At 46.4% G+C, this 109,828-nt stretch overlaps 6 protein-coding genes and 3 non-coding genes across 10 annotated transcripts; 2 read left to right on the plus strand and 7 right to left on the minus strand.

Moving 5' to 3' along the window:
- The first annotated feature begins 4,108 nt into the window (after nt 1-4,108).
- Nucleotides 4,109-15,399, plus strand: LOC144097772 (neprilysin-11-like). The gene is made up of 4 exons (XM_077630406.1): nt 4,109-4,330; nt 5,899-6,021; nt 9,179-9,446; nt 11,757-15,399. The coding sequence occupies exons 1-4, from the start codon at nt 4,163-4,165 to the stop codon at nt 13,562-13,564; spliced, it is 2,367 nt and encodes a 788-aa protein (XP_077486532.1). The 5' UTR covers nt 4,109-4,162; the 3' UTR covers nt 13,565-15,399.
- Nucleotides 15,400-35,588: 20,189 nt separating this feature from the next.
- LOC144099288 (NADH-cytochrome b5 reductase 2-like) lies at nt 35,589-58,871 on the minus strand. The gene is made up of 4 exons (XM_077632472.1): nt 58,774-58,871; nt 43,267-43,482; nt 39,397-39,662; nt 35,589-36,258 (listed from the first exon to the last, which is right to left on the minus strand). The coding sequence occupies exons 2-4, from the start codon at nt 43,309-43,311 to the stop codon at nt 36,036-36,038; spliced, it is 534 nt and encodes a 177-aa protein (XP_077488598.1). The 5' UTR covers nt 43,312-43,482; nt 58,774-58,871; the 3' UTR covers nt 35,589-36,035.
- LOC144099287 (sulfotransferase 2A6-like) lies at nt 52,183-55,193 on the minus strand. Its single transcript, XM_077632471.1, has 2 exons — nt 54,962-55,193; nt 52,183-53,237 (listed from the first exon to the last, which is right to left on the minus strand). Exons 1-2 carry the CDS (start codon nt 54,975-54,977, stop codon nt 52,243-52,245), a joined length of 1,011 nt encoding a protein of 336 aa, XP_077488597.1. The 5' UTR covers nt 54,978-55,193; the 3' UTR covers nt 52,183-52,242.
- Nucleotides 55,284-107,768, plus strand: LOC144099290 (uncharacterized). 2 transcript variants are annotated; one of them, XM_077632474.1, is made up of 7 exons: nt 55,284-55,416; nt 93,888-93,994; nt 96,201-96,254; nt 97,615-97,647; nt 103,307-103,429; nt 103,942-103,983; nt 107,703-107,768. In XM_077632474.1, the coding sequence occupies exons 2-7, from the start codon at nt 93,917-93,919 to the stop codon at nt 107,742-107,744; spliced, it is 372 nt and encodes a 123-aa protein (XP_077488600.1). In that variant the 5' UTR covers nt 55,284-55,416; nt 93,888-93,916; the 3' UTR covers nt 107,745-107,768. The 2 variants fall into 2 exon arrangements, with proteins under 2 accessions (XP_077488600.1, XP_077488599.1); XM_077632473.1 differs by lacking the exon at nt 55,284-55,416 and adding an exon at nt 88,423-88,540.
- On the minus strand, nt 57,098-59,630 carry LOC144099286 (sulfotransferase 2A2-like). Its single transcript, XM_077632470.1, has 2 exons — nt 59,480-59,630; nt 57,098-58,241 (listed from the first exon to the last, which is right to left on the minus strand). Exons 1-2 carry the CDS (start codon nt 59,550-59,552, stop codon nt 57,259-57,261), a joined length of 1,056 nt encoding a protein of 351 aa, XP_077488596.1. The 5' UTR covers nt 59,553-59,630; the 3' UTR covers nt 57,098-57,258.
- On the minus strand, nt 62,304-67,050 carry LOC144099285 (sulfotransferase 1A3-like). The gene is made up of 2 exons (XM_077632469.1): nt 66,893-67,050; nt 62,304-65,002 (listed from the first exon to the last, which is right to left on the minus strand). The coding sequence occupies exons 1-2, from the start codon at nt 66,915-66,917 to the stop codon at nt 64,386-64,388; spliced, it is 642 nt and encodes a 213-aa protein (XP_077488595.1). The 5' UTR covers nt 66,918-67,050; the 3' UTR covers nt 62,304-64,385.
- Nucleotides 85,241-85,314, minus strand: TRNAI-AAU (transfer RNA isoleucine (anticodon AAU)). Its single transcript has one exon. It is a non-coding gene; the product is annotated as a tRNA-Ile (tRNA).
- TRNAI-AAU (transfer RNA isoleucine (anticodon AAU)) lies at nt 85,629-85,702 on the minus strand. Its single transcript has one exon. It is a non-coding gene; the product is annotated as a tRNA-Ile (tRNA).
- Nucleotides 86,017-86,090, minus strand: TRNAI-AAU (transfer RNA isoleucine (anticodon AAU)). Its single transcript has one exon. It is a non-coding gene; the product is annotated as a tRNA-Ile (tRNA).
- Nucleotides 107,769-109,828: the final 2,060 nt, after the last annotated feature.

A 109,828-nucleotide genomic window follows, 5' to 3' on the forward strand; every position in this document is an offset into this window, starting at 1 on the left:
TAAGCAGTAGCAGTACGCGCTATGCTAAATGTGTCTGGTATTTTGCGCAGGCTGTCGCACCGTCGCAGCGAGTTCGGATCCATGGGTAAGGAAACGTCACTGATCAGTGTTCCCTTCTGCGCCGTCGACGTGACGGTGAAGCATCGCTGGGTCAGCTGGGCGTTCACATGGTTGTTGTAACCATGCAAACGGCGCTGCCAGCCTTGGCATGAACGAGTTATAGAGAACAGGCAACCATGGAGTGCAAACTTCCGCCACGTGCTCAGATAGGCTGTTTTGATTGGTCGCTCTAAGTGTCGTCATCGGGAGAGTGAAATGGGAATGGAAAGCTGTGCGAAAATCGAGTTGAGGCAACACCCTCTAGAGAATTTGAGAAGGCCTGAGTACTCCTCCCGCGACGTCACGAAAACGTCACGTGACGTCACGACGTCACAGTCCCCGCCACTTACGGTGGAGTTTGTGGAATCGCGGCTCGGATCACCTAGCAGAAATAAGCTTTCATTGATCAATCCACACTTTTTCTTCTGATAAACGCTAGAATAAAGAGCAGCGGTGATGGGGGGGGGGGGGGGGGCAGGAGAGACGGATTTTTCTTGCATGCCCAAACCATGTGAAAGGTGTCGGCTACCTCCTTATAGATTGACCAGCGGACGTCAAAAGAAGAATCAAAGTCCGCCGGGCCCAGCAGGGTGTTTGTAAAGAGCCTAAGGAGAGTTCGTTCGCAAGCATTACCCAGTCCCTTCATAGGAAGCGGGTAGCGCCGGTGTTTGGCACGATAGTGCTCAGTAATATCTTTAAAAGAGCGAAGAGGGCTGTGATCTGCGTTAAGGTCCTCCCAAGGAACGCCTGGTGCCCGGTAAGTGAGTGCACGGGCTGCCTCATGTGCGGCTTCGTTAGCTGGGATGCCTTGGTGGCCGGGGACCCATATGATTGAGTGACGAGTTGGATCGCAGTCGTGAGTACTGTGGCGAAGAATTTGGTGAGCAAGTGGAGTGATCCAACCGAACTCAAAGTTACGACATGCTCCGCGAGAGTCTGTGAGGATGAATTTAGAGTTGGGATGGGAGGCTGCGAGGGCGATCGCTACCTCCTCCGCATGAGTTGAGCTGGGCGCTCTGAACGAGAGGCCGTCCACCTATTTTCTCTCGTGTATGACTGCAGCCGTGTACCATTCCCCCCTGGAGCGGTAGGGGCCTGCAATGTCGACGTAGAAGACGTGTTTCTTTAAGCCATAGTGAGTGCTCCTGGGGACGTACTTCGCGACTGGTGACTTCAGACAGGTGCACAGGCCTACTGACGATGAGGCACTTGAAAGGCTTTCCTCGAGAACTTATTTATCACAGTATGTACAACACTGCTTTACATCTGCTGAAACATCTTAGACTCTCTGCTTTAACGCAGAAGACCTCAACCTTGCACCACTCCGGAGCATCGCCAGCTACCATACAGCGAACCTGTCCGGCCGCTGCTCAAGGAAATCGTGTCTCCAGCTCCACGGCGACGGGTCCATCACCGGCCGCTCAGGACCGATTTGCTTCACAACCAACCTTCCGCGCTTTCCTTCGTGCGTGCTCATGCCGTTGCATTGCACACCAAAGCTCCATCTTCAGCCAATAGACTATTATCCCGAGAAATTTACTCTTTAGTCAATAGATAATTCTCCCGCAAAATATTAAACGCACGCCTCGCTCTAAGCCAACTTAGCTAACCAGAACATACTACAACGAAAAGAAACGAACACAATATCAAACAAACGCGGCGCTTTTAGCCGTTCTTTGTAGCTAGACGGGAAGAAATAATTTAAAAAAACGGACAGCGCCGGTCTACCTGAGCCGCCCTGTCGTCGTCTCGTTTGCCAGACCGACTTCGAAAAACAAACAGTTGCTGTCTCGCTTCGGCCAAGGAAAAAGAAGCTCGCGCGCGGCGCCATTTTGAGAGTCTTCCCCACCCTGGTCGGCGCATTCCTGCTTTCCTTCAGCGGAACTCCTCATGCTTTCCCACGGCGTACCTTAGCTGCAACAATGATTTGCAATCTTGTAATAGTGCTTCAAGTATTCATCATTGCTGTGAAATTGTGACGATGACATAGGATTACGCTTACGACCTGCTCACGCTACTCCATAAACACAGCTCTCTTCTCCCTTGTACTGTTTTAGGCGGGTAGCGGTGCAGCTTCAATTCATTGCGTGAAAATTGCAAATGGTATTTTGTGGAATCGAAAACTCGGACACAAAGATAAAAAAACGGGCGCGCATTTTCTATAGTCCTCAACATTGAAGGGGGAGGAGAAAATTCAAAAATAAATTTGCGGAAAGGGCCAACATCATCTCGCCTCCTCGATCTTCAGAGGCAGCATGATGCCTCTCTTATGCCGCTCGAATCTGCAAATCAGCTTCTTTGAAAGCGCTCTCGCTCAGTACGTATTTATTTTAATGTGGCGTTAAAAGCCCAAGCTCGCCTTGCTCCTGTCCAAGTTTAACATTCTTGGGCATCATCTTCAATTGTGAGTCAACTGCGGAATGCTGTAAGATACAGTTATTGAAATATTGAACTTAATGGTATATTATCCCGATACGGAGCAAAAGCCTTCTTTTAAAGTTTTTAATCATTCTCATAGAGTAGTTAGGACCGCCATAAAAAACCAATGGGGATTATTTTTGTCCAGAGCAAAAACATTAATAGCAAACAAAAAAGTGCAAGCCTTTCTAGGTAAGATCTGTGCGGATATATTGATGGCAACAGAGGAATCTTGAGATATATGAAAAAACTGCGTTCATAAAAATTCCCCGCTGCAAACGCGCTTGTGCAGAATTTGCTGGTATGAGTTAGCCGCACACAATGTTCAGGCCGTACAATACGGTAGTAGAACTGCACATATGCTCATTTTGACGCATGTGAATCATCTCCTGGAAGCCTTACGACTCACCTGCAGTTGTGCAGTTAACTCACCGTCGACTACACCGTTGCTTGCGAAGAAACAGTGGTGAAAGCGAGTAGGTTGCAGGCTTCGCTACACATTGCTTATACACAGCCATACTTCCATGCCATGCTCTCCACCACTTTTCGAAATTTAACGCGATACACAAACAAAATTTCGAACGAAAACAAATATGATTTTTTTCATAGCATAACGAGATGCCCTTTGGAAAGTTTCTGTTGCAGGCGTTGACCGGAGCACAAGTTAATATGATTTTGAACGTTTTCCGACCAGCCGGTCGGTATCTCCGCCCGCAGTGAGTGACGTCTAAATGGATTTGACTCAATTATTGTGATGCCACCGAACCGAGTGCTTGTTCACAAGAACAACCAGTGCTTGTCAGCGACGCCAACGTCAGCAGAAGTGCTCGACCCTGACGTCAAGGTGCATTTCAGGGCTGGCGGTGACCGAAACCTAAACTACCTGCATAAAATAATTTGTAATTAATTATTTACGCAGCGCACTGCTGTTTCGAGCTCATTTTCATGATTACTGCGCACGTAGGCCATTTTGGAGGCAAAAGAATGCGGACACCCCAAAAATATGTGTGTACCCCTTTAATGCCGCTAAACACACATATTCAGTTCATGAAAACTGCAGTGAGCCGCTAAACTTAGACAGCTGACGCTACCACGCGCCTTACCGGACACCAATGCAACACTGGGTGATTCTTCGTGGTTGGTTTAGAGTGAGCATTCTTCATGTGCAGTCGAAACCTGGCCTGATCCCAGTTACCTTTTAATTCACACTCCATTCCAAATTTCTACCTTTCCACCAGCGTTATCGCTTACTTCAATTTTTTTTGAGATTATTTTGTCGCTTTGCCATGTGTCCAACTGGCTCTTTCCTCCCGCGAGTCAGTAATGGCGTAAAACAACGCTATGGGCTCTATTTGCTAGCTCCGCTCTAGATTCTGCACATCGCGCCAAAATACACCCCTTCATCTGCCTCAGTGCCATCAACCTGTCCCCTCATCTGTTGGGCCTTTAAAGCCGTAAACGAAGAAGCATGCTCGTGCTCAGTGCCGCGAGCCGCAGCGTTCGGCTACCTGGGCTCAATCATTGCGACGGTACGCTGCCGCAGCCGCTTCTTTGATCCCTTGCCAGTCTCCCATCTGTCCTTTTTCTCGAGTGCGTCGCTCTTCCTCGGTGCGCCCTGCTGCCTATTCGACTGGCCTGGGCAGTCATGGCGACATCCGATGAAAGAAAGGCCGCTCCGTCGTCGTCCAGCTACCAACGGCAGTCGCAAGTGGAGGTGACCAACACGTACAGGAGGAGCCAGGGTAAGAAGACCAGGCACCAGAAAAAGCACAGCCAGCAGAAAGAGGAGGCAAGTCAGGACACCAGCACCAAGGTACGCATCTAGACAAAAATGGTGTTTCTTAGAGCGAGAGCCTTGCTCCTCGAGGTACAACTTCTGCTTTTGATGTGCATGAGACAATGACCTTCAACGCATCACAAGGTCAAACCGAACTTAACTGCGTGGTGGTATAGCCCAAGGTAACGTAGTATGACTACGTGATCATGTGAGGATGATGATTGAATACCTCACCTTGGCCCTTGACATTTGATTTGAAACAGTGGGCACCACATCGACTATGACCTTCAATGCCTCACAAGGTCAAACCGAACTTAACTGCGTGGTGGTATCGCCCAATATATGATAGTATGACTGCTTGATCATCTGACTGTGACAATTGGGTACCTGACCTTTGACCTTGACATGGGATTTGGGACTTTGGAGACTATGCTTAACAGAACATTCACTCGTATAACTAGGTTCAAGCCACGTTGAACCCCAGCAATTTTTTTGTAGATGATATTTTCAGCGATACTTAGGTGGAGCTCATTGCACCACGGCCTATACCAGTAGTTCTTTCTCTTCCTTCATTTCATTCTCTTCATCCCTTCCCTCGCACTGCAGTTCAGAGGTGCTCTCAGAGTGAGACATTTACCGCCTTTCCTTTCCCCATAACCTCACCCTATATATATGCGGCAGTCGCATGCACTCACAACTCATCGTCACTGGCCTGGGCGGGGACGGCTCACGCTTGCTCGTAGAATGTTTTCCCGGAGTGCAGAAGTGGCTAGCGCGGAGAACCTGCGGTTGAAGCCTCTCTCATATTAAATGTGTTAGCATACCACGAGACGCGTGGAAGCTACTGGCCGCGTAATCTTAAATCCAGATAATTTTCTGGATCATGCTGCTTGTACAGAGTTCCTCCAGTGACAACCTTTGGCTTTTCTACTGAGCCACGGCTTTAATCGCCTTTAGACGGTTATCTCCGACTCTGTGCGGCCTAACGCTACCGTTTACCGCACGAATTACGTCAGGTACCATATTATGCGACCATTATTATCATCAACCGATTACGCTCTCTGGAAGACGTCTGCAATGCCCCTCCCCAGTGATCTCCATTGAACCTTCTCTTACGGCGTGGTTATTCACTGGCTTATTTGAGTTTTGCTTATTATATCCAGCGTCCACAAAGTCAAATAGCCTAACAAAATCGTTGCTTTCTCTGAGCCCAATTGGAACAGTTTCGACATGAAAGAAAGAGGACTTTCGGATATGCCTCGTGTCGGCCCAAGTGTCCGAGTCGTGACAAGTGCCATATTCCTTCTGGCACAGTCTAGCGTTATCAGGCGATTGAGAGCATTTTTTTCAGCTCATTCCACTGTTACCTTGTCCGGCTAACAATGACAGGCTGGGTGGAGCCAGGTTGGGGCCGCTACTTATGCCTCCCTGTGCTAGGGACTCCACACGGAACGGTACGGAATTCCAGTTGAGATGACGATGTTTGTTATCATGATTAGCCTGCCCTTGTGGAGCCCACGTTCCTATGATCGTCGTCGCGACAACATTTTGTTGACCTGAGCCACTTACCTTCAATACCTCTCTCGGTCTCGCCTTCCTCGCAGGGCACGCCATGCAAGACAGACCAAAGTGAAACCAGCAGACGAACGCATGTCTCCGAACGCAGTTTCCGCAAGAAAGGAGGCACATCCCTCGACGCGGAGCACAGCAAGTACTCCAAAAAGAGCGTTAGTATTCGAACCGAGACATCTGCATCCCTCATCTCTTATGTTAAAACGGACAGGTCGAATATGAAAACGAGTTCTTTATTCTCAAGTTTTCAAAGATTTAAGCCCAAGTTTGAATAATAATTACGTCAAGGTATGCCAGCGGAACAGTCAGTGGTAATACGGTATAAAATATGTTATAAACTACGCCTAAGAAAATGGAAAAAAAAACAAGACACTCATACCTGAGCTAGGAGCACTGCCGGGGAAGACTGCACGCTGTAAACTGCTCTCAATGGCGAAAAAGAGGCAGAAGAAAAAAGGAAGCTTTACTGTCCAAGCTGGAAGGTGCGGCTTTCCGTGCGACCGCACCCCCTAAAAAGCATGGACCAGTCTTACCATTTCGAGCGATCGCCCACTGCGTAACGTTTATTGCACCACAGCTGAACTTAAATGTACCTCTTAAAATAGCTGCATTTCCTGAGCGCATCCGCCCTTCGTCCTGTGTTTAATTTGCCTCCTGCACCGGCCAACCTTCAGGTACCAGCTCCAAGCCAAATGACTGCAATGGGGCAGGTCTCCTTCCTTTCAAATATTTCGCTGATTAAATAACCCACCTAAGAACCGCCTTTGCCGAAAGTAAGCAGGCTGTACGGTGTGTCGCGTACCAAGTTCGGCACTTAGGCACACTTCAAGCTCTAAATCTCAGTAAAGAACGGAGAACCCTTTTCCTCACATCACAGGACCTTTTGATCCTTAGGGAAGTAGAAAGGGCTCGACAATATGAGTGAGATGCAAACCATACAGCCTTCTTACTTTTGGCAAATACAGTAAGTCACCGCACGCAACAGCATTTCCAACCGTATTAATCGGTCAAGCGAGCTGAGTCTGCTTCCCCTGGCTTTTGATTTACGAGGTGAAGAAATGTGTCGCGGTGACATGGAGTGTCAACTCAGTGTCATTTGCTAGACTTCTCACGAACCAGCTTTTCGTACGCAGCCTTTCTCATAAAATATGTCCGATCATAACATGCACCGCTCTCGAGGCGGTCTGTGCAGGTTGACTAGCGCTGTCCAGTAATTACAAGAAGAAGAAGCGACTCCACGAACTGAATTAAACGAAAGAGGGCTTTAAAAGAACCGTATTGGAATACTTTCTGAATGTGGACCAGAGACTTCTGGTTTTTTTGAGAATCCTTCTTATGGAATTTACATTCTCTGTGAGTCAGACAATCACTTGTACTTTGCAAACTGCGTAATATAGCTTCACTTCTATGTCGTTATTATTATTTCATCGCAGTAACAATTAGAAGCGACAGAAAGCTGATTGTTCGCGAGTCAGTCAAAGCCAGCTAACACGCCTACCTGATTCGCCGATAGATTCCTTTTTTTAAAGGCTTCAGCGTATCTACCCGGTAAGCTATGCCTTGTTTATCCAGCTGTAGCGTGAACGCCTTTAAAGAACTTCCGAGTGAAGAAATTGAAAGGAAATGTACTTCTCTTGCAATGACGTTCTGCAAAGTACTTCTTCTGCAAGTATCCTACTTCTCCTGGTAATTCGAACGCATTTTTTTTAGCGCGAAATCAGGCAGAACGTAGATAAGAGACACATGTGGGACAATCGATCAAGCGTTTGTCCTGTGTTTGTCTCTTTGCTACGTCGTAATTTGTCGCTGAAAAAAAAATGCTTTCGAATTACCAATACCAACTGGCCCGTATTTCTACTCTTAACAACTCTCTTGCAACGCGGTTATTTGGGATTCTAGTTGTGTCCACAACTTTCCACTGGAAACCTTTCGGAACGTGTAGCGCTTCGTAGTTCGTTTTTAACTCAGAATCTTTTATAAATAAGCCATTAACGCTCGAAATATCCGGCGTAGCCTCTACAGAATACGATGTGCGAGAGAGCGTGGAAGATGGGAAAAAACTTAGAAACACCGCAATTCTGATACCTTGAAGAACAAGGTGCGTATAGAAGGACAGCCTTGACAGAATTTCTAGTCTTCTTTAGGAGGAATTGTACACAACAAGCAGGAGTTGGTGAAAAATACAGACTGCATGGAATAACTTGGTTCCCGAAGGAAGCTGCCCTGTAAAATTGTGCCCTTGAAAATAAACTGAAATGAAATAAACGGTGAGAGGAAGCCCGCTTAACTACGCTATATTGGGACGAATGCAAATCACATATCAGTGAAATTAAGCTGTAGCTCAAAGGGCATCACGGGAATTTTTTTGTTTTGATGGGGGAGAGAGGGGGACCAATAAATATAAAACAGAATATTTATCCGGTAGCAAGCTAGCGCAACATAGCACGAACACAAGAAAGAGAGGCAGACAGGAAAATGCACTAACTAATCTAGCAACAAGTTTTACTCGGATATTTCTCGGTTGCAATTTTACTCTAATTTTCCTCGGTTCAGCTTCTATATGCCATATAGATGCCAAATGTTTCGAGCACACTTGAAGCGCGCAAGTGTAGCAAGAAGGTCTAGAAAGTCAGATGGGCGGATGACATTAGGAAGCTTGCGGGGATACATTGGCCGAAGCCGGCCTCAGACTAGGGCAGTTCGAAGTATACGGAAGGAGTATACGGAAGGAGCTTTTTTCTCGCATTGGACGTTGTCAGGCTGATGATGAAGGCGTCGCTGATGATGATGTTGATGAAATGAATAGACAACAACTTTTTGTCTTTCCGGGAGCTTCCTCGATGATTCCCATAGCGTTCCGTTCGCACCAAACCGTATTCTTGTCTCTTCCTGCAGTGGTTAGGGCGCTCGACTACTGATCCGGAGTTCCCGGGTTCGAATCCGACCGCGTCGGCTGCGTTTTTATGGAGGCAAAACGCTTAGGCGCCCGTGTGCTGTGCGATGTCAGTGCACGTTAAAGATCCCCAGGTGGACGAAATTATTCCGGAGCCCTCCACTACGGCACCTCTCTCTTGCTTTCTTCTTTCACTCCCTCCTTTATCCCTTCCCTTGCGGCGCGGTTCAGGTGTCCAACGATGTATGAGACAGATACTGCGCCATTTCCTTTCCCCCAAAACCAATTATTATTATTATTATTATTATTATTATTATTATTATTATTATTATTATTATTATTATTATTATTATTATTATTATTATTATTCCTGCAGGTTGAGCGGGAGGGGTGGTGCCCGTGCTGTCCGCGGGCTCGAGCGTGCGGGCACGAGCCAAAAGTCCCCGTGCGTGGGACTCATTCTGCTGCTTTTCTTCGCGCTGCTCTTCGTGGCTCTGATAGTGCTGGCGTTGCTGATCAAGAAGCAGCGGCCCCGGGACCCAGTCACCGTGTGCAGCTCGCAGGACTGCCGCCGCCACGCACAGGAGCTGCGCGCCGCGCTGAACCTGTCCGTCGACCCGTGCGACGACTTCCACGCCTTCGTATGCGGCTCCTGGGAACGGAGCAGCGCCAACGGCTCGGCCGCAGGTGAGATTGCCTCGGCGTATTTAATAGATGCTTTTTCGGATTGCGTGGGCCGCTACCGCTTCCACTTAACGCGCACCAATGTAATAAGCACCATAAAACCGAAAACAAAACTCATACCCAGCAATTCTGGACAAAAGCATTCTTGAGCGGGAAAACGTCTACGAACGCAATTTGTTTCCTATATTTCAAGATTTCACTACAACAATAAATATCCACAGATCACCCGACCGCAGTCTTGTATTTTTTTACTTTTGATGTTTTGCTGTCGTCAAAAGCGTTTCCCTTTGGTTTTCTGTGCTGGTCTTAACTGTTCTATGCGATAAATGGAAATACTTTAAAAGGATGATTTTTCTACACATCAGAAGAGTGGCCCATTACCTTCAATATTTCTGTAACATCCTCTTACAATTTCCCTATTTTCAAAATTTTTGCCCGAGAATGCTGGACGTGGTTTAATAAGTAATCTCGTATTACCTAATCGGTTTTTTTTTTGACGACGCTTTATCACGTACAAAACGTCTGCCTACTCTGTAATCCAGATGCAAAGACCGCACAGACGCATCTCTCATCGTTTAAAAAAAACTGCAAATATTTAAAACAACCATCCGATATTTCCTTCACCGATGTGTTTGTTCGAATACGTATTTGGTATTTTCTCTCTTCACGCGGGTGCAGTAGCCGCAGTTAATGTCCGCCTTAGTTATGCGAGCAGTGCACACATTGTCACTGCGTTCGGAGGGAAGGAAACCGTGGCTCCGTGTTGGCCGATGCGCCAACACAGACTGCTCTTACATCAATGTAGCTAAACCACCTGTCTGACATTCGTTCTTGAAGCCTGGTACGTAATTGACATGTACCATCGGCGGCAAAAGCAACAGACTCCCCCTCCAAGTTCCGGCCCGTGCCACTCTTCGTCGGGACGCCACCTGACAAAACACCTCTGGTGTCGAAACCGTTGAAGTGGGTCTGTTTCGACACCAGAAGTGTTTTGTCAGGTGACGCCCAAACGCAGAATGGCACGGGCCGGAGGGGGAGTTGGTTAGAGGGGGAGTCTGTTGCTTTTGCCACCGATTGTACACTATGTCATGTGTGACGAAGTCTAGACATTTTGCGAAACCTGCATATTTAATGCACTTGAAAACTACGCCGATTTCATCTCAAGATTTCAGACGCTGCGGTGGCTTAGGTTATGGTCCCCAGCTGCTCACCCGAAAGACGCGAGTTCGATTTCGGCGATGGCAGTCGCATTTTGCTGGAGGTGAAATGCTAGAGGTCCGTATACTGTGCAAAGTTGGAGCACGTTAAAGATCCCTAGGTGGCCGAAATTTCCGGAACCCTCCACTACGTCGTTCCTTATAGTCTAAATCGCATTGTGTCGTTAACCTCCATAAATCATGAACCATCCCTAGGTTTATGTACTTGGCGTCATGTTGTCGTGGTACCGCACTCGGAAACAACTTTCTCAGGCACCTTATTAGAAGCGCGAGACATCAGCTCCCAGACCAGTGTGGTTAGCTTGATAACGGATGTTAACAGTGCGCTTATGGAATCTGTTGTCTTCGCACTCATAGCCCCCACTGCCGTGACACAAAAAGTTTCCCGTGTATAGCATTCCCACTGAGCGGCCTGATTCCTGGCCACGTTAAAACATTTGCTCAAGTTTCGAGCTGGTGTTTGTCTAGGAAATGTACTGTGTAGGAAATGGAATTCACTTCTTCACTGAACCCTTCAAATGGTAGTCCACTTTATAGACTATGAAAAGCATTAAATATCAGAATTGGTTAGACGGAAAAAACAAAGTAATTTCTCAAATATTATCACTATCATCATCGACCTGACTATTCTCCGCGCCGGGTAAAGGCCTGTCCTATGCCTCTCCAATTAACCCTGTCCTTTGCCAGCTGTGGCCACCGCCAACTTCTTAATCTCATCCGCCCACCTAACTTTCTGCCGCCCCCTGCTACGCTTGCCTTCTTTTCGAATACACTCCGTTACCCTTGAGGACCAGCGGTTATCTTACTTTCGCATTACGTGCTCTGTCCAAGCCCATTTATTCCTCTTGATTTCGACTAAGATGCCATTAAATATACCAAGTTGAATCGGCAACAAATACTGAAGCTTATTTTCCTTTTCTATGTTAAACCACAAACTTTTGCCGTCCTCTGGGCTGATTTAATCTTTTAAAAGGCCGCGAAGTTGTAGTGTCGCTAAGGCCAAGCGAGCTGTGTTGTTGCGCTATATGAGCGACTAAATTTCCAAACAGCTGCCACGACCACAAATTAACAGTCTCCAATCTTCTCGTGGCGGCAGGGGTGTACCGGGACCGCCTCATGGTAGAATCCGCTGAGCGGGCCATTGGTGAGCTGCAGTCGGACCTGATCCTCCTGGAAGGCGCCTCCTCGAAAGACTCCAGTCGGACCGCGCATCTGGCTTCTCTGTTCTACCGCAGCTGTTCAAGACCCAACGCTGCTAGCGATCTTCATGCCACAACAGCCAAGGCCAAGCTCGAGCGGTTCCGCGAGCTACGGGCGAAAATGCGACTCTCGTGGCCAGAAGACCTACGTTCCCCAACCCTGGAGCCCGTAGACGTGATGCTAGACCTGGCCATCAACTGGAACGAAAACTTCCTCTTCGACGCCCAACTCGTCAACGTAAGCGGCAGGCCTGTGACACTTTTCTTGACTAGGGGAAAGCCTCTCGCTGGATGGGTGCACTACGTGGAGCCCTCTTATTACGCTACGTACGTCACCACCTACTTCCAATACCTGGGTCTTAACACATCTGCTAGAGACAACCATCCTCCCCCTAACACCTTAAGGAGTTTGACTCGCGATTTCCTTGCTGTCAAGATGGACACCGCGACGGGCGAGCCCAATCAGACATGGTTTCGCTTGGACCTCTTCGACAATCCAACCCCGTGGATTCAACCAGGCCTCTGGCTCAGCCTTCTCAATAAGCACTTCTCGCCGGACCTGAGTTGGTCGTCGGAGCATTGGGTCGTCGTACAGGACTCGCGGCTTATCGAAGGCGTCCAGAGCCTGTTGAAGAAGTACAACAAGAGACAGTTCGTAATTGGCCTGTCCTGGATCTTCGTTCAAACACACCTTTGGGCCATCCTCGACTTACCGCGAATAAGGTTTGGCACTGGCGCCACCGACGAATTCGTCTCTCTAATCAAGAAGTACAGCTGCCTCGAATACGTTCAGTCACGCCTCGGCGCCCTGGTGCTACCAGACTTGAGCGTCTTGTCATCGAAAAGGCCGGACGCGAAAATCCTTGAAAGACTGGTGAACGCAACTCACGATCTAATCGAGAAGCTGCCATGGATCGGGAATGAACGGCACGCAGCGTTGCACAAGACCAGGTACCTCACGAGCAGCCCGTTCCCTCACCAGACGTCCTTTGACGTGGAGGGCCGCGAAACGCTCTACGCAACGTTCCCGCCTATGGGGACCGACTTTGCGACCGACTTCGTCGAATCATCACTGTGGTTCCAGTCGAAGCGTAAGGAGCGGAACCTCCTGGCTCTCTACGGTCGTCGCACATCATCAGGTCACGCACAGGTCTCCTACATCTACGCCCTCAACAGCGTCCTTATCTCGATGGCTGCGTTCGAAGCACCGCTTTACTACGCCAACAGCACTTACTCCGTGATTAGCTCGGGTGTGGGCTCAATACTGGCACGAGAGGTGGCCCGTGCGTTCGACCCCACGGGAAGCGAGATAAACGAAGAAGGACGCACAGTGATCTGGTGGGGACCTTCCAGGTCCCGCCAGTATCTCGACCGCGTCACGTGCGATCTAAACGCTAGCGAGTGCTGCACATCCACAAAGCTCTTTCCTTTGGTTCCGGGCCTCGAAATCGCCTTCCATGCGTACAAGATACAGGTGAGGCTGGACAATGACAGTCCCTCCGACTACCGGCTGCAGGGTCTCGAGAACCTTACCGATGACCAGATATTTTTCATTACGTACTGCTACGTCCTATGCGGCAGCTACACTGCCGAAGGAGTCAGCTGCAATATGCCGCTCAAAAATTTTCAGCCCTTTTCGCAGGCTTTCGGCTGTGCCGTCGGTGCGCGGATGAACCCGCATCACAAATGTGGCTTCTTTTCGTGACCTTCGCTCGTATATTTGCCACTCTTGCGCATATTTATTTAACGCATCTGAACAGATTTTGTGTATTGAGCAGAGAATGCGATTCGCGTGTTAATCCATTTGTGTTTGGGGTTTCCGAGCGTAATTAACATCGCGTTTGATTTCATGAACCGCAATGCTTTGATCACTTTTAGTTGTAAAGTTTTCCGTATTATGCTTGCAGTTCGTTGGCAGTAATGTTGTTTTACGGCGGTGGGTGTTCTACGTATTATTTTTGGAAACATTCTCATACGTAGCAAGGTTCTGCTTTGAACATACGGTCGTTTCTTTCGTTTCCACTCTACATTTCTAATTGAGCGTCTCTGCATTTGGCTTAGCTTGCATTTTTACTGTTCTGGATAGTCACACAGACGTGTGACCCAGCTTCTTGGACGCTGTGATGAGAACTGGCATCTTTGTGTGGAGCAACTGCGCTCCGCATCAGCTTGTAGGTGCGGTGCTGAAAGACTCGGGGAAAAAACTGGAGAGAACATTTTTCACTGACTTGTGTTTTCAGTACCGTCATCGTACCGGCGTGTCTGTTGCGTCGGAACTGTATTTTCCTTTATTTAGTTTGCGAGGTGTGCGATGTCCGGACACGTGATATCCAAAATATATTTTCTAGAAACACGAATGTCTTTGTATTATAATAAGCGCACCAATATAACAGCCTTGCTTGGCTGTGGTGCCTATGGTCCTCTATCATATATTACAATTTTTACGTTGTCCACGTTTCGTCAATAGCGCAACCATGCATGCAACTAATAAAAAAACTGTCTCATTTCAACTAGAGAACCACAACAGCTCTGTCCTTCCCCCTCGACACTCCGCCATTTCTCGGGAGCGGAAGGGGGTAGTGGAGAGGTAATGGTGACAGCTAACAGCAGTTGGTTGTCCCAGCAATCGCTGGAAAAAAGGCATGGAGCGTGCTGCAGGTCAAGTATACGAGCAAGCCGAAGCGAGATTGCGTTGCCACGTGGGTCAGTTCTATAATTGTTCAGCAGCTTGTGAGCCACGCACTTTCGTGGTAAGGGCCACATCTGACGCGAAAAAGGCAGCTGAGGGCCCTAATTTGGCCCTTTGTGAATTACGCCACGTGCTTAGCGATGGGCGCTCCGTATGCTTGATCCGCTGTGGAAACTGCCGTGATTGAGACGTTAAGGCCGAAATGATGTCAAAACAGAACTGACAGCATAGGCTCTTTGATACAGTGTTCCGTGACACTGCACCATTCTCTCCTTGGGGCTCCGAGAACTCCACTGCGCAGTGAAGAGAATACAAACAGGATTCTGCGTCGATTCTTTCCGCTTCAGCTGCTGTCAACAACGAAGATATGAATGGTTGTTTCAGCGGAAACTTAGCAAATAGTGTCCTTTCCCATAGTGCGCAAGCTATTCATTTGAAGATGCTTAGCCGTAAAGGAACCGTCATGTCATCGTTTGGCAGTATGTTGTCCCACTTGCTCCCCGATCAATTCACCAGATAGCTTTCCTAGCTGTATACGTTTTTGCTGCGGTTTTGTCATCCCCTGACAATAGGATGTTGTCCGCAAGTCAACAAAGGCAGTCACGCGAACTACAGAACCTTGAAATATATATTGCCTAAAAGCGTTCGCAGGCTCAGTTTCGGAGTATCACTTTCTGCGGACTAGAGTGAGCTGTCCTTTTCGCGCTAACGCAACTAGACTCGGGGTACAAAGTCCCGTAGATCGCATGCTGACAGTGCCGACCGGTGTGTCCTATCTCTGATTCTGTCGCAGCTAAAGCTAGGAAAGTTATTTCAGCCAAAGGCTGCTTCGACGTGCTTCGCCACACAAAATTTCCGTAGTTAGTGCATATCCTTTCCCTGTGGCCTGCGAAGGAGATTGTGCGTGAGCAAGTACCCCTTATTTTAGCCACAGAGTTGCTCAACTGCCCCCATCCACATAAGTATCGGGACGGCCTTCAACTCTCCTACAGCGCAGTCAAGCTTTTTTATTGCTCGTCATGAAGAACACTTGCATTGCGCTCTGTATCCTGCTCCTCTTGGTCGTGTTCGCGTCAAGAGCTTCCACAGCAGGCGGCGGCGGCAGCGGGCGCAACCAGGCGTCCCAACCGACAGGCAAGCCTAACACTCCCAAGGCTGGCGGTCCGGACATCATGACCAACAACAACAATGGAGACGGCGGCGACAAGTGCTCTCAAGGCGGTCACAACAAGGACGAAGAGAAGCAACAGAAGACTAAGTAAAGAGCGCGATATGTGCTGTTCTTGCGGGTGTCCACATGACCATGTTGTCAGGGCACAGCTGCAACATAACCCGGGTCGCGTTCTTTAGATAAAGTTAAGCACCTGCGAAAGGCCCTGTCAGCGCGTCGCTCTCTGCGTTGTTTGCGGCTGAGAGGCCAGTATCCTTACCAGAAAAGCAGCAAAAATAAGCAATATTTCTCAAGTTCGTTATTCCGTTCTCTCAAAGGTACCAAAGCACAACTTCGGGCGCGACCGTCGTTGATGTTAAATGCTGTCTGTCTTCTCAAAATATCTCCCAATTAGTCTGAGCGCGTCAGCATATTGTGTCGATGTACTATAGGGTAATTGTCGAGTAAGGAAAAAAAACTGCTACTCGACATGTTATGGCTGTGTTTTCTCGTGCAAGTAGGGTTCCCAGCTGAAGGCAGTTTCTCGAGTGCAAGGAATCTTGTTAGTATGAGGCTCCTTTGGCATATGCTCCAAGAGCATTCGCGTCGACGGAGCTGCCACTGTAAAGAGAAATGCAGATTACATGTGGTAGCTGCAGCTTTGCTAGTCGTCACGGAGTTTCTTTGCTTCAGATTGTTATTTCTGCTTCAATTTTTAGACACTGCACGTTAGCTCTCAGTTCTGCATAGATTTCTATCCCCTCCGGATAAACATCTGCAGTGCGAGCGCCACAAAATGAAACAGAACGCGTATGCATGTCTGTGCAATTGATTGCCTTGATGTTAGTGCATATTCCCGTTTATTGCTTAATATTGCACATTTTGTATTATGGTTCATTTTTTTTAAGTTTTGTAATGTTCAAGCACTTTTTTCTCTTTCCTGCCTGATACTAAATGAGTGCGACTTTGTTACTGTTTGCTTGTGTAGTTTTTTTCAAAGCCACCGAGTAATTTTTTTCATTCGTCCATATGTTCTGAAATGTTGATCTTGCTGGTAACCAGCCTTTGTGCGTTGTTAATTTCGCTTCTTTTTCTTTTTTGCTTCAGTTTTGTCGGAATGTATGTTGCCTACTTGCACAAATAATGGTGAAATAAATCAGGACGATGGTATTGATGGTTGCCTTTAAATTCACTCGTTCACTATCAGGGGCGCACGTGACAATTGCTGCAAATATCACTGTCTTAGGATCTGAGTTAAAACTTTAAACCAAACAACGGCAAAATATACTAGCTACCAAACCATACTTGAAAGAGATACTGTAGAACAAAAATGATTTTGGTTTTGGAGGCGCATAGTTTCATCTTTTACCTTCTTAAACCGCACTCTTTCAAACTGTGGCTTGCATATTTTTTGTTTAAACGTTGCAACTGTAACTCTCAACGAAATACATACAGAGATGCAGGCTATTCTTCATAACTTGCCGCGCTGCCGATGTCAAAGTTCAAGCCTGTCGAGCACAAATTGAAAAAACAATTTCTCATTTACCATGTTCCCGCTGCGGAGTTTCAGTGCCGATCGCTCGTTTACCGCGTAGGCACTGCATTGGCTCAGTATTGTGTTCGAACCCAAGCCGTGGTGGCCACATTATGCTAAGGGGGCGGAGTACTAATCTCCCGTGATGTGTGCAATGTCAGTACATGTTAAAGAACCCCAGGCGACCGAATTAATACGAGCCCGGTACTGCGGCGACTTTTCTTTCTTTTTTTATCACCTCCAACATGCCTTCCTTCACAGCGCGGCTCAGGTGCCCATGGTGAGTGAGACGGTCACCGCACATTTGCTTCATTCGTAGCAACGAACCCAGCACTTGCAAAGTAAGGACTCCTCACGCTGTCAGGGTGTCAATAAGGCGGTGGATTTATGCACACTCGTGAAACGTGGCCTTCTGTCCGGTGAAAAAAAAAATTCACTCTGTCTTAAAGAGGTACAGGCGCAAATATTCCAACGAAAACGACGTGATTTGTTTCATGGGTAAACCAGAAGACTTCTAGCAAGTTTCAGCCTCAGTTGTTGAGTGGAACATATTTTAATACGTATTTGAATCTTCTCCGAGCATCACCCGGATTTAACCCGCATCTAGTCATGGCGCATTTGTTCCTATTACTCTGACGTCATCGAACCCAATGGATGTTCACAGGAATAACCAGTGCTTGCCGACAGTGCCGACGTCATCAGGAATGTGGTAGTGCAGCTTGACCGGCCGATCGTGATGTGAACGTGCACATCGGCGTTTGCACCGACCGAGACCGTACCTGCCGGCGCAAAATAGTTTGTGAGAAATTATTAACGCTGAACACTGGTGTTCAGAGCTCAGTTTTATGATTACTAAGACCGCAGGCCTATTTCAAGGCAAAAAAAGGCACCCAAGAACTTTGTGTGTACCCTTTTAACGTCAGAAATGATTGGTAGCCCAGTTTTATAGCTTTACCACGTATACCCCTTTTCACAATGTATGACTAAAGAATTACCACCAAGAAAACGTAAGGGGCATCTGCAACAGCCCTTTTATAACGCACTCGCACAAATTATTTTCTTTCAGAGCAAGGTAGAGCCTCTCGTTACTGGTCACAAAGTATATTTTGTTCTTGAATTAATAGAGAACAATGAAGTGTCCGGATGACTCTTCACTGATCAGCTCGCTTTCTTTCGCTTCGGCGTTTTATAAACAGCGTCTTTACTACCGCCAAACGGTGCCTCTCACGCGGCATTTAATGCCGCCCCTTTCCACTGTGCAGTCTATCACAATGTGAAAATTATGGCATTCGTTAAGGCTTAATCGCCGAAACGAATTTTTCTTGGATTGAGGTTTACCTATTCGAAAACAAACATGTCGGTTCATGGTAGAGGATTTTTTCACATAGCTATAGGCTAATGTAATAGTAGCAGTCTTCTTGCGAAAATAAACCGTGGTAGAACGGTTTAATCCGAGGAGTTTAAACCCTGAAGTGATCGCTTCAAATAGCGTTAGAATGTTCGCCGGGAGTGCCGTCCAAATCCACCCGACGCTTCACAGATGCAGCTGTGTGTTTCCAAATTTGCATGTGCCGTGCCAAGAGCATATCCGTTGACTGTCGGGTCACGCTGTTTCACTGAGGAGATAGGTTGTTCTGAGCCCCGTCGTAAAACACAGAGTAGCTATTTACGTACTGAAATATCTGTGGATGAATAACCGTGCACGGGCGAGTGCAACGAAGTGGGAGTGTCTATGTAGAGAGAGAAAGCTTCCGTGGGGAGCGTTACGTCCGCACACCTGGGGTCGGCTCTGCTGAAGAGTCGGCTCTGCCGCGAAAGGCATTCACTCGCATTGTTCGGCTCACTGACATCTTGTATTAGTCAGCGAGGTTCTCTACCAACAAGCAGGTTCCTCGCTGGAGGAATGTTCCTGTATGAACCCACCTTCGGACAGGCCACTGCTGGAGGGAAAACAGCGAGGTGTTGCGCCTTGCCACAAACACACGGCGGGAAGAATTTGGTTCTATTGGAGTACTCGGCTTCCGAGGGCGTAGGGCCAACTCTTTCATTTCAGGCGAGCGCTGAGGTTGGCGATATATTGCAACATACTGCGTAAGTGGAAAAACCAGCGAAAAGGACGCATTCACAAGGAGGAGAAGTACACAGGACAACGCTGGAAACACAACTTCTCCTCCTTGTGAATGCGTCCTTTTCGCTGGTTTTTCCACATACCATGCACCCAACTGGCCCAACAAGCTACGCTTCTTCAATACTGCGTAAGTATGACGCGAACAACTCTTGTGTCATTCGTTGTCCTTTTTTCAAACCATAGTTCGGGGAACTACCTTGGTACGGCCATGGTATGTACTATCGGAGCTCTACAAATGGCCTTCTGGCGAGCATGCAGAGACCTGCCAGATGAATCTAGTTCACTCGCAGGAACAAGACAGGTGTTCTGGCGGGAAACCTAAAGAAACAGTGACGACTCTTGAGGCAACGATTGCCGAACGCTTCCAGGTGAGGTGACGAGTATTCTTTTCAGGCCAGCCACATGAGGGGCACGATATAGGGACAAAGACACATGGCTTTGACTCCGAAGACCCGGTGACGCCATCGGAGCAGGAACAGTGCTGAGATATACGAGGAAAAAAAAGATATTCATATAATCTTCGCAGACAGGCTAACTTCGATACGAGGCGTCCTATTTTTGCGCGCACTGGTAATTTGTCGTACACATGTAAGCTAGAGCTGCCGGTTGCCCAATCAGGAATTGCTATCGTCGGCGTCTTGTGATGATATGGTCTTTAATTGTGCAGACAAAGCCGCCAATTCCTGCATGCGTCTACGGTGCCCGCTCCTAGGTGGCGAGGTGGTGAGCGCCGCAAACCAATTCGATCATTCCTCTCACCTCGATCGTCGTCTGCTTGAGCAGGCGCGGTCTCGCTCTACGTTCGAAAATGGAGGTATTTGGAGAGAAAGCGGCCTGAAGGCTCCTCCCTGCTCAGAATTGAGTGGGTTTAATTAAGGAAACAAGCTCACTGTTGGTGGCTGCTTTTCCGCTCATGTGCGTCTATAAACAGAATAGCCCCTTAACAAGGTCTGCCCCTAGCGGCGGCGCTCTCTTCCGCTCGCAATAAGTGGCAGTTCTTCACGTGAATAAATTCACGTGAAGCCACCTGTGTTGTGTTTCGAGCTGCAAGATCGAGAAACGGAAATAATCTTTGCATTTCTTTGGCGCGCGCTTCATGAGAGGCTAGCGACGGTGACCATACTTTACATTGTTTACGGCGTAAATTACGCTAAGAAGACTTGTTCGCGCTGTCTTTTTCTCAAAAAAGCGCAGATGTTCTCTATACCGAGGCAGCAAACGGAAAATTAACAACCGCCTTCGCCAATACTCTTTTATTCCTGAATATGTGTGACCCACATGCCGTTTGACTGCAGAGCGGATCTTTGAGATTCTCTGGATGATAAGCGCAAGTCCGCAGTTTATTTGTGAGCTGCTATTGGCGTGTTTCATTTCAGTCTGGGTAAGAAAAGATTGAAAAGTGGTTATTTCTTGTTTGCCGCACCGAAGCACTATTTCAGTATGGAACACCAACTGTCCTAGAACACAACGTATCTTCCTAAGCAGAAAGATTGCCTGCGTCAGCATGAATACGGCCGTGGCTACTTCTAGTAGGGCAGGTTTCCGCCTAATAATTCATGCTTTTCTTCGCAAAATTTGTTAGCGCAGTGCCACGACGTAGTGAGAGCCGGCACTTCGCGCGCGTAAGCAAATTTCTTCAGAAGCGTGAGGGTTGGGTCAAGTTTCTCATTGAGCTGACACGTGTCACGGACTCGTAATAACAGACGACACCAATTAAACGTTCTTATTTTTCAACAATGCAAAACGGAAGTTCCTAAAGTTTACTATTTCAAACTTCATCAATTTCTGTTGAAAAAAGTATTTGCTCTGACAAATGTGTCTGTTAAAGGAAAAAAACAAAATTAATTTCTACGCTTAGATATATTTGGATAGCACGAAAAGGAGCCCCTTTCTCACCATAGGCAAATTCAGTGCTCGTTTACACCTGTCTGGTTTTCGGCTCATTTATTTATTTATTTCGGAATACTCTCAATCTCTTCTTGGGATTTTTACAGGAGAGGGCAAAACATACAAATATAGGTTCAGTGCTAATATTTTTTTAGAGTCAAAAATAGAGGCAAAACATGCAATACACATGACAACATTAAATAAAGCAATCGAGTCATAAAACTGATGATCGCACTTGATACAATAAATACACTAACAGGAACACTGTATTACAAGATTATGAACAAGGTTATGGTGAGAGGAATGTAAGCACAGAGCTCTCAGCGAGGGTAATACATTTGTCTATGGTGCGCTGGGCTGTGACTGATGGATGCAAGCGATTCCAATCTCGGACAGCTTGTGGAAAGAAAGAATATCGGAAAAGTATTACTGTGGCAGCAATATTCTTCAAGGGTGAGTGCATGCTTGTGACGTGTTCCTCTAGTTGTGCTTATACGAACAAAGTCTGTGGGAGACATCTTTAATGCATTATTAAGCAGTAAATACAAAAACTTTAGACGGTGAAATTTGGCACGGCTGGACAGCCTGTGAAGCCCAGCCTTGCGTAAAAGATCTGTGGCTGAATTCATGCGTCCATAGCAGTTGAAGATAAAGCGCACGGCTTTCCTTTGAACCATTTCGAGTGTTTTAACGTTGTTTTTAGTGTGGGGGAACCAAGCTATGTTAGCGTATTCTAAGTCCGGACGGATAAAAGTGGCGTAAGCAAGAAGTTTTGTATCAGATGTAGAATGACGAAGGGCGCTTTTAAGGAAAAATAACTTGTTCATTGCTTTGCTGGCTAAGCTTTGAACATGCGTAGTCCAGTTTAAGTCACAAAAGATGACTACACCCAAGTATCGATATTCAGTCACACTACGGATATTCATGTTATTTCAAGAGTATACATAGTCTAATTTACACTTTTTCCTTGTAATCGACATAGAGACCGTTTTTTCGAAATAAATTACCATTTGCCATTTATTACACCACTCTGCAATTTTTTCTAGAGCATTGTTAAGTTTTTTCTGGTCATTAGAGTTTTTTATTTCTTGGTATAGCACGCAGTCATCCGCGAATAATCGTATTTTTACATCAGTTTCATTTGATATGTCGTTAATAAAAAGTAGAAACAACAGCGGGGCTAAAACTGTACCTTGCGGTACTCCTGAAAGAACATTTACTAACTTGGAGGCATGGTGGTCGTATTGCACAAATTGATAACGGTCAGAGAGGTAATTATAAATCCATCGTACCAGTGGTCCATCACCAAATATAGTTTTAATAGTTTTTGCAATGTACAGTAAGCAGACTTTATTACAGAACATTTTGCTTGTAAAACAGCGTTTCCTTGCAATATGTTTTTGCAAAAATTTATATTTCTGCAGTGGTAGTTATGTTTTAGGGTGAACACTATAGCCAAGCCGAGCAGGAAACCTCGTCTTCCCGGTATTCCCGTTGTGAATCGAGTGCCAGCTTCTTTAAGAAACTGACCACAGCGGTGATCATAGTGGTCCGAGCATCCGCCTTGCATGCGGGAGGTGCGGGGTTCGATCCCCAGAGCCGCCAGGTACCCACCGGGGATACAATGGGTGCAAAGCTTTTTTCTGGTCTGGTGCTCGGCTTATCTAGGGTGAAATGCCTGGAAAATGGGTGTTCGACCCCACCTCGAGTATCGAAGAAAATACCGTGTGCCATGGCGCTCTTTGGCCACAGATGCCCTTGCCCGGTAAATATTCATCTTTATCATCATCTTTAAGAAACTCCCTTAGACGGTGGCGCAAGCTTTCTCTATAGTTATTAATTAGGAACTGTATGGTGCTGATCTCTGCTCTTCACGATGGTGTGAAGGCGACGGTGCTCCGTCGTAGGGAAGCCGCGGAGTCCGCGATAAGCCGTGACCATGCGAAGCACGATACGCTCACAATTTTTAAAGACAGCACATAATAAAAAGCTCATTTTTTAAATTTCTGCTATAAATTTTTGCCATGAGCCAGATGAAGACTTGAGAATCACGAATGAAAAACTGAATTGCAAAATAAATTTTTATTTACTGAATTTGCCATTTCGTTTGCCGCGTCCCGCATGGTTGTGCATGCAATACGGCGGAGGTCATAAGTGACCACAGTTACACAATTTTACAGATGAAACAAACGAATCAAGTCTCGCGCCAGTTGCTTAATTCTCATGGGTCAGGAAGCTCATGAATACGTGGCCGAAAAAAAAAAGAATAAATAGCCGACAGATTCCGGCGCCTTAGCAGGAAGCCACATTGCCGACAACGATTGCACATGCATGCGCCTGGTTAGCCAGCGAGATTTTCAAAGCAAAAAAAAAAAGAGGAAAAACAAACAGCGCTTCGCTACGCTTCCAAGGATCCTCGGCTGCCATTGTGAGCGCAGTCGCATCCGCCGGCTCCAGCCCACACTCGCGTGTGACTAGCTGCGCGGACAGGGTAGCTGTACGCGCATGGGACGAAACCCGTATCGCGGCTGAACCAACTCTCATTGTTCAGAGCCATTGCGAATGAGCTCCGGGCACGTTTTTTCTGTCCTCTTTTCAATGGGAGCGCAAGGTCAATTGAAGGATTTCCATGCAGAATGCATCTGTCCTACCGCCTTTTATTGTTTCTCGTGCCTTGTGTATACAAAGAAATGAGAAAAAAAGAAAGACTTGTCTTTCAATTGTCAAAATAAAAAAAAACGTAGTTTTTTTATAGTAAAAAAGACGAAGCCTCTCTCGACATGGTACATGCGCGTGCAGCCAGACGACATCTAAATAATAATAGGGACGCTGATCTCAATGTCAAATGCGTGGCTTGATGAAGTAACTGGGACAAAATAGCGGGGGGGGGGGGGGGGGGGGGCTCCTAAATGATTCCTTACAAAACAAATCGTTCAGCTCTCGCGTCAGCTCTAATTTGTTTTAGCTCATCGTGTTCGATGATGATTTGTTTCTTTTTTCTCATGCTAATCAGCCTAGTGCTTCCTGGCACCTCATTAGAGAAAAAATTGGTTTCGGCGGCTTTCAAAGATATGATTTTTTCAATCAAATTTCATTCTCATTAACGCGCGGTGAGTGACACTCCGTCATTCACGGCACTTCAGCGTCAGCAGTCTCTGACAGTTATTACTAGATACGGCATAATTTTATGTTAATTGTTAATAGATACCTTTAAAATAGGACGTGCGATGACGTTTGCACAGAAAGAAAGAGCAAAAGGCACATTTTTTTTTTCTCAGAACATCTATCGCACCGCCGCGACTGTCAGGTGCCACTGAAAGTTGCGTACGTGACATGACCACACACCCGGTGCTCTCGAGCTACTGAAACCGTTATACAAGCGCGGTCGACAGGGTACAGTTATCCGTGTACACGCGGCGTCTGACTCTCCTCTTAGTAATCAACCTTTCGGTACGGCGAAACGAAGAAAAAAATATTAGAACTACTGCTAAGCACAGGAAGGTCGTAACAGAACAGGATCATCGCTCAGTGAACACCTTCCTAAAGGTTTGTCAGAGGTAGTAAAGAACTGTGCGATAGCTCTAACGTGAACGCCTCTCAGTGGCTACTTTTTTTGGAGCGCTTTCTCCACGTTAATTACGAAAATAACGTCGCGACGTTGACAGAGCTAGACATGGTGTTAAAAAGACAACGTTTAAAGACTTTGCGCTGTTCCCTTCGTATTCTCCAGAAAACAAAGTAGAGAGGACGGACAATGCGAGAGTCGTAATGGCACGCTTACTTCAAGGAAAAAAAAAAGTTTATTGCAGACTTTGAGCACTATGACGAGTGGAAAGAGCGTACACTCAAACTAAATAGAAAAAATGTCATTAGAAAGCCAACTTATTGCCGCTATTGCTCGCAAAAAACTCAGTTCACGGCATAGAATCTTGTTTGAAATCCGTTTTGGTCAAGTATTGCACCGAAGAGAGATGTCGCTCCTGGTCACTGCGTCGCACGGAAGTGTCAACTTTCACTCAGCGTCGACGTCGGCCAAACTGCGTGTCGACACCGCCCATGAGCCTGATTGCTGGTGGCTGGAAGCCGATGCCGAAGCGTCCCAGGAAGAATAGAGGAGCCAGCGTAGTGCTGGCCGGAGGCCGAGCGGGCGCGGCCGCCGATCCCGATCCGCAGCAGGCCGGCTGGATGACGATGACGTCGGACCTCTTACGCGTCGCTCTGGTCGAATCGCCGGCCATCGTCGCATTCGCGCGGGTACGATTAGTTGAAACTGCATCAAGCTCGACGAAAGGCAATAGCGCCAGAAGGAGGCAAGCAAGCTTCGGCAGTGCGGTTTGCGTCGCTCTTCGGACTCCAGTAGCCATGGTCCGTGATGGTAGAGAAGCTCTTCGAGTGATTGCCGGAATGACGTGGAACACTGCGGTATGTTGGAGAGCGAGGACAGTGCTATCTTCTGCCTCTGTTGGACACAAGACTCTGCGATGCCGAGAGTTTCGCTAAGGCTCAAAAAGATGACTCTTATATACACCCCCGCCCTACTTATATGCATGACATGAATGGCGCGAGCCCTCGACATTTTTGCGTGTCCTATCATCGTTCACTGAGAACTTTGCATCTGTACACCCAGTTGTGTCTGGACCCAATATCAATGATAAAAGTTGCTCGAGCGGTCAGTGCTCCTTTTGGTTGCCTCCAAGGGCCAAAGTGTTTTCACTCCAAATTTGCCTTTCAGCAGAAGAAAGGACGAGAGTTCGACAATGTAAAAGCGTGTTCTTGATTGTTTTCAGTGAAGCTGTCTTTGTGCCCAGAGGGCTCAGGCAGACAACGAGCACGACTGCAACAAAGCGAGGATTCGTCCTCTATGGCGCATAATTTACGACGTCCACTGTGTATCGCGACTGCGCCTCCCGGACCGACCCTGACAAGTGAAGTATGTACAGCGAACCCGTGTCAGACTATGTCGCGGACAAAGCGCGGCACTGTTTTGGGGCAAGGCCGTGACTACGACGAAACAAGGAGGAAACGGTATTCGGCGCGAGGTCGCCATTTGCAGATGAGCTGTCCGCTCGCTAGGCAGGCTTTTCGAGGAATAATGCTCATAATGCGATGAAAAAGTATGTGAGCGCCTTTCCGTGTATGGCGGTCGCACCAACGGCCAGCGTATACGCCCTGTCGCGACCCGGAAACCTGGGTAAACACGCCAGGTCTCGTCGCAGATTCAGCTATGGCTACTAACGGTGTCCGCAGCAATTCTGCATCATTTTACTTCCCACATTTTCGGCGGTCAGCGCCACTGATACGTCCACTCAGGGAGAAGGAAGGACTGGTGATCTTATCTACAAATGTTAAGGCTAACTTACGGTCATTCTTAGCGACGGTTTCTGTCGTTAATATTCGTAAGCGTTGTTGAGGCAAGAGATGGTTTCTGCATGTATAGCGACTTGGCCGCTGAGTGAAGCTGAACGTTGGGCTCCGATTCACAAAGCTGGCTTTCCGTACACTAATAGCACCACACGTCACACTCCGAGCTGCATTTAGTCCTTGCATGACGAACCTCGATATGTTAATGCACACAATATGAGGAAAGAGGTGTAACCTAAAGTTTGAACGACATCACAAAAAAAAAGAATGCCATCTTGTGCATTCCTGGGTGATCCTGCAGCGTAGTTGGAAATTTAAGAACACTTTCAACATGAGCAGATACGCCCAGAAACAAATGAAGACAGCGACTGGAGGTCGTTAGGAAGACTGCCGATTTATGCTAGTTCTATTGTTCGCATAAGCTTCCTCTGGATAATGCAATCAAGTTTTTCCAGCTTTGGCAGCGTTACTTAATAGGCGATACTTAGAACTAGGTTTAGGACGTAAGCTTCAGCATTCACGATACGTATCTATGTGTTAAAATAATTGTGTTTTTTTCACGCGATAACTGTGGATCGACTGGGAAACGAAAGTGGAGTTAACTGGCAAATAAACACCACCATCGATAATGTATTACTTCATGCAGTAACCGGATATACTGGTTAGTATCTATATAGCAGCATTTTGCATGGTGCCGATGGGACGTGCCACCGCTCCCACCACCAGCAGCGAATATATTTTGCACCACAGTTTGCGAAAACTTTAAAATTTTAATAATTTTCAAACCTCATCCACACTTCCAGTACCATGGGTCCTTATTTTATTACGCATCCTGAGCGGCTCACCGTTGTCCTTGGGCAGGATTCAGTCACATTTTGTAAGGTAGAACTGGCCTAAATACGATGGGAAGATTCAAGTAAAAATATCACTCTTCCTTGAATTCCTGGTTACCGCTAGCAACTCTCCAAGGTGAGTCTAGGGCCACACGAGAAAAGTAGCAGTTCATACGCAGGCGTTACAGCAGCGTGGTGCAATCTTGATAGGGATGATTGCACGTGTGTGCACTTGCGTGTATATGCATGTTCGTGCTTGTGTTTCTTATGAAACGGAAAGCCTGCTGCATACAATAAAGCTGTCCAGAGATTCAGCCAACATCTAGACTATCGGGAGTCGCTGGGCGAAAGGGAGATGAGTATGAAGAAAGCGGACAATGGGGCATCTCCGGGCAATGGGCCATCTCGGTCAAGTCGTCTACTGCTATGACCAAGACACAGTTCGAATCTAAACTCACTGTGTCACAACTTCCCGACGCCGTATTGGCAATGGAGCACTTACCTTTCACACTGTTCCAGGCTGCCCTACTCCTTGGCTCATCGCTACCTTGTTTGGCATCGGACGTGGTCTTCACCTGCCCAGTTGAGAACGCGAATCAACCCGCGGATTGGACGCAACAGCCTTGCCTACAGATCCATCTGGAAGGAAACCTGTTCTTCGGCTGGCAACCGCGGTCGTTCATCACCAGCGATACCACTATCAGCGCCGGCCACACGGAATATAAGCTGCTGCCCGTGAACGCCCCTCTGGGGCACGACGCCGTATTGGCAATGGAGCACTTACCTTTCACACTGTTCCAGGTGAGTTACCTTGATCATTGCACTTGCCTAAGAAGCAAGAATCGCTGCTTGTTTTTGGTGTCGTGCCCCAGAGAGTGGTTATTTGCCCTTGAAGCATGCGAGGAAACTGTGCAACATTGCTTAAGTAGTTTATTCTTAATTCTTTCCGGGGATGTGGAAACAAACCCCGGACCTGATTCTAATGACATCCTGGCTACTGTGCTGCGTCTTCCGCTGATTCTCCTGGTGCAGTTTCCAGCGTCATCTCTGACCAGCTCAGAATTATTGAATCGCGTTGTAATGACGCGGAAAACAGGATGAGACGCTGCAACTTGCTTTTTTTCGGCCTTTCTGATGACATATCTGAGACATGGTCAAGTGCTGAAACAAAAGTGATTGACCTGTGCAAGAATGAATTGGACATTACAGTAGATTCATCGCAAATAGAACGGGCACACCGCATTGGTAAATACGACCCGGAAAAGTGCAGGCCAGTGATGGTAAAATTCACATTGTTTAAGGACAAACAACAGATCATTGGGAACGGCATCAAGCTGAAAGGAACTAACTACGCTGTGCGCGAAGATTTCTCCTTTCAGACACGACTGGCTAGAAAGAAGTTGATCGAATTTGCCAAACCACAAAAAGTTCCGTACAAGCTAAATGTCGATAAGCTGAGAATAAACGATAGTGTTTACGTGTACGACGCCGCTACTGACACCGTAAAACTATCTTCCGCATAGGTAAGGTGTTGCTCGGCTACACGTGTCATCAGGAAAGAACAAACATCTTACCGCAATAACACCGCGCAATCGCAGCTCTCCTTACTTTTCACTAACATACGCAGCATTCTTCCTAAGCGCATCGAACTTTGTTCATACCTTGACAATTGTGAATGCGACATTTTAATACTAACCGAAACGTGGCTCCATAAAGATATTAGGAACGATGAAGTCTTGCCTGATATGGACAGTTTCACTATCTACAGAAACGATAGGAGCGACAGAAGGGGAGGAGGGGTGTTGATTGCTGCTAAAAAGCATATAACTTCTTTTCCCGTTGATATTCCTAGTAACTTAGAAATTTTGTGGGTTTGCATCACATCGCCATCTTCCAAGCATCTTCTTGGAGTTTGTTACAGACCACCAGATAGTCCGCAATCATTCGTCTCTGATCTACATGATAACCTAACTGAAGCAAAAGCTAAATTTCCAAAAGCAAGTATTTGTCTACTTGGTGACTTCAACTTTCCCGAAATTGACTGGCCGAGCTTAAGTTCGAGAACACGTGATGGCACTAATTTTGTTCAACTAACTCTCGATTTCTCTTTGGTTCAATTAGTCGAAAAACCTACCCGAGGAAACAATAAGCTTGACCTCGTCTTCTCGTCAGTCCCAGACAATATAAGCCCTATCTCTTATTCTGATGGCTTCAGTGATCACGAACTGCTTAATTTCACGATTTCCATGCCTTCATGCGCACGTGCACAAACACATAAACGTATTTTTGATTATAACCGCGCTGACTACAATGCCATTAATATAGGGTTACAATCCTTTTGTGACACATATCTTCCGACTTTTTCTCAGCGTTCGGCCAACGAGAACTGGGTTTTGTTCAAAAATAGTTTACTGGAATTAGTACACCGTCATATACCACTGCTCACCCTCCGCACGAACGCGTCTAAACCATGGTTCAACAGGATGTTACATGCATTAAAAAACAAGAAAAAGCGACTATTCAAAGCTGCCAAACGCCTTGGCACACCGGCTTCATGGCAGAAACACAAAACCGCCGAAAAAACATATTGTAGTGCCATCCGCAAAGCAAAGCTTAAATATTATTCCCATGACCTTCAATCCCTTATGACACACAACCCTAAAAAATTTTGGAAAACGATATCACCTATTGACACTCCGGTTCTTGTTTCGTTGTTGGATAACACTGGTGCTCCAGTTATAGAAGAAGAATGCCCACTTATATTTAATAATTATTTTTCTTCAGTGTTCACACAGGAAGACCATTCCACTACTCCACCATTAGTAGATGCCGATTACCAGTACATGAGTCTCATAGAAATAAGTGTCTCCGGTATTGCAGCATTAATAAACAATCTTAAGATTTCGACTTCTGCTGGCATTGATGATATTAATACAAAAATTCTCAAAAGCACAGTGATCCATTCAAGCAATATTCTCTTCCATATATTTCGTCAGTCGCTATCAACTGGTGAAATTCCAAGGGATTGGAAAATTGGTAAAATTATCCCCATCTTCAAATCAGGTGATAAAACGAACGCGCAAAATTATCGCCCCATATCATTGACATCTGTCCCATGTAAGATCCTCGAACACATCATCGTATCAGCAGTGGCGCAGCATCTAGATAGTAATAATTTCTTTTTTTCTAACCAGCACGGGTTCAGGAAAGGCTTCTCTTGTGAGACTCAACTACTGAAATTTACTAACGAGCTACTACACAACATGAACGAGAACTTCCAAACAGACTGCATATTCTTAGATTTCTCAAAAGCATTCGACCGCGTTGCGCACTCACGCTTAATAGGTAAAATTACTTCCCTCAACCTAGACTCACTAACAACCTCATGGCTAAGGAATTTCTTGTCTTTTCGTAAACAGTTCACGGTTGTTAACGGCCACTCATCTCCGTTTAGCGATGTTCTATCTGGTGTTCCTCAAGGAAGCGTCCTGGGCCCGTTGCTGTTCCTGATTTACATTAATGATCTGCCATCTAACATTACATCAACCATTCGCTTGTTCGCAGATGACTGCATAATTTACCGCAAAATCCGATCACCTGCAGACCTTCTTGCACTTCAAAGGGACCTCGATCATGTAACCGCTTGGTGTTCATCATGGCAAATGTCACTTAACACTGAAAAATGCAAGTTAATGACATTCAGCCGCAAAAAATCTAACTCTTCGTTCAATTACATGCTCGATAACAGCTTAGTCTCTCAGGTGTCTTCTTACAAATACCTCGGTGTCCATTTTTCATGTAACTTGTCCTGGTCCACTCATATACAGAAAATAACAGCTAAAGCATCCCGGACCTTAGGATACCTAAAACGGAATCTTCATGGAACTCCTGCTACTACCCGTAAGCTCGCCTATCAAACATTTGTTCGTCCGCAACTCGAGTATGCATCATCCATTTGGTCACCTCACCAGGCTTATTTAATTAACTCCCTTGAATCAGTCCAAAATCGTGCTGCGCGTTTCATCTCCAGAAACTATGACCGTCACTCAAGCGTCACAAACATTAAATTATCGCTCTCTCTTTGTACCTTGCAATCACGAAGATTAATTGCCCTAATCTGCTTATTTCACAAGATAGTCTATAGCAGTAATCTTTCGACTTTCCCTCTTGCCCAACCTCACCGCACCTCGCGCCGTTTAAACAACCATCTCAGCTTCAAACGCCTTTCAGGTAAAACCGTTGCATTCAATTCATCCGCTTTGCCGCAGGCTATTGTTCACTGGAATGGTCTTCCGGAACACATCGTCAATATTCGTGATCCAGCTTCTTTTAGGACCGAAATAACAGCCATTTTTTCTAATTACTGACGCGTCAATAACTATTGTATAATGATGTTCTTACTGTTTAATGAGTACTAACAGTCAATCAGCATTATATAATCGTGTCATTCATGCTCCTGTTATTACCCCTATTTATGTAATCCCCCCCCCCCTCACACAATACTCCATGCTTGGAGCCTGTGAGGCAACGTGAATAAATAAATAAATAAATAAACAAAGTGGAATCTCACGTCACTGTCAGGAGCTCAGGAAGTGAACTCTGAAAGCTACTGGCACGTTTAAAGAGTGCTGTCTTACTCCGCAGTTTGTACCCTACCGCAACCGTTGGCAGAGAGGAAGCGAATTATAGTTTCCCCTGTAATATTACAACGCTTCGTGTTTGCGCAAGAAGAGGAGGTGTGCCCTACAGATCCAAAGACAGTTGGCTATAAGCAGCGAAACAACAGCGATAGCGGCATCTTCCAACTTAGAACATCCTAACGGCGGGCGCCTGCGACAACAACGCCGCCGCTCGGCAGCACTCCCTCTCCGAACGCTGTGGGCTGGAAACTTTTGGCAAACGCTAGCCTTCGCCAAGTTTCCACGGTCCACAAAGTAATGGGGGGGGGGGGGGGAAAGAGCCGAGAACTGTTCACACTTGCGAAAAGTTTTAGCAGTTAGTACATGAAATTCTTCGCTGTTAGCTGTGCCTACAATTTAGCACAAGAAAGCGTGAGACAACGTATAGGGTGGCATCGGTAGGTTCTACCTAGCGGTCAGTGGTAGCACGGCACGCCGTCTCCACGTCCTGAGCTTCGACGGGGTCTGCATTCGTGAGAGCTCCTATTGTTGGCCAGGCAACCATGCAGGAGAAAACGCAGCGAAAGGGTACATTGTTGAGCTAGTCGATGAACCGCCTAAGAAAGGAACAGCGCAACGGGAAGGAGACAACTACGCAACACGTGTGTTAGCAAAGCCTCTGTCGTGAATTAACAACAAAATTCTACATCTCAACAATTAAGACAGCAAGGAGGGCGTGTTATGGTTTTTTGGCTATTTTGTCTTTTGGTACGATGCCTAGTTTTATTTTTGGAGTTGGCTTAGCGTTTCGCATCGCTCCTGCTTCACTTTCTCCCCTTGTTTCTGGTTGCCTTTCGATTTCATGAATGAAATAAAGATGCTGAGTCGCGAGTGAGCGCTATGTCCACAACCTTCTTGAACTTCTTCTATCCTTATTGCACAGTTCCTTTCTTCGAATAAAGAACAGAATCAAGATCTGCAATTGAACGACGAAACCACTTTCGCGAGTATTTTTCTATTCTGTGAATTTCACCTGCAGAGTATCGTCTTGAATGCCGAAGTTCCCGCCTTCTTCATGCGCAATGAATCATACATTTGAAGTACAATGGTACGTTCCACCTGGCAATCGTGCAAATGAAGCCGTGCCTTGTGTCCGATATTGTATCCTCGCATCCGTATCGTCTTCCTTCCCTCTCCTTGCCATGCACCCTCATCCTCGAATTCGCTTTCACCGGCAGAAACCTCCGCGGTTCTAAAGGACCAGATGGGCCTTGCCGGGGCGCTGATCAAACAGCGGCGACCTAAAAAACCAACTCTGCCAGGAACCGCCCCTTTCAGTGAAACCGTCGGCGCAAAGCGCGCCTGATCGTATATATATGCATGCGACTAAGCGTGCGCGAGGCTTTCCAAACAAGATCTTCCCCACAGTGGTAAACCTACTAAAGTCACGCATTGAAGCGACTACTTCCCATTCCGTACTATTGTGAGGCATTGTAATTCATCAAAACTAAAGCCAGCTGACGTCTTGTTTACTGTTGCGTACATCAAAACGAAATTTTTCGCACCGAAACCGCAGTGCAGCTTCTGGAAGACAGAGGCCAACATGAGGGTCTACTACGGTTGTGTCCTTGTGTGTCTTCTGGTATGGCACCATGCATGCTCGGGGATGACAACTAACAAACCCATGATGAAGGGTGACAAGGGTATGAACGGTGGGAAGCGTGAACCGAACCAAGGCAACCGACCAGGCATGACGCCCGGAGGAAGTTCATCTGAGGACCAGGAACAAATGGACGATTCCACGGAGAGCGCTAGCATGGAGACAGGGGAGATGGCTGAAGGCGCAAAGAATTGCTCAGTGTCTGACATGGGCATGAGCAACACAAATGTCAAGAAAGGTGGCCCGGCATCTCCGAATCCAAAAGGAATGATGACCAAAGGGAAGATGGCAATGAATTGTTCTGCTGACGCTATGATTACTGGAATGCCAGGCGCCAAAAATGGGATGATGACGACGAGGGGCCAAAAAGACCAGATGCTGTCCGCGCCAACAACGCCCAGAGGACGCCGAAACTGTAAGACTTATGTCAATATCTACTTTTGGAGTCATTTCTAAGGACAGACTGATCTTTCAGAGCATATAACGTGACTAACAAAAAACGATATGCGTCAACATAACGGGCAAACAGTTTGTATGTATAAAAAGTTGGCATTTTGAAGTTAGTATTACGCCCTTTTCGTTACTGCTTATTTATACGTAGTTAAGGAATTCACTCAAATATTGCGCAAGTATAAATGCTTAACATGCATTGCTTTTTTTTTTTGCAGAGGGATGATATCTGTGAAACCAGCAGCATGAAGAAATCCTCGTGCACGACATTGTCTCGTTTTATATTTCGAATGACTCTTTGAATGTACGGAAACATTCTGCTCCTGTTTTCACAGGAATGCGCTCAAAAGTTTAACGCTGCTGTCCTTATTTCCTCCTCTAGCCACATTGAGCGTCTTCTTTTTCTAGTTTCGAGAAACACATTTGTTATATGGACGATGCCGTACACGTGTGCGTTTCACTGAAGTCCAGCTTTCTCAGGCAAAAATTTAGAAAATTGCAAAATTGTAAGACACTGTTATGAAAATATTGAAGGTAATGGTCCATTATTATGATGTGTAGCAAACTCTTCCTTTTAAACTATTTCCAGCGATCGCATCGAATACTTAAGACTGACAAAGAAAACCATTGGGGAATGCTTTTGACGACAACAAAAACGTGAATAGAACAAAAAATACAAGACGGCCATTGGGTGATCTGCGGATAGATTGTTATACTGAAATCTTACATTATATGAAAGAAAAATTGCGTTCATAAACGGTTTCCAGCTCAAAAATGCTTTTTGTCCAGAATTGCTGGGTATGAAACTACGCATACGAGGGTTTCGCTCCCCGTCTAGTACTGGTTGCAGACCGGATCCTGTCCTTTACACTTTCGCTATGATCGCCGAAAAGAGTTTACGGCGCCGTATTGTTCCTTGATGCAAAACCTTCGAATCCATCTTTGCTGAAGTCTAATTCAGTTCTAACGGTAATATAATATGGTGCGTACGAGCCAGTAGTGAGATTTAAGACATTCTACTGCACTACGGCAACGCACACAAGGTTCACATGCAATATTCTTTAATCTCAAGCGTGTTACAATTAGTACAATCAAGTACATTTAGTACAGTTAAGGTCGATCGACAGCTCTTCATTCTTGCTTAAAGCAAAGTTTGAGCGATGTGTCATAAAATGACGTCGCCGAGGAAACTTGTGCTTTTAGCGCCAACTTCCTCATCCCTATTCAGGAACAATAGCCACGCCAGAAACATCGTAAAAAAAGAATGCAACCAGTTAATTTCTGTACACGTTCACGCAAGGAGGAAATTCCAGTGAACCATATATATTTGATACGTGTGAAATGTTTTATTATGCGTTGTAACATTTCCAGTAAATCGAAGAAAATAGCTGAGAAAGCAACTTCAGCAGTCATGGATTCCTCTTCAAACAGTGATATCGATAGTGGCCCAAGAAAGGTGGAGAGAAATATTGCTCTGTTTACTGTCGCAAGCGTTTCACGGCGGCATACTCTACTGAAAGTGATCTAACTTCGGATTTTCTGCGCCTACGTAGGAGCTCTTGTTATATAAGTCGGAACAGCAGCGGCGTTTTCGGAAACACGATTGAACACCGTAAAAATGAGGGGACGTGAAGTGTGTCAAGTCCACGTAAAAAGACGTGGAACTAATAAAATTAACCACGCAGCAGAAATGACCAATTCTTCCTAAGAGTTACAGGTATGAGAATTGGGTTACGGTTTTTCGAATGCATAATAAATGTGGACCATATTGCTGCAGTGCAATACGAAACTTTACTACACATGTGGGATAAAGAAAAAAGTGAGAAGAGTGAAGAACGAAGCGGGTATGCCGAAGCGCGGGCAGCTCAGTAGACGAGCACGCGCAGATGTTCGTGGCCGATGTTTCTGAGTGCGGGCCGGCACACTTCGCTGACCAGCCTGGGCGGACCGCATACGAGCATGATGCTGTAGGAAGATGGCGGCGGCAGGAACTCTTCCAGGATGCTCTGCGTCAGCGGCCCCTCGACGTACTTGACGGGCGACTTGTCCGCCTTGTGGTCGGGCATCTCTGTCAGCACGTGGCACAGCCTGCGATAGCGTGACAGCCATTACTGCGTCACGGTGCAGTTTAGAACACAGAACGCGTTCTTTGACGACACAAAGATGAATGATTTTACGAAGTCTATGATGATTTGGTTAGTTATGCCGGATCTACACAAATGAAAGTTGTCTCCAAACAAGATGGCGCGCGTTTCTATACTGATAAATTGTGTTCTACTCAACAGTACTCAAAGTCTGCGTTTGTAGCCATCATAAAGATATACACAGATGGTGTTCTATTCTGACCAATGTTCTTTCAGATGCCTCTTGTTTCCTGCTAGTATTGAATTCTGTGGGGCTAAATTTTAGTTTCGGAGTTTCTTTGGCGTTTGCCAAAGCTGGAGAAAATCTTATTGCTAGTTGAAACGCAAAAGGGGCCATATTTACACGCCAAACCAATGCTGTATGCTTTCGGCGGTATCAGTGCGAGAGAATGCGTGTCTGAAAACGTCTATCAGCTCCGACACAGCACAGACGTCGATTCTTTCTTGTGGTAAATAACGATGGTAAACCCGTATCAAATAGTTTACAGGAAAACCTGAGTTCCGCTGGTTCTCAGCGACCACGAAGCCGTCTTTAGTCGAGAATATGGGTTCCAAGACGTGCGTTCCTGCGTATCCTTCGAAACGAACTGTTACTAGCACTTTGTGTTTTGCATTGTGATAGCGTACTGCCGACCTTGTGGAAGCCATTATGCTCCCAACATGCATTATGGATCTAAAAACAAGTTCGTGAGTCTAGAAGCTATCGCTGAAATAAGGTCAACTCCTAAGCTTGACCCGCCCTTAATTGACACTCAGATGGCATATTGAACACTTAGTTTCAAAAACAAAGCGTAAGGTTTTGATGTAAAAAAGGGTGGGAGGCTTTTGGGGGCATGGTCTGCTTATTTACACGGATGACGCGACAGCCAATCCTTAAAATCGCCGAACAGAAGTGTCATGCGAGAAAGCACCCCTGACGTCATTTTTAGCCAGCAGCGTACTGAGAGGAAGAAAGAACAATTTAGAGCAGTTTTCTCGAAGACCAATTGTGTGCTATTGTATGAGCGTCAGTTTGGAGTATCCCGCGCGTGGCGTTGGGCAGTTAGTGGCGGCGTCGCACGGTGGTTCAAGGGTAGTTGTTATGAGAGCCACACAGCCGGTAATTTTCTTGTAGGCATCGTGAAACAACATTCCGCTATAGTGGTCTATTTATTTAGTGCACAGTCCAAAAGGACATGCTAACAGATCACTTTTGCACCGCACGTTACATGCTGAACAAGGTGCATTGCTACAATCACACTGCACACCTCGTCAAGAGGCAGCCAAGTCGAACAAGAAATGAAAAGAATCAAGACGCGTAAAAGGGAAGCAACAGAAGCTCATACGAAATTTGGTGCTATTTGCTGAAAACTTCGTAGTTGTAATGCATCGTGAATTGCCCAAACTTCTGTGTGCCCTTACATCTTTGCGCTCGACAAGCCTGAATAAGCATGTTGATCAGGGTACTAGGAAACTGGGTGCAGCTTACGTCTAATGATAGCGGCCGCACCAACAGCCTCCAATGAAACCCGGGTCGCCACAGCTCATTGTTCCTCTAGCTGAAAAAATTGCCACTTGAGTTGTTACATTTTTATCGGTAGCAATGCCAGTAACACGTGCGGCAATCAGTTTCTAATATCAGTCTGTGCACTGCCGGAGCTTTTGTTATATATTGCCAGCGGAGAAATTGACGCAGGCCAAGCTTGGCTGCTAACACTTCCTCGTCCTAACGCAGCCGCCCGAAGTAAAAAGCGAGCCAGGTTTATGTTAGTAAAGCAGCAAGAGCGGCATAGTTGTGTTTCGCTGTCAATGAACTCTGGCATCATGAGGAAGACAACCGTCTCGTCACTTGGGAATGATTTTCCTTCAGATATACCGGTATCACAGCTTTTAGGACACTGGATGTGTATCTCTTTAGGGTACTAGATAATAGATACCATACATGTCTTATTTTGGATATCAGGCGCTTTCGCTCTCTACTACGATCTCACCGAAAAACGCTGCAGAGAAGGACAGGATGCCATACTTAAGCGGTGCAATGCTTCGTGTTCTACGCTGGTGTCGCGAGGAAAACAGCATAGTCATACTGGTGTTTATAAATAGCGCAAGACTGAACTGTGAAATCACTAGATAAAGACCGCATATTTTGTCCTGGCAGGTAGAGATGTCCTTACCTGCTGCAGAGTTGAAGTTGCCTGTTTGCTTTATATTGTTTGTTTTTACACTAAACATGAAGCAGATACTTCAGCTCGCTGCGCACTTAGAGGGTACTTTAAATAACACCACCAGGAACAAGGCTCGAAAAACCATATCCAATGTCCGAATGGCGTACGATGTTTCGGTGAGGGAGATTCCCCAACTGTTCCACATTGGTGTGTTTGTTTAACCGCCTGCCAATTATACGTAAGGGAATCAAGAAGCATTACCTTCGAAGGTTTAGAAGAATCAATGAGCATTATAATGGCTGCTAGTTGTATCACGGACTGACGGGCCAGTTGCTGTAGTAACCGCTGGCTCGTTACGACTGGACGCAGGCTTTTTGCATGTGTATCCCTAAGCCTTACGTCCGCGTCTCGCCGTTATGCCCGGACTCAACATAAAATGGTAGTTACGGCCTCGACAGAAGCAGCAAACGAAAACTGAGCCTCTGTCGATATATATAAATGCAACAAGGTTATCGTAGAGGGACTCGCAAAGCGCTCAAGGTGAGAAATTTCAATATGAATATGCTCCTTCGTGTAATGATCTCTCCGATTGATTGCTTGAATGACATCAATGGTGTTGTTACAGAAAGGTTCGCAATGCAATGCAGGACACTATGCCGAATTGTAAGAGACAAGCACGCCAAATATCATATATTGAAGGCTTTCTCGTCTCCTACGCTGGCACCACTTCCCGTTAGTACTGAACTACTGCGTTGAGAACTTCCGAAACTAATTGAGCGCATTCCTTCACCTTACTATCGATCACAGACTCAGCGCCATCCTAACGGCCTGCATACAGCCTTTCGCACCGTCATTGTTGCCCAGCTGTCCGAGGTTACCATCGTACAGAGGCTATGCCAATAGCTGTGTGCGTCCCTTCGTGGCCGGGGACTACGTACTTGAAGGTCCTGCGGTGGTCCCTGGCGTAGGCCTCCAGCTCTTGGCGCATGATGATGTCGTGCTCAGAGTGGTTCACGTCCACCATCAGGACACGCGTGACGTCGTTCGGGTCAGCGAACTTGTGGCGGAGCAGCTGAAGCATGGGCGTCACTCCACTCCCCGCGGAGATCAGGCCCAGGTGCGAGGCGAGGCAGAGCACGCGGCCGTTCTCCATTACGAACCGGCCGCGACCCAAATACTCGAACTTTCCTTTCGGGCCCTGGACCTGTGCGGCAGTAGTAATTGCAAGAAATCAAGTAAAAGCATACGTCTTATGAAAAGTTTAAAAAGAAAACAGGCGACATTGAAGACACGCCTCCCTAGTTCGTGAAGTGTGCGTACTGAACGTTGTATCCAGTTTTCTTTTACAGCGAAGACCTTAGGCGCCCGCTCATGGATTCCGCGTCGTAGTTGTCGTCAGCGTCGACGTAGCCGGTGTAGCACGCCACCTAATAGGTGGAATAGGTAGGCGTGGTGGCGTGTTGGCGTGGTGGCGTGTTGGTAACTAGTAACACAGTGATACGCCACCTGCCACGGCGAGGGAGGAGGAATGGACGACCAGGAGGTGGCTGGCACGGGAAGATCCCGTAGGGTTCTTAGCAGCGTAACACTCTGCCTGCCACCGTGCCAGATAGTAGCTCTCATGCCTGCCATGGCTAAAGAGCTGGCTCATAATTAGAATCACAGACTATCGTAATCATCTGTCGACTTTTAATTGTGGGTGTAATATTTACAAGGAAAACCAAGCAGCCCTGTAGTTGAGCGGTGCAACGGTGAAGCCGCAATATAAAGTTCAACACCACTTTTAGGTTAACACAACAAAACGCTTGCAAACGGCAAGGTAAACTGCAGTCTTCCGACCCTAGAACAACTACAGACGTCACATTTTTAGCACCCTAACTGCTGCGCGGTAATCTCTTAGTATCCTGAGCAACACACCAAATCTCCCTGAAAGCACTACATCCTTGAATGCCCTGAGTACCGTTAGTGGTCGCCTCTGCAGTTTCGTGTGATTGCCTTAGTGCTTCCGCAAAGCTAGTGATGAGGAGGTGAGACGTGCTTCAAACAGATTGTTAGCTCGTCGACCACCAGACACGGGGTAACTGCGGGCCGCATGATTAACAGGTCCACACTGGTTCCAATGAGCACCGCTTGCACTCCAATGCTGACAAGGTGACTTTGCACAAGACTTGAATTCGGCAATATGTGATGGATCATCGAGGACCCTAAAAACACTGCTACGCTCTCAGCTTGATAACGTAGGATCTCTCCGCTCGATACACGTATATGGAGTTCTCATCGCTAGTCGGCAAACACAAATTCATGCGCATAAGTTTACAGCTCATGGGTTTTTAAATCTAACCGCCATAAATTTTGTTTCACAAATAACGAACCTATAGTTGTACCTTACCAGGTGTTTCCATGTGCAGTACCACAGACACCCCGCCCCGTTATTTAAAAAACAAAAACTTGTGAAACAGCCAGCCAACGAAAGAGTCTCTTTATTCAGAAGTTCGCACTAACAATCACACGTGGCCAATAGGATATAAATTGTTGCAAAGGACTAATTCTGTTTGTACCACGTCGACTTCTGAGTCTGGTGGTGGCGATTGTTACTTAGTTACGACCTCGCAATCAGATTAATGCAGGCATAAGACAGAATCACATATAACTGGCGCCTCGCTGTGACACCGGCAGCGATTTATTTTTTATTTTTTTTTTGCTAATCGTCATGCACGTAATTTACGAAACCGAAATATATCCACCGTCCTCGCAGTTCCTGCCTTTGAAGGAGAAAATTTGTGGCGCACTTATGTCATGTGACCTTGTATTTGACACGAACTGGAAGCGTAGTGCAAATAGCGCCAAAGATCCGGGGACATACGGCGAAAGCTGCGATCGACATCTCGCCCTTCTCTTGGGCGGTCAAAGGAAAACAAAGCTGCAGCGTTTCTAGCCCAACTTGTATATCGTATGACTACAGGTGCCACAGTCTCCACAGTACCCTAACGTACAGACTCGCTAAGGCTTACTTCAGTAATGATCTGTTTGACCAGAAGATGAACACGGAACTTTCTTTGTGACATAATACGATGACACCAACGAGGACGATATTTAACTGCAGAAAGTCGCTACCCGAAATTTAGAAATTACGCTCTTTTTCGCAACAGAGACTAGTGGAACCACTTCGAAATCAAGCTTCCCAAAGAAGGTGCTAGTAACTCATAGCCAACCGTCAGGAAATACGATGTCCCGCCCTAATACGGGAACAAAATGACATGGTTATATTCATACCGTATGAGCAAATCACTAACAATGTTCATAGTTTTCAACGAACGGCGACAGCAGAATACCTATCGTGCATCTTAGGGAAATTCTTTTCAGCACATAATACAAGGCGAATAACAAATTTTCCAATTTCTGGAAAAAATAAAGTATGTAACGTATGTATCTTTTTATCATCTTTCTTCCCTTTCATCAACCGTAAAATGTCTGTCCACGTGTAGTCGACGAAAACAGGGCTGGTGCGACGTCGGGACGAGACATCCTATCAGCCATAGAGAGATGGGAGCTGCCGCTGATGTCGCTGGTTAAACAATGGGGCATATCAAAGGAGCGTGTGATTCCCAGAGTCGCGGGTAAGAGCGCGGAAGTGCCGCCAACACGACACAAACACGTTTATGTGTACCTTGACCGCGGCTTTGAAACCATTGACTGGAGAAGTGCTTGCATATATTCCCACTTATCTTCTGCCAACATCGTCGCTTATCATGCCCCTCTTTCTTCCCCTCGCGTAAAGCAGCCCTATAGGATGATACAACTTAAAAAAAAACACTGGGTCACGGTCCCCAGCGTGTTGTATTACTCCGCTAGCCAATCACAATAGTCAGCTTTTTAATGTTTTACTTCATTAAACGTGCCATTTATAAACATTTTAGAGCTTATAATTTTCTTTTGATTGGCTTCTTATTAAGGTAACAAGAAAAGTTCTATCAACAGACTACTTTTTGCCGTGAAGGAAATCTGTGCGGCGGGCCTGAATGTAGGCGCAACTTCACTGCAGACTAAGTTGCATCCGTCTAGTGTTTATGTATATGCTCCCTCAGGGAGCAGACCTGCAGGAAAATCCGCTATTTTGTGCCAAGTCCTGCGGGAAAGCAGCTTCTCCTGAGGTTCTTGCCACACAATACCCTTCAATCGTATAAAAACGCCAACTGCACTCAAGATGGGAGCGTCTGTCCGTCTTCGTCCTGGTCGGTGGCTATACAGTAACCTCTCAGTCGGATAACAAAGCAGACTGTGCTCAAGACGAGAGCGGCTGGCCCCATCCTCCTCCCCCAGGGGGGTGGGGGGGAGGGTTTATTCACAATACCTCCTCATTGAAATGACAAAGCAGACTGTGCTCAAGATGCGAGCGACTTGCCCCCTCCGGCTCATACCTTAGGTACGAACTGAAACGAATTGGAACATTTGATATCAGCGGGATCATGTGATCAGCGGTCCGCGAATAGCGTTACGAGCGGCGCGGGGAATACAGTCGCGCAACTCTGCTCCATGGGAACAATAAATAGCAGGTCAGAGAAGCGCCACTCGGGCCAACCTCTGTGCCGTTCTTTGTAACAAACTTACCATCTTCGCTTTCCCAGCGGCTCCAACAAATAACTCGACCTGTGGAGGCGGGTTGACTTAACTCCATAGGACGACTTCCAAACCTACCCCGTTAGCGTTTAAGCCTGTCCGACAGGTGAATCTCAGCCCAACAAGCCGGCTCCACTCGTTTTTCGCCCGTGTGAAGGGAATGACATGAAAGAACACCCCGACGAACGTACCTGGACGGTGCTGCCAATCCGCATGTGCTCCAGCATCTGCGACATTGTCCCGCCAGCGGGGAAGGAGAAGGAGGAGCCCTGACGGTACACTTTGACGATTACGTCAAATGTTCCGCGCTGGTGGCGCAGGCTGATCGGCGTGTACGGGCGGATCACCAGACGGTCTCGTCGACGAATACTCAGGTACACGTGTTGGCCGATACCACACCCGAGCACCTGCACGTTGACCAGGGGGGAAGAAGAGCCACATTAGTTTCTTAATGTATTACTAACGGTAAGCACAACCGGAGCATGCCACAGTTAGATATTGGAGGCAAAGGTAATTGTGTATGCAGAAATAAGCAGAACTTAGTGGTTTCTGTCGTCAAGTGCTGCAAGTGAAATCGGGAATTCAAATTTTTCACAAAATTAGTCCGCAAAGTCAGCAAGTTTCATCCACACGAGACTGGTATATGGCTGCAGATTGAGAACAAAGGTAATGGGAAGAGCACTCTGTATTCGCCAGAACATATTAATACAGTGCGATTGGCTGGAATATTGTACGCTGGAGTATAATTCATTTATAGTACAATTATTAGCTTTTTTCACTTCATATCATCTGCTCGAAAAATCCTCCTCAACCTTGGAAAAATTTTAAATTTTTTCTCTGCATTTCTTCTAGAAACTCTTTTCTTATTATCAGTACCAGCAAGGCACAAAGTGACGAAAAAGACTACCGAGAAGCGGCAACGAAAGCGAAACCTGGCTGATGCCCTCAGTTTATTTGCATATTGCAGTACGAAGGACCGTTGTGCAGACGTTCGTCCGGTGCAATACTATTTTGCTTATAATTATCTTCATGACGACCGAAACACTCATATTTGAAAATCTAAACAATGAAACTCTAGAACACTCATGCTGGCACACTCCCTTTTTATGTTTTAGTCCCTGCACTTCCTTCGTGATGATCAATACACCTGGATGTCTTTCGTTTTTTCAGTCAAAATTACCATCAGACCCATCATTCGGTTTCCCCCAACAAGATGAGAGAGATCGTGTTAATGATCGCATCGACAAATTTGATATAAAAAAGAACTCTGCTATGTCATACAACACTCCAGCCATTTGGAGCGGTCGCGCTCTGCACTTGCACTCCCTGTAGACCTTAGATCAGCCACATTGTTTCCACATACAGCAGAGAACCAGTTCTACCTGGAAGATTGGGCCAGGACTGTTGTCAAAAAATTCGGGGTCAAAGAGTTAGGACCCAACCCACAGCAACCCCCTATCACACCTCTTTTCAATAAAAGTTTTTTTTTCTCTCCCTCCCGGAACCTTAGAGTCAGAAACAAATAAAACTGATGTACAGTTTTCTGTGGCCATGCTGCAGGAGCTATACAAGCTTGAAGGGACGACTTCTGTCTTTTGCACGTGAGCGCGTGAGAGCACCGCACATGTGGAAACCGTCGCCTCCTACTCCTAGGTTCTGCATCCACAGAAACCTGGGCGCTAGAGCAACAACACGGAAAACGTTTAGGACAAGAGACGCCTTCGAAGAAGCGTGTTCCGCGCCGCCTCCGAATATGAAAAAAGCTCACGGCTCGACGCTCTAAAACGACTTTCGTGTGACGAAGTAGGTGAACTACCGTAATGAAAGCGAAAAGAAAAGAAAAATAGATTGCCGTCACTATGCTCTGTTAGCCAGGTTAATATTTATGTCATAACAAACTCCTTATTTCCCTGCCCTTGTCTGGTCAATACACTAACTAGGGCCTCGGTTCTGGCAGTTTTGAGGCCCTAGGTGGTATAAAAGGGTTCGCGCACAGCTGCACGCAAAATCGTTCGGTTATGTTCCGCGTGACACTCGCGATAATGCAAGACATTCTTTGCCCGCCGCTATAGATAAGGACGGCGCTCGTCAACAATGCAAGGATTGGTTTACATGCTCCCAAAAGTTGAAGATTCGACAGTTGCCGCCATAGCTCGGTTGGTAGAGCACTGTACGCGACATACGGAGGTGGTGGTCACGGTTCCGACTGGCGACATGTGGCTGCTTTTGTAGCGAAAGCTACATTGGACACGAACTCGCAGTTTTGCCGTGCTCGCATTCTCACTGTGGTCGCACCGCACCACGTGACCGGTCACGTGACCGACCGCGGGACGAATCACGTGCTAACCAGACAACCAGACTAACCTGTACTTGCAATCAACATTAACGAAGGCTAACCAAGCTATGCCTTAGCTTTAGCTACGTATATCCTGGCATAGCCGAACTATGTAACCACGAATTTTTAAGGCGAAAGCCTTTAATAGCTCATACTGGAGGTGTCCGTCCGTCCGTGACACTCTTCAACTCGATAAGACAAAATCTTTGTGCACGATGGGATTCGAACCACCGTCCTTCTGATCCGCAGCTGAGCGTGCTAACGACTACGCTACTTCCTGCCAACGCATATGTAGTTCTCCTTGTCTAGGGCTCTGGAGAGTGTTTGCAGAAAGGCGTTGAATCAGACGGATGCCTGACAAATGCCCTCCAGTGACTCCAGCATTTAAGATTCACAAACAATTGTGTACTTAATTAACGTCTTAACCACACATCAATGACACAAGCAACAACACCGCGCTAAATGCCTTCGCCTCACCGCACTTTACGTCAACCATGTGCCCCCGTGAATTTTATTTTACTTTCTAATCAATTAATTTTCAGTCATAAGATGATTACACGACTAATTTTCCAATAAAAAACCCCACAAATTAGTAAACTTCCCCCATGCTTTCCTTGGTTCTGATGACTGTTGCCTTACTTAACACATACGTCACACCAAGCTGCTCTTTCTTCTACCCTTGCCTGACCAGGTTGAACGGTACCTGCAAGTTTGTTTTACGTAACTGCGGGAATTTCACGGATTCCCTGCTCTCAGTCTGTTAATTAGAATGGGATGCGTCCCCTTCTTTCGGTTCTTTTCTGTGCCACCAGTGCAGTGTTCCTTCCTAACGTCCACTTGCCCCTCTTCGCACGCCGTCACGAGATGCCCCCCCCCCCCCTCCCCACGGCGGGCCCCCGCATACTCCCCTTGTTCTGGGAAGCCACTGCCTCCTGTGGACGCTTCAGCGTTCCCTCAGGCGGTCAGTTCGGTTTGCACCTTGGTCGACGCTGGTCGCACCCTTATGAGTGTTAAACACAGTCTAGAAGTAGCGTGTGCGTCTTTCGCTGCATTGACAGAGTTTCGCCGATAATGATAGCGACGTCATAAATACACCACGCAAAAACCACTTGCTGATGGCCATGAACCATAGCTTTCTTTCGGCTCCAACAGTACCGAAAGGATTCCTCGATATTTCAAGAACGATTATTGTAACTGCGCCCACGTTTGCGGGATCGAATGACACCCGCGATGGCCGCCGCGTTTGTTTCTTTGATCAAGGCAAAGTGCGAAAACACCTTTGTACATATGTTCTGTGCAATGTAAGTGTGGTGTTTGGCAGTGCGTAGTGCAGTGTTGCCAACTATGACTGCAGTGTGGTGCCAAGTAGCCGTGGAGATGGCAGTCAGTTGTGCTCGTAGTTGAGTAACCGGCCAATGTTCATTAAATACTATTTGCAATGTCATCTGACGACCATCTCATCGTGTGTACGCGACACTCAGTGCAGGGGAAAGAACCCCGCAATGTGGAAATAAATCTCAAGCCGTCCATTACGGCGCCCGTCATAGCTGATGTACAGCTTCCAGACAGCAACCCCTAAAAACAAAACTAAATGAGACTTACGGCAACGAGTGGAGGTTTGCTCTGAATAATAACTGGCCATATATACGTGCACATTATTACAGATAGCGATGAAATACGATAGCATGTATTGGCTCATCGTCGAGCTTACTGGACGGCGCAGCGTATTCTCGCGCTCCATAAAGAACTACGGAGATGTTCAGCCCTTCCCGTATTTCTTTATTTTGGCGTTGCAAGGAAAGGCAGCTGGGACGTGAGTGCCATCGCATATACGCGTCTTACGCTCTTTTAAAAGCCAATCTTATCCCCTTGTGTACTCAGCTGCTCACTTCTGACAGCGGCCTCTGACCTACTTTTCCCCAATCACCTCATTCAACCTACTTTTGGAAGATCGCCGATGACGTAACTTACTTTCCCCACAAGGAAGTATTGTGGAGAGGTTATGTCGAGTGCAAAACTCAGCAGAGCTCGAAAACATGCACTGATTAAGGCGTTTGGTCCGCTGTACTTGCCTGCTTTTTGCTGGGCAGGGCGAAGCGCAGCAGAAATGTATGGCGCGTGACGGCCGTCCGCTGCAGCAGGCACACGTTGTATTCGTGGTTCGGCTCCTCAAGCAGCGGCTCGGGGGCCGCCTTGGACGAGCGCACGCGCCGAGCCAGCATCCAAAGCAGACCCACGCTGGCAGTCACAAACAACAGGAGTGCCTGACGCGGGAAGCGTACGAGGTGCGTCTCCAGAAGGAACATGCCGAATTGGCCGCGTCTTCGGTCCTTCTTCGGAAAGGCCTTAGTCCGTCCTCAAACCGCGGTATAGACAAGCCGAGGGGCAAAGTGGCTGAAGCTGTTGCACTTTTTCATCCTCTTCAGTCCACGAGAGCTCATTCACGCTCACGGCTGCGTGCAATGTCAATGGCGATGATAGAGGCTCGCGTTAAAGAACCAACGCTGAATTTTTTTTGGCTTTAGTGACACAATGGCAGCTTGGCCAAACAGTTTCATGCCGAACGTGTTCGTACGACACGATGTGAGGTCAGAAGCACATTGTCCCAACCATTGTGCTCTGGACACTCCGAGCACCACGCCAGGGGGAAGTTTGCACCCCACCGAAAGAAGATCGAAAAAATTTGCAAGCGCTCTGTCGGGCTAATGACATCCACATCTACTGAAAAGCACCTGGCCCTAAGACTCAAAGACATGACCCGGGAACTTCTTGTAAATCAAACCCACTTTCGAGCCAAATTAAGCTCCTGACCATCAGCAGCGCCGGACGTCGCTTTCTGCAACGCCTCGGCTATTTATTATCCACTTTCTATTTCTTATCCCCTCGAAAGGACTCTCACCAGACATCGAGGACCAGCTATAAACAGTGCCCATCCAAGAAATATGAATCCTGTCTACTACACCGGATGAAGGAAAGCGTGTGGCCATTCACTGGGTCGCCTCTACAGCAAATTATCACAGGTCCGCTCTACGAACGCACGTCACTAAGCCGACCGCAAGGCCATTCCCGTCAGCACAACCGACCAAACACTAGATACGGTCTCCACATCATTCATTCCAACCACCATCGCCTTGGAAGTGAAAGAAGCGGAAAAAGCAGGCATATTAGCACTAGCCTAGCTAACAAATCATCTTCACGGACTTGCAAGCTGCATGTTTTGCAAAGGCCCCGTATCCCCGTATGCGGCCAGAATCCCCAGATCCTATGGAACCACTCTTTCCCATGTCGTACAAGTACGGACCCCTGGCCATGAGTCACTTCAAGAGAACCAGCGGGCGCACACTGTGGCCCGTGCAAGCGCCACCCGGGCAGCAGAAAGTGTCATGGATCGCAGTTCCTCACCGAAGCCAGAACCGAAACAGCACGCAAGTCTGGTCAAGCATCAACGCCTGTACAGGTGCAGATATTCACCACCTCTGAGATTACTCACGCGAGGCAATGCCGTCGTCGCTTGCAACATCTACAAAACTATGCATATACTCTTTTCAGCTTCCTAAACAAACTAAATCTCTCTCCACCGTAACATACATAGTAACGAATACTCTTGCTTATAACAGGACACCTGGGCGTACCAACCCAACCCGGCAGCTCCGCAAATTCACATCACCCTCTGCTCAATAGAAAGCCGTGCTGACCATTGGACGTCGGTGACCAACGCAAGCTGGTAGATCGGGCCAGGCTGGCGGCTGCCGCTGCAGAAGCAATGGACTGAGGGCCCCTGCCGGACAGGCCAAACTTTTCATCGATCAAAATAAACGCTTCAGTTCATCATCATAGTCATCGGTCGGCAATAGTAACAAATGGCATACACCGCAGCAACAATACAAAACTGACAACGGAGCAATTATAGCAATCAGCGCGAAACAAGTAAAAGCTCAAATGGAAGACGCTGCACCCTACGGGTTACTTTTTTTTAGCTACCCAACCTGGCACCTATACAGAAGAAAACACATTTAGGTCATGAATCCCGTGCTGCATGGATCATAATGACGCGGGCTACACATCAAACGTTATTTCGAAAATGGACCCGATCAGTGGCCTGAACATTATTGATTAAAAGGGTTTAAACTGAGGCCTGCACAATTAGAAAAATAGTGTTGGCTCCAGGAGGAGCCATTGCTCTTGTGACTTATTCCTTCCAGTCTCAGCCTTTGGATGGACCCGCCGCGGTGGCTCAGTGATTATGGTGCTCGGCTACTGACCCGAAAGACGCCGGCCGGTTCGATCCCGGCCGAGGCGGTCGAATTTCGATGGAGCCAAAATTCTAAAGGCCCGTGTACTGTGTGATGTCAGTGCACGTTATTGAACCCCAGGTGGTCGAAATTTCTGGCGTCCTTCATAGCCTGAGTCGCTTTGGGACGTTAAACCACCCTAAACCCATAAAACAATTAACCTTTGAATGATTCTTATAGGCATACAGTGTAGAGCAATGCCCGATTTGCCGTTACCTACCTGAAAACCTTTTTTTTAATTCTTGCAGAACACCACGTTGCTTTTCAGCCGTTGAGCACAACTTGTACACTCGTATTTTCTCACTGCCCTGGCGATGTAATGCTGCACGCTTGCTGACGTGGCCACTTATTGAAAGTCTTTTCCATAATCTCTGAGTGCCATGTAAAGAGACAAGTCACTATCGGCAGGTTTCTCTCTACATTATACGGCAACATAAATGTAATGTACTCTCGATTTCCGCTTTTGGTAACGAGCCAACGAATTACCTCAGTAAATGTAATAAGCAAAATAGATCGTAAACTCAAGAATTTATGAAATGTTAAGGCTATGGCATCGCCGTTCTTGATAGTTCGTATTGTGCTGGCAATCTTTCCTACCTCTAGTACGCTCGAAGTAACAAAGAATGCAGTGTACGGAGTTGTGACCTGGCCCACCACAATAGCTTCACCACATTTGAGAGTAATTATACTCTTGTTTCCCTATACGTCTTGTTTCGTCTTGTATGTATTGTTTCTCCTATAACTGAATGTAAGAATTTGCATTTGTTCCTTCGTTATGAACGGAGTATTAATTTCTTCGACGTCAGCAATTGTAACAGCGGTGTTTTCTTTTGTGTGTGTGTGCGTGTGTGCGTTCTTGTGTAATTCTATGCATAGTTCTTTCCTGGCTCTAATTATCTTGGGCAAATTGCAAATGATATTACCGCCTTTTTCATTTACTGTTCTTGTCGAAAACTATACGCCTTGTCTGCTTTAGGCTAACATGTATTGCAGCATGTCTTAAGCCACGGAACTTTAGTGATGAAATAAAAATGATTAGCATAATAAATGTACCGCCCGCAGATTCATGGGCCGAACACAGAGGCAGGTACCTCCGCTTGTTAACATTTTTTATATTGTACGAAATATTCAGGAATTCAAACGTACAGCTGCGGACATAACTAAACGAAGCAAGCTATTCAGTTCTTTGTGCAATGAGGCCTTTCCTAGCAGAAATAAAACAGAAATGTTTGTTCCTAAGAAACAACGCTAGCGAGCGACACTAGTATGCATGTACCATGCCCCGCAAATTCAATTACACAAGGCGTAAATTTAAAAGGCATCCGTGTGCTCCGTTTACTTTTGTCCAAACCTGTACGCTTTCAAACAATGAGATATTCCTAAGCGCGAAAGAAGCATCTCGACAACCTCCGCACCTACCTATTTGCAGATTCATATCTTGTTCATTTGTTGGTTCTGTTTGTAGCAATCTAATCGTTAATTGCTGCTGTGCTTGTTGCATACATTGTATTGAAAGGGCCCTGTTTTTACTAGGCGGTCCCCGAGATAGTGCCTTAAGAATGGGATCTCCTAAGATGTTGTCTATTATGAATGCAGTTTATATCAGCTGAGAATAATAGTAAACTTAGATAACAAGGTTTTTTTAATCTCGGTGAGTCGTTACGAATAACCCTCTGGCGCTCTTATGCCAGCATGAGAAACACCATCGGTGGTAACTGCCTTATATTAAAAACCATCATCATGTCATACATACCGAACTTTTACCAAGGCCGTCAATGGCAGCTTTTCTTCATCTTACTGATGAAATATTCAGCTCTAGGAGGACTTTTTTCGACACTGACCAAACACAAAATGCATTTTGGGTCGCACTGTTGACCCTGGCTTGAGATGCTGTGTAGCCCAGATCACTGCACTAGGTGGAGCAAGTTTGCCTGTGAATGAGACACACTTTTTTTCTTCACGTAAAAGGCAACATCCAACTTGTATTTTTGCGTGAGAAACGGCCATCTTCTCTAAGAGAAATAGAAATTGCGATTAAAATCAGCTTTACCTCGCAAAGCAGTCGCGAGTCGGAAAAAAATATAATTGCCATCTTACTTTGTCTAAAGCAAAGCAAGGTAACTTCTTGCGTAAAATTTTCAACAAACAAGCCCTGTTTCACGGATAGACATGCCGTCAAATTCGTGACCAGAGCAGATGTGCCATCTGAGACAAAAGTCTCGTTAACACGCGTACGACCACCAAACCGCAATCGAACCGTAGTCCCAGACCAACTTCTGGGCATAAGCCCTGAGTTCAACTTGGGCTATTGAACGTGGGTTAGTGAGGTAATAAAATCAGGGAACCTTTGACCCACACCGCAATAATACGCAAAAAAATCACTAGGCATGGACACTTTTGTCCCCGGTGGTATATCGATCAGGTATATTCACACTAAGTTCAAAGCTCGCTTCATAGGTACACAGCGCCAGAGACCAAAAGAACTGAAAGATGACATTTTAATAGAAAAATGCAAGTTGCATGGCAGTAGATTCCTACTCTCAGCCGCGTAAGCCTATATCTGCCCACAAATTAGCCATTCCGCTGCCACGGGTTTCCTGCAGAAACCTTTCCTTCAGTCTCTTGGCCTGTTCGGGAGAGAAATAGTTCCTCCAGTCCCCCACGGCTCCCTTGCGAACGAAGTCTATCTTGTCCGCCGCTTCGCCTCCGCCGGACCCGCCGCCACCGTCACCAGTGCTACCACTGCGTACAAGCCCATGCAAATGGCGTAGGCCTTCGTATTCTTCCCCTTCAAATGGGAACCCCTCTCCGTAGAAGTCGTAGGTCATTTTGTTGGTGTACTTTTTCATCTCCTCGAAACTGCTGTACTTAAGGACGTCCTTCAGAACTTTGCCCTCATCGACCAGCAGGCGCTCCTCGTACTCGGCTCCCAGGAACCTAGCGACCTTCAAGATGGCCGCCTCTGGATCCTTCCTCATTTCCTCGTACACGAGAAAGAGCACGTTCGGGTCCTTGCGGTGTTCGCACCACTCTCTGTAGAAAGCGAAGTAGTCTCCACTGTCGACGTATCCTGCCATGAAGTTCTCGAAGGTGTCGCCGAAGCAGCCATCGTAACTGTAGACGGACACCATGTGCCAGAAGTGATGTATGGACACTACAACGTCGAACGGGTTCCGAATTACCACAATGTACCGCGCCTTGGGCGAGTACCGCATGAGGCGTAGAGGCATGTGAGTCTTTATGGCCCCAGGTCTCCTCATCCACTGCAGGCACTCGGAGCCGCAGACCTCAAAGTAAGGCGACGTCTTGTAGAGGTCAGCGGCGCTTGCTGGTGGTGCACCATCGTTCAGGATTAGGTAGACGATATGCTGCATCCAGGTGGTGCCGCACTTTATGTACGTCGCGATGAACAGATCGCCCTCTTTGTGAGCGTAGTCGATGGCCGATTCGACGCACTCGTGAAGGAAGCACGAAGTAAACAGTGTGCCTTTGACCGGCTTGAGGCTTGGCCTTTTGATTTTGGCTTGGTCGTCCCCTGTTAGAAAAAAAATGAACAGTACTGTTTGAGTACCCGTCTAGTGTAAGGAAGAATTTATTCATTTCCCGGTACCCACTTCTTTCCTTTTCACAATATCAGCCTGCTGCGGCGGTAGGGCTGATAGCCAGCATGCTGTGTCAGACGGCGGTTGTGACCGGGCAGAAGAATAAATCAGAAAAATAAACGCCGAACGGCCAGTGCGCCACGGGGGTGGTATACAAGATTTCTCCTTTATGCGGTAAAGTATATGTCGGACAAACCGGACGTCGTGCCAAAGAACATGCCAGGAAACCATGTCCAACATTCCTGTGCAAAAATTTTGAAAATTGAAAAATTGTAATGTAATGTTATAGAAATATTGAAGGCAATGGTCCATTCTTCTGATATGCAGCAAAATCTTTCTTTCAAAGTGTTTCCATCGATCCCATCGAACAGTTAAAACTCCCTTAGAAAACCAATTGGGAACGCCTTTGACGATAGCAAAAACGTTAAAAAAATACAAGACTGCTTTCGCGTGACCTGGGGATGTATTGATTGTTATAGTTAAGTCTTACATTATGTAAAAAAATTGCGTTCATAAATGGTTTACAGCTCAAAAATGCTTTTGTCCAGAGTTGTTGGGTATGATAGAAATATCGTTGGAAAATGCATCAAACTCGTTATGCAATCTAAACACCCGCTGCTGTCACTGCATCGATGAAAATGGCAACTTTGAGCCACTACTTGAGTAAATCAAAATTCTGGAGAGATTAACCCGCGAATTACCAGAAGCATTTTTTATCAAGAAGAGGGGCGACACGTGCATCAGCATAACTTCAGTTTACAGGCAAGCAGTAAATTTAGATTACTAGAAAATAGGCGATAAAATCTCCTTATCTCTTCTCAAGCTAGAATGTTTGTGTTTTTTTTTGTTTTTTCTTGCTATGATCATAAATGCGCATGCGCTCACTCACTTCGTTCTTAATTAATGTAACGAGTGTGCATTTCAATTAATTAGTTGGAGATAGCGCCAGTCCTGTCGTCTCTGTCTGTGGGCTCGTATGAAATGAGAAAATTAGCGATGAATTACTTGTCTAGAAACAAAGCAGTTAGACCGTTCCCTCTTTACAACTATTCAACAGTGTTCTTGCGTGTCTTTTCTTTCCTTCTGTTAGAATGGGCAGGAAAAGAATGAGTTGCCGCCTCTTTTGTAGCTGCATCGTGACATGTTTACTACAACTTCTACTGATACAAAATATTATCTGCTTACTACGCTTCGTACAATGAAGGTTTGCTACGGGGCCATAAATTATACAGAAGCCAACCCTAGATCAGGTTTTTATTTTTCTTCGACAACCTTGGATTACTAACATAAGTTTTGCTGTAGCGCTAGTCACACACGTAACTGCTTTCGGTTCAGGTTCTGGCGTCAGTGGTATGACTGGAAGAATAGCTTGCTGTAGTTCATATAATTTTCCAGCGCATCTCAGCTGCGTGGGGAAAGGAGCGTGCGGAGGAGAGGCTCGGGGCATGTTTTAACAGTTTCGAAGGTTGACTTCACGTGCTTGGTGATTTCTGGCTTTTTCATTTGCATTGCCAGTCTAACATTCATATCAAGAAAACTACAATTATAATTAGAAGCTGCACTAGGTTCTCGGCCCGGCCACCTTCTTCGATCATTTCTTCGCAGCGGCACGACCAATCCCGCGATGTAAAAACGATAAAAGCCAATTAGTCCTCACCTGGTCTGTCGTCCATGGCGCAGGGTCGCTTCTCAGAACACCGCTTGCCGCAGATGCCGCTCCTCGAGGGTGAACACAATTGAAATAGTCGACCGTACTCTTTTCCTCTCAAAATTACGGGGCATTCATATCAGCTGGCATTAGATCGCTTTCTTTTTATGCGCGCTCTGGAAATGGGAGATTACTTCGACAGGCAGATGGACCGGATGTGGTGCAGACATCAGATAGTAAGAACTGTCGATCAGTGCGCCTTTGCAAAAGCGCAGCGTGTAACAAAACGTCTAACTTTGTTCAGCGACGAATTGTTTTAGCCGCCGAGCGAGGAGCGGCTGCAGGCAGGCATGCAAGCAGGAAGGTCGATGGGCGAAATCGCCTCTTGCAATCGCGGCGCAACAACACCGGATACTCGGCTTTTCCCCTTTGACTCGACGGAAGCGCGTGGCTCCGAGGCCCCAGTTGAGTAACCTTTTTTTTTTGCAATCGCTGCCACGTCTACTACCTGTTCTTTTTTAGGGGCGAAATACAGGCCCACGCTCCCCTATACCTATGCATCCAAATACCGCACTTTCAGTACAAGTTGTAATCACCCGCCAAGCTTTACAGAGCACACGAATGCATCTCGTTTCTTGTTTTCAATTCTGGAATGGAATTCCAAAACGACACCAACTCGCAAACCAACATTCGTCTAATCACCACGGTGCCTCAGTGGTTATCGTGCTAGGCCGCTGACTTGAAAGATGTGGCTTCGATTTCGGCCGCAGCGGTCGCAATTCGACGGAGGCGAAATGCTAGAGGCCAGTGTACTCTGTGCGATGTCAGTGCACGTTACAGAACCTCGCGTGCTCGAAATTTCCGCAGCCCTCCACTACGGCTGCAGCACCAATGCGTCAACTTTCACCAAGACTGTGCTTTTCGAGAAAGGATTGAGAGAAGACAAAAATCAAGTGTGGCATTGTTCTAACTTAGGTTAAATGACGTGTAAGTTGTCGTGCCGTATCCCTCCCTTTTAATGCTAAATCTTCCGTGGTTAGTGAAGCACGTAGCACTTAGTCCTTACGTCTTTGTGCTACTTTCACTAACCCGAAATTATTACAAAACATGAGATGTGAAATTTTCTGCGAACGTTCCCAGGCCACGGTGTTTGTGACCGTTGTGAGCGAGCAGCCAAACAGCAAGAAGCGGTATATGCTATTCGCTAGTCTAGTTTTGTCGTAAGGTTATCGAGAATTGATTCAGCTATCGCTTATGACTCCGCCCGATGCCTTAAAAGAACCCTTTCACAAACGTGTCCATCATTTCTATTCTGGGTGCGGGTATGTCGCGCCTATTAATGAGAAGCTAAAACATAACGGCACCACGCTCTCTTGCTTACGTTTTACCACTTTCACTTGGAGAAAAAAAAATATAAATGCTTATGCGTTGGATTCTAAGCAGCCCCGCGAAATTTTGGGACTGCGCTTTAAGGGTAAATAATGGCTGATAAGAGAACATAGATATTGCTCATGTATGTTATAATCAAAAACCGATGCAATGATCTTATTGACACGAAGCTATGATCACCTCCGACTTAAGATCGTAGTCAACAACACATGGGGAGGGAATCAACGGGACCTGCGCATTTCTTCAGGCAACCTAGGCGCGCTTCAAGGTGACTATTTAACAATAACGTTGCTTAAGCTCATTTTAAAGTGCAGTTGCGCTATGACAAAATAGCTACAACTGGGGCTAGTTGGAATTGCATCCTTGAAGGTATTGGTGAGTGCTACCAAAATACGGAAAGGGACGAACACACAAGACAAGCGCTTTCTAATTTGGCGTTTATATTGGTGTTAATATTTTGGTGTTAATATGTGTATATAGTCATGCTTCTTCAGAGAATAAACAGTTGTTAGAAAGCGCTTGTCTTGTGTGTTCGTCCCTTTCCGTATTTTGGTAGCGCTCACCAATACCTTCAAGGTTGCGCTATGACTTGTTCATTTGCAACGATTTCTTCACTCCAAGCATTAATCTACAGTTTCCAAACTTTATACGCTTAAGCGGGTAAGGCGCCACCAACCATCCAAAAAAAACAAGTAATTTATCTCCAGTGAAGTGTTCGGTCATCATTAAGGCCCACAAAATGAAAGCCTGGATAAAGACTTTTTTCTTCAAACTGATTTAGCCTAAATATGCCAAAGAAAAATTTTGCAGGAATAAGATATTTAATAAAGCACAAAAGCATATGCTGTTCAAGATACGCAGCAATAAAAAAAATAAGCCCGACTAATGATGCTTTGCTTGGCCCTGGTATTATGTCTTCAGTCGTTGAAACCTAAGTCCGGCCAAAGATGGGCAATTCCGCTGCCCTGCGTTTCCAGGTAGAACCTTTCTTTAAGCCTCTTTACTTGTTCAGGAGAGAAGTAGTTTTTCCAGTCTCCCACGATTCCTTTGCGGACGTAGTATATTTTGTCTGCCGATGGCGCAGTGCTGCTGCCGCCACCGCGACCACTGTGGACTACTTCGTGGAACTTGCGTAGCCCTGCGTACTCCTCCCCTTGAAAAGCGAACTCGTCCGCGTAAAAATCGTGAATCATGTCATTCGTGTACTTTTTCATCTCCTCCCCGCTGCTGTACTTAAGAACGTCCTCCAGAACCTTGCCGCCGTCTGCCATCAGGCGCGTCTCGTACTCGGGTCCCAGAAACCTGGCAACTTTCAAGATGGCCTCCTCGGGATCTTTCTTCATGTCTTCATAGACTATGAAGAGTACGTTGGGGTTCGCGCTGCGCTCGTACCAGTCTTTATAGAAGGTAAAATAGTTTCCGCTTTCTATGTAGTCGGCCATGAAGTTCTCGTATGAGTCGTTGAAATCGCCGTCGTACTTGTAGGCTGATATCATGAACCAGAAGTTGTGCATCGACACCAGGACGTCGAAGGGGCTTCTGATCACCACAATGTAACGCGCCTTGGGTGAGTAGCGCATCAAATGAAGTGGGAGGTGGGTCTTGATGGCGCCTGGTCTCTTCATCCACTTCACGCAATCGGAGCCGCATATCTCGATGAAGGGCGAAGCCTTGTAGAACTCGGCCGCGTTAGCAGGGGGAACGCCATTGTTTTGAATGAGATAGACAATGTGCTGCATCCAGGTTGTGCCGCACTTGACGTAGGTCACTACAAACAGGTCACACTCTTGATGCTCGTAGTCCATGGCTGATTCGATGTACTCGCGGAGGAAGTATCCCGCAAACGGCGTGCCCCGCACAAGCATCAGATTGGGCTTTTTTCTCTCGCTTCTCCCATTGCCTGCGAGAGGAAAAAAGAGAAATTGCTGCTTGTAGGTCTACACTTACCGAAATCAGAATACCGACGAACAATATCAATAATATACGCCCGTTTTGTATTAGATCTATTTCTGGTTTGAGGTAAGTATTTTAAGAAACATTATCAGGTAACGAAGGCATTATTCAGCTTGTCAGAGGGTGTATACTTCAACATTGAAAGTCACAGCTGCAGACTTAGTATCTGATCATTTGGTTCGTAAATCCCAATAATCTATGCTGTTCGTCACTTCTTCACGGATACCTTGTCATTGGGCGTACAAACACTCACTCAGAAGAAAAAAAACTCACGAGAGCAATGAACATTAGTTGTACAATGTAGTTCTTTTAACAAAGTTCCACTGCAAAATACCGACACAAAAGGCAAGTGCAACACAGCATAACCCATGCAGTACATGGTCCCGACGTAGAATTCGCCCATACTCATGAAAAAGCGTTTTTGCAAGTAAACTGCTGAATTTGTGTGTTCTAGTCATATGATTCCCTACATACCACACCTTTCTTGAGTTCTTTCCGATGGTAGATTGCAAATACACCGTGCTCTTCAGTCGTTCAACAAAGCCTTCGATGGTGGAATCTGGTATCAATACTGACGGAAGAAACGATATGATAACATTGGTAAAGAAAACAACTACCTCAAAATAGCTTGCATCTTCACGAGAATTTCGAGCGTCACTAGACGTGAGGCTGCAAATTCTGAGGCAACCTGCTGATGCTTCCTAAAAAAAAGTTTCAGGCGATACATGGTCTCAGTTTTTAATTTTGTTAGTGAATTTATTGCTCCTGGGCCAGTACGAGAAACACATCGAAACTTTCCAAATATTAAACTTGTGTCGTTAACGGCGATTATGTGAACAATTAATGCGCCAGTCAATTTTGCTAGCAAATAAATTAACCAACTACAATGAAATTATGCTTCTTCCTGAGGCAATCGCCATGCTTTGCGAGGGAGTGTCGAGGATGTTGGGAGAACAGTGTTCTGTACTTACTTGTGACAGTGAGCTGCGTTAAGATTCCTTGAAAGCTGCCTTTAGATTTCTATTTCCATGAGCCGGACTTGCCTTTAACGCTGTCGTTAATGGTAATGGACACGTTTCTTCCGCCTCCGCTCCACATAACGTATACCTTCCGCACTAAAAATCTTCACGCAGGACCCAGGTCCAGCACAGCCAAGTGAGAGTAATTACTTTCTCCCTGACTTACCAGGCATCTGGCCTCCGTCCTCCATGGCGCTGTCGACACTTTGAGACTGACAAACTGCACAAAAGCACTCCATGAAGTGCAGATAAAAATAACGCTGATTGGGCTCCTCAGTTCCTCCGTCGAGACTATCAGCATGCCTCTTGCTGCACAGCCCTATTATCTACCGCCTTCAATAGGCTTTTATCTGAGCTTTGCCATGTAGACGGTACAGTAGCACACAGAGCACTGATACAGCCCCAAGACGCTTCAAGAACTTCCACGGTGTCTTCTCGGCATGCGAACATGTTGCTCCAGGGTCCATCTTCTCTGGTCCGATCTTCCCTCCGATCTCCTCCGATCTCCCCCTTTGCGCCAAAATGCCGCTCTTAAATTCCTTTGTCCAGCATTCTGGAGACACTTTTTATAAGCAATAGAAAATGCGCTTGCCAGAGCCGATCAGGAGAATTTTGTTCAAACAGAAGGAACCAATCGCACGCCGGGGCTCTCGGAGTTGCTGCCTCGCGGGAACCGCGTGAATCCCGGGAAAATGTTACGCATTTCCGTTCGGTTGCAGCACAGAGGCACAAACACACAAAAACGCCCGCGAAAACACAGGGAAGGCTAACACTGAGTCCGCACCTCACACACTAGTCACACACCGCTAGTCACGCTCCCGCACTTCTCGGACATCCGGTTCGTCATGCGGTGTGCTGTCGAAAGTCATAACTTAGGCCTGACGCCCCTCGAAACTCCAAGGGTCCGCGCGTCTGCCCCGTTTTGCGGCTTGAACGCGACCTTGCAAGGCATGTATTCTCGCAACCGGCCACGGTGCAGTCGGCCAATCACCGTTTTTGCATGCACATTAACGTGTTTCTTAAAAAAAAACATACGAACGGCGGCGTGGTGCAGACCCCACGAGGAACCCTGACAAAAAGCTACAAAGAAAACAGAAGCGTCAAAGCGCGGCTGCTGCGTGTGCGCTTCTCGATGGCCCCGTGCGCAAAAGCCCGCAATCTCGACTGGCGTTTGTGTGATTTATTCTCTTTCCGTGTCCTTTTCACTCACTACCAGTTTTTCTAGTAGGAGACAACCAACTGTGCACGTTACCCGCTGATACGTTAAAATGTCTGTTTTTTTTTTCGCTAGGAGGCACTGCTCGGAGCAGTGCTTCTTTTTTTACATATCTAATAAGGGAAGAAAACGACGTTGGTTCATAGTCTCCACTTGTGGTCATCATCATCATCATCATCACCACTTGTGCTGTTTCTTCTCTTCGTGTTTGCAACATAGTCTTCTATCCTAAATAAGCTTTTTAAACCGCCTGAGCATATTATTAGCGCATAAGCGCTACTTTTTCTGAATATAGTCAGTTTTTCCTCTGTCACACGCCCATGAGATTCCTAAAGAGAGACGTGGATTATCTAGGAAGTTCTTAACTTGCAGGCTGCCTGTAATCATTCAATTATTCCTTAAATGTGAGCGTCAGCAGAGCCTCGCTGAATAAATCGGCATGCCACCGGAGCTGATTGATTGGCGAAACTCATGAAAGCCTATACGATCTGAAACGCCGCTGAGCAGATACTCTACCTACGTAGAAGGAAGGAAAGAAACGACTAGTAAAAATAAACGCGGAATGCGAACCAAACGATGTGCTTTAACGCACTACCGATTAGCTAGGGCATTCGCTACGCTTGGTTCGCGATGGTTGAGGTTACGAGGTTTCATTCAAAGTCTACCACCGCTTTTCGCGAAAGGCAGTGTGAAGGATTTCTAAAGATGATAGCTGTGAATGGGATGACGTGCTACGTTAACGTCCCTTCAAACCTCCCTGTAAGTGTCTTACTTTGTGCGTGTCATGAATTGGTTATGAACGCGTGGGAGTGGTAATTTTGCATCTCTTGCGTCTTAACAATGCATTCGTGCCCGCTTGAACAGCAACTCTGAACTTTGTCTAGTGAAGCCGTCGGAGAAAAACTGTGCGCTCGGAAACTCACCAGGCGGCTCTCGTTAGGTCTCTATGGTAACGGCTGTGCTTTTACACGGTCAGAGCTAAAGCGCGAACGCTTTATGAAGCAGTCTAATGACGATATGCCGGTGGCTTTCCATCATTAGGGCATGGCTTTTGCATCATGCCCCAATCAGCTGCCGCCCACCGTGCGCGCTTCCAGCTACATGTTACGAAACAGACGCTACAATATCGCAGCTGGCGGTGGCACACTATAGGACGTATCAAGGGCTCACAGTTATTCGTTCGGTATGTGAACACGTCACCTAGGTGGAAAGGTGAAGCTGGTTCCTCCAAAATTCAATCATAAAAGTCCCGTTAACTTAAAGGAAGTCCTCATTTCTACTTTTACATACTTTTTTTATCTCACAGTGGTGATGACGGCCAAAGGGACGACGTGCCCTCAGCTGAAGTGATTATTGTAAACTGCTTTAGCATGCGATTGCCTCTCAGCTGAGTGTCCACAGTGGCATCCGCGAGGGGTTGTACGGGCAGAGAATTGCACCACGTCTTAAAATACCTGCGCTGTCTTTATGAACGCGTACTGCCCGACGTAGTTTCAAGGAAAGATACTTGTTCAATTCGCTGTATTTTTTTTCCTGCGTTTCTCCCCTATACCCTCTAACAGTTCGATGCCGTGTGCTGACCAAAACACACGGAATTCGCCTTTCGGAGTCGCTATAGATGAGCAGCCGTTTTTTGCACATGACGATTTATTCTTTTCTACAACAGCCCCTTAAGTGGCCACCGTAGGCGTTCATTTTTCAGTGATACTGAGAAATATTGCTCTTTCGCGAAGCACTGAGACCAAGTACGATTCATTTAAAGGACACAGGTATATTTACTACCTAGTACTTAATTTAGTCGGCTTTACGATGAAGAGCGGGACATGCTTTTTACTTTTATAAGAAACAAAACGTCTCTCGTCACCTTGACGCAATCCTTCCAGTCATCAGCACTCTTCTGCTGTTTCAACCACTGAATTGTTTTCCTGCAGGTAGCCTTAACATAAATAATGAGTAGTGAAGAAATCCCTGAAGATGTAGATATTGTTCACTGTAGAAGTGAGAAAAGAAAGCTGTGTTTGCGATACGTATACTTGTGTAGTGCTTGAAAAAATGCTGTCAGTTCAATGTATATGCTACAGATGCTATCCTAAGAGTAGAACCAAACATATATATTTATTCAAATATGTAGCATTTTTTATTTCTTCATGAACACAAAAGCTTTGATTCTACAAAAAACACAAAGGATTGAGCTTTCTAATTATAGCTCAAAAATTAATTACCACGATGTGACACGCTGTTAGTAAATGTTCATAAGCTAAACACTTCTCATTAAGGATATGTATAGTGTTTTGTCTCTCTCCAGGCTCATGAGTACCCCTGTGAATCTAGCGGGAGAGCCTAATACAGTGTATTCTTTCGTTTAACTGTGCGAGCTGCTGCTTTCGCAGTGCTCTTGTTACAGATTTCGTCATGCTCCGAAGGAGTATTCAAACTGTATGAAAATGCGACTCCATGTCCACACGTCCCAGCAAGCGCGCTGGCAAGTACAGTATATCAGGTGGTAAGTGAACGTCCGAAAGGACTTAAGGAGGGGAACTGACTCCCTCATTTTTTCTTATAAAAATGGTAGAAATGCACATCGCTTATAAGACGCTCCAGCCCCTACTCAACCGCGCCTCATTTTTCTTTTTTTTTAGAATGCGTTAGCCCTCAAATGGAACTTATATATCCTACCAGCCAATCAGAGGCCGAAATTCTACAGGATCTTTCATTTAAGAACCATTCGTGACTGGCTCACAATCGTCACTCCGGCAGTCGTGATTGCCTGGCGCAAGAAAGCAACAGCAGAAGTGTCTGGCAATCACACAGCGTTGCTTTGAGAAATAGGAAGTAGATTTCCTAGGGACAGCTGGAACTTTTCCTCCAATGCCTTTCAAAGCGATATAGGGCATAGGTACCATTAAAACTATAGGAAACGTTCGAATGCCAATAAGCAAAGTGGTCCAAATGTTGCTCTTTCATCTACTCTCACGAAAAGATGCACATCGCGAAAAGGTTCCCAAAACACATGGTTTCGCATAAATCTGTAGTCAATTATAGATTCAGATAGTACAATATTTTAAATAAATGTTTTCTTTGTGGATTTAGCACCGTTTATGACAACGCGCGTTTATCGTCAAACTAGCAACATCTTACAGAGTACATCTTTTAACTTGCACCCCCCCCCCCCCCTCCAACGGATCGTTCATATGTCAGAGGTCTAAAGCTGCCTTGAACAATAAAGTGCTTTTGTTTCCTTTTGTTAGAGGGGCCTGTTTAAGCTCACAGTGACGGAGTCTGAATGCGCAGGCATCTTTCCCAGGCATCTTTCGCAGAAAGTACGGACACCTTTGATCGGGCAGTGGCCAAGGGGCTCACAGACAAGATGCTGTATCCGTGTTTGTTACAGCCTACGTTAAAAGGAGCTTAGCTTAGGACAAGACTCCCTTGAGCCTAAGTCTAAAATAATCATTTACAGACAGGTCACTCCGAGAGTATAGCAAAGAAATGGCCTTGATCAGGCTTAATCAAGAAAGTTCATGTCTGACCACATCTTGGCGAGGTCGCTGCCTTCGGTCTCCCTCTTAAATTTCTCATTCAACCTTCTCAGCTGTTCTTCAGAGAAGTGGTTTTTCCAGTCTCCGACGACCCCCTTACGAACGTAGTTGATGCTGTTCGCGGCGTCTGATCCAGCCGAGTGGATCCCGTGGTGAAAGTACTGAAATCCTTTGAAGGCCGGACCTTGAAACTCGAAGCTGCTTCGAAAGAAGTCTTGGATCATGTCGTTGGTGTACTTTTTCATCTCGTCGACGCTACTGTACTTGATAACGTCGCGGAGTCCCTTCCGGTCGTCTTTGAGGAGGTTAGCTTCGTACTATGCACCCATGAACCGAGCTATCTTAAGGATAACCTCTTCGGGCTGACGTTTCATGTCTTCGTAAAGGACAAAAAGAACGTTGGGATCCCGGCTCCGTTCGTACCAGTCCTTGTAGAAAGTGACGAAGTTGCCGCAGTCAATTTCGTCGTTCATGAAATGTTCGAAGGTGTCGTCGAAGGTGCCGTTGTAGTGGTATCCGACAAACGTCAGCCAGTGGTAATGCAGGGACACGATGACGTCACGCGGGTTGCGGGCAACCACAAGGTACTTGGCTTCGGTGCTGTACTCGAGCAACTGCACCGGCAGGTGTGTTTTGAGGGCCCCGGGTTTTTTCATCCATTCCACGCACTCGGCTCCGAAGGCCTCAATGTACGGACTGGCCCTGTAGAATTCCTCAGCATTGGCTGGTGGCACGCCGCAAGTCTGTATCAGGTAGACTACATGCTGGGTCCAGGTGGTACCGCACTTGACATAGGTGACAATGTAGAGGTCGTCTTTCGTGGGTTTGTACTTGGAAGCTGATTCGATACACTCTCGCGGGAAAAAGCCAGGTAGAGGTACACCCTTGTAGTGCTGCAACACAGGCTTGTTCGTCTTCTTCACCTCACCGCCAACTGTGATGAAAGGACATAGCCGCATTATTAAATACTTTATTGCTTCGTCGAACTGACCAAGATTCATGTGAGCGTTGCTACGGCACATGGAGCAGTGCTTAGAAGACCATATGGCAATGCAATACAAAGACAATGTTAACTGGGAATTTGGGCACTGCCACTTTGACCTAAGAAGAAATCCTAGTGTTACAGCGCTGGCACTATAATCTCTATAATTGACTTTCTGTCCACAAACAACAATCAATAAAGTATACTACGAAACAGCCTAAGAAATGTTAAACGAAAGGGTTCGTGTTGCTAGCTCTTGTTCAAGTGCTCCAACTTCGCATTTGTAGAAGATCCAGACTACTCGCACACTAACCTCGATTACTAACCTTGATACCCAATCTGCTAATTTTGTTTAAAAGCGGTAGCTATGTACAATAAGCGAAGACTAATATAAAAAAAATTCGCGCCCACCCTGTCACAGAGAGATTGTTTTTTTTTTCGCAGATAGGATACAGAATTCTGTAGAGCTCACAGTTTTTTTTTTATTGCTTTTCTGCAGGGACGTGCTTCTAACTGCACATTGACTATCTTTCTTTTGGTGATGTCTGTCTTTAACAAGGTTTTTTTTTTCTTTGTACAACAACCTAAATATCCCCTATGCTCCTTGGTTTCGGTGACAGTTCGTTTCCGTCATTTAAAATAGAGCGAGCAAGTGTATTTAGATTGCATTTAAAACCGCCATTACGATTATCACCCTCAAAATTACCTTTAACGGCAATGTTTAAATAATAAATCTTGTGTATATCGTACGTGCGACATATTTTTTAGCACGCAGCTCGCCTTCTTATGACACCCGGCACCAGTAATCTTATCAACGAACTGAACGCCATTCAAAACCATTCTGCAAGTACCATTACTGATTATTTAAGTCATTCTAGTGTCAGTGTCGCCGCACGTCGCCATTGAAATTATCTCGTAGCTCCGCACCTTCATCTCCCCCCCCCTCCCTCCCCCCCGCCGAATTGTGTAAGTATGTTATTCCATAATATTGTAATTCGGTTAGATCTAATTAGAGATGAATGAACATTAAAAATGTAATTCTTCGCGCATGAATATTGTATATCGACTTTGGCCTCTTCGAGCAATATCGTCCAAAAATAATAGATGAATTAGCACGCCTCTTAAACAGTTCTGCAATCATCGCATTTTCTTTGTCTTCGTGATTTGTCAACTGTAGCTCCAAATCTGCAGGTTCGGGACGTCCTATACAAAAACAGGAATGCGGACTTTTGTGAACGCATTCGTGAAAGGTTAAGTTCGTTATTAATTTTCCTCGCCCACGCATTTCCCCTCAAGTTATTAACGCGACAGCGCTAAGGCCTCGGTTCTACAAAAAAAAAAAAAATATGGCGTCGTCGTCGTCGACGGCGTCTTCAGCGTTGCGAGCGAAAATTCCCCTGAGAAGTAACATGGGTGGCCGTCCTAGGCCACGTGACCATGCGACATCATCACAACCTGCCAACCGTATTGTGAGCAAGCTGTCCAACGTGGCAGGTGGCAGTTAAAGTAATGATTGGTCGCGAGAGGTTGCTAGAGAAGTGCAACCTGGGTAGCACAAGGCCCGCCGGTGGCAGCACCTGCCATCGCAGGGCAGTGGCGCATCGCTTAACCGCTGCACCACTGCGCCAGGAGAGGTATGAGGACTCCCAGGGATCTATGAATGCAATGTCGAGAGTGATCAATTCCCAATAACCCTTTAACGCTGTCGCGCCATAGCGTTAAGGCGGGACTTAAGTGTGCGCAACGTTCTTGAGCTCCTTTTTTGTTTACTAAAATAAAACTCAAATTCGTTTCTTTGCCATCAACAATGTCAGAAGTTAAAGGAGGTTCCCCTACACTTACTATTTTTTGCATCTTCGGCTTCCATAGTGGCTTCCAGCGAGCTTCCAGAAGATGCTCTGCCTATGCGTCGCCTGTGCTCCGCGATACTAGCTCTCTCTGGGGGTCAAAAGTCAAGAAGAACGGACTATGGCCACCGTGCCTCATTCACAATAGAAGGGATGTCTTATCCGAAATCAGTAGCCTCGGCGCCGCCAAGCCAGTTTGTTTTCTTGTTTTACCATCCGCGCTAGGGTGGCCAAAAATGAAGCCCTCGTTCAGATGATGGTGCACTCGTTCGAACAATAGAGCTCTTTCTGTTGCCAGCTCCGCAAGCAACGCCTTTTTTTTTTTTCTTCGCACGTGTGTCTCCGCCGCCTTTCGTTTCGCAATCAGAGCAGCGTCCACAAGCGCCACACTGACCGGCTGCGCTGTGAGCAGCAGTATCTATTCAATAATGCGAAAGCTTTACAAGGCTAGGTCGGCACCGAAAGTGTCCGCAAAACGTGCCGCCGGATGTGACTTCATCAGCTGGTGACGTCATCAGTCATGATCTGAAGAGTGATGAGGTGACGTATATAAAGTTAAAGATTAAACAATATCGAGTCAGAGTCATTAGTGATCAGTCATTGATATCAGTCATTAAGTAATAAGTGTAATAGATTACCGCAATTAGTGATCACGACTAATGACATAATTAACTACACCTCTTAATAATGCTTATTAAGTACTTCAATTCGTTGGTTTAGTTCGTAGGGCTAATTGGTGAGGCCATGTGCATCATATGAGTGTGCCGTACCTCTCATGACGTCGCGCCTAAAACAAATCAGAGTGCAGCAACAGAAAAGTACACATCGTCGAGTGGCAGCACCGGAGAGCGGAGAGTGGCGGTCGGATCTTAACGGAGTGTGTGACTAGGTGTAGAAATGCGTTGACTAGGAGCCACCAACGTTGCAGCAAGCGCTAATACTTTCGCATATCTCCAATGCAGTCTCTTCTGTGATCTATTAAGTTGTTTTTTTTTTTCCTCCCACGCATGTCACACGTGTGCGATGACATCAGCCAGAAGAGGTAGATGGCTGGTATGAGGTTCAAACACAATATAATTTATATTTTGTCACAAGTAACCTTTCTGCGAAGAGGCAGTCATTAGTGACTACTCTAAGTAAAATCGATTTCAGCCATGTCGATGCATTTAAAGTCGGGTCACAACTACGAAGCAATGATTGTCTAGCGTAGTAATTTCCCACTTCATTTCTTCACGCCCTAAGTTTCACGTCTGTGCCGTTTCATGCGGGTCAAGACAGTACCCAACAATTCTGGACAAAAGTGTTTTTGAACACGAATGAGTTTACGAACGCAATGTTTTCATATAATGTGAGATTTCACAACAGCAATAAATATAACCACAGATCTCCTGTTGACAGGATTGCATTTTTTTTTGCTATTAACGTTTTTGCTATCCTCAAAAGCGTTCCCTATTGGTTTTCTGTGGCAGTCATACCTGTTTGCTGCCAGCCATGACAAAAATTTTAAAGAAAGATTTTGCAACACATCGGAAGAATGGACCATTGCCTTCATTATTTCCATAGCAGTACTTTACAGTCTTTTTATTATTCAAAATATTTGTCCAAGAATGTTGGACATGAGTCTGCGCTTTGTTGCATCTCTTCTTTTCTTCGTGTTTCAATGCACTGTTTTACCATCGAACCAGAAAACATTTAAGACATAAAAGCACTCTTGGCCTCCACCTCACAATTTTTGCGGTCGTGCCGTTGCTGCTACGGTGTATCCATGCCAGCATCACCCCTAAATGTTTCGTGCCGAAAGTGGCGCTGAAACCACCGTCCTGTTTTCTGTCTATTTTCTCTGGCTATGGAAGGTTTTCCCTGGCTCTGGAACAATAAAGCGCTGTGACGCATGCCCGAGATTTTTTAAACGATAAAGTTATGCCAAAAATTTTAATCTGAGAAGAAGTTTTATGTTAGGAAGACAAAAATTCGTTCTTGTAAGATGGTGGAACCGGTGAAGCTGACGCAGGACAAGAACAAAGAGGCACACACACGCTTCCAGCACGAGCTGCTGGAAGCGTTTTAATCAGGAAAAGTAAGCAGATATGGCAAGTGATCCTTCAGCCATTATCACCGAGAAGGAGTTTCAGTTTTTATCTTCGTAAAGTTTTCCTTCACCTTTTTCAGAGTGTCCGCTAGCGCGTGAACGATGTATAAATGTGGCTCAATTCATCGGAATAAATCAGTTGCAAGTCCAGCGGTGTTGTGTGTGTGCCTCCTTGTTCTTGTCTTGCGTCAGTTTCGCTGGTTCCACCATCTGTGCATTGTGAACCAACTAGCCCAGCAATTTTACTCTATTGAACTACCATTCTTTTACTCCTCCTCGTACTTTCTGAGCCTGCCAAGGTAGCCGATTTCTGGGTTCTTCGTCGCAACCGCAGTCATCGTGGGGAGGCGCTCTTAAGATGCCGCCACGGGCCTCGAAACACCTCTAAAAGCTCTCTGAGCATCTATGTACGGGTTATAACTAGTTAGCAAAGGCAAGATAGGAGTACACCTTATCATGGATTGTCACCTGGAACATACCTGTGAAGGAAGTGATTAAGGATTGGATAGAAAGGGCGCTGACACACACACAAAAAAAGGCCACGTTTACGTTTCCTCTCGTTCGCGACTCACACGTTGTACAGTAAGTGCCTCCAAATATTAATTCTTGTGTTTCCCCACAGTCTTAAGCAAGATGTCTTCGCACATCATTTCTTCATCAGGAGGCTTGAGTGGAGCGCCTTAATATCTTGTATTCAATAGCACACACACAAAAAAAATCTTTCCATTAACGAATGCCCACCGCATTACGGGCTCAAATTTTGTCGCGAAACACTGAGCGCGACGTGGTGCGAAACGGGAGGCGGTTAGTGATTATGAACGGCAAGCGTATCCTTATTTTCGGGAACTATGAGCACGAATTGCGTTCGGCGGTGCGTTGCCGTAGCCGCCGCCCACATTCGTGAGGGCAGCGCAGTCGCTGGTAACCTTGTGAGATCACGCCGTCGCCGCGTCCCGTTCCGAGTGCCCAGCTGCGCGAACACGGCGCCTCTGTATCTGCTTTCTGAGTAAATCACACACCTCTTGCCTGGAAATGCCGCTGGGACTTGCCATTCGCAGGTCGTGGGTTTGGAACCTACAGGCATCATGTGGTTGTTTTTTCTTCTGATTTCTAATCATTTATCATTAATTAATTGAACTATTTATCTCCCATTTATGAGCACAACACATTAAAAAAAAAGCGCCCCCTATGCTTCTTGGTTTCATTGAGTGTTAGGCTTCGCCATATAGGTCATAATGAGCCCCTCTTTCCCCTTCCCTTGTCTCTTCAATTGAGGAGTGAGACAGTTACAGTGCCATTTCCTTTTCTGGAAAACCAATTTTCCAAAAGGCAGGGTACCCGCCGCGGTGGCTCAGTGGTTAGGGCGCTCGACTACTGATCCGGAGTTCCCGGGTTCGAACCCGACCGCGGCGGCTGCGTTTTTATGGAGGCGAATGCCAGTGCACGTTAAAGATCCCCAGGTGGTCGAAATTATTCCGGAGCCCTCCACTACGGTACCTAATTCTTCCTTTCTTCTTCCACTCCCTCTCTTATCCCTTCCCTTACGGCGCGGTTCAGGTGTCCGACGATATATGAGACAGATACTGCGCCATTTCCTTTCCCCCCAAAAAACCATTATTATTATTATTATTAAAAGGCAGGGCAATGATGGTCTGTGCAGCCCTTTAGGGTCATTCTGAAGTCTGTTATCGACTAGACACGTGGAAGATACGGGAGTTTTCTAAAAGCAGCACTCCTGTTGACGGTGAATAAAGACGCGTAAAATGCTCCCGTAGGCATGAGAGATTGATCAGAAAGAACTGCAAGCGCAGTTGAACAAAAAGATGAAAGCAAGGTCCCTCGTAAGCACGTGGCCGCGCGCTTTCCGCCCATTGTTCCTGAGATAATAGCTGCCATTGTTTACGCACCCTGCCCCATGTTATTCTGAAATGTATCGTTGTCTGTGAGTATCAGCGTGTGGTGTACTTCAGTTTGGTCTCTCTTCAGCGTACCTCCGGAACCACTGCTCTAAACAACCGCCAGACTGCATGGTGTTCGTTTAGAATCTTTACCAAAGTGCATACTAAAATCAGCGTGTTCACTGAATGAAAAAACGTATTAATTATGCTTCATAGCTGCCTGCACTTAGCCAACTATTCATGCGTCACTAGTCCATGAAGGTGGTTCGACCATTTTCCAGCATGGCTATTTATGAATAAATAACTCCATTGGCGTGGAGTTTAAAAAATTTAAAAACCAAGCAGTTAAAAACTAGCAGAGGGTTCGCGCTTGTTAAACCTAGTGATACGAGCAAAAGCTCTGCTAAGCATGGGTACGCATGGTTTGGCGCGGCTGGCCTCATCCATCGCGAGACTGAGCGACCGAGTGCCAGCGAAGCAGCTCTGATGCCCCCCCCCCCCCCCCCCCCCCCCCGTAGTCACGTGCTACAGCAGCGGCAGGGCTCCGAGCGAGCGCAGCAGTGGCGCCTCTTCACAGCTGGTCACGGGGTATGACGTCACTTGCCCCACCTCCGCTCCGCCGGGTCAAGGCTAAACTCGCGCCACATTTTACCATGGGAGTTGCAGTGCGAAGAGTGGAGCTTTCGTGCTCCGCACAATATTAGTTCGAGGCCTGTATTTCGTGCTTGTCAACAGCCCTAAGGTAGCTAAAGAAAATTTACACAAGCCTGACAACCAAAATCGCCTGGGCTTACACAGGTCATGCAAAGAAAATAACCGAGCACAAAAAGGCTTCGCCCCCCACCCCCACCCAACCCCTACCCTTGCTCTACCCGATTCATGCATGCGGCTTGTGCACTGAGAAAACTTTTCAGCGAGGTATCGTCTGAAGTCTAGCTCGTATCTCGTGTGTACCATATTATTTTTCTTAAGCGATGTTTATTGCCTCAGGGCATAAAAACTATGAAGTGAGAGATGAGTAAGATGCTTAAATAAATGAAGAAAGGTGGGCTGATCTGATGAAATCAAGAAGCGAACAATGATATGGACCCTGTGTCCAGGCAATATAGGAATTCCGTACCTGGCGGCAGTGGGTCTCTCACCGGACAATCCGGATTCCTATATTGCTTGGACACAGGGTCCATATCATCGTTCGCTTCTTGATTTCATCAGATCAGCCCACCTTTTTTGATTTATTTAAGAGTCTTATTCATCTCTCATTTCATAGTTTTTATGCGCTGAGTCAATAAACATCGCTTGAAAAAAAAAAAAAAAAGAGTAGAGCTTTCGCTCTAATATAAAGCTTTGTATAAGCAATACAGATCTGCATCGGCGGCTAGACCCAAAATATGACTAAAATATACCATTTTGTTTTCTTTGAATGCATTTTGTAAATTACCTGATCTCTTTAATTGCTTTCTTCAACTGCGATTTAAAGCTAAAACTAAACTTACTTCTTGAGAGTGAACAGAACCTTCTTAGTCATAGTTCTCTTCCTCTGCGTGCCTCATGAGAAGCACAGCTACAGATCGTATACTACGCTGATGCTAAAGGCCCGTATAATAGCGTTAACGACGATGCCATCTCCGACTCCGAATTGCCAAGTCCAGCGCGCTAGACGTGGCAGAGCGTAAAAATCGGGTGTAACGTTGGATACGAAGCTAATTCATTGACAAACAAAAGCTGTGTAAAAAACACCTTGCGAATTTTTTTTTTTTTGCGCGCGGGGGGGGGGGGATCGTTTGTGGCGCGTTGTTGGTCGTTGTTTCCCGCAAAACGTAACACAGGAGCGGGAGTGTTGAAAAATAAAAGGAGAGATTCTATTCGAGCATTACACAAAATACTGGTGTAACGGGTTCCTTCATCAACACCAACTGTTAATTCATTTAAAGGTGTATGCGGGTATAAGCAACGTTCAAGGTCTAATGCTGAAGTACAAGAAACAATACCGTAGTTTTGCGGCAAGAGGCTAAATAAACTTTGCTTAATAGCACAGCGCCACCGGTATAACGAGTGGTACAGGACCAAACAACCCGTTTTACGTGGTAGCTGCTCGGATCATCGACTGATCGCAAAAGGAAACTTCTTTTGATAAATGAGATAAAGCGGCTCAAGTTTTCGGCCTCTATTTTTAATCCTTGTGCACTTGCAAGCCCTCTTTTATATATCTGAAAAATAAAAAAGAAATTGCGTGGTGCGCCAAAATTGGGGCTAGGCTTAACCACACAAATTCCAAGGCAGGAAGGGGGTTCCTGTTCCTCATTTTGACTCTTAAGTATATTACTCCTGGACCACCACCTAAAATGTGGTAAGTAAGGGAGGGAGGGGGTCGCCCAAGAGCGCGAGTCTATACGGGCCCATCGGGGGCCCGCATAGCCTATTGAAGTTTTTAGGAACACTTACCTCTCCTTGCTAAGTTTAGGCGATGTCTAAGGGAGGACGAGCCACTTGTCGCACACATCGAAGCCGGCTTGAATTCTTCAAGCTACAGCTGTCATAACGCTCATCTATGGAATGCTCTCAAGCTTAAGCCAGTCTCAAAACACTACCAAAAGCGCGCTCCTACTATTTAAACGTAACCACGTCCTGACCAGGGTCAGGACATACCAGTAAGAACGGGACTTTGAGACTGATTTGAGACTGCGTTCAGATTTAGAGCGTTCCGCATTTTGGCCCATGGTCTGAATTCGCCACCCCAGAGAAGCGGGCTGAGGTGAATGTTTACCATCCTAACGTTCATGGGCTACTTGTTAAGTGCGATTAAACATCAGTGTATCCCATAAAGTATCTCCAAGTGGGCACGGGGAGTGAAGTAACATCAAAAGCATACGAGACTCCAAACAACAGACGCTGCCCAGTGACAACAGACGATAGGATCGTACCAACAATACGACTCATTGTTATGTTGCTTTGTCGTAACGAGAGATTTGTTTGTTGTTTTGTATTCCTTATCTCTAGTACTCTAACTTCTTTAGTTGTGTGTTTCTGTAGTCTGTTTTTCTGGAGTTCATTTTGTTGAAACTACAGAAAATTCTGTTGTTACTAAAGAAATTTTTGTTCTTACTACACGTTCACGGGCGCAGACATTAATAAAATCTGCTCTCACAACAGAAAATTTTCTGTTGTATTTTTCGACTGGACGGCAGCGTACCCTACCAAGAAATGAACACTTGTGGGAAAGCCATGATCTGACATTTACTCGGGAGCCGATGGCTTCATATGTTACATCCGCTAATGACCAAGCGATATTCGCAAAATCATGTCAGGTGTAATCAGTCAAGACCGCTCGTTCTGCTGACATCTCATTTGCCTGAAAAGCCTGCTGGCAGTGGTTTCCCATGTGCCAAGCAAAGAATAAATTGCAGCGCCCACCACTGTGCAACTTTCATCTTTCTGAGGACAAAACAAACCACTTGGTTTCATTTTCTCCCTTTAGGTTGATTAAGGATAAAGAGCGTGTGAATGCCGTAAATCCCTAGCCGATTTTTTATAAGGCAAAGTATAATGAATTGACGAAGCCAATCTGGTCCACACAAAATGTTTTTTTCTCTTGTAGAGTAACGAGAAGAAATAAAAATTTTGCTTTCTCGTACCGTTAATCTGTCATTTGTGAGGCTATGCATGATCGGTTATTATCTGCATGCACGACTAGACGCTTAAATAGGCAGCCAATGAATGGGCTGTATCACTTGCTGCACAGAAAAAAATAAATATACTTCATCCGAATCAGAGAACCTCCAGGTAGTAACCAACGCGGCCTCAGCTTAAGCACAGCACGCTGAGGGATGTCTGTTTTCGCCCGCAGCATGTTTAACAAAGAGGTGTCGACTGGGTAGGGTAGTAACCCTACTATTAAAACAACGAAAGAAGGAAAAAAATTGGAGGATCGCCGCTTAAGCTTCGCCTTTAAGAGTGGAACGCGACAGCGTGTGGTGGTGGTAGTGGTTTTATTAAAAATAATAGTAAAAAGGAAGGAAAAGATTTTTGCTAGCCCCGGCATCTGCTATCGATACTGAAGCACCTGAGCTAGGGCAGCGGAAATAAAGAATAGCAGGAAGAATGGAGGAATGAAATGAAAGAGGTGAGGATTGCAGCACTTCCAGGGAGTCCACGGAACGTCATCGCCTGTTCGGCGCGGCGCCTTGCCCGTTAGACAAATTGCTCTGCTACGCACGGTGAAACGGACGCGCGGAGCGGCAAATTATGCACGTAAAAGAACTGCCAGGCGCCTTGCCGAAACCCGCGGGACTCAAGTTGCAGTCGTAGTTCGTCGGCACATGGTTCTCAACAAATCCTATGCCACGAACGCCAGCATAGCTTCCGCGCCGAACGAACGGGCAGCAAGCCGCAAGCTTCGTGGTGAAGGCGCCTTGGATGTGCGCTGCGTTCGCCGCTCACCGCGTGATTCCTGCGTGCCCGCACGGCCCCACTGCGCCCGAACGAGACGAGCGGGAGGCGCTGTCGTCGCGCGCTATGTAGGGGCAGTGGCGTACATTTCGAGGAGGAGGAGGAGGAGGAGGAGGAGGAGGAGGAGGAAGAGGTGGGAGAGGAGGAATTTTTCGTTTATGGCCAACGCCGCCGACACCAACGACACCGGCTTTTCTGCGACACGGGGCCTTTAACGCTATCGCGTTAAATATGCTTCCGCAGTGTGCATTTATCGTGCTCACTTGCTTAGAAAGTGTCAAAAAACACTCGAGTGGTTCAGTACTTTCATTTCAGCAAGCACGGGAAGTAACAGCCCAGTTACCTGAAACAGATAATGTGCTTAGAAAATCAAACAAAAAATGCTTGCAAAGCATAAAGACAGAAAGGGGGCGGGGGGGGGGGGGGGTTTGCTGTTCGCTTCCGGACACTCTGGAGGCTTTGAGGCTTTAAAACACGCCATTACATCCTCATGCATGTAGCAATCGGATAGACTCCTTCTGGAGTTACGATCGAAGAATGTTAGCGCAGGGAAGTTATCGGACTCAGATAGCGGGGGTGTCTTGGCCAGGTGCTGATTTCAGTAAGTACAAATTGCAAAACGCAATGCAAAGGGGAGAAGGGATACAACCAATCACACAGACAGAGGCAAAAATACGCTTCTGGTTGGGCAACACTGGAATAAGATATCGTATACTTCAAAAATACTGCGCAGAAAGATGTAAATATCGCAACTTCGGCGCTGTTGTCGATATGCGGCTGCGCAGCCGCGCGAACAAAAATTCCGAGCAAAACTTTAGTCACGTTTCTAAGGGCGACACATTCGCATGATTTTTGCAATGGAAATACGGGGTGAATTATAATTTTCCGCTTCCTCGTGGCAAATATTATGTCCCGCCAACGCGTCGGTGCTTAAACTGAACACTGGATGAACAGATTTCAGCTTGCAGATGCTCGAAGCACAGGCTGTCAGGGCGACACGCTTGGTTTGATGAACGATTCTGACGCCTGCAGTGTAAGCTCTGAGTGGCAAGCCAGCGCTCCCGTATTTGAGCCCAAGGTGTCCATTGCAACGTTCAAACCCTAACGCTCGGTCATCAACGCATCAGTGTGTGTCACCAGTCTCAGGCGCGTGCACCGTTCGCGGCCTAAATTTAGGGCGGAATTCATTCTTAGCACTACCAAAAGCGAACAACCCGCGTCGGGCTTGTCATGGCGCTCAAGTATACTGTCAGCGCAAGCACCTCGCACCTCGTATACGTTTTCGCTCTCTCTCTCTCCCGTATACACAACGCAAAGTGAACTTAGACTGAGAGAGGTCACCCAGCAATAAGGCCTCCATTTCGTGAAGATACACAGCTTTGGGTGTAAATATTCATGGAGAGAAGCCACGGCTTCGGCGCCACCTTAACTAAGTCGGCCGTCAACCAGAACATTTCGCGCACATCAATTTCGCGCAGAGGCATATACTGGCTACAGGCGTTTGTTGTGTGGCGATATCATAGAGCCGGACATGCATGTTTTGCACCGTCTGTTTCTTACATTCTAAGCATTAATACACCTACACGAGTGTAAAAAGGAAAAGGGAGTAAGGTGTCATTTAGCGTACACCCATTTATAAAAGGAAGTGCGTTAGAGGACAGCTTACTTCCTTTTACTCCTTTATGTATATAGCACACGGCTATATATATATATATATATATATATATATATATATATATATATATATATATATATATATATATATATATATATATATATATATATATATATATATATATATATATATATATATATATTTAGAGTAACACATTAAAAAAAATAACGTTCCCCTATGCACCTTGGTTTCGGTGACTGTTGGCTCCCTTCATAAATATTTATGAAGGGAGCCAACAGTCACCGAAACCAAGGTGCATAGGGGAACGTTATTTTTTTTTTAATGTGTTACTCTTATCAGTGGGATAATAATACTTAGGTTAATAAATCGCTTAAATAAAATTACTTTAAAGCAGCAGAAAAAACAACCATGCCCCCGGTGGGATCCGAACCCACGACCTCCGAATATCGCGTCCGGTGCTCTTACCAACTGAGCTACGGCGACGGCTGTCCAATCTGCTGCTCTCGTGGGTATTTAGGTTTACTGGGTGTACGCGAGCCTTGAGAGTGTTCACCAGCGCCACCCTCGACCATAGCGGCGGACGTAGCACGTCCTGTAATACCGCGAGTGTAACGTGGAACGTCATCTAACGGCGAGGGCGGAAACTGTGCGAGAGCCCTTGTATGCTACCTATGCCATCAACACTGCCAGAACTGAGACCCTCGTTAAGCCAATAGCAGACAAGGTAAACGAAATGAGGGGCTCGTTTGACAAAACTTATGAAGGGAGCAAACAGTCCCCGAAACCAAGGTGCATAGGGGAATATTTATTTTATAACCGAAAAGCTTCACTACGCTAGTCAACACAGCGCTTCGCGCGAGCCGGCGTATGTCGGAGGACGAGTGACGTCACGCACGGCGCAGGTGGCCGCCGCAGACTCCGTCGCCTGTTTCTCTCTCCCTAGTCACTATACTGCGCATGCCCCACTAGTAGCTCCGAATCATAGGTGTCCCGCCGCTGCGCAGCGCCGCGCCTTTCCTCAAAATCCAACTCAATTTTCAGTTTTCTCTTTCTTGTTTCCCTCCCTCCTTTATCTCTTCCTTTATGGCGCGCTCCGGGTGTCCTCCGAGGTATGCGAGTCGGTTACTGTGCCATTTCCTTTCCTCAAATACCGAACAAGTAAGCCGAAGGCGTTCATAGAGTTCATTGGCGTTGACAACTTTGCAAAGGCTGTTGATTTTCACGAAAGGAAAGGCTCACAACCAGCTCCGTGGGTCAGTGGAGACCGCAATCTCGCTTTCATGTACGTGGTGGTGGTGTCCAACTGCAAAAATCTGCTTTGATTGTGTTCCGCACACTGGATAGGCAGTGCGCCCTCCCTGCCACCCTGGAAGGTAGCATGCAGTTAACGGTTGATCGCGAGATTGATCACCAAATGAACGCTGCGGCCTAGCTATTGCTGCAGAGCCGCATGTCAGCCACAACGGTGTCAGCGCTAATGCATACAGGCCACACCTCCCTCTCTCTCTCACCACCGCTACATGTATCACAGCACGAATGAGGCGTCCCCATATCCAGGGGGCCACTTATGCACCCTTCCTTTGCTCAAAGCCATCGCCGTCTAGAACATTGTGAACGCCAACGCCAATGAACACAGTGAACGCCGACGTCTTTCGCTTTGTATACCATGGATTAGCTGCGCTAATCGACATTGATTTTTTGTGTGTTGTGATTATCAGGGGGATAATAATACTAAAAATCAGTGGGATAATAATAATAAAAAAACAACCATGCCGCCGGTGGGATCCTAACCCACGACCTCCGAATATCGCGTCCGGTGCTCTACCAGCTGAGTTACGGCGACGGCGGTCCAATTTGCTACTCTCGTGGATATTTATGTTTGTTGGGTGTAAGCGAACCTTGAGAGTGTTCACCAGCGCCACACTCGTCCATATCGGCGGACGTAGCACGTCCTGTAATACCGCTAGTGTGACGTGGAACGTCATCTAACGGCGAGGGCGGAAACTGTGCGAGAGACCTTGTATGCTACCTATGCCATCAAGACTGCCAGAACCACCCTCGTTAAGCCAATAGCAGACAAGGTGAACGAAATGAGGGGCTCGTTTGACAGTCTTATGAAGGGAGCCAACAGTCACCGAAACTAAGGTGCATAGGGGAATATTTATTGTTTTTATGTGTTGTGTTTATCAGTGGGATAATAATACTTAGATTAATCTATCGCTTAAAGAAAATTACTTATAAAGCAGCAGAAAAACCAACAGTTAGTACAGCACCGGACGCGATATTCGGAGGTCATGGGTTCGGATCCCACCAACGGCATGGTTGTTTTTTCTGCTGCTCTAAAAGTAATTTTCTTTAAGCGATAGATTAATCTAAGTATTATTATTCCACTGATAAGCACAAAACATAACAATAAAATATTCCCCTATGCACCTTGGTTTCGATGACTGTTGTCTCCCTTCATAAGTTTGTCAAACGAGCCCCTCATTTCGCTTACCATATATATATATATATATATATGTATATATATATATATATATATATATATATATATATATATATATATATATATATATATATATATATATATATATATATATATATATATATATATATATATATATATATATAACGGCTTTGCTGGCCAGAATCACACAGAGCGAATATCGTTTTACACATTCTCTCCCATCCCTTCTGCTCTTGCGCCTCAAATCTCCACATTTGACCAACGCTGCCGAAGTGTTCAGGTGTAGGCCATACCGTAAGTGCTCTTTTCGTTAGAACCTACTCCATACACATGCACCTACATGAAGACTTCGCTGAATGTTGCATAACAAGATCATAACAACCAATAACTTTACCTGAGCTTAGATGTGTGCTACCACATCTGTTAATTTTTTCCTGGGATCACAATTTAAGTGTCAGTCAGAAACTTTAGAAAAGATGTTTTTTATTTACCACACAAAGCTGATCTTAACTGGACTTCACTAGACTTATTGTCAGCCAGTTATTCCTCTACATGGCCTTCTCAACACCGACGCTTAGTCCTCCTTTAACACCACTCGAACCGCCACTTCCACTCAATCCACCACCACCACCACTTCCACCCCCCAGCCGTCCACCTGCACCCACTCCTAGATCTGCACCTGCTCCTTCACTTCCTTTAATGCCAAGGCCACCAGAGACACCGCCTCCATGACCGGACAGTCCACTTCCACTAACCCCAACTCCGCCACCCAAAGAGCCGCCTTTCAGTCCTGCAGCGAGCGACGAGCCCTCTTTAAGTCCGAGGCCAGAACCGCCGTTCAGTCCCGGTCCTGCCCCACCACCCGAACCTGATGCGCCTCCTCCTCCTCCTGCACCCAGTCCGCCACTTTTCAGACCGGCGCCTACAGATCCACCACTTAGGCCACGGCCTAAGCCACCTCCGACTCCCAAGCCACCACTTTTTAGACCACTGCCCAATCCCATTTCGGAAACCCCTTTGCCGCCCATTCCCAGGCCACCGGCGCCGCCAGTGCCACCCAGTCCTAAAGAACCGCCCTTCAATCCCCCACCGAGTGATGCCCCAGAGCCACCTTTGATTCCCATACCGAGGCCACCAGTACCGCCACTACCACCCATCTTCATCGAGCCGCCTCTCAAGCCCAATCCTCCACCACCTGAGCTGAGACCACTACCGCCCCCAAGAGCACCTCCACCGAGCCCACCGCCCCTCGCGCCACCGCCTCCGACACCTATGCCGAGACCACCAGAACCGAGCCCACCGCCTGTTCCCAAAGACCCACCGGAGCCCCCTGCAGCTCCCATATCGAGACCGCCTCCCGATCCCAGGCTGCCACGTGACCCCATACCAAGGCCGCGTCCCCCTCCCAGCCCACTGCCGCTTAATCCAATGGACCCACCTCGCGAACCACCACCAAGGCCACTTCCTAGAGTTCCACCTGATCCCATTCCAAGACCACGTCCCGCTCCCAGCCCACCGCCGCTTAATCCAATGGACCCACCTCGGGACCCACTGCCAAGGCCACCTCCTAGAGTTCCACCTGATCCCATTCCAAGACCACGTCCCCCTCCCAGCCCACCGCCGCTTAATCCAATGGACCCACCTCGCGAACCACCGCCGAGGCCACCTCCTAGAGTTCCACCTGATCCCATTCCAAGACCACGTCCCCCTCCCAGCCCACCGCCGCTTAATCCAATGGACCCACCTCGCGAACCACCGCCAAGGCCACCTCCTAGAGTTCTACCAGATCCTGTTCCAAGGCTACGCCCACCTCCTAGACCACCACCGCTCAGTCCAGTAGATCCACCTCTGAATCCACCGCCACCTAGAGATCCACTGCCTCCACCCATATTCATGCCTAGAGAGCCTCCTCTTAGTCCTCCCATAGAAAGTCCACCACCACCTCCGGTGCCTCCTAGACCTACGCGTCTATAGCCGATACCGCTGCCGAGATTCCCCAGGGAGCCCGTCATACCACTTCCCAAGCCGAGTGAGCCACCACCGAGCCTTCGTACTCCACTAAGTCCACTCAAACCGCTAAGGCCCATTCCGTTTCGAATAGCGTAACCTCCGGTGTTGGGCACCGCGAGCCTCGTGCCTCCAAGGTTGCCTCCAAGACCACTTAGCGCCATATTTCCCAGCTGACCACCACCTAGTCTATAAGCGGGTGCCAAGCCTAGGCCGCCCCCGTAGAGACCCGAGCCTCCTCTCGTTCCGCCGACGTACATGCCACCTGGTGATCCGATGAATCGAGAGCCTAAACTAGACATCGCGGACATTCCTGGCTGCACAAAACCAGCCCCTAAAGCTGGTTGCATTCCAAAACCTATGCCTCTGCCTCCGCCAAGGGCACCGATCCTGCTACCGCCCAGACCGATTCCCTGGCTTCCTAGTCCAAGCTGAGACCCAGCAAGGCCTAATGCTGGTCGCTGTAACGCTAGTCCAGACGTGGCCAGCGCCGGCTGTAGACCATAAGCTAGGCGCGCGCCATTCAAGCCTCCATTTCCCAACTGAGCTCCCATCAAGCCGTAACCCGGTCGTGCACCACCACCCCTGTACAAAATGCGTCCTAAGCGAACACCACGGCCAGATCCACCAGTCGGTGTCAGGTACCTTAGGCTACCACCACCCGTGGTTGCGCCCCCGCCGCTTTCTCCGTGACCGCTGTCAAGTTCGTACTCAACTGTCCTGCCAGGGACACCCGTCTCGCCGAATTCTGACTCGTAGTTGACCACCTGGGGTGTCGCGCTCCACGAAAACTCCTCATGTGCTCCTCCGGCGTGATCTTCGTCGTTTCCAGTAGATGCAATGTCCATTCCACCGCCTGCTTCGTGTTCTTCGTCAGCTCTCTTCAGTCGATGATGGGACGGTTCCGGGGGCACTTCTGACGACTGGTCTTCTTCAATATTGTTGCCGCTAGAGATGACGATCTCGCCGCGATGTGTTCGGACATCCGCTTCTAACTCCTGGTACGTAATCTTAATCTCATTTTGGACACTTATAGCACATAAGAACAGCGCCAAAAGTTCTCCAAGTGCGAAATTGCTGTTGCTCAAAAAACGCTTCATGCTGAAGCGAAAGCAGCCCCGTGCGCAGTGAGCGTATGCAGTGCTGTAAGCAGTCAGCGCCGAAAGGGCCTTGCCTCACGTCTGTCGCCTCAAAGTCAATCAGTTGTTGGCGTTCACCGCGACGCTGTCGCAAGAGCTCCAAGGAGCGAGCGAGCGCTCTTCAAGTGAAAAAAGTGCACCTGGCGTAGAGCAAAGCTAGACAATCACTGTTTCACGTGGAAAAACCTAAGCAGTTTTAAGCTAGAAAAGAGGGGGGCGGGATATGAGGCCGAGGGAGGAGGGGTTGCGTGCCTATATGCACGCAAGAAAAACGCAACAGGAAATACCCCATGTTCACATATCGGTGGTGGGCACACGCCTTACTCCTCGACGTCATTGCGGTCGTTTGTCAAAGTCATTCAGGAGTGATTCCGTGTAAAAATATGTCGTCAGGAGTATTGGAAGAGGGGCGAAAGTGTTAAACGGGGGTCATGAAACCATTTTCAGACTCAAGCTGTTTATTGCATGTTCGATATACATTTCATAATAAATGGACCAAATATGGGCTCATTTGTTGTAGCAAGTAATTTGTAATTGAATTTTTAAAGGTTGTTCTGAACCGCGTGGACGTCAGGCAACAGTGGCACGCTCGCGGATCGCGACGACATATACTGACAGTCACGGGCTTGCTTGCGACTGTACAACTGAACTGCGGGTAATGAGCGTAGGGGATGAGTTGTTCTTTGTTCAGGCTTGGAGTGCGGTGAGGCGAAGGGGGTAAATTGGAGAGGGACATAGGCAACAAAGACATGTGTCCTTCCCTTTTCTGCGCAGCTTCTGCCCGCTATCGGCGACTTCCCCACAATTTGCCGCGATCGTACTCGAGTATAGGCGCGCGCATTTTTGCAGCAGACAACGCTGCCAGTTCATGACGTCGCTCAAGCTCCTTCAAAATGGCCATCGCAGCCATAGGGTGGGGCTTAGAGCCCATAACTTCAAATTCCAATTTCTAGCTCGAATGCGCGCGTAGAGTCTACTTACTTTTAATTGCGCATAATAACATCGTGGCTAGTAGCTTCAAAGTAAAACTACGATTTGTTGTTAGACCATGTCATAACTCCTTCAATGTAACTAATCTGGCCAGCGGCTGCTGCATTTAAACTGCTAGCGCAGATGATTAGCTCAGTTTATACTAAAATAATATCCAAGCACCTATATTGAACATTCATGCTGGCAGCGCCTTACTGAATGCTTAATTTGCCCGCAACTCATTTCGAGCGAGTTCTATAAATACTTCTTTCATCGTAGTCCATTATCCATCATATCTAGAGTACGCTTATCTCTGCAATCCGACATGGTTTGCGACAGCTCGTGCGCCTTTCGAGTTTGGTCTCAAAGCTGGGGCTCTAAAGAAGTAGAGATTAGGGGAATCAGAGCAAGCGCAGGTTTGTGGGTTTTCTTGATCAGGGCACGCGCAGTTGTTTTGCTCCGAGACGCCACAATGTGTAACATCTCCCGAGCAGCGTGGACGAAGCGAGAAGCAGAGCACTAACCTGTCAGAAGATTCTGATGCGCGCTGTCAGAGTATCAATATCGAATCCGTACAGCTCCAACCGGCAGATTTATTTGTTCTCCAAACTTACAAACACCTCGAACTCGTGTTTACTTTGGTTTTTCTAATCATTATTTCTTTAAAGCGACAGGTTTTAGGCCGAACTTGTAAGGCGCGCTGGCTGTTGCACGCCATTTCGGGCTTCCGATATACGCAAACTGAAACGTGTTTCTGAGCGCGCGTAAGTCAGAAGCCACGAGCGAAAAGCGGCGAAAGGCAGCCAGATGAGCCCGTCAAGAACGCACAATCTCCTCCGCGCTCTGCGTATCGGCCTGAAGTAAGCGAAATACAAGTCAAATCGAACTTCGTTCCGGTTGGTGTCAGCCGCCGCAAACATACTAAGAGCATTGTCTCGGCTCCAGCGACTGACACTTCGTTGGGCTGGCGTCAGTACAGGCTCAATTTTCTCAATGGGCGATATGGATACAAATGGAAGAAAGAATTTGGTCGGTACTCGTGCGTGAATGCGGATGGACGGCAGATGGGGCTGGATGGATGGATGGATGGATGGATGGATGGATGGATGGATGGATGGATGGATGGATGGATGGATGGATGGATGGATGGATGGATGGATGGATGGATGGACGGATGGATGGATGGATGGATGGATGGATGGATGGATGGATGGATGGATGGATGGATGGATGGATGGATGGATGGATGGATGGATGGATGGATGGATGGATACGGCTGAACCCTTTACATCGGGCGGTGGCTCAAGCCACCTAGCCATGTCTTGTGAAATTTTACTCCTGTCTTGCTTTTAGCCACCAATCAGATAACCTTCGCTTGGTTACTTCTAACCTCTTAAAATCCACTTTCCCTTCACTATCCCTAAACCCCAATGCCTTGGGTAAGTTAGCCCCGCTGCCTTCCACTGTAGGGTGAAGCCCTTTACAGAAAAGTATCAAGTGTTCAGCTGTTTCCTCCTCCTCTCCGCACGCAATACGACTGCTGCCACCTGCCGGTGCGCATTGATAACGGAAGAAAATTGAGTTACGCCTCCGGTCGAAAGTAAACTTAACTGTAAAAATGTATGACGCATGAACGCGGACACTAGAAATGCTACTGTAAAAAAAAAGTGGTGCATAGGAGGAAAAAAATTCTGGCCTGCGCAGGGATCGAACCTACGACCTTCGCGTTATTAGCACGACGCTCTAACCGACTGAGCTAGCAGGCCGGATGTCTGCTCTGCTGGCAGATATACCATATGACGATATATTCAGTGTTGTTAAGCCTGAAAGCGGACAAAGAATGTTTCCGTAAAAAAAGACTGGTGCATGTTAGAGGAAAAAAATTCTGGCCTGCGCAGGGATCGAACCTACGATCTTCGCGTTATTAGCACGACGCTCTAACCGACTGAGCTAGCAGATCGGATGCCTGCTCTGCTGGCAGATATACCATATGACGATATATTCAGTGTTGTTAAGCCTGAAAGCGGACAAAGAATGTTCCCGTAAAAAAAGACTGGTGCATGTTAGAGGAAAAAAATTCTGGCCTGCGCAGGGATCGAACCTACGACCTCCGCGTTATTAGCACGACGCTCTAACCGACTGAGCTAGCAGGCCTGATGTCTGCTCTGCTGGCAGATATACCATGTGACGATATATTCAGTGTTGTTAAGCCTGAAAGCGGACAAAGAATGTTCCCGTAAAAAAAGACTGGTGCATGTTAGAGGAAAAAAATTCTGGCCTGCGCAGGGATCCAACCTACGACCTTCGCGTTATTAGCACGACGCTCTAACCGACTGAGCTAGCAGATCGGATGTCTGCTCTGCTGGCAGATATACCATATGACGATATATTCAGTGTTGTTAAGCCTTAAAGCGGACAAAGAATGTTCCCGTAAAAAAAGACTGGTGCATGTTAGAGAAAAAAATTTCTGGCCTGCGCAGGGATCGAACCTACGACCTTCGCGTTATTAGCACGACGCTCTAACCGACTGAGCTAGCAGGCCCGATGCGTCCACCGCTGGCAGATATATCATATGACGATATATTCAGTGTTGCTGATTTTGAAAGACTATTATTCGTATCTCTTTTTTACATTCTTAGCACATCGTGTCAAAACGTGAGGAGCAACGGCGAAGAGGCAAAGCGCCAGATCAACCCATTACTAGATCGCTAAGAACTCCATCCACCTTCATGGCTGTACGTAATCAGAGCGGAGAGAAACTTAGAATGCTCGTATAATAGTTAACCCGCCGCGGTGGCTCAGTGGTTAGCGCGCCCGGGTACTGAGCCGGTGCTCCTGAGTTCGAACCCGACCGCGGCGGCTGCGTTTCGATGGAGGCAAAGCGCAAAAGCGCCAGTGTGCTATGCGATGGCAGTGCACGTTAAAGGGAAGCTGAAGCACTTTTCGAAAAAATTGAGTTCCATGCGGTATTTTATAGTTTTTAGCCCTCTGAAAAAGAATATCGCATTCGAAAAGGGCGGAAATAAACCCAAAAAGTTGTTTTTTGGAAGAAAACGGGCACCAGCGTCTCAGGGCGCCGAGCGAACGCCGCTTATGGCCGGGATCGTCGTGACGTCATCTACGGGGATCTCCGGCCAGCATCGACTGCGTTGCTGCGTAGCGCGTTGCTTCAGCTGGCTTGAGAACTGCGTTTTGCAAATTATGGATCCGGCGTTCACCAAAGCGCGGGCCGAAATGCAGCAAGCCTACCCGTGAACGGCGTCACTTCCGCCAGTTCCGTCCCCCCATTCGGCGCTTCCGGAAGCGAAGAGGGCGTGTCGGCGGCGGGTTTTTAACAAGCGATTGCGGCTTATTTTGCCAGCAGAATCGAGAAAAAATTTACACACATGATTTTCAAAGTCCCTTCTTCCCAACCACAGCGTTTCATGCAATTTGAAAGCCGTTTCAGCTTCCCTTTAAAGATCCCCACGTGTCCGAAATTATTCCGTAGGCCTCCACTACGGTACCTATTTCTGTCTTTCTTCTGTCAATCCTATTTTCTTTTCTTCCTTTAAGGCTCGGTGGAGGTGTGCAGCTGCAGTCAGACAGATACTGCGCCATTTCCTTTCCTCAAAAAAAAAAAAAATACACCACGGCTAACAGGTCATGTGTCTTAATTTTTCATCCAAGCCGCGAACCGTTTTCCACCAATATTTCACTCGCAGACTATATTTGGTGGTAATAAGCTCTTTCCACTTCCTGTTTGGCAACGGTACCTTACCGTTCACTCAAAACAAAATACGTGCGGATAAAATTCGAATAAAACTAAAGCTTTCTTGCGCGTGTCGAGTGTTTTTAACTTCCCCTCGCGACCGGCGGCTGCGTCTACCTGCAGGCAGCATTGTGATTATATTAAAATAAAGCGTAAATACACAAATTGTCAAAAATTTTATTATATGTCGGAACCATCTCCACTAGGTACTAGTGCCTTCCTTTTCCATCACTTTTAAGCAAAGAAAAGCTTGCTGAATTTTCGCAGTAAAAAATGTAATTCCCCCTCTCTGTGCCAGTAGACGATACGACCCCATCCACCATGACCAGAACATTCTAATGGAAGAAATGCGCCGCACTTCCACATCAGCACGTGGCGTACAGCTATACTCCGCCCAAGGTCAAGGCACGCACCGCGATGCCGTAGCGTGCGGCCACGCTGAAGTGCTGTGTACCTGCAGCTGCCTCTGCTCTCAACCTCTGCACGAAACAGGCATAGCACGTAAAGGCGTCAAGTGACCAGGTGCTAGCACTAGCCTGGGATGCGTGAGAAGGCATTTCCACGTGTCGACCTGTGCTGGCAAGCAGGACTGAAGATGCCCACACGCGAAGCCCTACTTAGCCCTGCACAAGGTCCAAAACAACCTTAAAAACACGCTGGTCAAACAGTACTTAATCTGCATAGGCAAAGAAACGTACAAGACGCTGGCAAGACTGTTATAAACGCAGCAGGAAAGAGGTGACAACAACCGATGGGAGGTGGCAGCAGAATTGTGGGCTCGCTCGCTGGATGTCCACGCCATGTCTGCTCACAAAAGTTGAGGCATGGACAGAGAAGACGATACTGATGCGTTTCCAACGCGTCCCTTGCGTGGAAAGTGAAATGAGCAGAAGTGAGGGGAAATGAAGAATAACTCAATGGCGAGCGACAAATGCGCGTCCACACAGCGGCAGTATCGAATTCTTCAGCTGCACCCGGTCTCAGTTCGTGCGCGGCTATGCTATCAGTCGGCAAACATCGCATCTGGTTCTGCCCCGGGATGGCAACAGCTGATCAAACACGCTCTTCATCGTCGAGCACGCAGCCTTGCATGATTGATGGCGGCCCAGGACAAGAACGATTCGTCCGCCACGTCCGGTGCAGATCAACGGGCATCTTACGAGCAGTCGCGATGGTCCCAATAGCGCAGTTGGTCTTTGTAGCCCTGCTGATAGTCGGCGCTGCCTGCGAGGATGACCTGGGTGAGATGTGACGGCCACTATGCTAGATCAAGCGGTTAAAACTGCGGCTGTTTTGATAATGGGGTAGACATTGACCTTGGCTATTTCCTTTCTTCTCCTTTCTTCTGCTAATCAGTGAAGTAAAGAAAACAAAGTTCGTATATCTATTTTGTAGAATCCTTAGCCAAGGCTGGGACAGGGTATTTGGTATGTCGGGTAATTGCAGCGCTTAACAAAAAGAACTAAACAAATCAGGAATACGGTAATATTGCACCACCCGTCTAAAGCACACAATAGAGAGTTATGGCATATCGTTACCGTTTTTACGTTACCGTTTACTGTGTTAACGGACGCCGGACTTTCCGGTTAGCGCGGCGAACGCCAGAGGACGTTTTAGCGTACCGTCTCTCCCGTAACAAGCTACCGTAAGGCTAAAACGAGTGATGATCATGGCAGATGCTCAGCTTTTAATGAAAAAAAAAATACGGATGCGTTGCAATCATTTCTATGAAGTGAGATGCTACACTTAATCTTTTTCTCTGCATATAACGACGTACCGACTACACTTCAGCTAAAAGCCGACTCAGCGGCTTTTCAAATGCGCCCGTGAAGCTAGACACCTTTACCTACCCGGGCCAGTAGGCAGTTTCACAACGTAGACCTCAGTAATCTTGCATACACAGCGCACGTTGAGTTGCGAGCGCTGTGAAAAAGCACAACTACGACACCTGTTTGCCGTGCCGCATCGTCACTTCTTTATGTTTTTGGATGTAAACACAGTGGCGCCATCTAGTGGCAGTAAGTTAAAGCGCACCAACTCCGGGCGGAGAAACTTTTTATTTTCTGCAATTACTGATGAATATAGTAAAAAAAAACTAGCCTTTTTTTTTGAGGAAAAAAATCGTGAAAATATAGAATGCTGTTAAATCGGGCACAAAACTGAAGAGCTGCAGTGTAGTCGTTGCTATTTGAAAACATGGCTTAGTTCTTACTCAAACCTCAACGTATGGGTGAGTGTTTGCAAATTAAAAACGAATGCCTTCATGTATAGCGAGAAGTGGCGCCGAAGAACGCGACGGCGGTGCAGTGTTTGGTCCGAAGCGGCCGTGCAGGGCGCCGCCATGTTTGTTTACGAGCGAACGCTAACTCTCCGCAACGCTAAAAGAGATTCCGTAAAGTGCTAGCGGACCGGTAAGTGGCGGCGCATGCGCAGATGTCGCTAGCCGGGCCCGGTAAACGTTAACGTAAACACGATAACGATATGCTATAACTCTCTAATGTTGTGCACCGTAAAGCACCCTGACGCTAACTGCAGGCCCGACCTTGGAGTCGTGTTCCCAAGTTAAATTGCTAGTTACATAATGTGTCTAAACATAGGGTGCAGCGATCCGCAAAGGCGTTAGTAAAAAACACTACGCATGCAATGCTCTGCCAGTCAAAGTCACAGCTGACCTGAAAGAGGAACCTTCTGTGCCTTTCGTAGCTGCATACACGTCCCCTTTGTTTCACGCAAATCTCACTCTTGATTAGAGAGGTGCACATTGAGAAGCTTCGCCACCGAAGATCCGTTCCTAAACGCCGCAGGTATTGAGCGAAGCGGAGGAGCCGTACCTCAGTAAAGCACTACATCTAAAGCATGGCCTCCTTAAAGCAGTGCCTTATGGTGTATGGTTTACGGTTTATAGGGTATAACGACCAAAAGTGACTCGGGCTGTGAGGGACTCCGTATTGGAGGACTCCGGATAAGTTCGACCAACTGGGGTTCTTAACGTGCACTGTCATCGCACAGTACACGAGCTTCTAGCATTTCGCCACCATCGAAATGCGACCGCCGCGGCCGGGATCGAACCCGCGTTTTTCGGATCAGCAGCTGGGCACCATAAGCACTGAGCCACCACGGTCGCCCAAGCTGTGTCTTAGTGGTGACGCTTGTACTTCGTTGCGTGGAGCCTGCTTTTAAGAGGTCTCGACTTAGTTTCACGACTGGAATTCCAAGCCGTAGAGACCAAAGTATATACTTCCAATGTCTCCTTCCTGAATCCTGCTGCATAAACTCCCTGCGGTTCTCGTCACGCACAAAAAGTAATGGTTTCTTGCCACCACAGTTATTTGTAAAGAGGGCCTTGACGTAAACATCACGGCCAAATAAGAAAATCTTAGGACTAGAATGTTCGAGAACCCTTAATTAGATTACCACATTGGGTTATATTAACCCAATAGACTCTTCCGCCTTAATCCACCCTCTAATCCCCCCTAAAAGATTTCAGTTCGCCCAATAATCTCTGCTAATGCACATTAAACCATTTTCTGGGGGGGGGGGGGGAAGCGTGCTTCCAAAATTTGGGGGGGGGGGGGGGGTGTCCGGTTACTTGGCGGTGAGACAACTCTCAAATGCTTTCTGTTTTTCAAGCATGTGGTCAAGAAGGCCCCAAGATTTTTAAGAATAAGTTTTCAGCCTTTCTTCGACTAGAATGCATTTCTAAATAAACGACAAGGAAACAAGCATGCAAATAACTAGCAGTTACTCGCATCTCGTGCATTAAATTTACACCTCAGCCCAGCGTCAGCGTAACACGACTGCCGTATTTATTCGTAAATTGGTCGATCCGTCATATTGATCAACATGCTACCTACGGGAACTGGACAGAAGTGAAGTTGAGGTTAGAATGTAATATGTGTTGCCCAACGAAAACTCTCACCTGTCAAATTACGATTAAGATACCTAGAACAGTGTGTCAGCTATCGTTTATGCAGCGACGCTGCGAGATATATGCTACCGGAAACGGCGCTGTATTCACGCTAAGCAGAAAGACCGGCGTAAGAACCTGATATACAGTAGAGCACGATGAAGAATGCGAAGTATATAGCCTTCTTATCGCTCTATCAATGTTCTGCAGAAAACAAATATTCGGCAATTCGTTCCATCAATGCTCGGAAGACGGACAGCCTGGGTGCGTTAACGTTATAATGGAAGGTGTTTTACCTACGATATTTTTTTTAAAAGCAGTCTTTTGAATCAGACCTCGTTTTGCGGCATAACATTCTCAGAAGTATAGTGCACCAGAATACAGTGAAGGTGTGCTAATTAGCAGGCCAGTTAAGTAATATTAAATAGTAAGCTTTTTAGCTTTTGCTGCAATGCTCCTTGTTTGTTCAGAGGGTTGTAGCTGCCGTTAGTAATGCCCATGTTAGTTTTATGATTTCTGAAATTGCCATTCTCATCGCCGCTGCGGCGCAAGGAACTTTGGGGCCGCACATGGGGAAACCGAAACCACGTGACCAGATAAAGCGCTAGCCTCGCCTACAAGCTCGCGTCACACAGCGGTGAGAGTTTCACGTGCCCCATTTGCGGCGCCCGGCTGGGAGCAGCGAACGGGCAGAGAGCACGTGGCAGGCGCGCCGGTGTATGATGCGCACTCGTAGTCTTGGCTAACGCTCTTCCTGGTCACGTGGTTTTGGTCCCGCCCGTGTGTGGCCTACATAAGGTTCGACTTAATAGTATAGACACGCTAATGAGGTGGGTGATTGAAATGTATGGAGCGAGGGGGGTGATTAAAATGGCCCGTAAACATTTGCAGAGTGGCAATAGTAGCAACTGTCATACTTTGAGAAGTCTTGAAAGTCACCATAAGGAAGGGCCTTCAGCGCTATAGCGTCAATCACGCCGTTCTCGCCTTTTCTTTTTCTTCGTATGGGCCTTGCCTTTGTTGTGATCTGTATCTTTAGCTGATTAAAATCCCCTCACTTCATTGGCAACTCTCGAAATAATCTGAAAACATATGGAGATATCTTTTTCTTTTAAGTACAATTTTTAATCGAACCTGCAGTCAAAAAGAAAAATTCCTGAAAGGAACATCATCATGCAGAAACGCCACTGAAATCTGGAAGCCTCTGCATTCTAGAAAAGAACTGGGAATCTCTCGCGGTTTCCACTTTCTGGCTCCTAAATCTAAACCGAAGATTTCATTGCCGGCAGAAGCTGTTCACGTTGAAGAGCAGGCTCCCTGGTTGCCTGGAATTTGCTCGTTTCGTTGTCTTTTAGTCTCCGTTGAAACGGTTGCAGTTAAGAACAAAAAAAAAGAGATCAGAAAACTGTTCTGTTCATCTCTTCTGGTCAAAGTAGAGCTAGAAAGGTCTTCAAGAAAAAAGAATTATCTGATAGCAATAATAATATCCGCTGACATGGATGATTTTCAACACTGTCATTTATTTTATACCGTTATTATAGGAAACCTCTAGGGTTTAAACCCTGGCTTAAAATCGAACCTGAACGTAAAGAGCAGTTTTTTTTGTATGAGCGTGGCCCTAAAAACATCCGTTAATGCTCGCTACGGGCTTCTTCCCAGCTTAATGATCCACAGTTTTGTTGCACTCGCGCTCCCAGCAAAAGCCTACACTCTGTTTGTAGAGGAAAACCAACTTCTACACACAAAAAAAAAAAAACGTGTGTGTGCAAACTCACAGGAGTCTTGCTCTGATTTTTTTTTTCGCTCTTCGTCACTCCGCATGTCTCAAGGCATTTCAGCTGTATGCATGCAACATTGAAGAGCAAGCACTGACATTAGGATGTATAGCCTGTCAACCTTGTTTTTCCTTTTAATATTATTTTACAACGGTAGAGTTTAAGCTTAAGCGCCCATTCCTGGGTTTCGCGTCGGTGTAGTAGTAGTAGTAGTAGTAGTAGTAGTAGTAGTAGCAGTAGTAGTAGTAGTAGTAGTAGTAGTAGTAGTAGTAGTAGTAGTAGCAGTAGTAGTAGTATCAGTAGCAGCAGCAGTAGTAGTAGTAGTAGTAGTAGTAGTAGTAGTAACAGTAGCAGCAGCAGTGTTCGCAGTAGTCGTAGTAGCCGGCGTAACGGGCGAGTGCGTTGCCATGGCGAATCACTCGCAGGGCAGTTACCGTGGAAGGAGCACGGTATCTATCATGAGGGAAGTCTGAGGAATGCATAACCAAAGGGTGGTTACCACCGAAACCATCCGAGGGGTGGTTACCGTCGAAGAAGAAGAGTATGGCGAGTGCGAGGAATGAGCAACCAGTGTCTGCCACATAACCATATGAAGAATAGTTACCGTGGAAGGAAGAGGGAGGGTACGGTGGAGGGTTGTAGCACGGTTCATACGCGGTGGCGGTGGAGAGGTTGAGCGGTGGTGGCGCCACGGGCTTAGATTGGCGAACTCGAGTCTACAAGTATCTTAACAGCAGCTGCTGAAGTTCGCTTTACATAGTGCTGACCATCCTGTACGATTTTTTTCCTGTTTCATTAAGCTGCATTCGATACATCTAAGGACTGCGTCCCGGTGGACCTGAGTGGGGCTTCTTGGAGGTAGAGCACGCGGCTATCGCTTTCATGTGTTTGTTTTTTGTAATCCAGACTTCAAACTCCAGTTGGTTTACGACGCGATGGATAGCAGTTTAGACAAGCCACAAGTCAATCGACTCGTCATCTCAGCGATGAGAATACTATCCATCGACTCCAAGGTACGTAGAAAACGTCGTATACCCGTAGCATTGCGGTTTTCGCCTCACGCCACGCACGACAAGATCACTGCCCTTCCATTTTTCAATTCAATCGAAACTTGTGGTGATCTTTAGTTTCCACAGAACCACAATACAATCCGAGACAAAAAAGGTCAAGCAGAGTAATACTCATACACCAGCAAACTGTTCACCCTTTAACATGGGAGTTCGCTGTGACGAGCACGGAAATATGGAAGCCAAAAAAAAAAACAGCACTGTTTTTTTTATTTTCTCGTGGGCCATAGGGTATAAGCTGTAAAGCTATTAATGAAGTACGGACATCATCGCAAGGCGGAGGGACAGCTTTTGTCCCTTCATATTCGTTCCCAAAGACCTGCATAACGTGCAGTCATGGAGAAAAGTTCACGAGATGTGGATTTGGCAAAAAAGTAATACCTGAGCTTCCTCCACAGCCAGTCAGTCAGTATTTGTTCCAGCGGATGAATCGCACATGCCCTCTAATGCTTCCATGATTTTCTTAACCCCCTTACCTCACTACAAAGAAAACTTTTTTTTTGTGCGAACCCGCATAAGACGGTCACAAAATTGGTCTATTCTTGCACTTATAGCACCCAGTCTAGTAAACTGCTGCATGTTGTAACCGTCGTGCTTTTCTTCTATAACCGAATAATTGATTAATACGCATGTGTTTATGAGCTTTAAGAATAGCACAAAGCCCGCCGTTGGGGGAAGGTAACCGACTGGCGTTGAGCATACAGAATGATTCAACACGCTCCACATATCTACAAGGCGTATAAAAAAGCTGTTTTGATTTTGCATTTTGCCTACGTTCAAAGTTCATAATGAATCTGTTTGGCAGTTCTGATTATAAGCTTATATGGCTTACACTAAGATGCTGTTCGCAGTCTACTTTGCAACAATTTTTTTTTTCTGCTGTCCTCGGTTGATGAGTTCACAACGGTACCGACAACTGCACCTAAGGCGTCGCTATCCGAGCCTCTTCCTGATTTTTTATCTTAAAATAAAGACATAAAAATGGGTCGATGTCTGGCGACTGCTAAGCTGCGGTCACGGTCTTGTATTTTAGGGCGCAAGCCTTTAATGGCTCATGCTCGCGCCCACGATCGTGTCCGTCCGTCCGTGACACTTCGTTTACTGGGAACTAATGAAGATAGCAGAAAAGGAACGGTTGCTTCAGATAGAGGAGGAAAAAATGACTCTAGAAGCAATGTTTGATGACTGTATAATAATTAATTAATTAATTATAGCCAGAAATGTCAAAACCGCGTCGAAATAGCGTGGACATCGACATAGCCACGGTAACGGTGGGACGTCATATCCACCATAAGTCGTCATAGCATAGTGAAATAACTCGCGAACTGATAAAGATAGGAGAAAATGAATGGATGCTTCAGATAGAGGAGGAAAAATTAACATAGAAGCCACGTTTGATGACTGTAGAGTAATTAGTTAAATAATTATAGTAAAAAATGTCACACTTCCGTCGAAAAACGGTGTGACGTCACATCCTCCGTAAGTCGTCACAGCACAGTGAAAAAACACAGAATGGACGGGAAAAACCCCAAATTTAGTAAATAGCTATCAATAAGTGATAGTGATTAAGAATTAGTAATTATTGATGATTTAATCAGAAATTATTTAATGATAATTCACAGAGGCAGCAACAGTAGCAGCCAAAGTCGCGCGGAAAGGTTTTCGCCTCACTCAGTTTAGATCGTCGAAGTGCCCGCCGAATTTTTTGCCCGTAGCGCCTGTATCGTCCGTTCTTATTGCGCAATAGCTAGCAACAATTCAGCTTGCCTTTCCTTATGCGAATGTAACTTTTTTATGATAACCTTCGTTTGACAAAAGCAGCATCTCTGAATATTCATGTCAATTTGTCTTTATCCCTTTTTCTACGTTACTGAAAGTCTCAAATTAGCGACAGCAAGATAAATTGCGCCACAGTCGTGCAAAATTCCTGGTTCAAAATTTGCTGAAATGCAAACATAAAGGAAAGGGAGGACTAGCAATGCTTTCCAATTGTGATTTAATATTCGGAGTCCATCATAAAACGGCATCTCTTTTAGAATCTAATGGAAATACTAACGTCTGGCCGAGAATGCCAGAGCATGGTGTCGGGAAGTTATTAAATATGTTATTTCGCAGCCCCGATTCCCACATATATACACATATATTTTTACAGGACACTGCGGCGATTGACTCCTGCTGGGCCAAAGGAAATAAGGATATAAACACGGTAAGCTACACCGACAGCGCTATGTGCGTGAAAGCACGTGTCTCTGTTCATTTTGTCCTAGGGATAAACTTTTTCAATGTTTCCAAACGCCTTTCGGAGTTTAAGCCAAGCCGGAGCGCCACGAACCGAAACGAGCGAAATGGCTTGTCTCTGGATGAAAACGGACACCTGCTCGTCTATCTGCGCAGTAGGCCCTGCCGGAAGGTGTTGCGACAATAAAGTATAACAGGAGTACTATAGTATTCTACAACAGCAGGAAGGTCATCAACAAACTGTAACACATTAAGCACCAATTGTCCCTGAGCACAGTAATGCAATTTTCCTAACCCTGTGTTTTGCTCATGATAGCCTCAGCTGCCTGTGCGTCATAAGAGCGAGTCCACAAGCCAACCATTTTTCCGCCCTACAGTGCGAGATAAGAGTGCGAAACATGTGAGGTGGACTTTACTTCTTCCTTTTGCCCGCGGGGAAACTTTAGGAGCTGTGCGTCATCTTTGCTTTTTATTACATCTGCGCGTATCGTGGCAACATTTAAACATACAGATGTGAAGCTACCACTGGTCGAATATCAAATTCTACTGCAGCTGTTAATTCTAATCGAGCGGTAACCCAATGCGAAGCAGCCAAAATATTCCGTATTTTACAATGTTTTCAAACTTTCTCTCGACAAGCGGACAGTTTTTTTTTTTTTGCGAAGTGATGTTTGGCGTTCGCGAACAAAATCTCGCATTATAAAGCGAACAACTCTGTGATGAGTCCACGCCCTTTGTTCTTTCACAGCTGTATTAATTATTATTTTCTGTATTGAGTTACCCTGTATTGTAAATCGTTTGTAGAAAATGACTGGCGCTCTAAGTCCTTAAGCGTGCTTGAAATTCCTGCATACTTTGCACACCTCCCAAAAAGACAACAAGGATCCCGCACAGACATTCTAATAGTTTCATGCGGAATGGCAGTACATTCATGTCCCTAAGTGTGACGGCCAGCATGTGGTACTTTCGTATTTAAGCGTTACCAGCAGATGCGACTTTAAACAACGGAGTTGCATAGCTGTCGTTTCCCATGCCTAAAAATTCCAGCGTCATGCTTGGACTCCACCCAAGCCATATCTTTATTTTTTTTAAATTAGCGGTTCGTGCTTTTAACAGCACAATTTCCGCATTTCAGCGCCGCCAGTATGTGAATTTTGTGCTGACGTTCAGTCCACAGCACAGGTTACCCGATCATCGTTACCTGGACATCGATGGACGCCAACAATTATCGATTGCCTTTACTGTGCTCAGTTCCAAATGTGGCTGTGCAGCTAATAATAGGCAATGTTTATGCTGTGGAACTTGCTTTTCTTTTGTCCCGTTCTCAGATGCGAGTGTGCTTCACCGATTCAACTGGCATAGTAAGTAAACCTGCCTTCAATTTGTCTTGATTTTTCCTACCGTTTTCCTGGTCAACCCAACCAATCCGGCCATGCCACTTATCGCAGCTTCCCATGCTCGGATGCACAGCTTGTCAAGCCAACGTTCGCTATCTCTTACTCTCCCCACTCCCCGGATTCCTTTCTGCTAAGCTGACTTCTTTCTTTTTTTTTCTTGCAGGTCAAACAGTTCATATTCTTTAGCAGCCAGCTTGCTTGCACAGCAGATTTTCAAGTTCATGCACCCCATCCTTTCCACATCATACACTCCTTCCGTTCACTGGGGCATCCTCCTCGGAGTGAATGGCTTACTTAACCTCCGCCAATTATGAACGCTTTGCCGAGATGAAGACAAGTCGTTTTGTCGAAAATTTTGCTATGGAAACACAGGCTTCCACTCCACCGTTGCTCAGTGTGCTTCAATTGTGCTATCAAGAACCCCACCATCCTCCTCTCTTTCTATGTTCAATTTGCATAGGTTTCTTTTTCTAGTCTCACTCTGATGTAGCACACCTTAACTTGATATTCAGATTTTTTCCGCGGTAATAGTTCGACTAAGCTGGTTGGAATTATGTCGCTGATCGGTGTATAAAGTTGAAAACGAAAACTAAGAAAGCTTATCGGTTATGACTCCAGTTTTGGGAATTTCACATCTTTTTGAAAACCTATGCTCCTGAGAAGCCCAAAAAATAAAATGTAGTTCAAGATAAGTTAGATCAGTTAATGTAATTTCCAGTGTGCAGTTTGCATCCGGTGCAAAGTCCACGGGGGCCATGAGTGCAATCAGCGCAACATAATGTATGTGTAACAGTACCTCTTGATGGGCTGGTTGGTAGAACATTGTCTAACAAATGACCACGCAGAAATACGGGCAATACGGGCACCGACTCCAACTGTTTGTTGAAAGCCGCGTGTCGCATATACCGGGTGTTATTTTTTTTAACCGTTTGCAGGTTTTTAAAAACACGGCGCTGATATTATTGTGAACGCCGTCTTCACGAAATGTATATTCGGCTCGGGGGACACGAGATAAGAAAATAGAGGTCAGAGTTAATTAATTAGCCATATTTAGTTGATTATTCTTTTAACCCTTCACTTAACGCTGCGTATTGCAATCTCCATTTTGGGGAGTAATTATTCAAAGCAAATACAATTTGCAGCATGTCTCTGAGTGCAACAGGCATTGAGATATTCGCCATTAAATTTTCAGTCTTTTCTGATCCGATTCGACAGCTGAACGCTCAGAGTGCGCCAGAAAAAGCCCACGATACTACGTAAAAAATTGACGAAATGATGACGACAACCGACGGCGCCAAGGCTGTAGGTGCGACTGCGGCCGGCAGGCGCTCGAGGAGAGCGCATATTCACTGCCTGCGTGAGCAGCACGCGCTCTTTCTTCGCCATTGGCATTGAACTTGGAGGCAGGTTTCCTGCCATCAGCGGCTTCGAAAAAGCAGCACGGTGATAACGCGCAAAATTTCTCTTTCCGCTCTGGCTCGGCCAAGAAAGGAACGGTGTGCAAGTTGTTTGCTCGTGCTTTATTATTTTTATCTAACATAATTTCAAAAGACATGAACTGATGACTCTTGCCCCGTCGTATCTCGGTTGCTAGGTTTTATGCAGCAGTAATGCTCAAAGTCGTTGTCTTCAACCGCCACGCATGCAATGAATGTCTGTTCATGGACTGCATCACTCGTTTCACAACCTGCGGGGTTATTTTCGCGCATCCCTTGATGATTCTTTGTTCGAGGTCTGCCACGTCTCCGGGTTGAGTTGCGTACACTTCGTTCTTGACATAACCCCAAAGAAAAGTCTAATAGAGTAAGGTCGGCTGACATACGTGGCCAGAACATGATTCCACCGTGCCCTATCCGATGACCGGGGAAGTGTCTGTCGAGCCAATCCCTTGCACGCGACGAGAAGTGCGCAGGCGTCCTGTCGTCCTGAAACCACGAGCTGTGGACTTAACAGGATCTCGGGCATAAAATCGCTGACAGCACCACTTAGAATTCTCGCTGCGTATTACTTTGCAGTTAGATTTTCCTCCAGAAAGTACGGCCCCACTACTCGATTTGAGTAAATGCCACGCCAGACATTCACAGACCACCGGACTTGGTGGTGGTGTTCCCGGAGCCAGTGCGGGTTCTGATCAGACCAATTACCTATTACGGCCAAAGTGGGACTCGTCCGTCCACAGAACTTGCCTAAAAAGGTCTGAGTCTTCGTCACATTTTATCAACGCCCAGTTGCTGAATTCATACCGCTTTTTGTAATAATCTTCACTCAGATCCGGATGCAGCGATATTTGGTAACGATAAAAAATATCCTTCTTGAGCACTCTCCAGACTGAATAGCGGGAGGATCCAACGGCCTCGGCGATTTGACGGATGCTGGCTTCAGGGTATGCACGAACGTAGGCTAGAACATTTATCTCGCATTATTCGCTCAGGACAACTCCTTTGGCTTCCTTGAATGAAGCACAGACCCTGTGGTCCGGAACAGCTTGTGCATTTTAGCGAACATTGTACGTGACGGAACCAGGCTGCCAGTACTCTCGGAGGCATAGAGTCGGGAGGCGAGGCGCTTTCACACAGGAGACGACCATCTGCTCCTTCTCGGTAAACGCGGCCCGAAAGACGCGGGTTCAATCACGGCCGCGACGGTCGAATTTCGATGAAGGCGAAATTCTAGAGGCCCGTGTACTGTGCGATGTCAGTGCACGTTAAAGAACCCCAGGTGGTCGAAATTATTCCGGAGCCCTCCACTACGGCGTCCCTCATAGCCTGAGTCGCTTTGGGACGTTAAACCCCCATAAACCTAAACCTTCTCGATCAACGAGTACCGCGGTTGCAGCTACCCTGCCATTCAACGCCCATTCAGAGTTCATATGTATAGTATTTCAGCATCCTTGTTCGTTCTGTTATCAGAATCGACCGCCCGCAGTGCACCAGTGGAGATTCCGGTGAAAAATAATGAATCGCAAGCCGATAAGCCACCATTAATTTCTCGGCCGAGCCAGAGCGGAAAGGAAAATTTCGGGAGTTATCACTATGCTACTTTTTTCGAAGCCGCTGATAGCAGGAAACCTGCCTCCAAGATCAATGCCAATGACTAAAAAAGAGGGCGTGCTGCTCATGGAGGCAGTTACTATGCGTTCTCCTCGAGCGCCTTGCTCGCCGCAGTCGCCGCTACAGCCTTGGAGCCGTCGGTTGTCGTCTTCATTTCGTCAATGTCTTACGTAGTATCGTGGGCGGGATTTCCAACTCATTCTGACCGTTCAGCTCCCGAATCAAATCTGAAAAGACTGAAAAATCATTCGCATATATCTCAGTATCTGCTGCACTTAGGGACATGCTGCAAATTGTATTATCTTTGAATCTTTACTGTCTTCAATATTGCGATTGCAATATGCAATGTAAACTTAAGAGTTAAAAACATAACGAAATTTGGTTTGGTTGGTTTATGGGGGTTTAACGTCCCAAAGCGACCCAGGCTATGAGAGACGCCGTAGTGAAGGGCTCCGGAAATTTCGACCACCTGGGGTTCTTTAACGTGCACTGACATCGCACAGCACACGGGCCTCTAGAATTTCGCCTCCATCGAAATTGGACAGCCGCGGCCGGGATCGAACCCGCGTCTTTCGGGCCAGCAGCCGAGCGCCATAACCACTCAGCCACCGCGGTGGCTCAATTAACGAAATTTGACTACTTAATTAACTTTGAGCGCTATTTTCTTATCATGTGTCCGCTGAGCCGAATATACATTCCGTGAAGGCGGCATTCACGATATACTATCGGCGCCTTTTGTTTAATCTGTTAACGGTAAAAAAAAAATACCTGTATGTAGCCCGAAGAAGGCGAACGCATGCGCATTTCTCACATGATAAAAACCAAAAAGGACCCCATGAGCAGTTTTCTTCTGTTTGGTGTTTTTTTTTGTTTTTTACCATGTGAGAAATGCGCATGCTTTCGCCTTCTTCAGCCTATATATATGTGAAATGTGGCTTTCAATAAACACAGTCGGCGCCCGCCCTCTTCGTCTTTCTGTGTGGTTTGTGTTAAACTCAGCACTGTTTTTTTGTTTGCTTTGTTAGAGAATGTATGTGTGCGCGCTGTAACTGGCATGGGCCGGGCTGGCAAAGTAAAATAGCCTCCCGCTTGTACTTCAAAAGAGGACTCGTCATTCTCTTCGGGGTCTTCGCTGTTACTTTCTTAATCGACCGCAGACGTCCACAAGCCTGCATCAGACAAGTCATTGACAGAAACTTAAAAATGAATGGTTTGCCAACATTCACCCACTTGCACACTTCTGGGTAGCATTATGTTCGAATACCGGATACTAAATAGTACCAGTAAGCTCGCGCGCAACCAGATAGCCGCACGATGCAAAAGAAGCACAACGAGAGCGTTATAAAACTTCGTTGATAGAATCGGTCTGTTATATTGGGTCATAATAAAAGAAAAGAATGCTGTATTCTCCGCACCTGTATAGTACAGTCCATAAAGCACAAAGTTTTGGATTTGAAACACATATAGTCCCGTGCTGTATTCTGGAAACTACATCGCACCCTCTAGCGCGAATTGACAACCCGTTTATTCAGTAGGCTGACTAACCTACAGGCGTTTATCAACCAAGGAAGCTAGATAACACGAAAAACACAACGGAAAGAAAAAAGTGAAGGAACCAATATCAGTTCGGCGTCAGTGTTTCCATTGAAGCTATTGTGAGATAAGCGCCTAAACAGGTCCCCAGGAAATATTATTTTGCTCGCAGGGGAAGGCTTTGTTGACTGGTACGTACAAAACTAGTTTGCCAACATGGCGCGGCTCCAGCGCCAACAGTCGACCTGCAAGGCAGTGCTCTGATCCAATCTACGCGACTGCCTACCGCTATCAAGTGCAGGCTTGCGATAGATGGAGTCAGCACCGTATCCTGATTTCTTTCTTAAACCTCTTTAGAACAATATTCAAGTTCAGCAGCTATTTTATGTGAGTATTTTCTTGAATCTGAAAATTATCACAGTGGCCCCATTTGCTGAAGACTAAATTCCACGTGAAGCTTCCCTATAAATAACATTCCACACATTAGCAGACGTCAAATTGTAAGCGTGTACTCGGAAAGAAAGAGGAAGTTGTTGTTATTGTTGCTATCCTAATACAATGGCACATCCCCACACAGTAGGATCGGCCAAGGAAAGAGGAAGTTGTTGTTGACGTTGTTGCGTCATATACGATGGAAGAGGAAGTTATCTGTCATATACGAGGCCTTTCTTTTTTTTCCTCCCCGCTCATTCAGTGCGAACTTGAAACATTACATGCCTTACAATCGAATTTGCACATAAAGCCATCGTCTCGGCTTCGACCTCCTTGTTACCAGGTCGCCTGTCGTTTCGTCGTCCAGTCTGTGAGCCTATATCCTATTATTATTCCCTTTTTTTCTCCTCTAAACGCTCCTGATTCCAGCAATTCACCCCATGTGTACTGGCCACTCCCCCGTAGTTGGTATGTACCATCTTTACTTGAGGCCAATTAACTAAGCAACATTTCGCTGCCAGGCTTAACGAAAACCTTCACTTAAACAACGGGCGAACTTCTGTCGTTCACATGCTTTTTTGAGCCAACCTTGCTTGCCTGCAACGCAGTCTGTGGACGGCGTATGCAACAAAGAGGGAATCGAAAAGTACCTCGACAGCCGCATGGGGCACCTGCACGGCATGTTCCGGGACTTCGCCGCCGACTTACTCGGATGCAGCTGCTACAAGAAGGCGAGTTACCCCCGTTTCGTCTTCTTTCACAACTTCGTGCATTCTCTTGTAGATATTTCTCCCCATTGCCGAAGCACCGCGTAGCCGCAACGCTTGTTTGAAAACTGCGTCAAATTCTTCGCTCTCAGCCAGCCCTGTATATGTGTGTACTGCTTGAGTCCTTGAGTTATCTTCAGTGCAAAATGAACATCAGTGTGCCCACGTGTATTTTAAAGTTCATAGCGTTAATAGCGAAAAAAATGCAATACTGGCGAGGAGAGATGAGCGGATATATTTATTGTTATAGTTTAATCTTGAGATATATTAAAAACTTGCGTTCATAAACTATTTCCCGTTGAAAAATGCATTTGTCCATAATATCTGGGTATGACAACTTCTCTTAGCCTGGCGCATCCTGCGAAAGGGACCACTGCTGAGCACTTTAACGAAGCTATTTTCAGGCTATTGATAAAATCGTGCACAGTGTGCTACGATCTCAATATTGGTTTTCATGTCGATTTTCGGCTTTATAGATGGAGGAGTTGGTCCAGTGCACGAGCAAGTCCGTCTTCAGGGTAAGCACTCAGACTTACTTTTTCAGTCACGCAAATGCGGTCCCTCGCAAAACATGCCCTCAAAGGTGCAAGACTCGACGCTGGGATATCGATGCTCACGTGATTAATAACGCTATTTTTTTCTTGGGGTAAAATGCCCTTAAGGTCACTTTTTCTAGTGGTTCGGGAGTGTTAGAACGTTTTTTTCCGACGGCTATAACACCGGAAATAAATCGTCGTTATAGCATATATATATATATATATATATATATATATATATATATATATATATATATATATATATATATATATATATATATATATATATATATATATATATATATATATATATATATATATATATGTGTGTGTGTGTGTGTGTGTGTGTGTTGTGTGTGTGTGTGTGTGTGTGTGTGTGTGTGTGTGTGTGTGTGTGTGTGTGTGTGTGTGTGTGTGTGTGTGTGTGTGTGTGTGTGTGTGTGTGTGTGTGTGTGTGTGTGTGTGTGTGTGTGTGTGTGTGTGTGTGTGTGTGTGTGTGTGTGTGTGTGTGTGTGTGTGTGTGTGTGTGTGTGTGTGTGTGTGTGTAAGTACAGTATTACGACAAACGCGACTGTTCGTTTTAAAGGTTTATTGTGCCAACAGTTTCGGGAATGTCGGGAATGGTATACCATTCCCGAAACTGTTGGCACAATAAACCTTTAAAACGAACAGTCGCGTTTGTCGTAATACTGTACTTACACTTGTAAACTGGCGCATTGGGACCCCTACAGAATATATATATAGGCAGAGCACCGGACTGGATAATCGGAGGTCGTGGGCTCGGATCTCACAGCCGGCATGGTTGTTTTTTCTGCTGCTTTATAAGTAATTTTCTTTAAGCGATATATTAATCTAAGTATTATTATCTCACTGATCAGCAGTACACATAAAAAAAATAAACCTTCCCCTATGCACCTTGGTTTCGGTGACCGTTAGCTCCCTTCATAACTTTCTCAAACGAGCCCCTCAGTTCCTCTACCTTGTCTGTTAATAGCTTAGCGAGGGTCTCGGTTCTGGCATTCTTGATGCCATAGGTAGCATAAGAGGGCTGTCGCACAGTTTCCGCCCTCGCCGATAGATGACGTTCCACGTCACACTCGCGGTATTACCGGACGTGCTACGTCCGCCGCTATGGACGAGTGGGGCGCTGGTGAACACTCTCAAGGTTCGCTTACACCCAATAAACATAAATGCCCGCTAGAGCAGCAGATTGGACAGCCGTCGCCGTAGCTCAGTTGGTAGAGCACCGGACGCGATATTCGGAGGTCGTGGGTTCGGATCCCACCGGCGGCATGAAAAAACAACCATGCCGCCGGTGGGATCCGAACCCACGACCTCCGAATATCGCGTCCGGTGCTCTACCAACTGAGCTACGGCGACGGCTGTCCAATCTGCTGCTCAAGCGGGTATTTATGTCTATTGCGTGTAAGCAAACCTTGAGAGTGTTCACCAGCTCCGCCCTCGTCCATAGAGGCGAACGTAGCACGTCCTGTATTACCGCGAATGTGACGTAGAATGTCATCTAACGGTGAGGGCGGAAACTGTGCCAGAGCCCTCTTATGCTACCTATGGCATCAAGACTGCCAGAGCACCGGACGCGATATTCGGAGGTCGTGGGTTCGAATCCCGCCGGCGGTATGGTTGTTTTTTCTGCTGCTATATAAGTAATTTTCTTTAAGAGACAGATTAACTGAAGTAATAAAAAAAATTTAAAAGAAAACAATAGAATTATTCCCCTGTGCACCTTGGCTTCGGTGACTGTTGGCTTGCTTCATACGGTTGTATATATATATATATATATATATATATATATATATATATATATATATATATATATATATATATATATATATATATATAGAGAGAGAGAGAGAGAGAGAGAGAGAGAGAAAAGTTAATTGTATTGAAAGACCAGGCTCACCAGGTGTGATTCGCACTAGCAGCATCACTAATATCTACTGCAATAACAGGGCGCTACAACGCAGCACTACTATAAGGCATGCCACACTCATGCACTCACCCGATTTGTATTTTTACTCAGGACTCAAGCTTATATACTAGTAATGAACAGTGCTCCCTATGGTGTTAGCGATATGCATGCATAATAAGTAAACTCGCCTAACATAATTTTGCTACTTTTATATAATTTGTATCTGGCGCAAGCGATGGGGTTTAGTTTCAAAGTTCTCCTTGTTGGAGTTTCTTATTACTGCCCGAAATACGGAAAGAAGCTCTGGAACAGCGCCTAAAGTAGAGGCTTGAAGCAAACTTGTGTTGGTCTATAAAATTTTTTAACATTCGAGTGCCGTTTTCTTAATGTTAAGGACTATTGTTTCATACACATTACTGAAACACAATGCTAATGTTAATGATGAATTCTTTTTTGATTTCAATTATAGCTGATCACTTGTTATAACTTTGCGCATAAGCTGTTAATGGCACCGAAAAATTTTTCTTACATATCCGCATTTTGCACCTGGTCTTGTTTCTGACGTTAATTTGTAGTCCTATCTGGAACACTATATCTGTTTCGATCAAAACGAATATGCTATATGCCATGTTACAAAGTTTCAATTACTAACCCTAGCATTTAGCTTTATGTGGCATGTTATATAAGCGTTATGAACAGAATAAATAGGTATTGTCTTAACTTCTAACGTTATTAACATTAATACTTTTAATACTGTATTAACATTAGTACACAAAATGTAACGCTACTTCAGCATTTCTTACAAATAAGTAAACGTTTGATACTATGAGGACTCAGATGAGAAACCATCACTGTCCCTTTGAACAAAAGCTCCTTTTTTTGTTCTCTCTACGACTATATCAATTCTTCGCGACCGAATTGTTTCGTGGCCAGGGAAACGCAGCGCGTTTTAAAGAAAGCGGGTGTAAGCCAGCGTTCATTAGATCGACCGTCAAAATGTATCGAGAGGAATTATGAAAGACCCAATACCTACTATGTGCCCACAACGTTGCCGAGTAAAAAAGAAAACTAAAACGCATGAGCATTCATTTTCTTAACCTTATACAAAAATGGTATGGACAGCTAAGGCAGACAAATGATAAAGGCAGGAAAAAATTTTTACCATCCTCCTTTTCATTAAGGGATTTTCCTTATAGAAAACCCAGAAAGGGTTTTATGGGTCGTCCGTTCCGACATGAAAGGTGATTCAGTTTCAGCACATGTTACTGTAAAATTACCTTAACGTTGTACACATAAGCAGCAAGGTAGAGGGGTGCTAAACTGCACCACTCTTACAAAAATTTCTTTAGACAGTCTATAGGCTGTCCATATAGTTCTGCCTATAAAGTGTATAGACTCTATAGTCAAACCCTACGGAACAGTCTATAGGCAACACAAATCCTACAGGCAGTCTATAGCCAATCTATAGATTTATGACCATGCACTTTTAGTAGACTTTTGTCTAAAGACAGTCTAAAGACTATGCATAGACAAAAAGAAATGTATATGTGAAGGCAATAGAGTCTGTAAGAAGCCTATATACTGTTTACAGACCGTTTTTGTAAAGGCATAGAGGTTACTAAGAGTTAAGGCTATTACCGTAAAATCGCTCGTTGAATGTATCCCACAGGCTGGCTATTTAAGATCACTTATGCATTTTAAATGTAAAAAGGTGAAGGGGATGTTAATGGTCATTTCAATATCGACGCTAATTTCTCTTCTTGCATTCCAGATGCTGAACAAGGCCTGCAAGATGGTGCCCGAGACTGAATAAACGTACCTAGCACCCCACCCGTAATTAGCGTAGTATGGCTGTGTTACTCGCGTATGTTGAAATGAGGGCTCAAAACAAGAACGAGAGCATGATGGGGACAGTGAAAGTGTTGCACACTCATTTGAAATTTCCAGAGCGAAGCTCTGCACGGCGATAGTCGCACTGATAGAGGCGAATTGGCTTCCGTAGTGTTCCATAAAAAAATTAAAACGTCGCTCATTGTTCGCGTCTCAGCTGTTGTCTCTTTTTATTTATTGCACGAATTCGCCCATCAATTAAACGAAAGGGTGCAGGATGCTTTCGTTGATTAATGCTAACAGGGCTTGGTGCTAGAGCCTGTGTATCCAGATGTGTGTTTCTGCCAGGCGGCTTTGGTGGTAGCCCTGGCTGCGTAGATGTCGCGTTCATGCACAACCCGAAGTCTGGGGCAAGTTCCCAAGAAGTGATTCAGCGTTCCCTCCGTGGCTGGAGCGGGTACAAAGAGGACATGGCAATGGAGGGATCCGCAGCCTAGATGTCCAGGACGCCCTGGCCGCAGGAGTCAGCACAGCGCTCTCTCGAATTCTTCCAAACACAGCCACCTCCCTGAGAGTTAGACCTCCGGGAAGGATACGCCCACGAAGTAGAATTATAGCGCACGAAGAGCACCGGGAAGATTTTTTTATAGAAGGGCTTTATTCTACGGATTGCTTTAACATAGGTAGCGGGTGAAACTCTTCCTTATGCCCTCAAGAACAGATTTCCTTAAAACGCAATATATCTCTGAGGCAGAGAAATACGTTCAGAAATTCCCTCACTACTGCGAACAACAAGGACACCATTTCTGTCATAAGCCTGTGTGCACAGTTAATTTTTCTTCTTTCTTCAGCCTGCACAGTGGAAGCAGTTCTCATCCTTTTCTTTCTTCTTATGTTCCATTATTTCTTCCTTTGTTCATAACGCCTGCACGACTGCTTTAGAGGCTTTCTCGTCTGAAGAAACCGCGCGCAAGGAGGGCGCCCAGAATGAAAAAAATGACACACAAAGAGGGGCTTCTTCGATCTGCATCCCGTATGACCACGTTGTTTCTTCAGCACGCCGCCATGCCAGCTCGCCTTTCAATCTTTAGCAATAAATGCCCACCGTCAAGGTGCTCTTCTTTCCCCGCTGTCGATTTCCTAGTGCGGGCAAATACTAGGATTATAACTGTGTCTAACGTAACAAGAGAAATGCCAGAATGTAGCAAAAAAACAGTACCACAATCTTATTCCCTCAAATACACACGTTCTGCAAAGATGCGAGTGATCTTCAGTGTACACAAAACCTGTGCGGATACTGAAGCTCATCGCCGTGTATGAGCATCGTTTCCTTTGCTTTCCAGTAACAGCGTAATAGTGCATTGTATTGTACAACGCAGCGGTGGCCCAGTGGTTGAGCATCCGCCTCGCATGCGGGAGGTGCAGGTTCGACCCCAGTACCGCCGGGTACCCACCGGTGATGCAATGGGTACAAGCTTTCCCCAGCCTGGTGCTCGGCTCCTTTAGGGTGAAATGCTTCGGAAATGGGTCTTCGGCCCCACCTTGAGTAGTCACGAACACCTTGTGCCTCGGCGCTCTTTTGCTAAGATGCCCTTGCGCCATAAAAATCTATCACCAGCAGCAGCATCGTAATGTACTTTAGGTTTTGCCGCCGATTCACGCATTAACACAGTACAAATTCGAGCTTTTTTCAATTGTTCCTACAGCATTCATATCTAGCACGCAACGGGCCTCCTTTCAAAACCGTGCGTTGTACGAAAAATTCTGAACCTCGTTTTTCATTAAAAGCGAGAAAAATGTGATCAAAGAAAGAACTGGTACCGCATGGTGGTCCTGCAGTGAAGATCCATGAAAAAATTTACCCAAGGTTTAAAGCAGCGCGTTTAACTTGGCGAGACCACCCAGTCCACTGCGGCATTTTACAGTTCCACTGTTGAAAACCGATGCCTTGAAGAGAACCGTGTGGCACCCATTTCCTCTTAGGAGTATTGTTCAGAATCCTCCTCTCCGCATTAAGATTTAGACAAATGTGTTTTAGGGCACAAATCAAGTGCTCAGAATGCGCTT

The sequence above is a fragment of the Amblyomma americanum genome, chromosome 7 (genome assembly GCF_052857255.1).
Source record: "Amblyomma americanum isolate KBUSLIRL-KWMA chromosome 7, ASM5285725v1, whole genome shotgun sequence".
NCBI lineage: Eukaryota > Metazoa > Arthropoda > Arachnida > Ixodida > Ixodidae > Amblyomma > Amblyomma americanum.

What these genes read in the sequence shown, in the direction of transcription:
- LOC144097772 (XM_077630406.1), top strand. Translation starts at nt 4,163, where the DNA reads ATGGCGACATCCGATGAAAGAAAGGCCGCTCCGTCGTCGTCCAGCTAC. An exon ending in GTCAGGACACCAGCACCAAG is followed by an intron (nt 4,331 to 5,898) that starts GTACGCATCTAG and finishes CCTTCCTCGCAG; the next exon opens with GGCACGCCATGCAAGACAGA. An exon ending in GCAAGTACTCCAAAAAGAGC is followed by an intron (nt 6,022 to 9,178) that starts GTTAGTATTCGA and finishes CGCGGGCTCGAG; the next exon opens with CGTGCGGGCACGAGCCAAAA.
- LOC144099288 (XM_077632472.1), bottom strand. Translation starts at nt 43,311, where the DNA reads ATGTCGCAGATGCTGGAGCACATGCGGATTGGCAGCACCGTCCAG. An exon ending in GGATTGGCAGCACCGTCCAG is followed by an intron (nt 39,663 to 43,266) that starts GTACGTTCGTCG and finishes ACTGCCGCACAG; the next exon opens with GTCCAGGGCCCGAAAGGAAA. An exon ending in GACCACCGCAGGACCTTCAA is followed by an intron (nt 36,259 to 39,396) that starts GTACGTAGTCCC and finishes ACGCTATCGCAG; the next exon opens with GCTGTGCCACGTGCTGACAG.
- LOC144099286 (XM_077632470.1), bottom strand. Translation starts at nt 59,552, where the DNA reads ATGGAGTGCTTTTGTGCAGTTTGTCAGTCTCAAAGTGTCGACAGCGCC. An exon ending in GGACGGAGGCCAGATGCCTG is followed by an intron (nt 58,242 to 59,479) that starts GTAAGTCAGGGA and finishes TTCCTCTCGCAG; the next exon opens with GCAATGGGAGAAGCGAGAGA.
- LOC144099285 (XM_077632469.1), bottom strand. Translation starts at nt 66,917, where the DNA reads ATGGAAGCCGAAGATGCAAAAAATA. An exon ending in AGCCGAAGATGCAAAAAATA is followed by an intron (nt 65,003 to 66,892) that starts GTAAGTGTAGGG and finishes CTTTCATCACAG; the next exon opens with TTGGCGGTGAGGTGAAGAAG.
- LOC144099290 (XM_077632473.1), top strand. Translation starts at nt 88,471, where the DNA reads ATGGTCCCAATAGCGCAGTTGGTCTTTGTAGCCCTGCTGATAGTCGGC. An exon ending in TCACCGATTCAACTGGCATA is followed by an intron (nt 97,648 to 103,306) that starts GTAAGTAAACCT and finishes CCTGCAACGCAG; the next exon opens with TCTGTGGACGGCGTATGCAA. An exon ending in GATGCAGCTGCTACAAGAAG is followed by an intron (nt 103,430 to 103,941) that starts GCGAGTTACCCC and finishes TCGGCTTTATAG; the next exon opens with ATGGAGGAGTTGGTCCAGTG.